The 113,602-nt window shown below is 37.7% G+C and overlaps 4 protein-coding genes across 8 annotated transcripts; 2 read left to right on the top strand and 2 right to left on the bottom strand.

Moving 5' to 3' along the window:
- Positions 1–8,367: 8,367 nt before the first annotated feature.
- On the top strand, positions 8,368–18,213 carry LOC121855231 (protein unc-93 homolog A-like). The gene is made up of 9 exons (XM_042350111.1): positions 8,368–8,636; positions 9,965–10,067; positions 10,237–10,429; positions 12,393–12,636; positions 14,495–14,618; positions 15,019–15,271; positions 16,016–16,175; positions 16,534–16,801; positions 17,157–18,213. Exons 2-9 carry the CDS (start codon positions 10,001–10,003, stop codon positions 17,417–17,419), a joined length of 1,572 nt encoding a protein of 523 aa, XP_042206045.1. The 5' UTR covers positions 8,368–8,636; positions 9,965–10,000; the 3' UTR covers positions 17,420–18,213.
- A 7,505-nt stretch (positions 18,214–25,718) lies between these two features.
- Positions 25,719–38,220, bottom strand: LOC121855232. Its single transcript, XM_042350112.1, has 11 exons — positions 38,149–38,220; positions 36,078–36,377; positions 34,831–35,879; positions 33,419–33,595; positions 32,514–32,614; positions 29,523–29,648; positions 29,154–29,277; positions 28,692–28,943; positions 28,079–28,198; positions 27,613–27,770; positions 25,719–26,823 (listed from the first exon to the last, which is right to left on the bottom strand). Exons 2-11 carry the CDS (start codon positions 36,208–36,210, stop codon positions 26,727–26,729), a joined length of 2,337 nt encoding a protein of 778 aa, XP_042206046.1. The 5' UTR covers positions 36,211–36,377; positions 38,149–38,220; the 3' UTR covers positions 25,719–26,726.
- Positions 38,221–56,637: 18,417 nt separating this feature from the next.
- On the top strand, positions 56,638–63,218 carry LOC121855238 (phosphopantothenoylcysteine decarboxylase subunit SIS2-like). The gene is made up of 4 exons (XM_042350122.1): positions 56,638–56,796; positions 60,857–61,030; positions 61,354–62,019; positions 62,995–63,218. The coding sequence occupies exons 3-4, from the start codon at positions 61,354–61,356 to the stop codon at positions 63,142–63,144; spliced, it is 816 nt and encodes a 271-aa protein (XP_042206056.1). The 5' UTR covers positions 56,638–56,796; positions 60,857–61,030; the 3' UTR covers positions 63,145–63,218.
- An 11,222-nt stretch (positions 63,219–74,440) lies between these two features.
- Positions 74,441–111,385, bottom strand: LOC121855237 (AP-1 complex subunit gamma-1-like). Of its 5 annotated transcripts, none has more exons than XM_042350116.1 (20): positions 111,267–111,385; positions 109,628–109,701; positions 104,278–104,461; positions 103,484–103,630; positions 102,782–103,020; positions 101,898–101,974; positions 97,068–97,085; positions 89,798–89,893; positions 89,145–89,324; positions 88,303–88,449; positions 87,435–87,653; positions 87,016–87,202; positions 85,911–86,055; positions 85,486–85,581; positions 84,127–84,298; positions 83,181–83,313; positions 82,264–82,482; positions 81,872–82,023; positions 79,517–79,609; positions 74,441–78,674 (listed from the first exon to the last, which is right to left on the bottom strand). In XM_042350116.1, the coding sequence occupies exons 2-20, from the start codon at positions 109,689–109,691 to the stop codon at positions 78,573–78,575; spliced, it is 2,670 nt and encodes an 889-aa protein (XP_042206050.1). In that variant the 5' UTR covers positions 109,692–109,701; positions 111,267–111,385; the 3' UTR covers positions 74,441–78,572. The 5 variants fall into 5 exon arrangements, with proteins under 5 accessions (XP_042206050.1, XP_042206053.1, XP_042206052.1 ...); XM_042350119.1 differs by having other exon boundaries at positions 82,300–82,482; XM_042350118.1 differs by having other exon boundaries at positions 109,649–109,701.
- Between the last annotated feature and the right edge of the window lie 2,217 nt (positions 111,386–113,602).

Here is a 113,602-nt window from a genome sequence, read left to right as displayed (position 1 = left end):
AAAATCTCTTCACTTTTGAGCCTTGAGTGTGACGAGAAATGCTTAGAGGTAATGGGAAAATTGTATTGTTGGTTAATTTGTGTGTGGAGGTGGTGATGGTGGTGGCTCGTACCATCAACTTAACAAACGATACATCATAAATAACCCTGATCACCAGCAAGTTTGTTGGATCAATTTTTGTGTGACACATTACTGAAGGTCAAAGGTCAGGGGACACTTGTTTTTCTATTTTTTTCTTCTGTTTTATGAATGGTCTGTACTGTAGTAGTTTGTTACATCTTCAATGATGAACCCAATGCATAAACCAAAATATCCATTACTTTTTTCACTGCAAAAATGTCATGGTTTGGTACAGTCGGCCAAAATTCCATCGACCTCACCCTGGCTCTCGTACTCGCAATTTTACCTGGCAATACTTGGTGAAGTAAGGCTGTATGTAATGTGGATTGTGATTGGTGGATCTATTTTTGGCTGTATCACTATCAGGATAAATATTGCTGGTAAACAATCCAAAGATAGCATTTTCTTAATAATTAACTATTTATTGTTATCTAAGATCATAAGTTTTCCTGATGTTCGTATATTTGCTTAGCCCTTAAAACCCAGGTGACATTGCTCTATGTTCACTTAGGCGACCCCGGGTGATGTTCCTCAACGTTCTTAATTTTCGCGACATATTTTGAATGTCCGGGTGAGTCGAAATACTTTGTATGGGATATGTATTTACTTGGCAATTCAACTCTAATATACCGGTAATCTTTGGATATTTATTTTCTCTACACCTCAATTTACATATACTGTTAATCTTTGTCTCAAGTCTAGTGGTCCAGTTACCCTCCAGCTATCATGAGGGATGCAAATCCTTCAAAATCTCAAGACCCGCCTCACCCCTCCACATCCTCGACAGTAGTGTTATTCATAAAAATTTGCTTGATTTGAGTGGCATTGATAAATTATTGGATTACGAAGACAATGATGGGGAGGAAACGGACCCAAATGATGTCGAGTTTGTTGAGGCGGCCAACAGTGATCCAGACAATGGCGCTGGTCCCCCCTCCCTACCGGCCACCTCCTCAGCGAGGGTGTGGTCGTAGGTGCCGTGGTGACCATGAAAGTAGACAAATATGTGTTTGCCAGCCACAACAGTACACTTGCATATTTTACAACACCTGAAACACCAGTTTTCAACAACAAATTTCAAGAATACATTTTCAACATTTAATTTTGAGTATTTCACGAAGGAATTAATTGTCTTTACAATGTGAGCATTATATAATATAATTTGACATATTTTAGAGGGCAGACACTGTCATGACTCACTTGTCAGTCACGACATTTCATCTTCGTATATTCTAGTTATCTGTGTGTTTGTGTGTGTGTCAAATATCTGAAATTATGTAAACTACTGTTCAACAACTGTGTAACTTAATGACTCAAATTTTTAGTCTGAGTGCAAGTGCAGCTACAGTACATGAAACATACAAACCCAATTCATCATTTTGAATAAATATCTATTAATAAATTCTAAAGTAGAATCAATGGCAATAGAATGTGAAATACTGAATACATTTTATAATTTGTTGTAAAGATTTTGAGAGGTAAATAAATATTTGGCAATGATGTATGAAGTGTTAAATATACATAAATCAAGACCTGGAATTGCAGAGAAAGGGATGTGACATGAATTCCATTGAAAATATCTGGGCAAGTATTGTCAGTTCCTGGAAACCCGAGTTCGAGAGGATGCCCAACCAGCTGTTTGACCACTTGACAAGACAGTGGCGGAGGCTTTTAGAAACAAACCTGAGCTTGTTAGGAATAACATATCTTATATGCTGTGGAGGATGCAAGTCTTAGTTGATAAGGAGGATGGGTGGGCCTGTTATTAAACTATTAATTCCTTCATGAAACACACAAGACTAAATGTGGAACAAGTATTCTTGAAAACTGATGAGAGAATCTCGTAGTTGTGTTGCCTAGTCATTAATATAATTTGCTTCATTATTTAAGCAAATATACAAACATTTGAACATTTATCATCGTCTTATATAACAATGAATAGTTTATTAATATAAAAATGCTATCTTTGGATTGTTTAATATGTATCATGATAGTGATTCAGCCAAAAATAGATTCACCAATCACAATCCCCATTACATACAGCCTTACTTCACCAACTATTGCCAGGTAAACTTGCGTGGACAGTACATGAGCCAGGGTGAAGTCAATGGAACTGTGACTGACTGTACCTGTCATGCATCACTGAGTAAGAGAAAAGTGAAATACGTATAAGAATATGTAAAAATAATAGAACAAACATTGAGCTCTGTTATGTGTTACATAATGTGAATAAAATATTCAGCTTTACTTACTCTTCCTATATTATTTTTAAATTATATTTTTGTCATTAAATTATTACACGTCAACCTCAGTTTATTGAAGTACAGTATGTGTTTCTGAAAAACAATTTGTAAATAAAAAAATCCATAAATTGAAACATTTTCCCATTGACCTCCATTATTAATTGAGAAATACATTGCTAAAAAAGTTATCCAACATACAATAAAATGACAGTAGGTAATCTTGTTTTTAAGGGAAACAATATTAATAGTTATAACTGTACAGTTCATTACAGGCAATATTAAGAAGTTTAATAAAAATAAAAATGTATTTTACTTCCGAAAAACTGTACTGGTGGTTGAATGATGCTCGTGGTAGGGTTACTGGGAAGGTTGACAGAACACCTTCAGCCAAAACATTATCATCACTGTGGGAAGAATCATCACTCACTGGGTCTCTTTGGGAGGAGAGTCATCATCATCGACAGAGATCATGCTTGTCTTGATTTAATGATGTATTAAGTCAAGTTGATGATGTATTGTATTGTGTTGTATGAGGAAGACATGTTGGTGGTGTTGTGTTGTATGAGGAAGACATGTTGGTGGTGTTGTGTTGTATGAGGAAGACATGTTGGTGGTGTTGTGTTGTATGAGGAAGACATGTTGGTGGTGGTGTGTTGTATGAGGAAGACATGTTGGTGGTGTTGTGCTGTATGAGGAAGACATGGTGGTGTGTTGTATGAGGAAGACATGTTGGTGTTGTGTTGTATGAGGAAGACATGTTGGTGGTGTGTTGTATGAGGAAGACATATTGGTGGTGTGTTGTATGAGGAAGACATGTTGGTGGTGTGTTGTATGAGGAAGACATATTGGTGGTGTGTTGTATGAGGAAGACATGTTGGTGGTGTGTTGTATGGGGAAGACATGTTGGTGGTGTGTTGAGGAAGACATTGGTGGTGTGTGTTGTATGAAGACATGTTGGTGGTGTGTTGTATGAGGAAGACATGTTGGTGGTGTGTTGTATAGGAAGACATGTTGGTGGTGTGTTGTATAGGAAGACATGTTGGTGGTGTGTTGTATGAGGAAGACATGTTGGTGGTGTGTTGTATGGGGAAGACATGTTGGTGGTGTGTTGTATGAAGACATGTTGGTGGTGTTGTTGGTGGTGTGTTGTATGAGGAAGACATGTTGGTGGTGTGTTGTATGAGGAAGACATGTTGGTGGTGTGTTGTATGAGGAAGACATGTTGGTGGTGTGTTGTATGAGGAAGACATGTTGGTGGTGTGTTGTATGAGGAAGACATGTTGGTGTTGTGTTGTATGAGGAAGACATGTTGGTGGTGGTGTGTTGTATGAGGAAGACATGTTGGTGGTGGTGTGTTGTATGAGGAAGACATGTTGGTGGTGTGTTGTATGAGGAAGACATGACACTCTGGGGTTTTCATACAAATTTGTGTATGAACTAAAAAATTACAATAAAATAATTTTGTGTTTAAGTATGAATGCTAGATATGCAAGATGCTCATTTGGTAACGTAGTGTGACCTGGCACCTATTGTATACTGCCTCCAAGGCATTGTTTCCAGATCTAGCATATTTTTATGCTTTTAGCAGAATTTCGACCCAATATTACAGCTTAGCATATTTTTTAGCATAATTCAACTTTTAGCTTAAATCTGACATAATTTTGTTTAACATGGAATAAATCAGAAATATTATAATGAAGTTAGCTATAGGAGTAGCATGGCTTCATTTTGATATATTAGTGCATTGGCGGCACTGCGACTGGCTATAGAGGGAGGGAGTCGTGAACCAAAACAAAAATGCAACAGGCTTAAAATGTCTCTCTCTGTGATGAATTAATAAGTGGTGAAGGAATAAAGGTGAGTGGAGACTGTTTAAGCTTTGAGCCTTCTGTGTCTGCTGAAGTCAATGGGCAAAAACATATATCAGATATAATACAGGTTGCTGCTACTGTGTGTGTGTTCATCCACCTGACAGGTATGGAGATATTCTATTAATATAATTAAACCACATTTAATTTTAAAGTCACCCATTTAAAGATTTATTTGAGCAGATGCATTTGTGTTATACAGGAAGTACAGGTTATCACCGGTATGGTCACTAAGTTATGAAAATTCTAGCATAGTTGTGCTACATTTAGCATAATTTTGTAGCACGTCTAGCAGTTTTCTTGAAAATCTGGTAACACTGCTCTAATGTTACGTGAATGACCAGTTATCAAACTGACCTCATCAGTCACTCTTTGTGGTTCAACAGAATAGGACGTAACTTTGACCCGCATTTCCCACCAATTCCTCATGGCTTGTGCTGATTTCTCTTTCATCACAGTGATATAATTTATTGATAACAGTGTTATGATAGTTTTGAACCATGTCTAGTGCAAGTGATAGTTTGTATGGCCCTACAACAAGCAGACCTAGTGTGAAAGGAACTGCTGGCATGTCGTTTTTGATAAAAATGAAAGTGTTGCACATGTGGTATATTAACCATCGCATCGTGACTTTCCACGCGTCCACTCATCTCCCACGTAAGTCCGCACTACACTACCCCGCACTCCCACTAAAACTGGATCTAATCGCCTTGTTCAGTGCCGTGCTGAGTTCGTGCGGCACTGTGGGGGACGGAGGGAGGAGTGCTCCAGAAAATAATTTATTTTCGTAAAAAAAGAAAAGAAAAAAAATTGTATGACATTTAACTTATAATTTACATAATTATTTCATATGAACTTCTAAAATAATAAGCATTTATAAACACATTATGTACGTTTTATGTAAAATATTGAAACTGCCAGGAATATTCGCACTTGGCAGCTTGAGTGGCAGCCATGCACTGCAGTTTATGTTATACTCACACATACGTATAGATTTTATCATTTTATTGTGATTATTTATATAAAACTATTTGTAGATAATGTATTTACAATGGTAATCCAATAAACCCGACCTTTTTATCTCCAATAATAAGCTTGCTATGATTCAATATGTACAATTATCTTTTTGCGCTCAGGGAAAAATTGAATAATCTGTACTCGGGCTGGACGTGCTCATTAGAACACATTTACATCACTATTACCGAGCGAAATATTAATTTTTTTTCACAACTTTTCTAATTTAACTATTTTTTTTTATAAACATGTACGCTTCATAATGGAATAAAGTTCATATTACAATCATGTGAAATAACCAACGTATAAAGTGATGTATAAACACTTACATTAAGCGTAAACAAATTTTTTTTGTACTACTCGCACTTTCGTATAGAAATATATTTGTATTGTGATTAATCATATAAACTGCTTGTAGATAATTTATTTTTAATGATAATGCAACAAACCCCAACTTTTTATCTCAAATAGCAATCTTGCTATGACTCGTTACGTACAATTATCTCTCATGAGGTACAGTCTAGTGTGGTGACCGTCCAGACCCTGAGCATTTCACTGTAGAGCATCTCTGTAAACCCCGAGTGTTAATTAAGTTGGTAAGTTGCTCATGTTGTGTTGTATGAGGAAGACAAAAGTTGCTGGTGTTGTGTTGTGTTGTATGAGGAAGAGTTAAGTTGTTGGTTTTGTTGTGTTGTGCTATGTTGAGCAACTTTAACCCTTATTTTGTATAATGTCTGATTTATTTTATTAGAAAACGTGGTTACCATAGTGAAATTGAGCACATTTTTTACTTGTTGAAGTGCTTTTTTATATAAAAATATGGTGACCATTAACTCTATTACTTTCACTTTTATTCTCTTTGCCACTTGGGCGGTCGGTCGGCCCCTGAATGAATCTTAACTTGCTCCAGTGTTGGACAAATCTGGTGTTGAAAGAGCTCACACTGGATGCCGTCACAACAAACTCTGGCAGGTTGTTCCATGAGTTCTTAATTCTCTCTCCGAAAAAGTTCGCCATCACAGTTTTCTGAACTTGTGGCTTCTTCAACCTTGAGCTCTGACCCCTTGTGGGGCAGACGTCTGCCAGCTCCAGGATAGACACTCGACTGAGTAGTGCCCTCTAAAATGTTTATACACCTCAATTAGATTACCCCTTGCCCGCCTGTAGTATAAGCTAGGCAGTTGCAGGTGCTTTAATCTCTCTGGATAACTGAGTCTCTAGCATATCTCGGGGACCAGACAGGGTGACAGTACTCCAGACGGGGAAGCACCTCGCTCTTGAAGATCGTTAAGAGAGACGGTCTAGATATCTGAACGACCTTCTTATAAGACCAAATTGTTTATTTGCTTCATTCACCTTCTTCACATAATGGCCCAAGAACTTCAGTTTATTGTTAACATACACACCCAGGTTCTTTTCACATTCGGTCTCTATTAATGCAGTTTCCTCGTCCCGGTTGGACATGTGATACGCCCCCTTACCGTTGGTATAACCCATGTTCATCCTCTTACACTTTGTGACATTGAATCTTAGCAGCCATTTATTCGACCACTCTTGAAGCTCACAGAGATCTTTCTTTAGCTCTTCACTGTCTGTTTGGTTCTTTAATTTTCCTGAAGAATTTGGCATCGTCCGCAAACATTTATATGGAGCAGTGTAAAGCTCGCCCATTGGCACCGCACTATTCTTTGGGAGTTACTTTTCCTTATTGGATATTCCTTGCCACACACATACCACACTAATTCCATACTAGGGTGGTCAAGCCCTATAGATTTGTTTTGCAATTCTGTTGACCAAAGCCATCTTTTGAACAAACTCTTCCCTTCACTATATTCACCTTAGAAGAACTCATGAAAACGATTCATTGCACACACACACACACACACACACACACACACACACACACACACACACACATCATATACGTATTGACCAACCTGTATCACACACTCAGGGTCACAGTAGCAGGTAGATACGTATGAGGCTCACCAGGCCAGAGTGAGCGTCGTCAGACCACCTGTTTAGTCGCCTTGGGAGGGAGGGACGGGAGTAACAAGGAGGGAGGAAGGGAATACGGGATATAGGGTTACCTATGGTAAGAGAGGAAGGAGTGAGGGAGAGGTGATATGAATGAATGGAAGGATAAATGATGGAGTATTACTGGTGAAGGGGGGGGGGGGGCTGGGGTGGTCCTGTAAGCCATGGAAGCAAGAGTTTTGGGGGGTGAAGGAGAGGGAGGCTGAGTGGGGAACTTGACCCGATGTAACAGCTCTGCGAGAGAAAGTGTTGGGGCAAATAATTTTCCTAGTGTTGTGGCGGGGATTCCCCTCGATGCACCCAGGTAGATCAATCGGGCTATGGTGAAGGTGAGATATGTGACCTTATGTGTGTACAGGTGACCTTATGTGTGTACAGGTGACCTGCTGTGTATAGGTAACCTGATATGTGTGAAGGAGGCCAGACAATACAAGCAGCATGTGCTGCCATCAAGTACAGTATATATTCGTAAAGAGTAAACAGTATACATACATGGTCTTCCCATATGGTACAGTTTACAAGTTTTTGTTTACTTCTCCAATGGGAAGCAAAATCTATCTTAACGAGTGACGTCATCAGAAAACATAAGAATGGGAGAAACTGCAGTGGGCCTATTGGCCCATACTGGGCAGTCCCGTTTACACCCAACCTATATCGCTCATATATCTTTCCAACCTATATTTGAAGCTACACAGCTTGTTTAAATTAATGATGATGCTCGGTAACTTGCTCCACTCATCCACTACTCTACTTCCAAACCCATGTTTATCTATCTCACGCCTAAATCTTAATTTGTTCGCTTATGGTTAGATAGTTTAAGTACCTTTATTTAACCTTGGCTTCCAATTATACACCTCGATCATATCGCCCCTCACTGTTACATCTCTTGAGGGAGTGCAAATTCTGATTCTTTAATCGGCCTCCATACTGAAGGTTCCTAATGCCCTGGATTAACCTTGTTATCCTCCTCTGTTCATTATTGGGGTGCTAATTTCAAGGAAAACTAGAGAGTGGAGCCATCAGAAGGTATGGCAGTGACCCCAGGCATTCAAGAACAAGGTCGGCAGCTGCAAAATGGTCGTGGAGAGACGCGCGACGCTCAGTGCAAGTTTGACGCCGATCAGGGTGTGATGTACAGCAGCTGTACCACCACTGACCAACAGATATTGTGACATACTAGTGAACATGAGCAACTTTTAACTCTACCATCAACTAGTACTACCAAGCACACACCTGCAGCATCATCAACCAGCACGCTGCCATCCTCAACCAGCACGCTACCGTCATCAACCCCACTTCTTCAACATCATCAACCAGCACCCACCAACCAACAAGTGTTACAGCCTCCACGAAGGTAACGCACCACGGTTAAGCTTCTACTTGGTTAATATGATAATAAAATAATGTCTTCAGGTGAGGAGATGTTTGTGTCCAATCCGAGAACTGAGTTGAGTAAGAAGGGACACATACTAGGAGAAAGTTATCGTAGGAACCTTTAGCAACTCTTCTATTGACGTTGATTTTTATGTTTGGCTCTTGATACTATTACTTATTAGCGACTTCTACAATACGTTTATACGAGATCAGCTATTGACTGGTCTGTACGTGTTGTCCGTGTATCTGTAACAAGGTGTCTCACTGGTCTGTACGTGTTGTCCGTGTATCTGTAACAAGGTATCTCACTGGTCTGTACGTGTTGTCCGTGTATCTGTAACAATCATCACTTTTAAGGTTATACCAGACGTTGGCAACACTGGCGGGCACACCTGCAGCTCAGGGATAGACGTAAAATATTCCCTTTCACTTTGCCGTCACTCACACCCCATACCACCACCTTCTTGCCGTCACTCACACCCCATACCACCACCTTCTTGCCGTCACTCACACCCCATACCACCACCTTCTTGCCGTCACTCACACCCCATACCACCACCTTCTTGCCTTCACTCACACCCCATACCACCACCTTCTTGCCTTAGGTCTAGCCTTGTCAGGATAGGCTACGCTAGTCAAATTAGGTCAGGTGGAGGTAATTTGTCTTGCGTGGGGGGTCACGGTCATTTACTCCACGGAGGTCAACTTTTTCAATAACCCCTACAACTGATGACCCGTCCTGAGGTGTGACCTTTGTATGTTGGCTCCATTGAGGTTGTGGGTTTCAGAATGAGAAAGTACCACTATCTATCTATCTATCTATCTATCTATCTTGGATTTTTGTTCTCTTCAGTTTTGTTGATATATAACTGTTAATCATCTGGTACACCAGTGAAGGCCTTCAACTCTCTACAGTATATGAAACAACTGACAGGTGTGTTGTTATTAACGGATCACCTGAAGTAGCGTTAGGGTGTTTAAATCATCAGGAGAAATAAGCTTGGGTGCCTTATCTTCAGGCGATCCCGTTTAACCTTTAATACGATTATAACTTTAACATAAAAGAGTTGTAAATGTTATCTGACTCCAGTACAACTTCTTATAACATCTTTAATTTATTATGTTTGTGACAGGTGCTCAGTTTTGTGGGAAGTTTGTACTGTGGGATATTCCTTTTACCATAACACTTGAAGGTGTAGCCACACACACACACACACACACACACACACACTCTATTTTTTTTATAACCACTGTACCTTTAATATGTATGAAGTATCTTAACTGCTATTAACACATTTCCCTAAACAGATACAGCTTGTGTGTGACGTCATTAGGAGTATCAACATGGCCGACAGTGTCAACACAGGTGTAACCAATCCCACCTTCCTTATGGACGAGGAGGGGAGCCAAGGTGAGTCCACTACAGTATGTCAAGAGGGGGGGGGGGGATCTTGGCCAATATTCTGTTACTGAAACGAGAGAGAGAGAGAGAGAGAGAGAGAGAGAGTCATGTAATCCCATACAGTCGACACAATAAATCCTTCAGTCACACTCAAAGTTCATTTTCTTTCTCCAAACAGTTTCAAAAGCCACCACTGAGAAAAATGTGGGCAGCAGCGGTGTGGGCGGTAGCGGAGAAAGAAGCAATCTGACGAAGGAGGAGAAAATGATGAAGATGTCGATGATAAAGAATATTGTCATTATCTCGCTGGCCTTCACATTCCTCTTCACCAGTTACAACACCACAGCTGGCCTCCAGTCCTCCCTCAACAAGTGAGTACCTCTACCTCTATACCTCCTTCCATGCAACACTAACATCCGGAGTAATAATCGACATCTGGTGACGGGGGTAGTGGTGTCGTGTCGATATTTGTGTGGATAAGAAAGTGGTCATAGTGTTGGATGGATATATTTTCAGCCCGTTCACTATCCCTGCGATGGATTGTATGGAGAAGAGCGGCTGAACGTATTCTCTTTCGGTAGGTCATGCTGGGCTAATACTTAGGCCAAAAGATTCTGATTGGACAGCCATAATTTCGAGTCAGTTATTGATTAATCTCAATAGAAAGATTTGCAAATAAACATATGTAATACTATGTGTCTTATTTTTATTTTTTTTTAGCTTACTTTTTTTTTTATTTACTGTGGATTTATTTTAATATTTGAGACAATAATTTTGTTGTTACTTTTTACTTTCAGTACTTGAATACTTTATGAATGGGAAACTATTTTACTTCTACTTGAGTAACATTTTGCCAATGTAACAATACAGTACGTACTGTACTTTTATTAAGTAACAAAGTCCGGTACTTTTTGCAACTTAGCATTTCATTAGCTATACCATGTACATAATTTATGTATACACCTTAATTATTTGTAAAATAACAGTCCCAAATGTAAGCAAAATGGTAGCCTACTGTACTGTAGCCCACGACGGAGAGGGGCGGCGGAAAAACGAATTAATAATAGAGTATTGAAATTTGAACTTTTGCAACTGTGGCTATTAACTGATCTTCATTACCCTCTTCGTAATTGTTTTGTTTGTTTTATTGGATATAAGTGTAAATACGATTAATTAACAAAGAAACGCAATGGTAATTTTACAAAGCTGTCTCTTTTGCATTAATGTTTTTACGGCCAATATTATGAAACGTTCAAGAAACTTGTGTTCTATTTTACTGCCAAGTGCAAGATTTTTTAGCTGCTGAAGTCTTTTCATCTTAGAAACTCTGTTATGGTGTATGAATATCTCAAAAGTCACTACTCACTCGACTGACGAGTGTCCATACCTGAAGCTGGCGGACGCCCGCCCCACAAGGGGTCATAGCTCAAGGTTGAAGATGCCATATGTCCAGAAAACTGTAAGGGCGAACTTTTTCTGAGTGAGAGTTGTGAACTCTTGGAACAACCTGTCAGAGAATGTTGTGACGGCTCCGACCAGACTTGACCAACACTGGAGCAGGCTCAGTTACATTCAGGAGCCAGTACACGCCAACAGTGCGTAATAAAGAAGTGACCAACCGCCCAAGCGGCTAACGAGCCGGTCAGTGGCGAAGAGGATAAAAGTAAAAAAAAAAAAGTATACAAGCAATACAATAATCATACCATACCCCCCTGCACGCGGCAGAAATTGAAGGCTAACCCCATTAACAGAGGCTGGGATGAGAATGAGTCTGCTTGTCTCAGAGATTGTAGTCATTTGCACCGTATTTAACGTAATCTACTTGCGAACAAATTGACCTATTTCCTTCATTTTAAGATGCTTCCATCTTTGTAGTTCAGCTGAGCTCCATATCCCTAGGCGTTGAACTTACTGTAGATGTTATGGCATTCAAACTTCCTTCTTTAATGACACAACATTAACACATCTGTCTTTATTTTGTAATATTTTTCCTCGGCAACTATCGGTAATGTACTAATAACTCCCGTTCTCTGGGAGTTAGAGGGGTCGTCCTCATTGGTTGTCCGTGTACAGTCTTGAATTTGACGTCAACGTTTGTAAATAAACGCAACTCTGGCATACCAACCACACGAGTAAGACGACCCATAATGCATCAGCGAAGGTGGACAGGCTTACCAACCCTACCCTAGACGGTCCCACACGGAGGGTAAGAGGTCCGAGCGGGTTCTTTATGGAAGTGGGAAGGAGGGTGATTAAAACTCTGGGCATAACACTCACTAACAGCCATCACAAAGCAGCAGGTACAGCAGGATTAACAGCCACCTCCCCCCACAGAGCAGCAGGTACAGCGGGACTAACAGCCACCTACGTCACTATGGTGCTGTCGTGCTGTTTTCTGCCGTCGCTAGTGCTGCAGGTGCTGAAGGAGAAGTGCACAATGGTAGTCTCGATGCTGTGTTACTCGGGCTACATCGCAGCTCAGTTCTACCCCAGGATATACACCTTGGTCCCAACTGCTGCCATCCTGGGTATAGGCGCCGCTCCTCTCTGGGCAGCCAAGTGTACCTATCTCACCAAGGTGGGTCTACTGTAGATGCTACTGTTTCTGCCAGAATTAACAAAAGTTGTTTATGATGAGTTAACAACAGACAATAGTTATTTATGATGAGTTAACAACAAACAATAGTTATGTATGATGTGTTATCCAATCTGGTTGAGAGTAAGGTGCATGGACCAGATGGAATACCCCCTCGTGTTCTGAGGGAGTGTGCTGAAGTTCTGGCCCCTGTGCTTGCTCACCTCTTTTGCCTGTGCCTCAAAACCTTAGCTTTTCCTTCTTCTTAGAAGCATGCCTCGGTTCAGCCCATCCTGAAAAAGGGTGACTATTCTAATCCCTCTAACTATCGCCCTATTGCCCTAACTTCATCCCTTTCTAAGATTTTAGAAACTATTTTAAACTCATTTTCTCAGTCACCTTGAACGCCTTTCTCTTTTATCGGATCACCAGTATGGCTTTCGCCAGGTAAGATCTAATTGTGATCTGCTGTCCTACTGCACCCATCTTTGGTCATCCTTTCTTAGGGATTATGGGGAACTTTCGTCGTTGTTCTCGGCATCTCCAAAGCATTTGACAGATTATGGCACAAGTCTTTGCTTATGATTTCTCTCCTCCAGTTTGTTCTTTAATTTCTAGCGTCCTTGAGAACTGATCCATGGCAGTTGTTGTCGAGGGAGCGATCTCTCGCTCTTTCTCTACCAATAGTGGTGTTCCACGGGGTTCTGTTCTTTCACCTACTCTCTCTTCCTTCTTTTTATCAACGATTTACTCCACACTCCTACTAATTCTATCCATTCTTATGCTGATAATTCCACTCTTCACTCTATTTCTTATTTTTACCTGCCCACTAACTCTCAAGCTAGATCTGTTTTAGTACTATATCATTTCATCTATCAATGCAGATCTGTACAGCATCTCCGAATGGGGAGGTAGAAATTTGGTTAAATTCAACAGTAATAAAACACAGTGTTTATCAATTACACTTTCCAAAATAGAAGATCTCCCACCAATCACATTTCAGGACGCAGTCATTTTGCCAAATTCTAAAATAAATAAGCTAGGCCTCACCATTTCCTCTAATATGCCATGGAAGTCACGCATCCACAACATTGCTAAAGCTGCCTCCCGAAAGTTGGGAATGCTGTACAGATGCCGTAGCTATTTCACACCTGAGCATTGCTTTAAGTTTATAAGGGATTCATTCGTCCTAACTTGGATTACTGCTCTCATATCTGGGGAGGCTCTTCTGTCCAACCGTTAGACAGGATGGAATCAAAGGCATTTTATCATATTAACTCTCCTCCTTTAGTCGACAATCTCTCTTTCCTTTCTCTTCGTCACAGTGTTGCTTCATTCTATATCTTTTACAGGTACTTTAACGGGCAATGTTCGGTGAATTTGGCATCCTGTGTATACCGCCGGCAAGGCCGTGGGCTCGTAACACTCGTCCTGCCCACAGTACCCACCTTTTCTGTGTGGATGTTGGTCACACTAGAATAACCCGTTATAGTACATCCTTCTTTCCTCACACAGCCAAACTGTGAAATGCTCTGCCTTCTGTGTTTCCATACTCTTACAATCTGTCTCTCTTCAAAAAGCTGGTTTTCCGGCATCTTCGTGGTGTATATTAATATACTCTTTTTCTCTTTTATTTTTAAAATTTCTTTTTACGCATATTTCCCCGGGCCCCATTGTGGGTCGATGACCTGTGCCCGGGTGGGCTATTCTCCGTAAAAAAAAATATATATATATAAAAAGTAAAATAAGCAAGGATTTCTAATCTCCATAAGTTCCGTCTGTCCTAAGAAAGACTTGATGATCTTATTCAACTTGGAGTTATTCAATACGGTAACAGCAGGTTTCCTTGTAACACTGTCAGGTGGGGACCCTCTACGCCCAGCTGACGGGGGAAGACAACGGCGTCGTCATTACAAGGTTCTTTGGCATCTTTTTCCTCTTTTTCCAGTCGACGAATATTTGGGGCAACATTATTTCCTCCACAGGTGAGTAAGACGATGGTAATAGTTTCTCTGGTTGAAATAGCATAATTATTCAATACCATTTCATGAGCACTTAATCCTTCAGTAACTTGAAATATTTTACTTTGCAGTGTAAGATGAATAAGTACAAGTTATTTTAATACATTGTGGAGAAGTAGGGAACGTTCTACTGTATGGAAGATAAATATATTCTGCAGTTGTAAGAGTTAATATTTATAAACTGTATTTGTATGAAATGTTATACTAAGTTATAACCACATTATAAACTGGGTATAAAGTATTACACTGCTCTATCAAGTATTATACTGCTCTATAAAGTATTATACTAAGCTACACTACAACCATATTATAAACTGTATATATGAAGTAGTATACTAAGCTACACAACCATTATTTCTATCAGTGTTGTCCATCGGTGTGGAGAAGAATGACGTGCCGGATGAGGCGGCCCTACTCACCTGTGGCTACAACTTCTGCATTTCTGAGTCTGGTGAAAGCTCTGCCAGCCTCACCAACGTCACCAGCAGCATCAACGACACTCCCACAGAGTCAGAGCTGCCTTCTAGCTGGAAGATCTACACCATAACATCAGTGTTCCTGGCCTGTACCTTCCTCTCCTCCCTCACCACACTCTTCTTCGTTGATCCCGTCACCAAGTGAGACGCTAACCTTGACGTAACACCTGTTATTACTGTGTTATTTATACACCTGCTATTAATGAGTCATGTGCACCTGTTATTACTGAGTTAGAGTGGAATCAAGGCATTTCCTCTTATTAACTCACCTCCTTTAGTTGATAATTTCTCTTCCCTTTCCCTTCGTCGCAATGTTGCTTCACTCTCTCTCTTTTACGGGCAATGTTCTGTGGATTTGGCATCCTGTGTACCGCCGGCAAGGCCGTGGGCTCGTAACACTCGTCTTGCCCACAGTACCCACCTTTTCTGTGTGGGTGTTGGTCACTAGAATAACCCGTTATAGTACATCCTTCTTTCCTCACACAGCCAAACTGTGGAATGTTCTGCCTTCTGTGTTTCCATACTCATACATTCTGTTTCACTTTCCGGCATCTTCGTGGTGTCGATTAATATAGTCCTTTTCTCTTCTATTTTTAATTTATTTTTACTCTTACTTCCCCCCCCCACCCTGTGCCCCGGGTGGGCTATTCTCATATATATATATATATATATATATATATATATATATATATATATATATATATATATATATATATCATGTACATCCACAATGGAAACGTGGACAAGATAAATCTCGATAAAACCACACAGGAAAAGGGAGGTTCATATTGTTATGTTATATACCAGTTTGTCCGTACAGTAGACTAATTCATTATGAACACTGTGTATGTGTGTGTATACACTAACACTGGTCGTGTTGGTCAGGTTCACACACAAGGAGGACCAGGATACCAAGAGAGAGTCTGTGAGCCAGCTGGTAGTGTCAACCTTCAACCACATGCGTCACCCTTACCAGCTGTTAGTCATACCCCTTACCATCTACTCCGGTCTCGAGCAGCAGTTCCTCACAGCTGACTACACTGCCGTTAGTATCATTATTCTAATAAGTGTAAAGAACCATTAAGTCCCATATGTATAGTACAGCATAACCTTAACTTATTTAAGAGATGCTGTAACTGATTCAATGTTCTTTTTATTTTCATTCTTAAAGTTTACTTAGAAAACCCATATCAATCCCAAGCATTTTATGATTATTAGTTATATAAATTATGTTATTAGTTATCACATGTATCAAGTGTTTTCTTGTCTTTAAAATATAGTTGTGTTGATAGGCAGGCATGTGTAACAAGGTTTCGTTGGTAGGCATATGTAACATGATGTGTTGACAGATGTGTGTAACATGGGTGTTGGCAGGAGTGTGTGACATAAGGTTTTGTTGGCAGGCGTATGTTACATGTGCCCTGGGGGTACACATGGTGGGCTACGTGTTGATAAGTCTGGGTGTGAGCGCTGCCTTCTTCTCTGTGGCGCTGACTCCGCTGGTGAAGGTGGTGGGTCGTGTTCCTATCTTCACCTTCGCCTTCCTCATCAATGCGTCTCTCGTGGTCACCTTCACCTACTGGAAGCCTCACCCAGACCACATGCCGTGGTTCTTCGTGATTTCAGCGCTATGGGGAGCTGCGGACGCTGTATGGCAGACACAAATCAACGGTACTATATTTCTTCACTATATACTGTTCTGTATTAACGATAAAGTCTTGGCAGGACGTAGATGATCTGTTAGACATTAATGCCGTATGAGACCAACACAAGTGCCACCTTCTTTAAGCTACAGTAGGTTATGCTGGTCTGGGTACCGTATATTTAGCGACGTAATTTACATGTTACAGTACTAATTTTATCGTTAATTTAAATCACGTAAAGTAAAACTCGCTTGATAATGTTCATATAAGGATACTTGTCTAGACTTTTCTTTAGGTCTCCAAGATAGTGTTTGTTATGTTAATACAAAACCCAAAATTATAACTGTATAAATTATAATAAGATTATATGATTAATGTTGCAGCTCTGTACGGCGTCATCTTCCCCGGCCAGTCGGAGGCGGCCTTCAGTAACTACCGCCTATGGGAGTCAATCGGTTTCACCATCGCTTACGTCTGTAGCACCGCCCTCTGTGTCAGCGCGAAGATGACCATGCTGGTGGTGTTCATGGTGGCAGGCATTTTAGGCTACTACGTGGTGGAGGTGCTGGAAAAGATGGGAGGCCTCAGGAGAGACACTCAGGGTAGAGTTGTACCCATAGACAAACTCCTCATCGGCAACAACTGATCTCCAGCGACAAGTTCCCTTCATAACGCACAGTTGTTCCTGCAGCCGTCGACTCTACTTCACATTAAAACACATATACTAGTCATTGTTTTGTGTATGTGTACAAGGTGTGAACTCCTGTGGCGGTGTACAAGGTGTGGACTCATGTGGCGGTGTACAAGGTGTGGACTCATGTGGCGGTGTACAAGGTCACTGGGTGGACTCTCGCGTGGTGTTTGGACTCCGGACTCAGTGGACTGCCCGGTAACCTCACCTTTGCAACTCTATCCAGTTTCTTTAGTTAAATACTTACTCAAGCATGTATTACTAGCACTGGAGAAACGTTCATCTGTTACACGTGTATGTATTACTAGCACTGGAGAAACTAGTAGTATCAATAACAGTAGTGGTAATAGTAACTGTAGTGGTGGTAGTAATGATGTAGTGGTAGCATAGTAGTAGTAACAGCATTACCCAGTTTTGTGCACTGCTCAGTAAAGATGTACTGCCGGGTGTGGTAGACGGGTATGGTAGACCATAGAGGGGCCCATTGTGGTAGTCATGAATGGCTGGACCGCCACCGGTGACTCACTAAGCACTGGTGACTCACTAAGCACTGACGACTCACTAAGCACTGGTGACTCACAAAGCACTGATGACTCACTAAGCACTGGCGACTCACTAAGCACTGGTGACTCACAAAGCACTGACGACTCACTAAGCGCTGATGACTTTCTGTATACGGTATTGCTGAACGAATCTTATGTATCGGCAAAAACCCCAGTCATTTAAGAAAACATTTTAAATATTCTTTGTATCCTCGTTTCATTCCCCCGTTTTGTTTGTTAACGTATAGGTTTGTACACTGAACTCCTAATAACTGGATCACAACTATTAAGGATATGACTAAGTACGCTCATCGTGCGAGTTAGGAGACAAAATTAACGTATAATACTGTATATTTGTGAATCCCTAACCTAACTCAAATCTAGCCTAATATAACCAAAGCAAACTTAGGTCAACTAAATCTGTCTTAACCAAATCTAACCCAACCAGAGCTGACCTAACCTAAACAAAGGTATCCCAATCAAACCACTCCTACCCAAATCTAATCAAATCTAACCTAACCTATTGAAACCTAACTTAACCAAATCTATCCTGACATAATGATATTGCACCAATATTTAGTTGAGTTCGTTTAGGTTTAGTTAATTTTTGTTATTAATGGCGGCCCAGAGATAACAAAAATAGCATTATTAACATCATACAAAATAAGTTTTCAATTGAACAATCCAACATCGTCTTCCAACAAGCTAACATCGTCTTCCAACAAGCCAACATCGTCTTCCAACAAGCCAACATCGTCTTCCAACAAGCCAACATCGTCTTCCAACAAGCCAACATCGTCTTCCAACAAGCCAACATCGTCTTCAACAAGCCAACATCGTCTTCCAACAAGCCAACATCGTCTTCCAACAAGCCAACATCGTCTTCCAACAAGCCAACAGCGTCTTCCAACAAGCCAACATCGTCTTCCAACAAGCCAACATCGTCTTCCAACAAGCCAACATCGTCTTCCAACAAGCCAACATCGTCTTCCAACAAGCCAACATCGTCTTCCAACAAGCCAACATCGTCTTCCAACAAGCCAACAACATTTTCCAAAACCATTCCTCTTTATTTTCTCCCGTGTACAATATTTCCATTACCTGTACAAAAACTTTCCCAAGGTTAGTAGGAAAAATAAACAAGACTTTGGTGAATAAATATATATATATATATACTGTATATATATTACTCATCATTACAGTTAGTAGGCAGCTACAGACGTAGGCAGACTTATGGTCAGCACTGTACATCTTTAATGAGAATAGGTAGATGCTTATTGGTGTATGGTTGTTATTGTGGTAGTTTGAGTGTTGTTATTGTGGTAGTTACATTGTTGTTATTGTGGTAGTATGGTTGTGGTGGTACACTTGTTGTGGTTATTGTGGTAGTTTGATTGTTGCTAGGGTTGTTATTGTTGTAGTTTTAATGACTATAATATTCGAGTAGTCGAGAGTAATGGTAGTTGGGTTGATTAGACAATCTAAGCTTGACGGACGAGTATTTTGACTGAGGTTGTAAGACAAGTTGAGGTGTTTCAGAAAGGTTGTTTAGTTGTTTTTGATTGTTAGCTGTTAGAATGGCATTATGTTTCTGGCAGGGTGTTATAGGTATAGCATTCTAAGATTTGTTTACTTGGCAGTGACAGTGTGGTAAAGTATATTCATCTGGATACAGGAGTCGAGTTAGTAAAGGAAGTGAAGGCATGTGGGTAGAGAGCGCCCGTCAGCCAGGCTCTAAAATAATCTAAGTTAGTACAGTATAGTATAGTACTTTACTGTATAACCAACGCGATGCCACCTGGCTGTGGTAAACTGGCAATCTGTGGGTGATAGTATAAGCTTAAAACATCTGGTGGTTATTATTTTATTTTTCTCAGGTAAAGTTGTGTACAGTACAGTATGGTTTCACTCACTTAACTGACACCTGGCAAAATAATGTCATTAATTAAAAAATGAGAAGTGAAGGTTGAGAAACACATGTGGTACTACAAACACGAGAAACCTCTTTTTCTCTTATTGTTTAGACTAAAAACGAATATCTGTAGTAAAATAGGAATATTAGCTTGTGCCTATAACTGATCAACATAGTATTGAGGGATATATAAGATCTTTTTTACAAGAATATCTTAATTTTCCTCCATGAATTTCGGGAAATATACTATTAGCTTCAACACAGTAAGACTCGCAGCAACAACACACTCACACACTTCTACAATATGAGACTCATGCACGTAGACTGTTGGAGGATAAAATAAACACAAGGAAATAATTTGCGCAAAAAATTACTTGATTGTTTGATAACTAAATCCAGACCTGAACTTTGAAGGTTTGTGTTAGGTAATGTAGGAAACCTTGATATATATATATATATATATATATATATATATATATATATATATATATATATATATATATATATATATATATATATATATATATATAGAGAGAGAGAGAGAGAGAGAGAGAGAGAGAGAGAGAGAGAGAGAGAGAGAGAGAGAGAGAGAGAGAGAGAGAGAGATTTGGGGTTAATATTTAGTAGTTGTCAACACCTAACTGAATATTAAATTATAATAATGAAAGAGAAAAAATATCATATAATGTTTCCGTCGGAAATTAATAGTTTTCGAGTTATTTAATCTTTTATTTTATAATATATGGCCAATAAGCGTGAGTGATGTGACGTCATAGTCGTGCGAGGTACTTAGCGTAAGTGCCAATGTGACGTAATACTCGTGCGCCAATCAGTTCAAGTCCCGATTCTCGGTGCCTCGGGCAGTTGGAAGATGGAGGTTTGTGTCACAGGGATGTACAATGAAAGACAAAAGTCGTGTCGTGAAATTTGGTGAAAATATATACCAAAGGGTTAAACTTTTGGTGAGCTCCGCCTTGTGGTAGGGCTCTCATACTGTTTCACGGGTTATATTTAATCTTCAGACAAAACTGTGACACGACTTTTGTCTTTGATTGTACATTGGCTGACTGGCACGTTATCCAGCTCATTTTAGACAATAAAGCAGCAGCCGTTGACATTTTTAGGGCTGACCGTGTTCTTGTTTCATCTGTAAAGTGTAGGAGGTGTAATTCAGAGTGCCAGTGCCGGTTAGATCGCCATGCATGGTACTTTGGTAAGTGACGGCCACTTCCTCATTCAAGTCACATCACTATCCTCCTGTATCTCTTACTTAAACTAATTTTCTTACACACTTGTCGTTAGGTTAGGTCGGGGTTTTTTCAGGTTTTTGCTATATTTTACCTTCCACTTTTTTTTTAAATATCTCAACAACGACTCATTTCCGACGGCAATGAAGGCAATCTTTGTATTTAACACGATGATTTACACTATAAAAAACCCATTTTCAAAAGTCAATTAGTTGTTGGCAACTCCCAAATATTTACCAAATTTGGATATCACTTTGCTCTTTGCTGTCATAAATAGATACTTTTAGATACCTTGGCTTAATAGTTCTAAAGCCGAGTTGAGATTATATAACGTCACCAAATTAAATCCTGATAGCACAAAATTCCAAGCCTGGTTACTCTCACGCCACCGTAAATTGATTATTGATTCAGTCTCGTGTTGACAATAATATTAACGTAATATATCTAGACGTTTGTGAATGAAAAAAACGAGGGAACACATATTGAAAAATAATAAATAAACTATGAAAACTGGATTTGGAATTGGTGTAGTTGCCTTATAGTTCGTAAGAGCGAAACAAGAAGTCTTATAGACGTAAATACAGTAGAACACTAGAAAGCATCAAAGTAAAGATGGAACACAAAAATCAAACTAATAATAACAACGAATGCGAAGAACACGAGACATACATCTACGTCAGTTTGGTTAAAAATAAAATTATCGGTTCCTCAAATACACGTGATGCAGAAATGTGAGATGAAATGGTATAACAAAGCCATAAGTATAGGATCTATATGATTATAGTGGAGAGAACACATACTACAGTTAATGTATGATTGGCATGGTGAAGAGAATACACTACTGTACCATAGTTTATGAATGATATCATGAAGAGAATACATAAGTACAGTCATTATATAATTGGTATAGTTTAGAGACTACTTTAGTACAGTTTATGTTTGATGGCATGGTGTAGGTCTGTGGTCCCCAACCTTTTGTAGGCTCTGGGCCACGTTTATCAATGTAAATATTGTGGAGGGCGCCAGAACTTTGGATCTACATTAAAGAAAAAGAAATATCATATTTATTGTACAGTTATTTGCAGTTTTGCAAGTCTAGCTGTTACCAGTTACATACTTTTACTGGCTCTCTCTCTCTCTGGGCCCGGTCTGGGGTAAATACACACGTCCTGTATACAACAGTTGTATCACGTTATTAAATATTTTAATTAATTTCACTGTCACAAAGAATCCCAAATAATTCACTATTTTCTAATACACCTTTGGGGGTTCCATAATATGGTCCCGAGGCGCGAAGTATATGTTGGAGACCACTGGTGTAGAGAATACATTATTACAGTTTATGTATGTCATATGATGGTATGTTGTTGAGAATACATTAGTACAGTTTATGTATGATGGTATAGTGTAGAGAATACATTAGTACATTTTAAGAGAAAACATTAGTACAGTTTATGTATGATGGTATGGTGTACTGTAGAGAATACATTAGTACAGTTCATGTATGATTATGGTAAACAATAGCATATTTCAAGTGGAAGATACAGGTTAGTAGTAATTAAATTATTACAACTTTTAATATCGGAATTCTGTCTCTTAGTAGATAAAGGTTTAGCTGCCATGGGAATTAAACCTTAATTAAGTATGAGGGTCAAACATTTAAGATTATACATTGTTATTATTGTGTGATTTAAAATAAACAAATGAATAGAACTATACAGGTGTGTATTGGTCTCCAAGAAACTAATCTCTCCTAGTGCTGGGACCTGCAACAGTTAAGTTTGTTTTTCAGTCTGTCATATATTTTTTTCGTTATTTAACTGTTTTTTTCTCACCAGATCATCACTTGAAGCGAGACACCGGCGTCAGAGAAGCGGAAGTTAGGTTAGTATAAGTCATAATATTATAAATACGTTTACAGAAACTGAGATTTACAGTTAACACAATAATGTATCGATTCATACTTACCTGTTCCATCGTTATGGAGCAATACGGGATCGTAAATGTCTTACCCACAGAAACGACATTTAAAATTTTTACTGTTTTCAGAGACATGGAAGATGCTTTAACTTAGAGATGTAATAGAGTATATTTCCATTGCAAATTGGCTGCTATCACAATAAAAATGATCGGAAAATTTTGTCAAATAAACTCTGAAGACGGCAAGAATAGGCTTCAATTTACGCTTCACTGCCAGGTTTAGAGAAATTTTTAGCTCAGCACTGACCTTAAGGTGTTTAAAGCTAATAATTATATTGTAGGCCGAACATTAATCCCTCCTGGAGCAGCTACGAGCATGAGGAAACAAATCATGCTCGGCTGTACAGTATAAGATACGGGTCACAGGGGGAGAAATTACAAAAATGAAGGACATACTGTAGAGTTAAGAGCGAGAGGAAACTATTTTTTCTTTATTCTTGGGAGTAGTAATTTACTTTTAAGCTTAAAGCTTTTCCGTGCCTATATATTTCTTATTTAGTTGTGTAGTTTCCAAAAATAGATATATGTATATATTTATATTTCTTTATTATCTAGACGTATATAACTTTTCAGGGGCACATTTGGTGAATGAATGGATCTCCTGTTGTGCTCCACCTGGGCAGCAACACACCTTGAGGACGTACAGCGGTTCAAGTCGAGGACGAACAACTGTTAAAGATGCACAATGCAACTACTATTGAAGACAGGGATATACTGCTGCTTGTCGTTATGTGTAAATCTTCAAGACAAAGGTGTGTATAAATGTTGAAGATTAAGCTGTACACTTCAGCCCAGAGAGAGCGACTGTTTGGTCAGGTAAGTCCCAGTATAAAAACATTTTTACCAGATGAAATGTTGGGCTTTTTGCCTCTTATAAAACATAATTTATAGTAAATGAATGTGTACAACAGATATCCCCCCACTCATGTCGTGCCAGCACGATGATGTGTATTTTATACCACCAAACATACCACCATTATTAGCACAGGCATATTTATATTCTAGTCGAGGGTATACATGTACAGCATTTTCTCAATTTAACGAACTAATTCGAGCCACCCCTGTTCGTTAAATCGAAATTTCCGCTAAATTGACATTTCCGTTATGTTTGCTTGATTTACCGAACTATTTCACTAAATCGAGTGTGATTCCATTAAATTCCGCACCAAACACATCTCGCCTCACTTCGCGGTGTGGGGTTTGTTTCATTCACTCATTTTTTGTCCTGCCGCATCTGCGTGTTGTTCACTTGCCAACAGTGCGTAACAGAGACGTGACCGATTGCCCAAGCGGCTAACGAGCCGATCATTTGGTGAAGAGGATAAAACAAATGACCTAGGAAAACAAGAAATTCCAGTAAAAGTGGCAACTTGCCTTGTTTAAAGTGCTGTGTGGCATTTAAATCCTGGGCCGGTGCCGTATGCCACGCCTACTCCCTCCCAGTGTTGTTACAGTACTTCCGGTCGGTCTTACAGCCATGTACTGTATATAGAAGATAATTTTTTTTACGCAAAAAAAGAAATGAATGTAGCAGCATAGCAAATGAAACTAAAAATAGATTCATGAACTACACATACGGATGTTTTTTATTACAAGCGGAACGCTGCACACTCAAGGTCGGGGAGGTATTTTCCGTCACCCTCGGTTTATTTTTCCTTACATATTTACTGATAGTACAGTTTTACTAATATTTTCAACTCGTATTTTTGGGTAGATATACGTAACTTTCTTCATTTATTTTTACTCAGATACATGCACACACCATCCCACATACATACTGTGAAAAAGGTAAAAGAAATAGGTAATTGTCGTAAGGGCAAACTGTGTTATTCTTCCATTTGACTTTTATTTACTGATTTGGCAATACTGTATTGTACAGTACTTTTTTGTTTGTCTTATTTTTATATATTCCTCACATTTTATGGTATTGTATATATTATTTTAAGAAAATTATGGCTACAGGAGGAAAATACACACAAAAGTTTTTTTCCTAAATACTCACTGCTAAAATGGGGGGTGCGTCTTATATGGTGTTTTTTATATATCATTATTTATCGTTTTTATACGTTTAGTACACTCGCCGTAGGCTGAAGTAGATATTACTGTATCATGTGTCTGAGGTGTCTCCGTAGGTGTGTGCATATTAACGGATTAATCACGATTTAGCAAACTAGTTCACTACATCCAGCGAAAAATAATGGAAAAAATGCCTTCTGTTAAATTGACAGTTCATTATATCGGATTCCGTTAAATCGAGAGTATACTGGACACAGTATATCTTCAAGTGTTTTTTGAACAAGTATATTTATATGCACAGGTATGTCCACCAGTGCACACACACACACACACACACATGCATGCACACACATGCACGCACACACACTTTCACACATACATGCATGCGCGCACACACACACGCACACACACACATACTTAATTTACGAATTATATATATATATATATATAATATATATATATATAATATATATATATAATATATATATATATATATATATATATATATATATATATATATATATATATATATATATATATATATATATATATAGAGTATATGAATAATCTCTTAATTACTTATGTCTTAACACTATATTGTATTTGTTTATTTTGTTTGCTTTGTCATTCGTCATTTATTTTCACTGGAGACAGCCAGAGGATTCGCCAGGTGCCACAGGGACAATTTAGGTCTTTTCTTTTATCATTTAAGGAGATACTTGGTGGACCTTACCAGGGGTAGGATTGTACTGGACACGTTAATGTTTACTCTTAACACATCTGCATTTCCACTTAACACACTGCATTTCCACTTGACAGCTGTACTGTATACCCACTTAACACACTGCATTTCCACTTGGCAGCTGTATACCCACTTAACACACTGCATTTCCACTTGGCAGCTGTATACCCACTTAACACACTGCATTTCCCTTTGCACATGACTATTGCCACCTGACACATCAGCATTACTTCCTTCACTTGTTATATGCCACTAACCACTGTACTGTTATGGTTCGTTCACCTTAACCTTGTGAGGCTGAGTTATTGTAGGGTTGGATCACATACTCTTACTACCTTGTGAAGACGTGTTGGGATAAGATAGTGAAGGTTAAGTTCTTCTGTAAGAAAGACGAATTGGTATCTGCCCCACACTGCTGGGAGCCAGTGGTCGTGGATCAGTGACGAGGGCGGGTCCCTCAGTATGATAAGGGCCTCCAGTGGGCGTGGATCATTGAAGAGGGCGGGCCTCTCATTGCGGGTTTTTGCTTCACCCCCAAAATTTCTCCTGATTCAAGTGGCATCTTTGTGGCAGTGGCGATGAGCATGGGTCAGTGCCCTTGGATCCATCAGCGTCGATCGTTTCCCCAAAACAAGAGTCAAATGGCATCCTTGTGACGGGTGTAGTGAGCCTGGATCAGTGGTCTATATTGAGAATCCTCAGCTGGAATCAATGAGAAAGTTTGACACCTTCGTGGCAGGTGTGCTGAGCATGGATCAGTGGTCCACCTTGGATCCATCGTCGCAATGGATCATTCTCCCGCAGCAGGCGCGTAGACAGAGGGTCACTTGAGGTTGTTGAGGGCTGGGAGGGTGGCAGCGTAGAGGGCCACAGCGCGGTGGATGAACTCATACTGTTCCCCCGTCTGGACCATTCCGCCTCTGGGGGGTCAACACACCTGTTACTGCTTATCTCACACTCCCTCAACCCCTTGAGTACCTTGCCAACTCCCTGAGTACAATGAAATATTGCAATGAGTAACATTTTATCCTCTTGATTATTTTGCCAATTCCCTGAGTACAATGAATTATTGCAATGAGTATATCATAAACCCTTGAGTACTTTGTCAAATCCCTGAGTACAGTGTATTAACCCAGTAGTTAACTTATGTTAACCCATTGAGTTCGACTACTGTACCTTTTGAGTACAATATCTTGTTACTAGAGGGAATAAGGCCTCTTATTCAGACGCTTAAGTTGTCGTGTTCAAGGGCGTTAAATCACTGTACTCAAGAGGTTAAGTCATCGTGCTTATACGCTTATAGGGTTAAGGTGTCGTCTTAGTGGGTTAGGGTGTCGTCTTAATAGTAGTTAAGGTGTCGTCTTAAGGGGTTAGGGTGTCGTCTTAAGAGATGAGGTGTCGTATTTCAGGGTCAAGGTGTCGTACTTAAGAATTAAGGGTTAACTCATCGTACGGAAGGGCTTAAGGTGCTGTAATCACAGAGCTGATCACATGGGTATTAAACGATTGTGAGCCACAGTAGTACAGTATTTCTGACATAGTTGGCATGACATACGGTAATTAGCTCTTCAGTGCCATTAGATTAGGTTATTGAGTCACGTCTGGGAGGGACCATTGATATAATTATTTAATTCCCTTATAAGAATTGGTGAACATTAAACAACAGTATTTGGGGTGTTAAGTGTAACCTACAGTAACTAAGGCAGTACCTGTCCAGCCTCATCTGACAGACGATGCCGAGGATGTCGACACAGTCCTCCTCCTGTAGTTGGTTGATGGCGATGCTGATGGCGACAAAACAGCCGCTGCGACCAATACCCGCTGAGCAGTGGACCACCACGGGACCCTGGGCCACCCCATCCCCTGCCTGTATCAACAACAGCAGCAACACTTTACTGTCCACACACACCGACATACACTACTATCCCTTTAAACACTTGAAACAATTAAGTATCATCGAATCAGTTTCATAAAAAGGAATATCATTGAAACAATACTCGAGATATGCTTCATAACAGTCAGACAAAGTGTGTATATACAGACAATAGCTTAGCGATCTATGTTAGTGACCAAAGTTGATAATCGAAAGAGTTTGATGAAACTTGGGAATTCAGTACAAATAACAAAGCTCAAATTAAGGACAAGGTTCAAGAAATGATCTTAGAAATAACTTACCTTTCTGACGTTTTCTACCTGGAGCGCCATGGCCAGCAGCTGGTCAGCCTCAGCGGGGGCCTTGTGGTCTGGCCAAGCGGTGTACCAGAAGTGTAGAGTCTCGTGTCCTTCCTCCCCACGCTTATGTGAACAACAAGTCTTAGTCACACCACACGGTACTCTCTAGCTTAACCCTTCCTTCCATCCTCAAGCTTAATCCTCCCCCCTTCCTTCCATCCTCCAGCTTAATCCTCCCTCTCTTCCTTCCATCCTCCAGCTAAATCCTCCCTCTCTTCCTTCCATCCTCCAGCTTAATCCTTCCTCTCTTCCTTCCATCCTCCAGCTTAATCCTCCCTCTCTTCCTTCCATCCTCCAGCTTAATCCTCCCTCTCTTCCTTCCATCCTCCAGCTTAATCCTCCCTCTCTTCCTTCCATCCTCCAGCTTAATCCTCCCTCTCTTCCTTCCATCCTCCAGCTTAATCCTCCCTCTCTTCCTTCCATCCTCCAGCTTAATCCTCCCTCTCTTCCTTCCATCCTCCAGCTTAATCCTCCCTCTCTTCCTTCCATCCTCCAGTTTAATCCTTCCTCTCTTCCTTCCATCCTCCAGCTTAACCCTCTCTTCCTCACTACCCACCTGTAGAAGTAATCTCCTGATGGTGTAGCCACTCTTTTGTATCACTTGCTTCACTGTGACAGTGATGTCACCGTACGTGGCCGTGTGAACGGGTACGTAGGGCTCGCACTTCACCCTCTGCTTCTCCTTCAGTCTGGTGATCATGACCAGGGCGGGGGCTCGCTCTTGCATCACCAGCTGCCACAGGTCCACCACGGTGTGAGCCAGTGGACCCTGAGTCACGATGTACGCTCGTTCCTCTCCGTCATATCCCTGGCGAGAGACAAATTACACCTTTATACTTAATTCACCTGATACACTTAATACACCTGATACACTTAATACACCTGATACACTTAATACACCTGATACACTTAATACACCTGATACACTTAATACACCTGATACACTTAATACACTTGGTACCGTTTATATAGTCCCATCTCAATAACAATATCGAGGTTGTGGGAGAGAGGTTCTTACCCTGACGAAGTTAGCGTTGATGTACTCGCTCGTGGGGTCACCTGTGTGCAGGTGGACGCGGCTGCCCTCGTTAGGTAGCACTGTTCGATATCTGTTCTTGCACGCTGACCCGGGCACGTCACACCTGAGGGGGGGGAGGGGTAAGGAAGAAACACGGAAGGGGAAGGAGATGAAGGGAAAGAAAAATTAAACAAAGAAAGAGTGAGAAAATGAGAATGAAGGAGTGGAGGGGAGGAAGGGAGAAAGATGTATAAAGACATGAAACCAATATAGTTGTGATTCCTTTGTATGGTCTGTTTGTTGCAGTTACAGGTACTTATAATAATTATGATCCCTGAAAAACAAAACAAAAAGAGTCATTGGACTTACTTGTCGGGGTGGTTGAGGGGAACCTCCCAGAACTCAGTGTGGAGGGTCCTCACCTCCTTGAGACACTGTCGCAGCTGTCGACGACTCATTCTATTCCCCGCCGTCATCAAGAACTCTTCCGGGGTGCTGCACACAAACACGGCACAGATAACATCTTTAATGCAACCCAATCATTCGATATTTGAATGCACTTAAATCTATGGGACACTATTGGAGATAAGCTTATATCCTTTAGTTTGGGGCAGCCTTAGGTAAATCGACTTACTCTTGTTTATACGCCTGTACTGTCGACATACTGTACATGATGAACCGGTGTGGATTTATATGATTTTACTGAATCTGTTTATCTCTACACAGTATATCTATGTAAGTACAATAGTATTCATTTGGATAGCTTTAATCCTGACGTTTTGTCCTTTGATAACGTCCTTCGTAACGAAACGTCACGAGCAAAGTTATCTCTTTGACCCTTTGTTTCTGTTGCCACAATACAACCACTGTCTGTCTGTCTGTCTGTCTGTCAACTCGCACGTTGCATATTTCTGTCAACTGTAGATGTACAGTAGGAACTCGTTCGTCTGGCTCATAAACTAAAGTATCATACCACTAAAATACATCAGAAATCTTACTGAATGTATGTATGTATATACAGTACAGTGTACAGTCCAAGAAGGAGGATACAGTACTGTAGTCTACTTCCGAATCTCTGAAAATCCAGAGCCCAAGTTTTCTTTTTTTCTAGATTCTCTCCCCAAAACAACTCGTAATATATATAAATCTAGGAAGATATTCTGTATTATAATCAGTACACATAATATAGTTTGCCCAAATTCGTTTTATTTGAAAAATAGCCCAAAGAATAAAATGAGTTACGTATTCCGGTTATATGTAACTTATGTAGTAGACTCCACTGTTATGTTATACGTGAGGCAGTTGTTCATCCTCTGTCGTGAACTGCTGGTAAAACATCTGTCATGGAAACTTGTTTGGTTGTCGCTACTACTCACATTGTAATAATCTACTGCACCAACCAGGAATTTCCCAGAATTTCTTGTCCTACCATGACGGTACTGTACTGTATATACTGTACTGTACTGTATATACTGTACTGTACTGTACTGTATATACTGTACTGTACTGTATATACTGTACTGTACTGTATATACTGTACTGTACTGTATATACTGTACTGTACTGTACTGTATATACTGTACTGTACTGTACTGTATATACTGTACTGTACTGTACTGTATATACTGTACTGTACTCTGCGATTTATGGGAAGTACAAGTCTATCTCTTTGATCTACTCACGACTGTTGGTCTCCCAAGTCATACCACATGATTATTATACTGTAAGTCATGATTACTAAGTTTTCGAGAAGTACAGCACAATATTGAAGGTGAAGTTAGAAGTTATGTTAACTGCAGCGATATAACTCAAGTGTAGATGTTACTACTGCTGTCTGGTATGGAAAGTTAATCTAGGTTAATACTGACGTTAATGGGTTTAAGTGAACAGTCAATGTTACAGTTTGTCTTATTATCTACATAGCTAAGCTGTCTGGAATCTACCTTGGTTTATTTTATATTGTGTCGAGTCACTTGAGTTGTTACCAATCCAAACTCTACTTGGTTTATCTTAGCAAGTGACTTGACTAGTGCTTATTCAGGAAGTCAGTTTCTACCGTTTTCATCCCACGTCTGTTCTGTTTGGAGACAATTACAATAATTGTCACTCCTGTTCTATCGGTGATCATTGTCTTTGATTCTTGAATATTGTTAAAACTACATTTTGTTTGGAACTTTTTGTTATAATTAAATTTTTATTTAGACGTAAGATATCCTTCTCCCAACCATTTAATGATGAGATTTATTTTGCGAGATATTCAATACAGTATTGGTCTCTAACTCTGACTACCTTTCAACTTACTAAGTATTTATTCTTAGATTTTCCTTCTCAAGTCACTCATTTAGATTAAGGGGAAACCCTTTAGACTAAGCCGCTGAGGCAGGGGTGGGCAATTATTTTTGATGGAGGGCCACTTCATGAATGGTGGCACACTGCGCGGGCCACAGGTTAACAGCGACGAGCCAGTATTGCTGCTATGTCCACCCAACTTCCAAAATTGTCCTTTCTGTAATTAATAAGAATTTTTTTTTCTGATTGCCAAATGCAGTGGCGGGCCACAGAAATAATTTGGCGGGCCAAATGTGGCCCGCGGGCCGCACTTTGCCCACCCCTGCGCTGAGGGGATACGGACAAAATCCCCACCGGACAAAAGCCCCACCGGACAAAATCCTCACCCCTACCGGACAAAAACCTCACATAGTAAAAAAATAAAACGGAATTTGTTTAAAGTTTTCAATAATTTTCTTACAAATCCACTTTGATATTAGATCTTACCATTACTGTCCTCACTTGTTGAGACCTCAGGGGACCCGTGACCTCACACTCTCTGGTCTCTCAGGTCTGTTTAATGACGTGTGGGACCATGAGACGAACTGTATAAAAGCCTTGTTCACTTGTGCACTAATTCAGTTTTCCTTAAGCAGTCTTTGAATACAGTCGGAAGCTAGATATCTCGTTTCTATTTTTCATACAAATTTCATTTAACGTTAGGTTAGGTTAGGGTCCAGTAGAGATGGAGTTTTTGTCCGGTCGAGGTGGAGTTTTTGTCCTAGGGGTTTTTGTCCGGCAGGGATTTAGTCCTGGGGTTTTTGTCCTAGGGGATTTTGTCCGGTAGAGATTTTGTCCTGGGGTTTTTGTCCTAGGGGATTTTGTCATGGACCCCACGTTGAGATATGCAATCTGAAGAAACTAGGAATACTGTAGGTGAGACGTCGAAGTGGAAAATGGTGATTGATATTAAAGAATTGAATATATAAGATTTATAACAGCATATACAGTAAAATAGAAATGTGACCAGTAACCTCCGGTTGTAGTGCCATTTGGTCTAGAATACAGGGCAGGTGATGGGGAGCATCATACCAGTGTCTGGGTGGCGACGTAACTTCAGGAGGCGGACAGTTAGGCGCCAACTCTAGGGTGAGGCTTGTGTTGGAACCCCTCCGCTCCAGCAGACCCTTCGCCTGCAACGCAACGAGCAAATTCTTTTAAAACGAACAATTGCATTATATTATCAAGTTCCTGAAACTGGTTTAAGTATAAGAGAGCTATAAAAATCTGAACTTATCGTTAGTTCTGTGAAAATAAACTTTAAACATACTTTTGGGGATATCATGGACAGTACCTGCACGGTTAATGTACAGTACAGTACGGTACAGTACGGTCGGTATACATCAGTACTGTAGTGGTGTGAACATCTTCCACCATGTGAAAAGATAATCCACACCAATCATGTTTTAAGACCTCGAATCTGATTGGCTTACTTCTCGAACTTTGTTCCTGATAGATTCTCTCGCACCTTCACCTTTAAGATTACATCACACCTTCTTTCTGATTGGCTCAGTCTCGTTCCGTCTTCCTGATTGGTTTAATGAGACCATGGTTGACTCTTACCTTAAGACCTTGATTTTAATGGGTACTAAATTATCCTGATTGGGAAGCATAGAGTCATACCTTGAACATGATGGGCACTTAGTCATACCTTGAACATGATGGGCACTTAGTCATGCCTTGAACCTGATGGGCACGTAGTCATACCTTGAACCTGATGGGCACTTAGTCACACCTTAAACCTGATGGGCACTTAGTCATACCTTGAACCTAATGGGCACTTGGTCATGCCTTGAACCTGATGGGCACTTGGTCATGCCTTGAACCTGATGGGCACTTAATCATACCTAGATCCTAATGGGCACTTAGTCACACCTTAAACCTGATGGGCACTTAATCATACCTAGATCCTAATGGGCACTTATAATCGTATTTACCTTGATCCTGATGGGCTCGGCTTGGAGGTGTGTGAGGGGATGGAGGTGGTGGGGGGTTAGCGAGGGGGCAGTACTGGTGGGGGCAGGGGTAGGCGGGTGAACAGTAGGTGACCTGACGGGCCAGTCTGTCTCACCCTTCACTCTGTCTCGCCACTGTACGCGGAGAGCCACCATCACCTGTACAGTACATTACACTTTTATTTACTATACTTGGTTGTTTACATTTTTACATATGTTATTACTTGAATTAAAAAAAATATTGCCTACAGTACATACCGAAAATATATATATATTTTTTTTTAATTTTATGAAATATTCTTGAATAATATTTCGCATATTTTATATACTGTGCTTATTTACAATTTACACTTTTTTCATAATATTTATTTATACAAAATTTACATATTCTTTTACACCTTTACCCTTTTTTCCATTTATATATTCTATGTAATTTTGGGCATGTTTTACTTGTCTATAAACAGCGATCATTATTATTCGCAACTTTTTCATACACTTTATTTTGTTGACATCGTTATACATATTAAACATTTTTTTACTGTTCTTACAATAAAAAATAATATAAATTTATATAATATAGATTTATAATTTTCTGATTTATATTTGTACAGTACATATATAATTTACGCGCTTTATTTTGTTTGTCTGGCTACAGTTTACACTGGTATGTTGGCAACTGTTGGTGTTGTTAAGATCTACAGTATGCTTGATGTATTGATGTATATTGAGCAGCAGGCAGTAGGCAGCTATCAAACAGGGAGGTACTACCGCCGGGAAAGATATTGGAAGTGTAATGTATTATCTAATGGTAGACCCTGCTGTCATAATGGCATCACAAAAATTGTGACCAAGTCCCAGGTTGCTGATCTGATTTTCTGCTTCATTTACACACAATTGCAGGGTCTCAATTGTTTCTCTTACTATTGACAACACAACATACACACACACACACACACACACACACATATATATATATATATATATATATATATATATATATATATATATATATATATATATATATATATATATATATATATATATATATATATATATATCGTTCCATTCTCTTGATCTTATTTTTTATTTATGGTTCTTTATTATTATTGCTTATTATTATTATTATTATTATTATTATTATTATTATTATTATTATTATTATTATTATTACATCTTCGCCCCCAAGGCCCCGATGTGGGTCAGTAACCTGTGCCCGGGTGGGCTAATCCCAGTTAAAAAATAAATAAATAAATAATACATGCAAGATGACTTCTACCTGTGTGTGTGTGTTACTTACGTAATATGTGTATTTACGTTTGTCGTATATATGTGTGTGTGTGTAAACGTACATAATAGATGTGTGATAGAGGAAACAACATAATAACGCTACTTACCACAACCAGGATGATGAGCAGCATGACTGAGCCCAACACAGCGGTGGTGGTAACGTGGGGGTGGTCTGGTCCCTTCCCCTCCCCCACTCTCGGGAGTACCTGCTGTGGCCCGTCCTTACTGCTGCTGTTGTTGTTACCCCTCCTCTTGTTGCTGTTGTTGTTCACATCCACTGGCACTTCTTTGTTAGGCTCCTGTTTAGCTGTAGGAGCTCCGGGGTCAACGGCGTCGGGGTTATTTATTGATTTATCCTGCGAACTTTCGTCCACTTGGTTCATCATCTTCAGAAGGGAGTCGAATCTCCCAGGCTGTCTGGGGTGTAGGTTGCCGGGCGCGGAGGGTGTTGTGCTGAGGAGAGCTATGGGCACGGCGGGGAAGTCTTGGACGTAGCCAGCCGTGTCGCGCGACGGCTGGAGTGACTTTTGCACCCTCACCATCCCGCTGAGCGAGTCGTTCTGCACCACGAGGTTGGCACTGGCGGGAGGCTTGTGGTCCTCGCTTCCACTGGAGCCGTATAGAAACGTCTCTGGATCCTCTCCGTCTTTTTTCTCGATGGGTCGTTCCCGATAGTGCTGGGAGGTGACGGGTCGTCCCTGCTGCCCCTGTGGCGTGATGACCCTGGGGATGTACGTGTCCCCGCGGGCGGAGAGGACTGGCATGGGAACGCCTGGCCACCAAACACGCCTAGGGAGATCTACCACCCCAGAAGAAACCACCCGCCGGCCACCTCCCCGGTTATACTTCTTACTAGGGCTGCCGTAGGTGCTGCTCTCCGTGTACGAGTACTCGTAAATATTAACCTCGCTCTGGTAGGATTGATCTAACCCGTAGTCCAGCTGAGGGGAAGCCTTGACCTCCATGCTGTGTTGCGGGTAGCCGCTGTAGGTGTACTGGTGACGCTGAGTATAGCGGTCATCAGGGCGAGACAGAAAGTGTATTGGGCGGGACAAGGTACGGAGGCCGCCCCGCTGATACTGTTCTCCACTCTCAGGCGCCAGACCCTGCTGCCCACTGGCCCAGCTAGACGTGGGACTGTACACCGGTTTGCTGCCTGTAAGACAAAACAGTTACTGGAGCACTGTCACTCATTGTTTACTGAACAAGAAGTGACAGCCAGACCAACCAATACGTGTCCATTCCAGCATCTACTTCCCTTTCTCTCTCACTGTCTCTCTCTCACATACTTTTAATCAGTATATCAACATGTCCAGGTATATTACTGGTCAAACACGACGCCAACACGACTCACCTGCTCTGGCCACGACACACAGGCCCACAACGACCGCCAGCAGTCGTTTCCCTAGTGCTAGCTTCTTCATCCCGGCCTCCAAAGGTCCTATGGATCTAGGATGGCGCTTAGAGGTCCCTGGTGGAGCAGCCATCGGGCACCACTAACCACGCCATGCTGAGGAGCTCCGATCCTATGCCTGGCGTCAAAGCCGTTTTCTCTAGATCACAGTTTCCACTTGTAACATGCTAACAATATCCCAGGTCTTCACCAGTCTTTATATTACATACTGTAGTTGTCGTGATCTTTCTGTCTAGTTTACTGGGGGAAATATGGTTACATTTGACAGAATTTCTGAGCAAATTTTAAAGACCTTCCTTTGTCAGTAATTTTGTCAGTAAAAACAATATTGCGTCTTATTTTGAATGACATTGACAGCCCTCACTGACAGATGACAGACCTCACTGACAGATGACAGCCCTCACTGACAGATGACAGCCCTCACTGACAGATGACAGTCTATACTGACAGATGACAGCCCTCACTAACAGATGACAGACCTCACTGACAGATGACAGACCTTACTGACAGATGACAGCCCTCACTGACAGATGACAGCCCACACTGACAGATGACAGCCCACACTGACAGATGACAGACCTCACTGACTGATGACAGACAGCCGCACTGACAGATGACAGCCCTCACTGACAGATGACAGACCTCACTGACAGATGACAGTCCATACTGACAGATGACAACCCTCACCGACAGATGACAGCCCTCACTGACAGATGACAGTCCACACTGGCAGATGACAGCCCTCACTGTCAGATGACAGCCCTCACTGATAGATGACAGCCATCACTGACAGATGACAGCCCTCACTGACAGATGACAGTCTCGTTGACAAATGACAGCCCTCACTGACAGATTTCAGCCCTCACTGACAGATGACAGCCCTCACTGACAGATGACAGTCCATACTGACAGAGGACAACCCTCACTGACAGATGACAGCCCTCACTGACAGATGACAGCCCTCAATGACAGATGACAGTCCACACTGACAGATGACAACCCTCACTGACAGATGACAACCCTCACTGACAGATGACAACCATCATCGACAGATGACAGCTCACTCACTGACACATGACAGCCCTCACTGACACATGACAGCCCTCACCGACAGATGACAACTCTCACTGACAGATGACAGCCCTCACTGACAAATACCAGCCCTCACTGACAGATGACAGCCCCCACTGACAGATGACATTCTTCACTGACAGATGACAGCCCTCACCGACAGATGACAACTCTCACTGACAGATGACATCCCTCACTGACAAATGACAGTCCACACTGACAGATGACAGCCCTCATTGACAGATGACTGCCCTCAATGGCAGATGACAGCTCGCATTGATAAATGACAGCCCTCACTGATAAATTACATCTCTCATTGTCCGATGACAGCCCTCACTGACAATGACAGTCAGTCAAAGCTCACATTTAATAGCAGTCTTTGGTAAGTCATTGCCGAGGGGAATGGCCATATTTTTTCTTTCCCCGACCAGAGTTCTCTGTCCTCGTCAACACACGTCTATCTCACTCTGACCAGTTCTCTGTCCTCGTCGTCAACACACGTCTATCTCACTCTGACCAGTTCTCTGTCCTCGTCAACACACGTCTATCTCACTCTGACCAGTTCTCTGTCCTCGTCGTCAACACACGTCTATCTCACTCTGACCAGTATGGCACCGAAATTATGCGTGGCAGTAGAAACCAGCTGGTAGTACCAACATGTCTGCCCTCCGCCACTGGGATACACTTCCTTGAACACCTCTGTCACCTCCTCTGTGCTCATCACACTAATCTTGATTTATATCAGTTAAATTATGAAAAGACAGCTCGTGTTTTGTCGAGATAATGTTGTTAGGTCGTTGAACGAGATCCAGACTGAGTGCAGGTACGCTATCGTTTGAAGAAATACATTTAGGATTTGATTACACTTTTTTAACAGATGTAGAACAGGTGGGCAGATGTGACAGGCAGGTTTGTGGTGATGAACACCCATGTGACTCACTTGAAGTACATATTAACATCCCGGGACCAGGAGATACTGTCTGCCACGCGCGCACACACCAACGTCGTGATCAATACTGAGGTCCTCCTGCCTCTCTCTCTCTCTCTCTCTCTCTCTCTCTCTCTCTCTCTCTCTCTCTCTCTCTCTCTCTCACACACCCTGCCCCTCTCTCTCACACCCTGCCTCTCTCACACCCTGCCCTTTCTCACACCCACCTCTCCTATCTCCACCCCTGCCTCTCCACACCTGCCTCTCCACCCTGCCTCTCTCACACCTGCCTCACACACCCTGCCTCTCTCACCCTGCCTCTCACACCTGCCTCCATCACCTACCTCTCTACACCCTGCCTCACACACCTGCCTCACACCCCTCTCCCACACACCCCTGCCTCTCCCACCCCTGCCTCCCACACACCCCTGCCTCTACACCTACCTCTCCCACACACCTACCTCTCCCCACACACACCCTGCCTCTCTCTCTCCCACCCTGCCCTCTCCTCCACACCCTGCCTCTCCCTCACCTGCCTCCACCCTGCCTCCCCACCCTGCCTCCCACACCTGCCTCCTCACCTCCTCACACACCCTGCCTCCCACACACCTGCCTGCCCTCACACCCTGCCTCACACACCCTGCCTCTCACACCCTGCCTCACACACCCTGCCTCTCACACCCTGCCTCACACACCCTGCCTCTCACACACCCTGTATATATAGAATCCTAGCTTAATGTCTCAATCTGGTCCCGATCGCATAGTGTTGTGACTAGACCTGTCGCCCTCTGTGGTGTAACATAATGATATAATAATCTTTGCACTACGGTATGAATAAATATAAAAGTAAATAACAAAGTAAAACAGATCAAGAGTTAGGTACAATGTGTCTGTACTGTAGCCTCCTGCTATGGGCTGTGTATAAAGAGAGAGATGGATAGATAGATAGATAGATCGATAGATACTGTAGATAGATAGATAGATCGATAGATAGATATAGAGATAATTAAATAGATAGATAGATAGATAGATAGATACTGTAGATAGATAGATAATTAGATAGATAGATAGATAGATAGATACTGTAGATAGATAGATAGATAGATAGATATAGATAGATATAGATAATTAGATAGATAGATAGATAGGTAGATAGATAGATAATTAGAAAGATAGATAGATAGATAGATAGATACTGTATATAGATAGATAGATAAATAGATAGATAGATACTGTAGATAGATAGATACATATTTTTACGGGGATTAGCCCCCCCCGGCACAGGTCATCGACCCACTACGGGGCCGGAGGGCGGGGGGGAGGGATAAGAGTAAAGAGAAATTAAAAAGAGAAAAGAAAAAGACTACTGTACAGTATTTTAATCTACACCACGAAGATGCCGGAAAGCCAGCTTTTTGAAGTGAGACAATGTAAGAGTATGGAAACACAGAAGGCAGAGCATTCCACAGTTTGGCTGTGTGAGGAAAGAAGGATGTACTATAACGGGTTATTCTAGTGTGACCAACACCCACACAGAAAAGGTGGGTACTGTGGGCAAGACGAGTGTTACGAGCCCACGGCCTTGCCGGCGGTACACAGGATGCCAAATCCACCGAACATTGTCCGTAAAATTAAAGTACCTGTAAAAGAGAGATAATGAAGCAACATTGCGGCGAAAAGAAAGGGAAGAGAGATTATCAACTAAAGGAGGTGAATCAATAAAACGAAATGCGTTTGATTCCATCCTGTCTAACAGTTGGACAGAAGAGCCACCCAAGATATGAGAACAGTAATCCAAGTTAGGACGAATGAATCCCTTATAAACTTAAAGCAATGCTCAGGAGTGAAATAGCTACGGCATCTGTACAGCATTCCCAGCTTTCGGGAGGCAGCTTTAGCAATGTTGTGGATGCGTGACTTCCATGGCATATTAGAGGAAATGGTGAGGCCTAGCTTATTTATTATAAAAGATCAATCATACTGGGAAAAGTATCTCCAGTGAACAAAATACAAATATACTATTACTAAAATGGCTAACACTTTTTTTAGTTGTCTCCTTATTCGAATTAATTGAAGCTAACTTATGCAAACTATGATTAAGAATATTATTTGTGATTTAGAATTTATTAAATATAGTTAGGTTTATTGTGCTTGGTCTGTAGATAGAAAAATTAATCTTATCCGGTGAGATAACATTTACTATTTTTTAAGCAATAGAATATTAATACACCTAACCTATTCTAGGATGAAATAAAAGTAGATTATGTAATTAAAACCACAATAAAATCAATAAGGATTTGTTTTATTAGAGAGAGAAAAAATAAGCCATGGAAAGTGTTCATGATAATAGAGACGTTTAGCGGATGTGAAAGAGCGACTTGTTATGTGGAAGGAGGTGACCCCACGACTACCATATTTAGAGGCGATTTTCGTGAGTTGTGGACTATTTAACCACTAATTACTACCTAGAATAAAAAGGTAAGAGTATAAGGAGTTAATATATATGAGGACAAGGTTAGGATATAGGGTTAATGAGGTTAAATAAGGTGAGGGTATGTTTTTTTGTTTTTGTTTTTCGTTTAGGGTGAGGGATTAGCCCACCCGACCACTGACCCACACCTGGGCCTGGGGGCGAGGGGTGATGATGATGATGATGATGATGATGATGATGATGATGATGATGATGATAATGATAATGATGATGATGATGATGAATACAAAAAAGAAAAAGAGATCACTTGATTTTTTTCTAATTTTTGTATTTGTTTAAGGTTCTTTATTATTATTATTATTATTATTATTATTATTATTATTATTATTATTATTATTAGTATTATTATTATTATTATTATTATTATTATTATTAGTAGTAGTAGTAGTATTATTACTAGTAGTAATGTTATTACTATTATCATTATTATTTTAATGTCTGTACAATTATTTGGTATTGACAAACTAATGAGCATTAGCTATTGGCTTGTAATTAGCTGATATATTTAGAGAGAGGTACAGCCCAGAGAGCTAGTCTCACGACACGACTTTAGGGCATCGTGTCGGGCTGTGAACTGGGCTGAACTCTCTTGAGTCTGGTGACTGGACAGTAATCACACTTCAACAGGTAATTAACTAAACAGCCTACCACACACTGAGGGTTGAGTCTGTAGTTTAATGGGCTGTACACCCTAGGAGGTGTGGCAGAACAAATGTTTATAGGCTGTACACCCAAGGAGGTGTGACAGAAGAAATGTTTATGGGCTGTACACCCTAGGAGGTGTGGCAGAACAAATGTTTATAGGCTGTACACCCAAGGAGGTGTGGCAGAACACATGTTTATGGGCTGTACACCCTAGGAGGTGTGACAGAAGAAATGTTTATGGGCTGTACACCCTAGGAGGTGTGGCAGAACAAATGTTTATAGGCTGTACACCCAAGGAGGTGTGACAGAAGAAATGTTTATGGGCTGTACACCCTAGGAGGTGTGACAGAACAAATGTTTATAGGCTGTACACCCAAGGAGGTGTGGCAGAACAAATGTTTATGGGCTGTACACCCTAGAAGGTGTGACAGAACAAATGTTTATGGGTTCTACACCCTAGGAGGTGTGACAGAACAAATCCTTATGTAGCTGTATGCTCAATAGTCTGGGTGATAGAATATATACAGTATAATGAATATATGCCCTTAGCTCATATTTATATAATATTAATGTGAGAGGCTAATACAATATACTGAACTGTATACCTATACAGTATTGTCTATATACATGGTGAACTGTATACCTGTATTGGCTATATACATGCTGAACTGTATACCTACATTGTCTATATGCAGGTTGAACCAATTGTAAACTTATATGATAAGTTTACATAATAAATATATATCTATCTATCTAAAGTGGTCTAGTGTATGTAAATATTTTGATCTTTTCCCTGATAATGTTGTTTCATCACAGGTGTTACTCTGTTGTAGTGTGAGCCAGTGTGAGGTGGAGGTCAATATTAAACTGAGGTGTTTAGCTGTGGCTCTGGAAGATTGACAATTTGTCTTATTTTAATTATAAACCATGAACACCTTTATATCTCACTGTTTATCCAGGTATAATTTGGCTAAATTTATCTTAAATTTACCTGGACTTAGAATGCCATCACAATATGATTTGAAATTAAAGAACAAAATTATATCCTTTTGTGTTTTTAAGGACTTTAGAATTAATAAGATTTAGTGAGACTGTTGAACCATTCAGGTACTTTACATATATTTACCATTTAGGTTAAACTAAACTGTAAATACATTTTATTATTCGTTAAGGAATTCTATCTCATTAGTTCGGTGTCATTTAATGTTGTCGTAAAATCTGTTGAGTGACTTAAGCGGCAGTTATTCTGTTATAGCCATGGCAGTTAATGTTGTTTTAGGAGATACAGTTTATAATGTTGTGATCTCCGTTAAAACAAACTATTTTTATTGTCCAAATTTTTCGCGCTGGGTAAGGAAGTTGTGCGTGGTGGGAAAGGCTTTGGAATAAGGAATACTGAAGGTGAAAGAACACTTGAGTTTGGGGATGGTATGTAACATGTGTTTAAGAATAGGGCAAGTAGGCTGACCATGTAGGCCTAAGGCAGGTGGCACAGAAACCCAGATTGGCTACATTTTGGTCAGGAAATTAGAACAGGTTGCTTGTGTGTGTTACTTAAAGATGGAGGGAGAGGAAGAAGGTGGATGTTCCAAGAAGGAGAGTGTTGGAATTGTGAAGGAACTGAATGTAAAGGAAGCATTTTCTTGTGAGTTGAGAGGCCATAATAAAAGATGTTCCGTTGAGTGTGGTTGATGGCGGGAATGATGAAGTGGAAAGAGAGATAAAAAGAGAAAAGAAGATTATGTGAGATGTGGAAGATGGTTGACAACAGAGAGAAGTACAGTACCTGGAGGCTAAACTGAGATGGTTCAGGAGAGAAAGGAGGAAACTAACTGGGTCAAGAGATACACGAATGAATGTGGAGTGGAGGGGAGTTAGAGGTAGGCAAAGAATGACATGAGGATAGGTTGTAAAGAAATGTCGGTGCTACTATAGTACCTGAGTATGTTTGTTGGTTGGAATGATGAGGAACAATCTGAACAGAAAACAAATGAATACAGTAATTGAACACAAAAAATTTAGGAATTGTCGAGTAATATCAAAATATTCGGAACTCGGTTAATTCGTATTTTCAGTAATTCGAGTGATGCAGAGTGTCTTTTTGTCAAATCAATGAGGGTATAGTGCCGTTTGTGGTGCACCGAATTACTGAAAATACAAATTAACCGAGTTCCGAATATTTTGACATTATTCGACACTTTCTCAATCTTTTCGTTTTCTGTTCAGATTGTTCCTCATTATTCCAACCAACAAACATACTCAGTTACCATGCCTTGACTGCCACACAAAATAATCTTATTTATAATTACTGTGCAAACAAATATTTTTTAAGTGCACAAACAGTAATAATAAAGTAAATAATACAGTAATAAATAAATGTAAGACTTACTGTACATTGTGAGGTGAACTGATAATATGTGGATGATATTCAGAAAGTGTAATAGTATTGAGGATCAGGTCTGGGGTCCACTGCTGTCATCAAGAAGATTAATCCCCAACCTACCTAACTCAGGAGACCGTTCCTTTGTTCTATGTGTTTCTCCCTTGTTTTGTTGTGTTAGTTGGCAGAAGAGGGACCTATTGTGTGTTTTATCCCAGCTGAGAAGAGATACGTAATTTGTGTATTATTGTGGGTAAAAATAAGTATATATTAAATGCGTCCTCCGAAAGCGTCAATTTGCCACCAGAGTTTAACAGTTAATTCTTGTATAATATTTCTGATAAACTTCCTACGTGTTTATGTTTGATATAATTAATGTATGAATCTTTAAATAATTTAGCTAAATGTCTTTCTCGTCAGAAATGGTCATTATGAATAAACTCATTTAGAAATAGCTACATCATTACTTCAGGAGGAAATCGGACAGATTTGCAACAGCCAATCAGGTGTAACTCTTGAGGAGGGGGCGGGGCATCTCTTCTCATCTGATAAAAAATGCACTATAGTCAAATCAGCTCCAAAATTTCATCTTATATTTCTCCAATGAGGGTTTTTACTTCATTTACTAGTGTGGCCGTTACACTTATGGAATATCATCTACGATCTCACCTCTCATTATTTATTACTGTATTATTTACTTTATTATTGTAAGTACATTTTATAACTATTTATATTTGCACAATAATTATAAATATAATATTGTATATGACAGCCAAGGCAACTTTTTGAACCACTCAGTTATTTCATATTCATTCCAAATTCAAATAGTTTAATTAATTTTTTGAGAAACATACGAGTTAAACCGAAGTACGAATTACAGCGATCCTATTCAATGAAAGTCCAAAAATTCATCATTTAAAATATTCTAAGTCCAAAAATTATTATAAGTCCAAAAATTAATCGTTAAAAATATTCTGAGTCCTAAAATTCATCATTTAAAATATTCTAAGTCCAAAAATTCATTGTTCAAAATATTCTATGTCCAAAAATTCACCTTTTAAAATATTCTTAATCCAAAAATTTATCTTTAAAAATATTCTAAGTCTAAAAATTCATCGTTTAAAATATTCTAAGTCCAAAAATTCAGCTTTAAAAATATTCTAAGTCCAAAAATTCATCGTTTAAAGTATTCTAAGTCCAAAATTTATTCTAAGTCCAAAAATTCATTGTTTAAAAATATTCTAAGTCCAAAAATGGCCAAAATTATTCCTGAGCAAATTTTGAGTAATAATAAATTTTTGTGTGGTTTTAGAAGTAAAACATTTGTGCCATTCTTACGAGCTCCAGCTTGGCATCTGTGTATTATAAGGCATAACGGACTACCTGGACGTGGGGAGAGTAACTCACTGGGCCCCTACTGAGTTACTCTTCCCACGGCCAGGTAGTCCGTTATGCTTGTATTTTTTTATATTATTGGTGAATGATAATTTGAAGGCCTTTCTCCGGAGACTCTTCCGATTATCCTTTACCAAATTTTTTCAACGTTAGTCCTGGCAATGGCAAACTCAAAAAACACTTAAGGGTAAAAAAAGGACAAATTTTGGGCCATTTTTCGCTCAAATTTTGCTATTTTTAGCTATTTTTTTCATATTTTTAGCTATTTTTCCGTATTTTTAGCTATTTTTCTGTATTTTAAGCTTTTTTTTTCAGGTTAAGTTTTTTTAGTTATTTTTTTATGTATTTATATATTTATTTTTATATATTTTCTTTATATTTTTTTATTTATATATTTATTTTTATTTTTATATATTTTATTTATATATTTTATATATATATATATATTATTTATATATTGTTTATTTTTCAAGTTTATATATATTTTTCATTTGTATATTATATTTGTATATAATGAATTAGATATTTTTTTCAAGTATTTCATTAAATTATTTTGCTTCAAAATCTGAAGCTGAACTTAGTCAATATTTCTGTAAAAGTTGAAAATATTGTAAATGCTGGAAAAGGTTAATAAAGACGTAATGACATTTAGACATTTATTAATTTTTAACTTAATGGCTCTATAAATTTGCAGTCCAGGGGAGCGGCAGTCCAGGGGAGCAGAACCGTCCAGGGCAGCAGCATGCACAGAGCAGAGCCATCCAGGGAAGCAGCAAGCACAGAGCAGAGCCGTCCAGGGCACAGAGCAGAGCCGTCCAGGGCAGCAAGCACAGAGCAGAGCCGTCCAGGGCAGCAAGCACAGAGCAGAGCCGTCCAGGGCAGCAAGCACAGAGCAGAGCCATACAGGGAAGTCCAAGGCAGTAACCAGTAAGCACAGTCTAGGGCAGCACGGCACTCCAGTGTTCAGAACAACATTTCTGTACAAAATAAAATGTAAAATTACTACCGTATTCAAATTTTTTAACCATAAAAATGTTTTAAATATAATAATGACAAAATGAACTGTAGTGTTTTAGACAAAATTCCTTAACACTTGACAGAACCAAATTTATAAACAATAGAAAAATAAGAATTTTTGTTAATTTGAATTTTTCACCAAATGATCCTTGTGAACAAGTGTCTAGGGAATATTATCAGTAACTGTACAGCAACTTTACCTAACTGTACAAGTTATGGTTCATATTAACTAAACTATAAAAACCAAAAACCTCTCATGACAAAACTTACCCACAAGCGAGTTTAGTTTAACCATAATAGTTATTGATGCTTAACTACAATATTTCCTGTATCTTTGGTTCATAGTTTTCTTAATATATTTTAAATGGTTTCTTTCAATGACTTTGACCCAGAAATTATTGATTTGTGATGAATATTTTTACTTTCCACTAACTTTACGTCAATGAATTCCTCGAGTGAGTCAGTCACAGGTCTGGTACAGTATTACAAGTGAATGTTGCTATGAGTACTTTATTATTTACTAAACATACTTATCTTGTAGGTAACTTTATGTACTTTACTGAATTAATTAAAGTCAAGCATAAACATGACCAATAATTATTTCTGGTGTTATAAATTTGATGTATTAAACGATTGGTTGAGAAGTTATAAGTAGTTACGGCCAGAGTCCAGTTTTGGGGCTTTTAACTTTGGTCAATTATTATGATATTCCTGTCATCAATAAAGGATCATAGGTACAGTCAGGATCAAAAGTGTTGAACACTTGGCAATATCTGTCCTCTACTTGAGTTATATGATTGGGATATACTGCACTAATAACAACAGTACTATCATATGCCTGAACCACAAAATAGGATTAAACTACTTGATACCAAAGATCTTCGGTACTTACATGCCAAATACTGTCACGTGTTCAGCACTTTTGACCAAGACTGTACATCAATTCTAGCCCCATAATCCCCTTTCAATATTCTCAACCCTTTACACATTTTCTCTTGTATATAAATTTAAGTATAATTTCCCCATTACTTTCTATTTTGTCTTGAAATTTATAGCACCAAGAAATCTAGTATGGTCATTGAATATCCCAGAGCAATTTGTTTGTCTTTGGTTTTAAGGATAAACTGGGAGAGAAATTCCAATCCCAGTGTTGGAAAAGTTCATTTTGACAGGCTGATAAAGTAAACTTTACTCCCCTTAAGTGATCATTCTGAGGCTAATTTATAAGTAAAATATTGTTTTGTGTATTTTTACATCAACTGAACTTGTTATATTCTTTACCTGAGGTAGAGAGGAGGGGTGGAAGGCTGGGGTCTGGGCTGTACCACCTGCTTCCTTTAGTTGTGTTGTGAATCACTTGCCATCCTGATATTGGAGGAGAGAAGCTTGGTACAGCAGTACAAGATGTGTGGTACAGCAGAGTGCACACCTCTCCTTGACAAGGTCCAGAACCAACTGGAAGTAAAGTCACGTGTTATTACCTATAAAAGGTTTCATACAAGATATTTTCACAATACTAATTTATCCTAATACAGTATTGTATAACATGAACCTAAACTGAAGGTTTTATCCTCTATGGAAGTACCACATTAATCCACTTAATCTAGTACAGTAATTGAAGAACAATACATTAGTGATGCACCGTTAATAACCAGATTCAAAACTCTCCCAATAATCTGCTGCCAGATTTAGAGTTAATGCTATAATTTAGGTCAATTTTATCATTCAGGTAAAACAGTTAAGTCACTATATAGTCTCGCCACCAAAGCCAGACTATAAACAAAGTATCGGCCAAATACAGTACTTAAATAAAACAATTTACTCTGGTGGCAGAGAAGCCGTCCACAAATACATCAACTTTAGTAATAGTCTTAAGGAATTTTTTGAAGCTGCAATATTAAGAGCAGCTGGGTTTTAAATTATTATGCAGCGTTTAAGTCTACCCTGCACAACACCCAGTAATTATTAACTAATCAAGTGGTCAACTATTTATAGGTAAATAATATCAAGGCTGTTGGAAGCTGCAACCATCCAGGAAGAATACCGTGTATATTAAATATATACTGTACTGTACGGTATAAGTACAGACTAATGTTATAACTCGACATTATAATCTAACCAACACCTAAACTTGTTACAATAAACTTGCCGTTGGCCTGTTCATCAATGTTAAATAACCCGACCCTCGTCTCGTGTTGGTAAACCAGCCAAAGTGCCCAGGAAGTCCTTACTATTGATGTGAAAATGAAAGCAATAAGGGTCAGGTCAGAGGAGCGTCAGGTCGGTGTAGGGGTCGAGACAACAGATAAACCAAACCAAGACCAGAAAATATGAACTAGCGAGGTTACTAAATTTATATTCATTTATTATTGACGTTAAAGTCTCCTCGTGACGGCCATTTTTGTTGTATTATCCTCGAGTCGGCTTAATGTTTACTTGTACAGAGACGGTGGTGGAAAAGACACGCATTTCTAAGCAACAGCAACTTTATTCTAATATTTAAGACTTATTTTGGAACATTTATTCATTATTTACTCATTCTCTAATAAAATAGGATTTAATCGTGTTATTTACCATTTTGACTAAAGTTGTTATAAAAACTCCTCCAGCCTCAACAACCTGTGTCGTTCATTATAAGAGTTATGATAATACTGTAGCAGGTCGTTCTTACTTCTAATTTGGGTAATATTGGTCAATAAAATATCTAATGTACTTTAACGATGCTACAGTATAAAAAACAATCTTTTTCGTCAGTGACAGTCTTTACTAGATTATTTTTCTCTTCAGATTAAACAAAAGCTACTTTGTCTGGCCTGATAATATATCCATTACTTTACAATGAAGTGCTATTGACAGACTTCCACAGAGGACACTGCCATGTTATCCAATAAAATATTATGATCTGCGGCCAAGTGTGACCTTCCCATAATAAGTGAACAGACTACAGTAACTGGTTTCCGTAATTACTGTATTTTGCCGATAATAAAAATGTTCGAGTAATTTATTAGCCCAAAACAGACAACAAAATGGCATCAACTAATACTTTGTTTACAGATACTGATTATTCAGCAAAATATTGAGATTATCTGTAGCCGATATCAATTAATTGGTGCATCCCGAGTATTGTACAGTACTAATACTTTATTGATATTTACACTTAGAAGAGTTAACTAGAAAAGGCAGTCCATGGGTTACAATTACTGTACTTTGTCAAGAGTTTAGTGAAGAAACCACAATGAGAGATGCCCTGTACTGTACCCAACCTGACTTGTGGTTTCTGGCACAGCACAAGTCAGGTCACCAGAAGAACTCCTGTGGTCATAATTTCTTGCATCCTCCACCTTCAAGTCATCCTGGAATGAATAATTATTACAACTATGTATTGTACTAAAAAAATTAAATAGTTAACCTACAGTACACTGCCTATATACAGTACATGCTTCATCAATACAGGTATCCCACAATATACTGTACATATGCCTGATAATAGTTTCAACAAAGGTCTACACTACACAGAAGCAAACAAATCTTATTTTGATGCTACTTTTATCTGTATATGAATGTAAAGATTTTCTCCTCACAGGAACCCAATACTGCAATAAGTAAATTACTTCCGCTTAATGAATGCAATTTCAGGAACAAAATTTTGGTATATTAAGGGACACCTGTGAACTAGTTTACCGACTCGATGAAGCATTACACAGCAGAACTTTGATGCCAGATATCAAAAGTGGAGAAAAATGTAAAGTAATGCAACCTTATTTTTACTGTAGTTCTAACTAATGTGAAGGACAGTTTAAGTGAAGGGAGTGTCTGAATATTTTCTTAACCAGTTTGATCTGAAAATACAATTTGAATAAATTCCAAGATTCAAGAGTTCACTACCTCCGAAGCATTCAGAGAAGTGGGCTTTTCCGATAATTGTAACAGCTATACAAATAACGATATATACCATGGAAAAATCAATACAAAAAATAAAACTCGACGTTGCCCCCACTTCCACCTGGCAGATTAATTCGCCAGCAAGAATTGCATCACCCGGAGAGTGTGTCGTCTCGGCAATACTTAGCTGGACTCGCCTTCTACACGGGCCTGGAATCACCAAGTGACCCAGAGCCAAGGCCGACCAGAGCACGCTACTTTGCCAACACGTGACGTCACCCAGAAACACAACGCTAATGATACAGGCAATGTACCAAATTCATAAAACAAAAAGCATGAATTTTCCTACATAGAGTAGTATACATTGTGTTACCAAGAAAAATAAATTGGAACATAAAAGTGACAGACCCTAGCAGCACTGCCCCTACTTCAATCCCAATATAAACCTTAACTAATTTCTACACCTGTTTAGTAAATGTGTACAGTAAAAATTCCCTTAATCTACCCTTATCTCAATTAAGGATAGTGATATCACCAATTTATTGACAAATAAGCTTTGAAACAGTTATGTAGTCATCCCCTATTATACTGATTAACTGCCCCCTATAAGTTTTAATAGAACTGTACAGTACTAGAGGATTATTGATGAACAAAATGCAAGGTTTTATCACAATCAAGAGCTGTTGGTAAGAGTAAGGCAGAGTAACATTCAACACTTCCTCCACCAATTTCTTGTAAGAATGCCACAACATTAAAAAAACAAAGTTAATTCAAAATAATTAAAACTTAGTCAATTTAAAAAACTAGCATTTACAATCATGAGTCAGACTAATCCAAATACTGTCTACAAACGTCAACCAGCTGTCAACCCAAAACATTGATTTACAATTCTTTACAACTACTGTACATAAAGTTTTGTCAAGTTTAAGAAATATCAATGAAAAAAACTTGTAAATTCCACCATTTATAACAGGTAATTCACATTCTTCACTAGGTATAAAGTTTATATAGACAATTGTATAGCATTTCCATGTTAACCTGGCCTATAAGACACGCCCCTCTTCTATACTAATAAGATTGGTTCCCCAGCATTTTATCCCCCCTCCCCCGGGACTGCACGTATTTATATCAGAACTTTTTTAATAAATATTTAAAAATTTCTAACCCCCTCTCTGAAGAGCTAATGTCTTGAGATTAGCTACATTTTGATAGTCCAGATATTTAATAATATTTTATATAACAGATCTGCTTACCAACAGTGAACACCGCTTGAATTTCCTATAAACCACTCGGCTATTAGTATAGAAGAGGGGCGTGGCCTACGGGCCAGATTACCATGGGAAGGGTATACTAGTTGCCTGTATTAACTGAACTGGGAACAACGTATTGGACAAACAGACAACTATAGATGCAAACAAGTCAATAATGCCAAGGTTGACAGCAGCTATTTGTGTGACTTAAGAGGGATCCAGTTACTGTACAGGACCTTAGAGCCAGCAAGGTGAAGGTACTTGCACAGGGGAAGGAGGATTGTGAATATAAATGGTATAAAATTAAATTAAACAATTAAATTAAACGTAAAAGACTTAATCCTTGTTAGATGTATTTATATATCACGACTGCAGTTTATTAAGCCAAGCCTATTTGCAGGCATTAATACACAACACAGCATTATAGGCGACTGACTGGAAGTTTGAAATTACACCTGAAACAGGAATGCACACACTAAACCAAATATAGTCAGTTAAGTAAACTGATAAAATATACTGTATACTCCAGATCAAACCCACGAACTCAATGAATACAGAGACCATTCAGGTTGTAGAAAGACTGAGCAAGATTGCCAATATGATTCCAAACGCGGTCAAGTCAGTCCCCAAAAGCTTTCTACGTGTGGGCACATCGGAACTTGGACCAAGATCGCAGTTAAGCAGACTCAGTAAGGGGAGACTTAATACAAGTTTATAAACCTGTAATAGGGCATTACTTGATCCAGTGTTCATAACTGTTGGAACAATCTGTTGTGACAGCACCGAGAGGGCCGTCTTAACATTTTAAGCCCTGGGCAAAGCAATGTCCTGGGTCCCTTGCCCACACACGTTTAAACAATCAATTGATAAAGCAAGAATTAATCAACAAACGTTTAAACAATTGGTAGAACAAGAATTATTCAACAAACGTTTGCAACATGTAAAGTAATGGATGCAAGGTTCTTCAATTCTTCTATGTTTTAAATATAGATTATCCTCTGAGATTCGGTGGCGGACTTCAACAGGCCCAGCAACCTCCTGTACTTCATTAGGTGCATAAACGACTTCGTCATTAATTTAGTAGTGGCGTGCTCTATTTACGAAGCCCCTAAAACCGTGGGACCCTTGGCAACTGCCCAACGTGCCCATGCGTTAAGACGGCTCTGGGCACCGAGTGTTAGCTCTCGTGACAAGTACTGTACTTACCAACGATGTGACAGCCAGTACATAGCCAGTACTTCCCAACAGTGTAACATCCAGTACATGCCAACAGTAATAGCTAGTACATGCCCAGTACTTGCCAACAGTGTAACTAGGGCCAGTAAATGCCCAGTACTTGCCAACTGGGCAACAGCTAGTACATGCCCAGTACTTGCCAAGAGTGTACAACAGAGCCAGTACTTGCCAACTGTAACAGCCAGTAAACAACCAGTACTTACCAACAGAGTAACATCCAGTACTTGCCATAATGTTCAGATGCTATCGACCACCCCTAAACCCAAGTTGCAGTGTTAGTGAAGCCGACATTACATTTCACTATTGAACAAACTTTACCTCAACGAATAAGGTGCTGCTGTACCATTCATGCTGACGACCACTGATGCGGCTAACTGGCCTCTAGCACGACAGTAACTACCAACTGGAACCGTCATCTGTAAAGTAAAGAAGGCTCGCCGTAACAAATACTGTACTTTTAATATACTTAAATCAAATCTATCGTGTAACATTAAGACCAAAATGCAAGGAAGATCGTTATTAAAGTACGATAAACATAACTAAGTTATACGAGTAACAAATCCTTAATACTTCAGTTGAATCAATCTTGTAAGGTACAAGACCATAACTTAAAAGTATGATGAACGTTACTTAAATATTAACAAAGTCTTAAGTACGGTGCCCAAAACTGAACCATACTTCATCAATTTAAATAAAAGCATAAGCCAAAATAGTAAAGTATTCTTTATAGTAACTAGTCTAAACGATTACGAGCGTTAACGACCATTAACCTAGTTTGTTCACTAGTGCTTGGTCATAATAGTAATAAATTAACTTAGCCTTGTGTATCTTCAGTATTTTTAAAGTCCATTTAAATTATTTCATTTTAAAATAAATCACTTTTCGTACAAAATCTACAAATAGCCTTAATATATCTACCTTTACATAAGTATAATTAAACGTTTAAATAAATTAAAAGTAAAACTTACCATACATTTAAAGAACAGCGTCTGTCAGGTGAGAGAGACAACCGGCAGCACTTCACCTCTCTGTGTCACCATGGCCACTGGGCTCCGCTGACCCACACCTCGTCATAATAGTCCGTCCTCCTCACGCCAGTAACCGTATCCGAATAAGGGAAGATTAAATCATTAAAAAAAAAACCCAGTTCAAACTTAATCGTAAATATAAAATTTAATACAGTTTTAGAGTAAAATAATATATCGTGATGCATAAAAATAACAACAATAAAAACTTCACGGAAAAATAAATAGAAATAAGAATACTGTACAAGGACTTCAAATGCTTCAGCTTCGGAAAGAGTTATGTGTTGACGAATCAGGGCTGCCAACATTACTGACATACTCAATTATATCATAAAATATACTTTAATATTACTAACACATTTGCCTTTATAATATAATATAATATAATATAATACTTTTCAAATTAATTAAACCTTTGATTAAGAAAACCTTACGTTCGAAAATATAGGCGTAGTGCTTCCCCGACTACAATAATGGTAATTACCGTACCTTAATGGGTAGTTACCACTGAATAGTAATAGATAGATAGATAGATAGATAGATAGATAGATAATAGATAGATAGATAGGCAGTTGCAGGCGCTCTAATCTCTCGGGGTAGCTGAGGCGCCGTCGTGCAGGTGGTGGCCCTCCTTAGGACATTTTCAATCAACCGAGTCCCAAGCATTTCTCTGGAACAAGACGGGGTTGACAGTACTCCAGGCGGGCTAACAGTACTACAGACGAGGTGACAGTACTCCAGGCGGGGAAGTACCTCACCTTTTCTACGGCACTGTTTCATACTCAAGCTTGGACGTCAAAGGTTGAATCCTTAATTGCCTTAATCTGTTGACTAAGTTGCCAACAGTACGTAATAGAGAGCCAGTACATGCCCACAGTGCCAACAGTACATAACAGAGAGCCAGTCAGTACATGCCCACAATGCCAACAGTACATAACAGAGAGCCAGTCAGTACATGCCCACAATGCCAACAGTAACAGAGAGCCAGTACATGCCCACAATACGTATGTCACGGATTTATATGTCTGGATGGTATATAATATTATGATATTATATTATTATGTGTTTCTTGATTTCTCACCGTAGAGTTCGATACCTTCACTCGGGTTACTTACAGGAGATTATGGTGTATCTACTATTCTACGTAGAAATTCACTCCACCACCCGACATTCCATGTGATTTATACCTGATAAAGGATGATTTAATGAGTTCCATTAATTTCCAACATCCATCTAAGTTATACTTTGTCATAACCAATCGGTCATTACCTTTACTTTTATCCTCTTCACCACTGATCGGCTCCTTAGCCGCTTGGGCGATCGGCCACGTCTCTGATTACTTTTCTTTTTCTTTTATCCTCTTCACCAATTGATCGGCTCGTTAGGCGCTTGGGCGATCGGTCACGTCTGTGTCACGCACTGTTGGCAAGTACTAAGCATGTACTGGCTCTCTGTTACGCACTGTTGGCAAGTACTGGGCATGCACCGGCTCCTGTATGTACCTGAACCCGCTCCAGTGTTGGTCAAGTCTTGTATTGAAAGAGTTCACACTCGGTGCCGTCACAACACTCTCTGGTAAATTGTTCCAAGAGACAAGATTTCACAACTCTCACTCCGAAAAAGCTTGCCCTGACAGTTTTCTGGACCTGCGGCTTCTTGAGCTGTGACCCTGGAATAGTGATTTCAGAGTCATGGCTCGCCAGGTGTAGAAAGGTGTGAAAAGGTTTACATAACATTTGAGGAGCCACCAGATGCGTGGAGGTTCGAGTTGACCGGAACATATGGACACTCCCATACACAGGTCAGGTCAGAACCTTCCACAGTCGGTGACGAGAAGTACAACTTCAGCAGGCTGAGATGGAAACGTTTCCATCGAGATCCCACCTGGATGATGTAGATCAGGTCCTAGACATGCTCTGCAATGTCGAATGAACCTTTCCCGGTGGGTGAAGAGAAGGACTCCCTCGGCCGGCTGATGTGGAACTGTGTCCCTCTGTCGATGGGGACCCCCAAGTTGAGGGTGTACACTTCCCATCACTCACCCTTTGGTTTACTGTCCACCGCCTCGTAGTGAATCAGGAAGCTGATGTGGAACTGGGTCCCCTCTGTTGATGAGGACCCCCAAGGAGTGGATATACTCTTCTCATCACTCATCCTTGAGTCTACTGTCCACCGCCCCTGGGGGTGCCGCCGCCCCTGGGGATCGTGGCCACCTCTAAGGAGGTACCCCTGGGGCACCGCCGCCCTTGCGAGGGCCCCCAAGGGGCGCAACTGTCCTTGTGAGGGCTCCTCCTCATCTGGGAGGGCTCCTGGAAGCGCCGCCGCCGCCTCCTCTGGGAGAACCTCTAGCGGCGCCGCCGCCCCTGGGAGGGCAACAGGTGCTCTAATTTTATTCTTTTTATAATTCAATAATTTCCTTATTATCAATTTGCGACGGAAGTGTAATATAAGAAAATGATCATAGAAAAAAAAAATAGTTCTATCGATTGAGCGTAGTGAATTTCCGGAATTTTGTGGTTGCTGTTTACTGCAATATTACCGTAATGTTAATATTGCTCCATTCTTAATCCTTACAAGTCTTTGGCACCTCAGTTACCCTGACAGATTAGAGGGCCTGCAATTGCTTAATTTTTACTACAGACTGGCAAGGGGGGGACCTAACTGAGGTGTATAAACATCTCAAAGGGCACTACTCACTCGAGTGTCCTTCCCTAGAGCTGGCTGACGCTCCCCCTGCAAGGGGTCATAGCTTAAGGTTGAAGAAGCCACAAGTCCAGAAAACTGTGAGGGCAAACTTTTTCGGAGTGAGAGTTGTGAACTCTTGGAACAATCTACCAGAAAGGGCTGTGGGCTCTTTCAAGACCAGACTTGACCAGCACTGGAGCAGGTTCAGGTACATTCAGGAGCCGGTGCATGCCCAGTACTTGCCAACAGTGAGTAACAGAGACGTGACCGATAGCCCAAGCGGCTAACGAGCCGATCACTAGTGAAGAGGATAAAAGTAAAGAAGTAAAAGTAAACAGCAATGATCACTTAGCGGGAGTCTTTATAGAAGATAATTGTCTGCACAGCGCAAAACCTTTACTATGAGATGAATAAATATAAATTCTTATAACGTGAAGTTACGGTGAATACGAACATACAGATGATATGGTACGATATTAATGTAATTAAACAGTAGATCCTGATAAGTGGAGATGAGACATTGGCAACAGTGCTAGGGCAGTGATGGCGCAGGGGAGGAAGAGGGTTATGTTTTTCTCTTTTCCAACATCTTCATAATCTCTTGCATATTAACTTTCCTTGTCTTATGGGAGACAGTATATATATCTACTCTAGGTAAGTAAGTAAAGACATTACTGATCAGAGTGTACCTAAAGACTTACACAGGGTTCTGGCGATCTATAACCAGAGTCAGTGTTCAGTCTAAAGATGAAAGGATTTGGCAAGATTTAGTGAATGAAATATTAAACGATAAGAGTTTCTTGGTGAGCGGACTGTGGCTTGAATAAGCTGTTATAGGATATTTTTAACTTTGTTCAACAAAATTTACACCAACTTATCCTAACATCACAACCCTAAGCTAACTCATATGCTGTGTAGAGCATTTGTTTTATTTTTGTAATTATAACCTAACCTAACCATTGATCGCTGTGTAAGATGTCTCTTTTTGTAATACTGTTACCAATCGTATGGCTCCTTACAGCGTGTTTTCTCCAGTCTAATTGTATGGTAATACATTTACTTAATCCTCTTTACCACAGTTCGGCTCTTTAGCCGCTTGGGCAGTCAATCACATCTCTGTTACGCACTGTTGGCAAGTACTGGGCATGCACCGGCTCCTGAATGATGTATCTGAACCTGCTCCAGTGTTGGTCGAGTGCTCGGTGCCATCACAATACTCTGGCAGATTATTTAGTGTTTATGATTCTCACCACAAAAAAAGTTTATCCTAATAATTTTTTGGACTTGTGGTTTCATCAAGCTTGAGCTGTGACACTCGACCGAGTAGTACCCTCCAAGATAGGGGTTATTAGGAACATGACCAATTTTTGTAACGTCGTCTTGCGATGTGTAAGAGATTTCACTCATCATCTTCTCTCATGCTTGAGGTTAGGTTAGGTTTCTCTAGAATCATTCATTTCTCAGCCATCGTGAGACACCTTGCGGAGATTTAACTGTGAATCCTACTGTATAAGTAGCCGCGGGAAATTGGCTATGGATCTGTTTCTCCCCAAAACGAGCTTCTGCTACAGTGGTCTTGTGGATAGAATGAATGCTCAGCACGCAAGCAGTGAATGTGGTATTGTAGAGTGTCGATGTATATCATAATAATACTTTAGACGTCAGATTAATGGGAATGAGATACAACACCTAACTAAATATCTCTATAGAAGAAAATGTGTTTTAGGGAATGCATGGAAAGAAATGGGCGGAAGACTTGCAACTTCCCTACTTTGGGTTTTCCCTTGTTGTGTTAAGAGTGAATGTAGTGTGTTGTCCAGACTACCGTATTTGCCTTTCTTCTGTGTTTACCATTTATAAAAAACATTGACCCAAACTAACGTACCTGACATAAACCTAAAATAATGTAATTCCATCCGAGGATAGGTAGATGTTGTAGTTTTTTTCCTCTCTACCCACCAACCATCCTAAGAAGGCGAGATAGCAAAATCCTCTCAGTCCTAGAAAAGTTAAGACAGGTTAGGTAGGTTTATCGTTCTTATTTACATTAAATCATTGACGTCAGCATTAGAAAATTCTACGCAGTTTAGGTATGAAAAAGCCGCTAAGGGGAAATTGTTGCATTAATAATACAGAAATTGCAGTATATCCTTGTTGTAATTATTTTAGTATTAACATTACTGTATTATTATTGATATACTGTACTGTATTATTATACTGTATAAATATATGCTGCTGTCAGTTTTTGGTACTTTAATGGAAGTGTTAATATTTCTAGAACGTTTTGCAATGTCTTAATGGTAAAGATGTTCTGTATCTTTGGTTTGCTTACCTAATACGTAATGGTAATGTTTAACCATTCAACATAAGGAGCCTTGCTGTGGCAATGGACCATCCCATCTCCTTCAGTTCTCAAAAAAAAAAGGTTGACGAGTGATTGTATTGCAGAGCCACTGTTTAAGATTAAATCTTTCCAGCTTCAGAATTATTAATGTAGAGTGTACAATGAAAATGGGGTTACCCTTATTTACAAAAGGTTGGTTGTCTTGTCTGATGTCACAGCTGGTCAACCATTGTAATATTATATTAGTTTTTATCTGTGTTCAGGTTGTATAACCCATATATTTGATAAGAGATTTGTGTTTTTATTCTTACTACAGTATTGGACTGTATTAGTCTAAATATCATGTACAGAACCTAATTCAGTTAGATGAAACTTCATTAAAGGCTGTTATATTTTTAGAATACCAATTTGTCTTTTTTTTCCATATGGTATCATTAATTATACATACTTAGTTAAGTTACATTGTTATGTTAAAAGTTTATTATTTAACACACACATGTTTGGGGTATACAGAGAGAAGAGTAAGATCATTCAGGTGAAGGATGGCATCTATGACATTTGGTCAAAAATCCTTCACTCCTACACCACCTCAAAAAGGCAGCTTTCCTCTTGACCATGAAGGCGAGTGCAAGAAGTTTATGATCAAGTGAGTAGTGCACTGAGGATCTTGAGAATGTGTGAATATATGCAGGGCTTTACACTAAGCTTAGCCCTCTTGTCTGAAACTAAGTACTGTACCTTGGTTTGGATAAATATAAAATAAAGAATACTAGTTCAACCAGACCAGTAGAAGTTTTACCAAAATATAAATTGAAAAACTAATCACGATCAATATATTTTTGGTTGGGTTATTCCTGTATAGAGGCTGCCAAGGTGAGTGGTGTTATGTCATACCTATAAAAAATACTGTAGTGCAAAAATTCAGCATCACTGTGTACACATTATATATATATCTATGTTATATATTAACCTTTCCAAAGTCATATATTTTTTAAGGACACTATAAACATTTCCTGGCTTATATATCTCAAAATAACTGTGTTAAAGTTTCTATACATCTCTTACACTGCATTTACTCTGATAAAAATACTGTACAGTACCACAAATCATGCAGACGACTGGAAAATTCCTCATGGGTATAAATCAAGTTGGTTTACCATATTAAATGTTACTACCCAGAGCAGGGGAGACTCCAGTGTAGGCTTTATGATTTATTCTGGAGTGAACACAAACCAAAAGGATCAGTCTGGCCACAGTACACAAAGAGTGAATTCACAGAATGTAAGGGCAAAATGAGTACTTACTGGAATCAAATTGAATGTTGGTGTTTAAGCATTAGAGTGAGCATTAAGGACATGTCAATGATTATTTCATGAATATGATTTGGCCTGGAGTATTGAAGGTTTAGTGGAGAAATTTAAGATGTGGAAGAATGGAATGGAATTAAAAGGTATAAGAGTGAACTTGGCAAAAACAAAAGTACTGTACTTTTAACATATTTAGATTGTATTCTGAATAGTGGTAGTGCTGGGGCTACTTGTAGGTTCATGGTTGATAAAATTAGATAAGTAGCTTGTGCTGTACACTGCAGTGTTTGAGAAGCCTAGACATTGTGAGTCACTAATGTGTAAAAGTTTTTTTTAGACAATTTAGTTTCGCTTTTTAAAATGTTGAATATGTTGGTAAGAATTGTTCTACAGATTTGTGAATATAGAACAAGAGGCTCCACCAGGAAGGTGGCTGAAGTGACTAGTTATTTCCTTGTCTTAGTTATTGAAAAAGAAGAAAAAGAGACATATTACCTGAGCATGACCCATCAAGTAACACTGTCCTCTCCTCTCTGTCCCTTAACTTCAAATTTCCCTCCTTATGTATCAGTATGCCAGAGGTTCAATGCTCTTTCACTAAATATTTTGCTCAAAAAGGTCTTCAGGTTGTGTCTCCGAGTGCACAAGATATTTACAGAGGGTATACTTGGGTAAAATTTTTGTTGTTCTGTAGTTAAAAAAAAAAGGTGGCAACTCTTGTTTGGTGTTTATGCTGCAAGGAGATAAATAATGATACCTGTAGTTATGAAATTGTTAGGATTTTTGTTTAAGATAATTATTTTATGTGTGAAAGCAGAGCAAAATGTGCATTCATCACTAGGTGAAAGGAACACTAGAAAACACCATTTAGAAACAGTTTGAGGCAAATTTTGAAAACAAAAATAATAAAAACTCGTCAGATCCTCCATCAGGGGCCATTGCCGTCTGGACCGCCACTGTATACTGTACAGTATTGTACACAGAAAAAGTCTAAGATATAAACTGTACATATGAAATAACACCAATTACAAGAGAATATTATTTGGTGTTACACTTTTAACAGGTACATGCTTTGTCTGCGTGAAAATAAGAACGAGAACACTAAGTGCCGGGAACAGTCACGGGACTACCTGGGTTGTCGCATGGAAAAGGGTCTTATGACAAAGGAAGACTTTAGCAAACTTGGATTTTCTGATCTTACAACTTCTACCAACCAGACATCCTGAAACGCCTTACTGTGAGCATCACTATTATGGTACTGTAGTTCAGGTAGAGGCACACCCCAAGAATAGTTATCAGTGAGTAAAATTATTCTAGGAAGAGAATATAATTTTCAGCAGCAGCAATATCTTTCTAATGTCCCAGTAGTTTCTTTTGACTCATAAGCTCTTCACTTTGACTTATCTGTTATAATTTTTTTTTTCATAATACAAGATGCTGATGTATCTAAAACATTCAGCTTTCAGTTATATGTTGTAAAGACTTAGGCAGTTTATTTTGATAGATAGGTGAACCCAATTTTATAAAGGATTTTTATATTATACATGTACAACTTTTCAGATGATGTCTTGGTTACCTCCACCCAGCACTGGTCCCAAGGTGGTCTTGGGCTGTACGGGAAGTGTGGCAACTATTAAAGTCCCGGAACTGGCACGAAGACTGCAGGAACGTGGAGCAAGTGTTGTTATTGTACCAACTGAGCGAGCTTGTCATTTCCTAAGATGTCAGGCTAAGGTAGATTCAATGACCAGAAGTGGAGCAGTTCATGGAGGTTCGTCAGGATTTATCAAGCCAGAGAAGAAAATTGCTGATAATGGAGAGTTGAGAGGCAGTGATAGTGAGGAACAGAACAGTAGCAGTGATCAGTGTAGTCATTGTGGAAGGAGAACTCCCATTAGAGGAGGAATGCAGACTGATAATAGTGTCAGTGCCTTGAAGTCTCTTTACCCAGATCTAAATTTTGTGTTGGAGACTGATGAGTGGGCTGCCTGGAATGGACGAGGTGACCCAGTTCTACATATCCAGTTGCGAGATTGGGCACAGGTGATGTTGATTTCTCCCCTTGATGCCAATACCATGGCCAAGATTGCACAGGGCTTGTGTGACAATCTTCTAACATGCATAGTGCGTGCCTGGGATGCTGCACGCCCTCTTGTCTTCTGCCCGGCAATGAACACACATATGTACAAACATCCTCTCACTATGAGGCATACATCAATTCTTAAGGTGAGCTGTAATTTGTATAAAAGATATACAGTACTGTTAATGGGATTCAGAATAAAGTACTGTAGCATACAAAAAAGTAAAAAAAAATATTTCAGGTCTATGTAATATCTGTACAGTACTGTCCAGTATACAATGCATCTGGGACTACTCATGTTGGTACCTCAGACTTATGATTTTTAATCTGATTTAGTCTCCAGCTACGGTAAGCTTATAAGAAATGAAAAGGTTTTATCCAAAGCAAATGTGTTAAAATCAATGATTACAAAGATTTGATATAGTGTATTCATGGCCATTCGATAAATTGAACAGCTCATAAAAGGAGGGAGGTGATTGGCTGCAGATGTTTTACATTATCCAAAGCTATTGATGCTTGAGTGTACATAGTGTAGAGTTAACAGAATCAGTGTGAATAAACTAAAGGGATAACAAAATATAGTGACAAAGAAGTGCAGAAATAATTAAAGGAAAATGTACATTCAAAAAACATTATTGAGTTTAACCTTTTCACTGCCAGATGATTTTATTCAGCTTTGGTTAACCTTTGGCAGCCAAGGGGTTAAACTGAAAGCATAGGCCTTACTTACTGTGCTCTATTAGTACTATCTCATTTATATACAGTATATGGTACAGTATAGTACCTTATTAGAGAGCCTTAATTCTGCTCACTTGTATGCACTATGGTGGAGATTACTGGAATATGCTTCTAAAAACAATCACACCACATCTAACCATTCCATAATTTGTAGGGTAAATATTGATTATTTGACTTGAAAATTTGGAATTGATCAGCATCTGTGATGTAAATTTATTTTGTCTTACAAAAATAAATGTAGTTTCAGAGTATCTGAGATGTTAGACAAAGATTCTGAAGTACTGTAGTGTCTTGGTACAGTACAGAGTACATTATTGTTTTTTATTGTAAACTACAGTACTTTTTCTTAAAGATGTTCCAACTAATCTAGCTTCATGTTTCAGGAACTGGGTTACATAGAGGTGTGTGTGGTGAGCAAGCGTCTGGCCTGTGGGGATGTAGGTCCTGGAGCCATGGCTGAACTGGACAACATTGTGAATGCAGTAATGCAGGAGCTTCCTGGTGCCCACAGGGTGTCTCATGGACCTTTCTAAGTCTATAGAATGCCTTAACCTTGGTAGTCAAAAAGTTGTAGTTCAGTTTGAAATAAAATAGATATTGAGGGTCACCTGCAGTAATCATTAAGGAACAAGTATAACCTGACAGAATTTGTGTTTAAAGATCCAGCCTACCATTTAATACTTGTAGAATGATATATATTTTAAACACTTGGGAATACTATAACACTAAAATGCATTTAGAAATAGCATAATTAATTTCCAGAAACTGCACATCTCTGTTGGATGTAGGTCAGACTATTTATATTTTCTTTGATTTGTTAAGGGTTGAAGAAAGTTAATTTTCACTGTGATTTAAAATTTAGGAGAACTATGATTTAACAGTACAGTTTACATCTCCAATTGACTTAAATACTGAATTCTGCCCTTTTTGGCATCTATAACATAACAGTTTGTAAAATCCTATTGGTTGCTAAATGAGCTGTGACACCACAATGGCAAATTGCCCGACATTTTTATTTCCAATATTCAGTATACCGGTATATATATATATATATATATATATATATATTAGTATTTTTTTTAAATGAATACACTGTATTGAAAAGAAAAGAAAAATGGTTGTGAATTTGCCATAATAATGGAGTGACTCGTGTACAGTATAAAGGTAAGCCAGTCAGTTGCGTAATTTTGACTGTAATGGTTGCCGAGGCATCAATATTGTAGGTCTTTTATTTTTATCTTAGTAATGATAGATGGGCAAAGCTACTTCACCTAAATCTTGAATACTTTTTCTTTGATAATGAAAGTACTGTATATCAACTAATGAAACTTATATTTTAGAATTTAATTTTAAGATTAGTGATGAAGCATAAAAATATAGAGTAAATACTGGGACATGAATACAACTAATGGCAGCCTAGCTGTGGGTTTTGGTCAGGTACTGGTGACCAAAAATGATTATGATAGGTCATTGGTAAGCTGAGACTGATTAACTATGTAGTTTTAGATTACTAGTCAGTGAAGTATCAGTATACAGTATTACTAGAGGAATTTGTTGCAATTCTTCACCATTCATGTGGGGCAGCAGAATTCAGAAACCTCCTCTGAGAAGTGTGCCTAACAGTTGCTCTATGCACATATGGTACAGTACTATGTCAGAGGATTTGGATTGTCATTAGTTATTAAATAATGTGTGACTGTGGCAAGACTTAGTGCAAGTTTCTTTTTGCTAATAATTGTAGCTTCATGTGCTAGTTCAGCCTGCATCTCACTCCAGGCAAAAGCTTTAAGCTTTTATCTGTACAAGGCTTAAGGACTTTCTGCTGCCCTGCATTCAAATGGTTTTTGGTTTTGCCAATTGTTAACAGCACAAATCTATTGCATTAGAATTAGGATTACATAAAATTGAAAGGAATATCACATATTTAGCTGTATATAGTCATACCACATACAAGTAGCACCTGTATTACAGTTACAGTAGAACGTTAATAATTTGGGCTAATCAGGAGGAGAGTGAAAAATATTTTTTCCAAAGACTCAGAATATTTTCCCCTGAGGTATAAAATATCCTGTGTATGTACTTTTCCAAAATATACAAGAATATTAATATGAAAATGCGAGAGAAATATAGTCAAAGACTCACCTTTCTTTGTTGGTTGTGGGACTGAGACTGTGTTGACCTTAGACTTTTCCATCCCCCCACAGCCAGGTCGAAACCTGAGCAGGGATAGTGACTGAAGTCAGACTAGGGGTGGCTCAGGTGTCACCTGAGACATTTCTGAATAAGAAGTCATTAGAGTTAATGTTTTAAAAGTTGAAGGAAGATATCATTGGAGCTGTTCCCCTTATTGGTGAGCTACTTAACTGTCCATATATATTTTGATGACTCGAGTGAAGTCATATGATTTATATGTCAACCTTCCCAAGAATGGGTCAGCACTTTCGTTCACAGCCACTGAGCTTATTCTAGGTGATGCTATGTTGGAATACTTCATTAGATCTCCCAGAATTATCTAAGCATTTCCAAGCAAACCATGTGGTTGTATTAAAGGGATCATTATGTGAAAAGAGAATGTCAGAAAAATATTAGAACCATCTGATATTAAAAAAAATATATGAGCAGGTGAGATGTCCAAACTATTAACGTTTTACTGTAGTTGGATGTAGAGATTAATTGGTTACTTTCATACATTTAGAAATCATGCTGCTCACTTTATTCTGCCTACTGCTGGTTCAACCACTTCCAGTTAGATTGGCTAAATGATATATTTTGTTGTTTGTAACAAAAATTGTTTGTGCTAATGGAGGTGTTAAAATAGTTTACAGGGTAACTGCTGCAGTGTAACATGATAGTCATTTTAAAATTTATCTGCTAGGTTTTAGGTTAAAAATATTGATTTATATATACAGGGTATATCTATGTTATTGAGGGCACTGGTTTTTGTGAAAGTGTGTTGAGTAAACGGAAAAGATGATTATCACAAAAGGTGAATTTTATATTTTAGAGAGTTTGAGAGAAAACCAAACAAGGTCTATATTCTTGAATGTTTTTCTTTTCTAAAAATTTGTAAAAATACTCATAATTGTAAAGATGATCAGAGAATGTACATGCTGGTGTTAGAAAGGTTTATGATACTTACTGTAGTCCATTACTAAACATAAAAATCTAACCAGCTATGAACATTAAAAATACTTACTGCAGGTGAATAATTACAAAATACTTATGAAGAATAATGACTAGGTGCAGGAAAGACAAAATTTAGGTACAAGCTGAGATAAGAGGGGACAGCTGAATGCAGATAAGAAGAATGAAAGTACCTGTATATATAAATCTCTCTTGAGAGGTAATCAGGAAAGTTGTAGCTTGATATAGAAATGCAGATCACACTCATATAGATTATTCAGGTGTTAATATTAAGCAATGTATTTTTAGTTTAATTTGTTCTCTACCGTGTTCTATAAACTCCACCCTCCACAACAGCTACCACCAAGTTGTCATACTGAAATATGTCACCACAAAGCTTTGTTTTCAGTTTTGGAAACATACTTAGGTACTGAAGTATGAGGTACAGCAAGTAATTAGGTTGAGAAGGCATTTTGTAGCCACTTTCAGTTGGTGCAACACATGATGTTTAGTCTTGATGAACCCATATTTTATTAGACCACCAGTCTCAAGGAGAGATGACCATATACATTGAAACCTCCATCTAACAGACTATATGGAGATGAAAGTCAGTTAGATCGAGGTTTCATTAAATACGAAACCCTCACCTAACGAACAATATCCGTTATATGGAGGTTTCACTGTAAAGTCACTTTCTTTCTATCATGAATCTATGAGCTTTGGAATATTTGTTAATAGATATTTTGATACAAACTCTGATATCAGAATTTTATACATGAATGAATTTATTATCTCATGGATGATCAGCCTACTGTACCTTTCATCCCTACCAGATAAGAAGTACAAGGTAACCAAGACCTTAAAATAGTGATATAAAGACGTATGTCATATCTACTTCTTCTCAAGACAATGTATATGATGAAAGTATTGTACAGTACTTCGAGGGGGTGTTATTGGGTGTCTGTAACTCCCCCTCCCTTGGTTGTTCCAGGTTATAGTATATATTTGATTTTTGAACTGAGCCCCTATGACCAGGTAGGGGATCTATGAATGATTATGTGATTAAAACAGTACAGTAGCTTCAGCATCATGCATTGGCCTATGTTTAATGTGGATTTTGTATGCGACTTCCCCAATACTCATGCTCTGGATACGTCCCTGTACTTTTGCAGTGCATGTAACAGAATGCATTGCTTAGTTAACATATATGGTAAGCCATATTTATTATACAGGGTGTTCATATATTATCCGATCCATTTTAATAACCTCAAACAATAAACAGTGCACATGTGGAAGTCTACTCTGAAAAACTGAGCTTTTCTTCAAGTATTATAAGCTCGGCATGTTCCGTCTATAATATTTTTCAGGTTATCAAGTTTTAAAATGGGTTAGATAATAATTTATGGACATCCTGTACAATGGTATTAGTATTCAGCATGAACAAATATCAAATTTGGTTACTAATTTATCCCAGTAGATCAGGCTACCAACATTTTAATTACCTCTCACCAGAAATCATAATGATGACCATCCTCCTTAAAATGCCAGCAATGTTTGATAATTCTAACATAATGAAATAGTTAAACGTAGAATCTTTGTATATTCTACAATGGATTGGACAGAATAAGCAAGGTTTTGTAAGATGAATTTTTTAGTCTAATAAAAACTACAGTACAGGTATATACTGTACAGTAGTCCCTTGCTATACAATGGGATTGTGTTCCTGTGAAACACCTTGTAAGCCTGTCAAGTGAAAATACATCAGATAGTACAGTAACTCTTCATTTTACACGAATTCACTTATCACAGTACTTTTCTGGAACACATCTGCCATGTTAAAAGAGGAACAACTGTAATTAACCTTTTGGAAAAATAGGAATGTTTCACGAGAAAACTTATTTTCTCTTGAACAGCTCCCTCTCTCATATACAAGTTCGTACTTGCTCCCTCGACCAAACCAACTAACATTTTTAGAATTTATATACCTTGTATAAAGTACTCTAAATAAATTTACCCTCGATTCATTAGCTCCCTATATCTGGGCTTCTTTCCGTGGTTTATTTGCTACCTCGAGCATAGCCAGCTTTCTCATAAAGGTCGAAGCTTTTCAGAATTTGCATTTCTTGCATATCTAGCCTGAACACTTTGCTTCTGAGGTAATATTTATAGAATAAACCCAAGCACAAGAGTCAAATTTAGAAAAACTTGATGTCAGTCTGTAGATCCAATATGGATATTTATAAACAAAACTGAGGAGTGTTACCCTCCTCTCGTCTGTTTATATGCTATTGGCTAGTGAAGCACGCAGGATCATGTCATAGTGATGTATGAACCGTTGAGCAACATTGTTCCATATGTTAGTGTATTAGGGATTCTGACAAATCAACTGTGTTATTGAGGAGATGTGCCTGTGTATAGAACAAATATGTAAACTGTGTATTAGCAAAATTTTCTAAGACAATTCTGTTGTTAGGGATGTACATTACTTAGTGGTCATCAGATACATTTAAAATGTGTATATCACAGCCTATTGTGCAAAGTAGATTCACATTATATAGTTATCATGAATACGGGTTCTAAAGAAATACAGATTGACTTCATTCATGCAAGATTGTATTAACCACATGTCCTCATCTTTTTGTCTCAGCACAACGAGTTCATTTGTCAGCTGCTTTATATACTCCCCCTAATTAGTTTCAGTGTGGAACTTCTATCACTTCAGCCTTGTGTCACCTTTGCAGCTGTACAGCATATCTGTTAAAGTGCCAACATTTTTGTCCATTGCATTTGCAATGAATGCTCATTGTTCACTTGTATATAGCATATCAGGGGAAGTGCACTTGTTGACATGATTTTTTGATGAGTAGATTTGATGGTGAGAGATGGGAGTCAGGGATGACTAGGGAAAGTGGTTGATCAAGTTATGTGTAATTTGGTGACAATAACTAAGAGTGTATGTTTAAAGTTATAAGTGGAAAAGTATCTAAAGGATGATCAAGACGACAGACACTTTGAAGAAATATGTGATGAGAGTTGATCTAAAAACTCCTGGCATGCTCACTTATTCCAAATGAATTCAGTTACCTTGTTGCTTGTTAGGAAATGATCTCACTGTGCTCATATACTTTTATATATTACAAATGCTTCAGGGATGGTGTCTTGTATCATTCTACCAATTTTTTTTTCTTTTTAAAAGAAAGGATGTGAAAAGTTTACAACTTTTCTTGAATTGTAGAGTTTACTGCTAAGTGAACTTCAGCAGCATATTAAAATTAGTGATTAGTATGTCCATTATATTCAATGGAAAGCAACACAAAAAATAATGAGTTGCTTGATACACCACTAATTACTGAACAGTATTGCTTTTTATTCAGGAGTAAATTCTTCAGATTGAATATTGCCTTGCAAGTTACACAGGGTCATCCATTCATACATGACCCACATATTTTTCTTAGGGAAAATTGAACTATTTATTGCACAACAGATGAATCAAATTTTTTCTTGGCACCAGCATTATGGTATTCCGGCAATCAGAGCATTTTTATTATTCCCTTAAAGGTACAGTACTGTAGTGCATTAGTGGGGTATCTATAAATGGATCATCTGGTATTTCTTCATTGGTATTGAACTGTATATCCTTACCAGTAAATACTATTTTATACTCTATTCTCAGTTAATATTTATCAACAATATTACGTATACTGTTAACCCTGTTACTGTACAGTCTCTCCTCGACTTACGACATATGCGACTTACGACAACCTGGACTTAGACGGTCATTTTCGTTATATTATATTAAAATATATTACATTATTTTCGAGTCTAGACATTTGGTCGTAATGTCTAACGCCTTACGACAACTTCGGATGGCACGCTGCCGCGTGTGTACAGCATCCACATGGTATCCCGCTCAGTTTGTGTATCAAAAAGGTAAAAGTTTTACAATTATTACCTGTACTATGTATTATTTTCGTCAGTTCGACTTATGACTCGATCGACTTACGACCTGGTAGTCGGAATGGAACCCCATCGTAAGTGGAGGAAACACTGTATTTGATATACGTACTCATGAGCTTAAGGGGCCCTAAGGCTCTATGTTTTACTTTATAGGATTTCATGAAGCCATGTGAAGGATTATTTGTATGAGCCAGTAATCTTAGAATGAAAAAAGAATAGTCCTTCGTGGCTTGCTTGTGCAGGTTCACTTCATGAAGCACTGGAAGCATTGTGTTGTCAGCTTGTCATAAGACAACTTAAATTTTAAGGAAATAAATTCTAATTCTCTGGCCTTTGTGAATTTGATATCTTTGAAGTTTACAATATTAATAATGAATAATACTGTATGTCTTGACTTGTGGAAAAAAAAGTAACACTTACATTTTCTTGCGAGCTGTAGGCATCAGGAATTGGGGAGAGCACGAAGAAGGGGGAGGATTACAGTATACCTGAAGGTTTCACACTGTCTTATAATCACTTTCACAAACAAAATACAAACCAGTCTGAAGATCACAACACTGAAATCCGACCAGTCACTTCATAGGCTTCCTATAAAAAAGTATGCAAATATGAAGTGCTGAAATCACAAAAAGAAATACACATCAATTTCACAGCAATCAAAGAACTATTTCACAATCAAATCATTGAAAACTGAGAAAGCAGGGGGGGGGGGGGATTTAATTAAAGGGCAGATGTGACCTACAAGGCTGGCTGCTGAGACGACACTGAGTTATTTCATCTACATGCTGAGCTGTCTAACTCACGAAGCACCAATTGTTAACTAAAATTAGGAGCGTAGGCCTCTCCCTATGATACAAAATTAATCTACGGTGAATATTTTAACTTCTATGACGTGTTTCAGTCGCTGGTCAAATTTGACAAAACCAGTTTATGGCACATAAGCGTCATGTATGCAAGGGGGTTAATTTTGACCTCCCAACTGTTATGTCAAAGGTGAGTAGCAGTAACCAAGGAACTAGTCCATCTGTCCAGGTAGCGTGAAAACATGATAACTTAAACATGAAGAAATGGGTTTTGATGAAACTTTAGTTAGCCAACAAAATCTCAATTGTCGTTATTTATCACAAGGATCCTTTTTCTGAAAACCACTGAGGCACTAATTTTTATATAAGGTATTAGAGAATAATTTGTTTCCTTCTGGAAAATTTGGGGAACTGTAGTTGGCAAATTTCTCAAGCAGAAAACTTTGAAATTCATAGAAGACATGAAATACAATCAAATACGTATATATGATAGGTGGGTGCATGTTCATCCTGTCATGGCCTTTTGCCAACTGATCACCTGCACCGCCACATATACAGCCATTTTTGCTACTCTTATCAGTAAAATAATAAGCATGTACAGTTGTGAAAATGTGTTCCTGTACCCCGTGGTAACATATGTCCCCAAATGGCAACATTGCAGTAATAGTATCACTAAGAAAGAATGGGTATTGGTCATGCAACGATGGACGTTTTGGTGGATAGGGTTGCTGTAGGTCAAATAGGTTGGTTGTTTGGAGACAGGTTACCACAGGGGTGTAGGAACATGTTTCTGCAACTGTACATTTATGAATATAAGAATGCCTAAAAGAATTGTGTAAGTTGCATTAATGAGATTTATTAAGAGGTGTACAGTATACATGTTCTCCCTCTTGTGGGTGTTCCGACTTCCTTGTTTCTGCTCATAAAAATTAAACTGTGGTACAGTACAGTATGTACACAATTGTGGTAAATGAGGACTACATGTACCTGTATACTGTAGAATAATAAACCCCCTTAGTATGCAAATCCCCCCACCCCATGAAAAAAATATTAGTGAAAAAATAATTAATAATTTTTGGTCATATGGACTCATGGGAAATAGTTTGGGTGTGGAAATATAAGACAAATTCCTATATGGGGCACCTAAGTGATGTACAGTAGTGAACCTCAAATACGGGCCCCCCCCCCCCAAGGTCTTATCTATAAGTACAGAATAATTTCTAGTGGGGGTAAATACAATAAAAATACCTGTATGGGTCAGTAATGGACCAGTTCACTCCAGCAGCACCATCCCATCTCAGCTTTCACGAGTTTTCTGCAGGAACACTTGTGCCTAGAGGGTGGGGCGGTGCTGTTGTTTGTTGTCGATTTAATTTACTGGCCGTCAAAATCTTCGGTTATTATGGCAGTAGATTTGTTACTTTGGTGTTCTTTTGGACAGACCACTCCCAAATATCTTGTTCTTGTTCTTGTTTGTAGAGGTTAATAATTTCTGTTTGGATTAATTTTAGTATGTCCCTTTTTCTTGTTCTTCCACTGGATTCTTGTTTTTCTCTTCCTTTTTTCTTCTTTTCTCCTGTTTTCACTACAAGGAGAGCCTCCTTGTAGCTCATCTTTTTACTGTGCCACACCTTGGCTACCCGACACTCCTCCATCCACTTGGGACACTTCCGGTTGGAGGATGAGTGTGGACTGCCACAAACTGCACATCTTTTCCTTTCTTGTACCGATGTCCAGAGGACTCGTAACTGGAATATACGTCCTCTGGAGCTTTGCATTTCTTGGTCTTGTGTCCATACTTCTGGCACTTGTAGCACCTGGCTGGCCTCGGTTGGGATGGTCTCCCAACCCAGTAATACTTCGCGTGGAAATTCCTTGGGACAGCCAACCAAGGCCACTTAACTGGTCAGCTTCTTAACTTGGAGCTGGTCCCCAATCAGACCAGCCAGCTCATCTTGGTCCATGTGGTCGATATCGGACTGGGAGATCACTCCCATCACCAAGTTGTCTTCTTTTTATATTTCAGCCTCGATGGGGCATTGACGCCCAATAGTTGTCTGGCCTGTCCCCATTCGGATAAGGGGACAATAAAGCTACCACTCAGCGGTTTGTGGACGACCTTCGTGACCCCCTTGATCCTGGAGGAGTCGAAAAACTTATTCAGGATAAGGAGGTTTAGTTTCTTGGGGGAGGCGGGCTCAGCCGAACCACCTTAGCTTGGTCCCATGGCAGGGTCATGGCCACGTGGTACCTCAGTAGAGAGAGATGTTTTCTTTTGCTGAGGTGCATGTCCAGAATGGTGTTGCTGTTGAGTTGGGGATAAGCGTTGGGCAGCTTGCAACCGAGGATTAATATTCTGATATTTTAATGGATAAAAACTGCACCTGGGGAAGCAAAAATTAGCATGTGAAACACTAGTAACAAATATCTTGATGAGACCAAGAAAATAAGTACAGTACAGAATTTCAGCAACCATCTTCACCTCGCTGCTTAATGTCACGCATTGAATGTATGCCCCAGAATCTGTTCATCATTACTTGAATGATGTGTGTGCATACACGGTGATGGTGTGTGTTCCTGTGGCCACCCCAAAGATGGGAGGTGTAATTTTTATTTGTTCACCACCTAATAAGAGAGCTCCCTGCATAAAAATATTGATCCCAATTATGTAATTATAGATATTCTTATGATGAAGTTAAAGCCTGGATACTGCCCACCCAATTGAATTAAATTAGGTGCAAAATTTTTCATCTGGCAACTCAGTGTGCTGCCTCTGCAAAAAGATTCCTGTACAGGTTGGTGTTAGCCGTATCCTGGTGCAGTTCCATAAATTTTTGCTGAATCATGACAAAAAAATTCTTGCTATACTATACCATTTTTTTCTCACAGAACAGTTACCCGAGTTCCCAAAAACATGTCTAGTAAGGAAAAGGCTCGTATTCTTGTCCTGTTTGGTGAAAAAATTTCTTCGATGGAAATCCAGGACAAGGCACAGCAACAATTTAGAGAGAAATATGCAGCATGCAATCTTTCTGCCAATTCTGTTCCATCTCAGAAATAATTTCTTGGGAGACCCATAAAGACCTCCAGAAATGAAGAAAACCAAGACAACCTCTTTTAAGATGTGTCAACAAATGATTCAACTGAAAGCAAAAGGAAGTGAACACACCATCTTGTCACACTGCCAAAAGACAACTCCTTATGAAGCGATGTAAGAAGATTCGCGTGTTAGTGTAGTCTGGAAACTAACTGGACCTAAACCTGATACTGAATACATGTAACCAGATGAAACATACAGTAAGCTGCCAACACAGAACACATCATCAGTGCCTCACCTGTACAAGCTCAAGCAAATCTGGACGGAGACAGACTGTGATTATTTACAAACACTTGCTGAATCCATGTCAGATCGACTTCATCTGGTGTTAAAATCAAAGGGAAACATGAAAAAATATTAAATAATATAAATATTTGCACGTGTTTTATTTAACCTCAACTTATATTTTGGAAAAAGTCATGTAAAAAGTTTACAGGGATCAATATTTTTTGCAGACACTGTAAATAGCAACCTTTAACCTCTTGGGGTAGCTGGAAATCTTTTCATGGCCGCTCATATAATTTCAAATATTTTAAGCAAAAAGGAACATGGAGAATACAAATAGTGAAGTACAGTTCAGTACTAGAAAAGGTTTTATATTTGTGAAAGAAAAATTTCTAGTGGGGTGTACTGTATATGTGATTAGAATTACTTAAGTACTTAGTGAGGAAAATAGAATGCAGATAAAATTAAATGTGAAAGGGAGAGATCTACTATAGTGAACATTAATGGCATAATCAGACAACAGAGTTGCCTAGGATGATGTGTGCATTTTTGTTGTTAATTTTGAAATTTTTAGAGGAAATGCAGGTTATTTATTTAAGTAATTGCAGGAAAACAACAGCATAATAAAAATTCATTGATAAATTTATTTTCCCCAAATGATCAATATGACATGATGCCAGAGGGCTCATTTACATCACCAGAGAACATGGAATGGCTTCGTGGACCTGGCCTACTGTCAAGCAATGGGTGGGAGCGTGCCAGCCAGCACCCAAGACTTGTGTGTCGTGGGGCAGGAGAACAACCATAGGAGCTCTGTCACATTAACTACTATAATTGTTCATAAACAGCATAACAGGTCCTCTAATATTAATTATATCCTTTCTTCCACTGGGAAAATCAGTGTTTATATGTCCACAATTGGAATTACACTCTTGAGCCCCAAATTCTGAGAATTCAAGAATGAAATAGCAAATTCCAGTTAACAGAATAAAATATCTTATCATTTACAAGCCCAAACTGCCTTAAGTTATGATTAACACTAAAGACCTAGCAATAAAGGGTAGAAGTTTTAGAAAAATAAACGTTTTCAAAAATTATTTCACTTTTCATACAGGCAGCCTCCAGCACACCAGATAAATTTATTTAGTTATTTTTTTACAAAAACAAAAATTCTACAGAAAAAAGTAGTACTCACAAAATAAAGAAGCTCGGCCTCAAAGCCCCTAATTATATTACTGCTTCTCCCTTCTGCCCCATCACGGTTCTTGTCTGGGTGTGGCAAAGACTTTCCCTGACATTCATTTTTTAAAAGCAGCCCTGGAAGTTTTATATACATATAATTTCTCTTATAACTGAAATACTATATCAAACAATATATAGATACAATATTCTAAATGACATAAAATATACAAACACTACATAAATTTAATACAAGAGGAAAGGTTGCACAAAACATATAATCCTTGGGTCTAAGGGTCCTGCTCTGCAACAACGTAATAACTGACAGGACCAGGGATTATCTGCTTAGTCCCAATCCCTAGAAGGCCATTTTACTATTCACATCACGCAGAAACTAGATATAGTCACATGGTACCTAGGGTACAAATTTGCTACAACAAATTTATACTCCATCACCACTTACATAATAAAAATAATAGTACAGTAATTTATAGTCAGAATTGTACATGAAAAACAAAGAGAAAAACAATATTTGGTGGTATTGGTGTGGATGGATTTTTTGTTTTTGTTATTAAAGTCTGGTTTGGCAGCTGAGTTTAGGTCACACTTCTAGCCCTCCTCTCTGTATCATTTTATAACAAATATTTACAACAATTACTCAACACCTACCTCAGCTTACATTTTCTGTAATATTTACAAGATCCAGACTAATATGAAATGAGACCTCTACTGGTGTTAAAATGAGAAATTAGGTCTAACATGTATTAATATTGTTGAAACCATTTAGCTAGAGAAATGACTCTGCCAAGTGGTTTATATTTTGTGGAAACAATATCACAAAAGTACAATATTTCAAGCTTTGATCTTAAGAAGAATGAGGTTATCTTGTTAAAGCTGCAGTCACAAGATAGCATCTGGCACACAGATCCTTAACAAGGAACATTCTCAAGTTGTGTATACAAACAGTACCCAGTACTTAAAGTTGTACCAGTTTCTATTATTTTGCAGACTAAAAAGCAAGGGAAAGTAAATACATATACATATTTCACATATTGAAATACCTTCTTGGCTCTAAGTACAATCCTTAAGATTTTCAGAGGGAAATAAATCCTGGTTTAAAAGGAACCATAAATATTAAAATGATTTACCGGTAACATAATATGCAAAGCAGGTATGTAAAGCAGATACTCTAATTGTGAATAATGCTATTTGAGTACAGTACTAGGTAGATAATTAAAAATTACCAAAAAGCTTCAATGCATGCAACAGAACATTAAGTACAAGAACAATGATGTACAAATTTTAAATCTGTAAAAATGGTATCTCACATAAATATAGGGCAGATGTACTTGTCTAATGACAGCAATAAGATGTCAGAGTTGATCTGCACCAAACTGGGAAAATCAGACCAAAGCTTTTATATCATTTTTACACAAAATCACTAACCATGTCTTCAAACTGTGCCACAACTCCCACTATCACATTACTACCTATACTTCTTATTCACTTTTATGTCTGTAAATAAAAAGAATTAAGGCTTCATTCAAATGTCAAGCAACAGTCCTGGAATACAGACCCTTGCTAACTGACTGAACACTTAGTTTAATGACAATTTTTTTTATCACAAGAACTAAGCTAGGATATTTTATGATCCATACAGTACATGTTCATAAATTGAAGGATTAATGAAATTTGCTTTGAAGACACCAGAAAATGTTTTTGATTTCTTTTATAACAAATAATAACAAAAACTAACACTGTGATAAGCAGCCTTACTTTTCTCCTGAGTAAGAAATTTTTATTATAATATTCTTGGCAAAAAATGAAGTGTCCAATCAAGCGCCACTAGGCTTGTACTATTATCAACAGCAGATAGAACTCTAAGTTGCAATAACCACTTCAACACTTGCAGTTACAGTATTGGGTATCTCCATTAATTCAGTATAATTGTAATTTACAGAAGGTTGAGTTATTTATATTAACAACAGGTATGTATCAGTGTACATTATTTCACAAAAGGCCCAATACCAATTGGATAATTACCATAGCCATATCTGCTCTTAGATGTAATTCTAGTACAGGTATTCCACACTTAACACATCTTCACTTACTTTATAGTTTTATTAAAATGTAGTTTATAAACTGGGGAACATATTCATATCACAGAGTCCATGAATAATTATTACAGGGTTTGGAGGGTGGGAAAATGTTTTTGTTTTTCTATAAAAGATTTACAGTGATTTGCTCCTTTAAGCTGTGTAAACATGTCACGAGGCTGTGCTGTGAGCCTGTAGCTTGGTAGACTCACTTACAATGTTAGTTATGGTAGTTTAACACCAAGCCTTAATATTCTGCTGCTTTACTTATCTCTGGTGATGTTACTGTTGCACAGTACAGGTATTTATGTTACTACAGTATATGTATTCAATACTGTACTAGTATATTTATGACTAAATTTTAGGGCCAATTTTTTTTATGTACAGTACCTGTACAGTATATCTGGAATATATCCTAATTTATAATTTTGGAGTATATTGAAAGAAAAGTTTCACTTGACACACTACTTTTTTGGAATGCATCTACTATACTGTGTTAAGCAGGGTATACCTGTACTGTATTGTACTGAACAGATGTTCTCACACATTGTCTGTTGGACAGTGATTGTAAAGTATTCTGCAACATTAGGATCCCTTTTACTAACTTCAATCTGATGATCTCCAAAGCCTGTTTTCCTGATAATGCAACAAACAAAATATATCATCTTGAAGTAAAAACCAATTCTGTTCATTATAAATATATTAAATAAAACACACACTCAAATACCTACAACAGACTCAGCAGGAGGAATCCCATGTACAGTGCAACAACATCCCTGTCACCTCATTATTAATAGCAGACAGAGTGGGCATGACGCACTTGTGCTGTGAAGGAAGGAGGACGGGCAAGATGCCATTGAGACACAAGATGAATGTAATGTGTTGCACAGTAAAACAAGTAATGATAAAGCAGGGGGATAACAAAGCAGTTGTTTGTAACATACTGAAGAGGATAATAACACCCAAATATTTATTACCCTGTTTGAGGAGAATGACAAGTTACAGACAGAAGAAAAAATGAATGACTTTGAATAAGCAAAATCTTGATAACGGAAAGAGGGAGAAGAGAATCTTGGAGAGAAAGACTGTGTTACTAGCCACTTAGGGATACCAAATAGCAAATTCATGAAACTTAGATATCCTAACGAGAGAACATAAATAAATATTTTCATAACCATAAATGTGGCTAAGGAGTACAAAAATGCATTTAAGACATATGATGAAACAGATGATGATGTGATAGATTTGGAAGATCCTCGAGCAATGATCAAACTAGACATGAGAGAAAATGTAGCAGGATTGCTGAGGGAATACTTTTTAGTATACTGAGAAGATGACCTATTTCTTCTGAGTAAGCTAAAAGAAGGGGTGATATAGGATACAGGTACACTATTATTAGGGATGTAAACATGGGATGAAGGAAGGGAGCCAGGAGACAGACGTGAGTGGTAGTAACTAGGGTAAAGAGGGCACGGGTGGTGTCACTGCCACAGTGCTGGAGGAAAGTTACTAATTTCCCCTTGGTCTTGAACTGATGATCCATTAGCTGACCAAGATAACTTTATCCTCATCCGCAGTGGCACCTGCAAAAGAAACCAACAAGTTGTCTCTACCTGAAGTTATTTTTGTAATAATTAACACTAATTAAAAAAACGGAGATGGTACAGGGTCAACAGCTCATGGACCAGAAGTTTGGATGTCAAGTCTTTGTAAAATCTGAGCAAAATAGGTGTCTAGATTCAAAAATAGTGTAGTAACTCTTTTGTCTCCTGAAAACTATTTATCAGTTGGGTTTAAATGACACTAGATCTTCCCCAATCATTGTAATGATTCGCTTGTTCTTTAACGTTTGAATTATAGTTTTAGTACAACTTGAAAAATTCTGGTGTTAATCCATTCACCGCAAGTGTCCCATATATGGGATGTGCCACTTGCCATGATTGACTGTAAGTGCTCCATATGTGGGTTGTGCTATTTTAAATATTCTGTGGGTGCTAAGTACAGGAAAATTGAGTTGGATATTGATTTCTGGTATCCCCTCTACTGGTTGCCAGGTACTACACACCCGCTACCGCATCAACCCGTCACATAGGTCCTCAAGAATCACGTCCCGTAGAATAACACTTTTCTTCATCAATACCAGCTTTAGGATGATTGCCAGGAAATCATGGGTTAAATATCAATCATGAACATTCCTAGTTATCACTGAGGTTGACAGAAGTTCCTACATGTACAATGAACTGAGACAATGCAAGTTTAGCAGTAAGTATTATGTAACATGCTATGTAAGTGCAGTTGATTTACAACATGCACTAAAAACACCCAAGGAAACATTAGCAGGTATTCTAGCTGGACCATCAGTGCATAAAAAAAAGTAGAGTAAATAAACGTGCATGAAAACTATATTATTTTCTATTTTACTTACCTTATTAGGGTTGTTGACTTTGATCACCTGAGTCAGTGTGGCAGTAGGGGCCATGTTGTTACTACTAGGGTTCAACATCTGCAGCTGTAGTGACTGCAATAACAAATTGTAAATGACAATGACATGGAATTAAGCAAAACTTATACAAATAAGTAACCGACTGTACATTGCAAAGGCATTTGTGTAGGTTGTAAAATGTAAACAAAATCAAGTAAACACATAACCTGGTACTTGGGAACTTTTACCTGACCTCATTTACAATGCTCTGTTATAGTACCTGATAGGTAGAATCAATGAATGAGAGAGATGCTATGTTGCTCTTGATTTTAGCCATCCTATACACTAAAGCAGGAATGGTCTTGCAAGTTTTCTCTTTAACAATAATCACACAAAAGCATGAGGTTCAAAAAACTTAAATCACACAACGACAACTGTAACACTGATGCCATTATGGTACTTCAGCTCTTTATTCTTTTTGGGAAATGCAGATGTGCTGAAAATTTATCCTACTGCAGAAATCTCCTCCCTTCCTCTCCCAGTATTTTCAACAAGTTACAATTTATATGCAAAGTTATCTGGACAATGGTGACTGGAATAAAAGAGACTGAAAAACTTAAAACAAATGAAAACTAACATTTGTTATGACCGACTCTCCTGTACATCCCAACTTTAAGAGAACCTCTTTCTCGACATACTTCAAACACACCAAATACTTTCATACCATCAGCCAATTTATGATTATTGATGAATCTCCTTTTATAACAATAACCTAACTTCATTCTATCATCATTCGAGCTCTTACACGCGGAATGAACACACAACAATCGTACCCCTTCACTTCCCCCTTACCCTTCATTTTATGTTAATGTTTTGTTGCTTTCTTGTTTCAACCAATATTTCTCTGGACAAAACACCAGTCCATCATCCCTTCACTCCTTTCATTACCAGTTGTAGCACACATTAGTCTTTATTATGCCACCACTACTACATTCAAGTCCTGTTTAATAAAATTTTACCATCATTGATATCCTTTGTTCCTTACAGTTTTCATATTGTCCTCTAGTGTCTTTCAATCTATTAATAAAAAAAAATCTTTGAATGCAGGGCCTCCTGTGTATTCACCTCTTATTACCAGGGCTGTGGAGTCGGAGTCGGAGGAAATTTCGGCTTGTGGAGTCGGAGTCGGTAAAATTGTCCAGACTCCGACTCCGACTGAAGCTATTCTGTTCCTAAGAACAAATATATGAACTCAGGCATATTCATTGCAGTGATTCCACTGATCCCACTAATTTTCTTAAATTATTAAAAGAATTTATTTCCATTTTATAAGCATTATTATGAATTTATTGTAGCAGGCACAGTATAGCACTATAATTTTGGACGATAGTCTCTTCTTTACCATTTGAAATTTTGAATTATATCAAATTTTGTTTCGTTGAAAACTGCACAGAGGCTCTCAGCTAGAAAATAATTAGCTACAACCTGTTTTTGGTGAGATTAAGGCAAATTTAATTTAATAACTTAATCATGTAAGGTTTATCCATTTTCCTTAATAAGGTATTCATTTCTTTAATGTACATAAATATATAACTTTACTTTAAAAGGAATTGTAGGATCATCATTTAGATCCACATCAGATTATGAGCTTAAACAAAATTCATATGCTGAGATCGAACTTTTAGATATACATGTAAATGGTGTTTTCTAGTTAATATCTTGAATTCTTAATAAATTTATTTTTCTTTTGATTGAAACTTTGAAAGTCAAGCCTATCATCTTTTTGTAGTTCTTAAATATCGTCCAGATCATTAATAAAGCAGTATAGCCACGGTGTTTTACTTTTTACCTATGCAGGTTACAACATACAAATTACAATTAGGATGGTAGAAATAGTTGTTACAAATAGGCCAAGGAGTCGGAGTCGGAAGCATAAAAATTTGAGGAGTCGGAGTCGAAGGTTTTGTCTTCGACTCCACAGCCCTGCTTATTACACAACTAAACCATGCATGGATATTATCCATGATTAAATAAGCAGGTGTAATTTGAATATGGATTACATGTTAATTATATAAATCTTAAGAAGATGCACTGTCTTGTGTCCTTCCTTTAGTACATACAGATGTGCACACATACACCACCCTCATGTTCATGACTACTTTTGTTCACATTAATTTTTAACTTTATCCTCATTCATACTCCTCTGATCACCCAACAAGCTCATATTCAACGCACTTGACCAATGGGTTGCAAGAAGCAATTTAAATTTAATTAACAACATTGGTGAAGACCAAGAACATGGGATACCTACCTGAGGAAACAGGGACAGAATGGTGGTATATCAGAGAAAACAGTTACCTTAGGCACAGCAGCCTGGAAGAGGAAGTCTGTAACTGGAGTTCCAGTGTTGTTGGTGGCTAGCATGTTGATGGTAGTGATGGATTCCTGCAGCTCAAACGTCATGTCCAACCTGACACCATTCTTATCATAGGCATTGATTCCTGGTATACCTGTCAAAGTACAGACACATTTTACTTTCCAGAATCTCCTTCATGGTGCAAGGTAAATTTATCCATATTTTATCTTTAATATTATGTTCTAAGAACTAGTTTTCAATTGTTATCAAAATTTCAGCATCTGAGTTATCCAAGATGAGAGTACTGTATGTTCTTTTGACCGTTTTGTTCAACTACAAAGCTTAGTATTTGTGACACCTTTCAAGAATATCAAGACAAAATGGTGTTACATACTTGACTTCTGGAGGAGAGGTGGGATGATTGAATTACTTGTAGGGTTGGTGGCAGTAGAGTTTGTGACTGGAGAGTTAAGGGAAGTGATGATGGGGGTGGAGTTATTGAGCAGGCCATCTAGTAGGTAGGCAGCATTGCTTGAGTTAGGTAGCTGAGCAGGGGTGATGGTGTCGTTCATGTTGGTGGTCACTGGTGCTGCTGGGCCAGAGTCTAACCCTCCTGAAATGTGTACAACACCAACCTGATGACTCAACTCAGGATGTACAGAGAACTGATATGAATCATTATCTATATGTCAAAGATGAGAGAGTGTAAGAATTGGACTATGGCAGTTGTTGCAGTGTCTTCCTGTATCCCTTGGTCTACCCTACACACAAGTGGGAGATGAGTACTTGGGTAGTGATAATACCATAATAGATTACCAATACCACTTTAAACTAAATAAACATTCTTTTTCAAAAGCTAATTGGTAACACACCCCCATAACACACACACACACAATTCATACCAGTAACAATATTAAATTTTTACCTGGTTCCTAAAATTGCATGACACAATTAGGTTAACCAGAACCAACATAGGGAACATTTTTCAACTGTGGATCAAATAAAATATACAACCATACAATTCACCATTACAGTACTATCAGTTTTCACACAGCTGTCATCATACCCGAAACAAAATAAAATTTCTGAGGCACTGCTTATACAGAATATTTTCCCTATTTTAACATATCACACCCAGTTTCCTATATTCAATACTTAAAAATTTATAGCAGTAAATTTTGCTTTATGGATGGTACCAACTCCAAGCTAGAAGATATAAATTCTCATGTAATTTTCTTTATTAATAAGTTTATATATCAAAGTTCTCTTTCAAATAACAATAAGAACATCATGGCTGCAGAAGCTTTTTACCCAATAGGTCCAATATGTCAGCATTGACTATCGGCGCTGTTATGGGGGCAGTGATAGGCCTTGGCGTGCTCGTTGCTTGGACCGTGTCGTTGTCTCCTGTCTCCATTCCACCAATCAGGTCAAGCAATGCATTCTAAGAAACACAAATACAAACCTAATTACTTGTATATGCCTACACATTTAAAGACTTTAATATTAATAATAAGAAAATATTCTCAATACAGTATTATTAGATTCAAAATTTTGGTTCCATATGAGTTTGTTGAAGATTAATAACCTGGTGTTTCCTGATGATGTCCTTATGGCCAAGGAAACTGAGATAATGGTCAAATTTTTATGCAGGTAAGCAGTCGTATATACCCAGCTTACATGATTCTACAGCATTAAAGTGTTAAAAGATCCATATGACCACTGTTCACTGTTTTATCTCACAGATCCCCAGCAAGATTTCCACCTTTTTAACTGTTCTATTAAATCTACTACAATTTGTTGGGATAACATAATTTGTACACTTAGAGGAATTCCTTTAAATTATGTCAGCAAGGGATAACTGTTTACTTGCATAACAGGAAAATCACTAAACCAACATTCCAGGTAAGGGAACTAACCTCAAGATTGGGTAAATGATTTGGAAAAGTTAATTAACAGAGACGTTTGCTGACTAATGCTGCAATAATTTATGAATAAAAATAAAAACTTTTTTGAAAATATAGTCTAAAGTAATGAGCATTATGAGGCGATTACCGGTAGCCTGTTCTTTTTCATGAGAGGAAATAAAAGATTAAAATATACAAACACATTTTTCTCATTAAAAAACAAAAACAACCTCTAAACTTCTGTATAATCATGGAGCTATGCAATTATTACGTAAATTACTTCAGATTGTATTGCACCATAAAGTTAAAAGTCGTGTTCTAGGATGTACAGAAACTAAGCAATATCTCACTGAATCATTTGTCTCATGAGCGTTGTTGTTTGGCGAGGTGAGGTCATTGAGGAGACTCTGGTTTTCATTTGCTGTGTCGACTCCATTAGTGATGGTCGCCTTGTCAGCTTCTGATCCAGCTCTGGTCCCTTCAAATGGTGGCATCCGCTCTAATAGAGGCCCTCGCATGTGGCTGTTGGAAAGTACTTGTGTGACACCTCTTGAGGGAATATGTTCATTAACTAGATAGAGTACTGTATATTCAAATTGCTGAAGATATTCAAGGCAGTAAATAGCAAGATTAACTAGGTTTATGTCTCAATTTTGAAGTACTGTACACTAGAAACAACATTATCATTTAATATATTCAACAGGAAGATAATAATTTCCAAATTGACCAGAAAAAAGCAAGAGAGAGATAATCTTCCAAAACAGAGCACTTAATGAGATGAAAAATCACGTGCTTCAGATTTGAAGGAAATTGGCTATACGTATTATTAAAATATGTATTAGGTTCTTATTCTAATACTACACGGGTTCAACACAACCATACAGTACTTCTTATGACACCAAAGAAAAAAGGTTCTGAATTTAAGGCAAAACTGGTGCATTACTGTCAGCATCAAGAACAAAGAGTTGTCCTCGGATGAAAATAAACTCCACATTTTACAAGCTAAATTTTGTTTTGTTTCTGAAGTGGATAACTTGGGTGGAGTGAAATACCGTCTTATATAAGCAGTGCAGCCTAACTGATCCAAGAGTATATATTGGTACAGTTATTTGAATGATTTACTCATGTTACATTCTTCATATTTTTCTAAACTACTATGTAAGAATCTTAATTCTATAATCTTAAAGAGTATATTTTAAGTATTTCAATGCTAATTGTATGTTCATGGGCCCTGAATTAAACTAGATGGATTGTCTATTTTTCTCATTGGGAGAACCTCAGTCAAACTTAATTATGCACCCAATTGATTTATTTATTGAAACAATTTACTAAGATATGTGAATAGTTTGGAATAAAACTAACTTATATAGGGACCACAAGAATCCATTTATATATCCCCATACCTCGCTGACTGGGGATAATATGCATGGCATTAGTTTCACTCCATTCCTATTCACATGGAGTGTGAAAGGTACAACTAGCTTCATAATTACATAAACTATACATAATTTACCCTGGACTAATGACCATTACAACATGACTGCCTATTAGTATATCAGGCCCTCAAGATTATTATTATATTTTGCATAAGTCTCATTAATAACTTCCTATGTTCAAATAATATCCTCGGGACTCATTCACATCTTGAGGTACAACATATACTGTACTTCTGCCCACTTAAAAATCTTTAGGTCTGTTGCTATACTCACGTATGTCTAGTGAAGAGCTGACTATACTCTATTCCTCTTTGTTGTAGTTCTATGTTCAAGTGGGAGCCAAATGCACTTACTACTTGCTGTATTGATCTGTTCAAACAAAAGAATATGACTTAATGATCTGCAGTGAAGTACATTAACAAGTATCTACTTTAGTCTTATTACCAGAAATTTAAATTTCTAAAAAAAATTATAAAAACTTTGATTACTCCATAAAACAATAATAATATACTGAGTAATTGAATGTATCATTAGTTAAATGTAACAAGAAATCAAAACCTTACATATTTTACATTGTTTCCCATCTATGTAAAGGGTATTCTAGACACAAGAGTAAGACATTTTTGACGTGGGAACCGACAAAATAAATTTAATACATAACCGTTACTTAAAAAATAGGGAATAATATGTAAGCTCACCCGATTTCATGGGTGAGCCGGGCAGAAAGCTTCATCAGCGAGGTGAGAGCGTATTCCTTAGTGGTAATAGAACACTGCGATGACCACAAAATTTTCTGGTAAACATCTATTAATTCAGCTTCCACCACACTTACATCGGCTTGTCCTGGGGAAGAAAGGTCACTCAGTTCATTCATCAACTCTTCAGAGCCTTAAAGTCTGTCATCAAAGTTAATCCTGTGCAGATACATTTCAACTAGGGATGCACCGGAACTTAATTCCGGCGGGAACCTCAATTTTTATGAAGTTCCGGTTCCGGCCGAAACTTTAGAAAAATAACCAGCCGGAACCAGAACTTTTAATTGTGATACTGGCTTAGTAGAGAATCTCTACCTTCTTATATCCACCTCAGCTGCTATTCAGAGAGACACCGAGTCATGTGTGAGGCAGCTTCCCATTGACTGATTTTTTTTACAAGTTATTATTTTTGCATGTACTGTACTTATAAAACAACTTAAATGCTAAACTTAATATATTTTAGGTAACATGACATACAGTTTTGGAAAAATACTATCCATGGTGAATCTTACCTTGAAGCAATGTTGTATTCCTTCATAAAAAAACACTATTAAAAAGCAGTAAAGCATATAAAACAGTGGCCTACCTGAACTTCATTTTACGGCTTTAGTTTTAGACATTAGTTTAAAAACCGAAACAAAGACCAATAATATCATATTAGCATTTCTGGGTGTCATGAAACTGATTTTTTCCCCCATAGTTTAAGCAACACTTAAAGTTCCGGTACCGGCTGGATTTTTTTTAAAGTTCCGGCCAGAATTTAATATTCTGGCTCCGGTGCATCCCAAATTTTAACTACAAATTATATACAGTACAAGTACATCAAGGTTCATATAGTTTCTCAATAAATCAATGGTAGCAAATTTACTGTATTGTGAAGGAAACCTCACCAAATCACAGAACAAATTTTAAATGTCAAATTAACATATTTAGCAGAAATATAAGACATCCAAACATAGTACAGTACAGAATTGGCCAAATGTCCCTAACTGGGGGGAGGGAGACTTATATCTCATGTAAAGGGCAATATTTAATGACAAGGATGTACCATTTAATAATAAGTCTCCAAATTCTCCTATACACCAGGTGGATACTTGAATCATTGGCTGGTATTCCATCTGAGCAACTGACAGGTGACGCCACAACTCCCCAACAGCGTACGCTTGTTCTGATCGTGTCTCTGATATTAACTGTATGGTGGAGGACACGACGTCGTCTGGTACGTGATTCCCAGCCTGTCAAGGAGAAAACAAGTCAATCACACTTGTCCAAATACCTGTATATAGTTAAGAATTAAGACTTGACACTGACTACTGGAGTGCAGAAGAGGAATTTGTACACACACAACTAGGAACATAAAATATTCTTAAGATTATCCACACTAAGACTTAAATATGCTGTTAAGATAAAATGGAAAAATAATCCCTATATTTATCTTCATTCCTGTACAAATAAATGGATACTTACAGCTTCTACAACTTTAAGGAGTGTGTCTATGTGCCATCGCACATTGGGTGAATATTTCTCTGCTGCCAGAACACACTTGGATGAACAAGAAGCCTTAAACTCTGGTTCAGCCTTCTCCAAAAATGTTAACAACTCCTTCATCATAGTCCGGATGTTATTGCCGTTGATCAGCGCAAAACATAACTCCATAGCTCGACGCCTAATTGATATATCAGCATCCTACAAATAAAAATATAACTAATATTATTGATGATAAAATATAATAATATAAATAATACAGAGAAGTTAAAACACCTTAAATGAGAAAATCTATTTGAAAAATAACATTTTCTTCCTCGTGTGGAATGACAGTTACGGTAAATCCCGAGCATGTCAAACTAATTAAACTGTCAACATATCAATTCTGGAGATACAGGTACAATTAAACAGGAACACGTAGTTGTGCACTCACACTGCTCATCAAACACAAGTCTGAAGCTCACACACTGTACAGTATTATCCCACTCAATCCTTCATAGCAAACTATTTGCTCTTGCAAAAACAACAGGTGAAATGTTTGCTAGCTACCTCTCCTACTAATCAGTACAGTACAGGTACAGTACTGATTCCATTCAATACACTGTATGTTGTTGCTTGTAGTTCCCATTTTCCACTGAGCTCAACATCTTTTGTTGTATCATAACTATAAATCTCTCAAGCCATACAAAGTTTCCTTTCCTTTTTTTTCACTAGAGGATTTTCTTGACTACAACAGATTTGTAAAGAAAAAGACAAATACAATTATTCTTTAAAAGTGAGGAGTGTCCAGTTAAGCAAATACACCTGGTTCATGTCCACCTTAGAACTAAAGCACCTAAAGATCCATTACCTTCAAACATTCCAAGATGGTTGAGCGGTGGCGCTGGACGGCAGAATTATCAGCATGAACAACCCGTAAAAGGGTATTAAGTGCCACATATCGGATGTTTTTATCTGCATTCAGTAAGAAACGTCCTAAAATATTAATGGCCAGTACCTGGAAGGAAGGAAGGAATGTATGTCATACAAGTGGTCCTTGGAATAATTTATTTTACCAATTTGCACTTATGAAAATATTCCAGAAAAAAACAAATACTAGAAGGCCTACACTAGTCAATATTCCCAACTTAATAAAGCTACCACCAAAGATTATATACAGCACACCTCCTTTACTGGTCAATGCTATACAGTATATTTAACTCCTGAGTGATACAACCCATTGGTGGTAGTATATTTAATCAGGCAGAAATTTGGAGAGACAGCAGCATTCACACCAATGGAAAAAAGACTACAATTAGAACCCAATACAGTAGTTCGGAGTAAATTGTTAAAAACTGTCCACATACAAATAAACTATGTGCCTGCTATACTGTCACACTATATTGTTGGGAGAATTAAAATTAAGTGTTAAAAGTACTGTAATATGAATAGTAATAAATGACTACCGTAGGGAAGACAGAGGCAAGATATACAATATGTACCACACTTATTTGAGGGGCTCTGAGACCATGAATAGAATACTCACAAACACTACACAATTTCAAAAAAGAAATATGTTGGTCTGTCCTGGATAGATAGATAGATAGATAGATAGATAGATAGATAGATAGATAGATAGATAGATAGATAGATAGATAGATACCCCTCCCCCATTCACACACATTCTTTCCTATTGAGATGTTTGCCACTTACCCTCAGTCCACTCTCACTCTTGATATCCATGATGGAGAGCACAGTTTCATACAAGATGGCGTTGCCCACATTCTTGGAGGACTCGGTGTTGGTGGCCACCTGTGCAAGGATGTCATTCATCGTCTCCGAGGCCTCACTGTCGCCGTACCCCAAGATTCGTAATAACTTCAGAATCTTCACCTGGTAATTAATAGATTTCATGTCACAAAAATTCTACCAAAGTTAAAATATGGATAAAAATGGAACACACACACACACAAACAAATACAGTGAACAGTGAATACTTATAAACAATTAAAAAAACGTATGGAGGTTTTCATGAACTTATGATTTATCTATAATGTCTAGTGAGAATGAATCTGTTCTTTTCCAAGTAACTGAGAAAAATTACACTGCTTGTTAAAGATAATATACAGTGAGCAATATGAGATATGATTTCTTCATTAATAAACAAAAGGACTTGATACAGTATAATTAAATCATCTTTAAATAATTACTTGTCCATGTGTGAGTGACAGATTGCACTTAAGGAGTTTCATATGCTGATCCTGTTTGTCAATAACTTTCCCACCCACTGGAGGCCACACCCTTCTGCTCTAATCTTTTTGAGGACCATATACAGTACATCGTGGATAGAAAGATTAATGACTGACCTGCAGGAAGGGATCAGAAACACCTTGGACATCATGCTCAGGAGAATAGCCGGCCATGATTAGATTCTTGAGGATACGCACCAAGTTGGGGACAATCTGGTAACAAATGTATTATAATTTCAAATGCCATGTCTATGACACAAACACTACGATCTAGTTACATTTTATTTTTAAATTTTTTTAGAGTCAATGTGAAGTAAAAAAAAAATTACAATTAAATTGCACTTATTGTGTTTCTCAGTGCTTCTCATAATACACACAGAATTTACATTAACACTAGGACACAGGTGTATCTACAGTCAATAAATGGTGAAGGTAAACAGTGCATAAGTAACTGTGAAAAAAGAAAGGGAGGTACACTCTGCACATGCAGAGACAGAAGACAACCTTTCACATATTCAACTAAAAGCACCAAAGCCACATGTACAGGGAATACTGTGAGAGAAGCACACTATTTGATAGGGAAAGAAAGATAATATTTTTGTATCATAAATCAAAGGATTCCATCATTCTCCACCTCCTCCAAATTTATACCAAACCCAATTTTGCCATGAGTTACTAACTCACTTTTACTTGCTCACCAAACAAGATGGAAGGAGTAAAATATTCCTCAAATTATTTTCCAATCAAAATCTTCGAGTTTATAGAACGTAACAATATTTCTTTAACAATGGATAAAAAATTCTTAAATATTAAATAAAAACATAAACAATACTTCAATGAGTATGTATAAATGTATACCTGTACTAACAGAGGTACAGTATATACAAGTGGGAAGCACAAAATGTAACAGCATTAAGAATATTTGATTTTTAGTTTGGTCAAAATTCTAACCTCGGCCTTAACCCCGTGACTCTAAAAAACCCACCCACATCTTTGCCTCGTACAGTAATGATAAGACCTACTGGGTTTCAAACAGATCCTTCTGCAATGTTTACTATAACTGTGTCAGTATATTTCTGTATCAACATTGTTATTTTTAGCTTTACACCAAATTTGACCCCTGACACTAATCAGACACATGCTTGTGTTTAGTGGATGATTCCTACCATAATTTTAACCACTCTATCTAAAACTGTAAGACTAAATGCAATGACAGTCCAAGACACATCCAGTAAGGGTAGTAAAAATACCCATTGGTTGGAAAAGTGACCGAGGGGTAAATGGTGAGAATTGTGTAACAAATTGGACTAAAGGGAAGAGGCAGTTAAAAAATATAGGCCATAGGATAGTATGAACTTATGGAGAGATTAGTCACAAAAGAGGGACTGCACAGGAAGGAGAGTATAAACAAGCAGAGCACTGTACAAGGTGTCTGTCTCATAGGTCGCACACCACAGGAAAATTACTGGTTTCTTCTTCTTCTTTCTTTCAGGTAAAGGAATCACAGGACACCAACAAATATGTCATGGATACTTGCACCAGAGGAAAGATTAAGTTTAATATTCATGTACTGTACAGAAAGCCAGATCAGTTGCAAAATAATTTAATCGAGAACACCAATCCGATTTTAAATGTAGTTTCATGAAACAGTAGCTACAGTAAACCTTCAGTATAACTGATACTGTATATAACAGAACCTGGTTATAACAGACACCCTAAACCTATCGGACAACCCTCAAGATAACAGAAAGATGTCCGTTATCCCCGAAGGGTTTCTTGATAATTCGTCACTGCATGAATGCTAACTGGAAAACTGTATGCATGTATGATGTAAGTAATAAAGAAAAACAGACAAGTTGAAAATTATTGAAAAACATGACCAATAAACAAACATTATAACATATTAGGCATTTTTCTACTCATCACCACACTTGTTACATGCTCCTTTATCCTGTGAGCTATATTTTACATTATACTTATTTTCTAACTTGTATTTCAGGTGGATTTCTTTTAATTTTCTTAATTATTTTCTCAGTTACATGCACACACATTCCTACATACGGAATGCAAAGAAAAAAATTATCATAAGGTTTAAAGCTTCAGGAGTTGATGGGTTTCCACCATGAAGCTGTATGGTGAGGTTGTGGAGGTCAGAGAGTCTACGGCACAGAGCACCGTTAATGTATTGCTAAGGTGAGCGTCGAGGCGCCTACGGTCTCCGAGAACTATGACGCAGTGTGTACACTGACTTGTATATTTTTTGGCCTTTTGTACTTTCATTATTGTTTTTTTATGTTTTTGTTATTGCTGTTTGAATGCCAAAAATTTTAAGTTTCAATGTTGCAGTGTACAGTTAAAGCTACATTTAGGGGTGACTCGTGATCTGAACAGAGGGAAATGTGTATATTTATGGATAAAATATATTAAAAATTTTCTTTTTTCTATAACCAGGGGTTTTAAAATCATATCTTAAGCATTAATGAAGAATTAATGTAAATTATTTTGTGACTATGAATGTACTTCAAATTTATACAATAGTAATAGAATTTCCTATTTCGAGATACTGTGCCTAGGTATGGTATTTCAAACTCTCTTTTAGTTTGAAATAATTCTTGGGCAATCAGTATTAATGGATATTCAGCTTTAGCGACCATGATATTCCCCCAATTAGTCAGTTATCCTGAGGGTTTACTGTGTGTATGTACTTTTCTTAATTACAGGTGAATGCTGTATAGGAGGATATTCTGTACCAGATATAATTATTTACAACTATCATATTTACAAGGCATAAACAATTATGCCCTAACATCATATCCAAAAGACCAAAAGTTCTTCACAATATCATGCAACCTTTGATACAAACTTGACCCAATAATACACCAATGAACATAAAACAAAAATTTAGAGAAACCAGCATCACAACACATTACTGTACTGTATAAGAAAAACTGAAACCCAAAGGAAGAGCTTTAAATCTCAGTAATCACCAAAATCAATAGAGCTATTAAAGTTCTCCCCAAGATGATATGAGATAAACTTAGTGAAACCACAACAAGCTGTATGAACCTCAGAGTGTACACAAGGTGGAATCTAACAACAAGTGGACGGAAGGAAGACAGACGGACAACCACGATGACATGAACACTGCGCTGATAAGCATTTGAGGTACAGTAATAAGTTATGGTATAATATATTATATTATAGTAAAAGCAAAACTGTCTATAAAAATATATCAAATTTACAAGCCTCACATTTATCTATGAGTTGCCTATAGCTCATATGTGTTGATTATTTAGTGTCATCACAAGACTAACGCCCGTATTATTAAACAACATCTTCCCTTGAAGAGGGTCGTCATGTTTCAACCCGAGTTTTAAACTAAATGAGTCCCGAGGGACACCGCAGTACAGTACTTAACGGGGTGGTGTGGCGGTAAAATTAACTAATTTCAATAAAATTAATTTATAATATTGGAATTAGTTCATTTTACCGCCACACCACCCCGTTAAGTAATGTACTGCGGTGTCCCTCAGGACTCATTTAGTTTAAAACTTGGGTTGAAACATGACGACCCTCTTCAAGGGAAGATGTTGTTTAATAATACGGGCGTAAAAGTGTTTGTTACAATGTATTTTGTGTAAAGGCATTTGAAAAAGATCTCCAATAAACCTGATATTCTTTAGACATTAAATCAAAATGATACTTCAATTTATTATTTTACATACATACAGAAAAGGTTTTTGTGGGTTATGGAGGTCTCCACAACTTTTCCGAGGATAAGGCATAGGAAAGGAAAATTTTCTAAAATGCAGAAAAAATAAAAATAATTTGAAAAGTGACTTATGCCTCTTTGAACTGATAAATGCAGTAATGACTTCAATATTTTCAGATTCAAAAGCTGTGAAAAATACACTAGACAAGGTGGAGGTACAATTGAGTGATGAGCCACAGAACAGCAATACAAACAAGATTACACTATCAGTGAAAACAATAATTAAACCTTTCCCAATTATGCTGCATTATTTAGACCGCCAACCTATACAAGGAATAATCTAAGAGGAAAAGGTCACATTAGACTACAGTAAACGCTAAAAGCTATAACTTGCTCGTATACTCAGATATTCGTGATGGCTGTCCTTTATCTGGACAACTTATGTGCTACCTTCTCTGTGTACTATACTATAAACCCTTGATTGCTATGATTCTGATATGCTACAATGAATTAATTTAGACTTTAACTTCCATTTCTACCTTGCCTTCTTCAAAATACCACAAATGACACTTGCAATTATATGCAAAAAATTATAAATATGTACAAATAGTATATTTTACATTTCAAACCTCCCTGATGCAATGAAAATATGAAATAAATTGTATTGAGCAAATATCATAATTATTATCAAATTTTCCTCAGGCATAAATTATAAAACATTTTAATATATAAAGGTACTGTATATATACTGTATATATTTTAACAAAATATATATATATATATATATATATATATATATATATATATATATATATATATATATATATATATATATATATATATATATATATATATATATATATATATATATTATATATATATATATATATATATATATATATATACTGTATATATATATATATATATATATATATATATATGCAGTGGTTCTGATAATTTGCAACATATACTGTACAGTAAAGTAATGATAAAAAAAAATCAACAAATCTCACACTCGACCCCAGATAAGTTATTGTCATACAGTAATAAATTCCTGGTACTTTGCTGACACAGAGCAGCCAGCCAGGTGTAACCCAGAGGATGATTATGAGAAGGGAAGGACCTCTTTATGTAATATAGAACTATTTTTTGTGCAATGTCTTTGGGTTACTTTATTTTGCTATGTACTGAATTATACTATGTACAATATTAGTACAGTATTTATTAAAGCAGTTCAGGAACAGTGTGTGTATTTTTTGGCCTCTGAAACCTAACTAATTACTGTACTTGCATTTAAATCAATTGAATTGTAATTTGCGAACTGATATTAACGATGTCTTCTGGTACCTAACCCTTGAATTATCGTGACTCCACTGTGTGTATACATATACAATATATAAAAGCAAGATTTTCTTGTCAGCTCATGAATCTCCTTTAAAATTAGATTAAAACAGTAGTCAAGAAACTCTTTAATATTCACCATAATGGGATAATTTGTATTTATATTGTTAGCATGGTGGGCTTCTGAGAACAGCATACAAATTTTGGTCATGGTATGTATCCTAATATTCTCCCACACGTTATTACCTCTGATCACTGAAGCAACCCCCCCCCCCCACCGAAGAAATCAAGGGTTTACTATACTGTAGAGTGATCAAATAAATCAAATTTCTGTGCATTTATACTACAGTATAACTATAAGAAGTTATTCTGTGGGATAAACTAGTGAAACACTCCTATAAATGAACAATAAAAGCTTACTCGTTTTTTTTTTATAGTTTCCAAGACCAATGATTACCTTTATAGTGTACACCACCTTGACCTGAGTTTCATAAGATACACTGTGTTGGATCTAATTTCAAAACACTTCACCATTTTAACCCTAACTTCGTAAGACTCAACACCACCTCAACCCTCATTTCACATTTGTCTCACTTAATTAATTTTTCTAACACTTACAAACATTTAATCAACTTTCCGGAAGTTCCATAAGCCCTCTGAGTAACACTGAAAATACTTATATGGAAATTCTCAACTTTTTGGGATATACTGTATAGGGGGCCCCCAAATTCGCGGGGTTAGGTTCTCAAAATGGCTGCAAATCGCCAAATCCGCAAATAACATCATTTGCAGACGGGGGTTTACATTTTTACTTGAGGGTAGACTCGCATTTTTAATAAATTTGTTTCTGATTATTTGTGAGAGTATTTTCCAATTATTATTTATTTGAATGTGTTGTGTCTACACACACACATATTTACAATACAGGTAAAAGAAATTACTGTCTCTAGAATGAATGGCTCCCTGTCCCAGCCGCAAAAATGCCAGCAACTTTAAAATTACCCACAGACATTCTTGAGTACATCCAGTGTCACAGCGAATAACTGAGAACCGCGAAGTAAAAATCCGCGAACTTGTGGAGCATACTGTACTGATAAAAAAAAACTAAAACATATCCCTGAATAAGCTAACTTTAATACAACTCAGGAACTGAAAAAATACATTTTCAACTCATTCATCTTCAGGATCAAGTAAAATTCAATACAATACAATACCTATAGCATGAGGCAAAGTAATTAGCATGAAACTAGTGCCAGTCACCATTAAAGTAAGCTGTCTGTCTAACTAAATATAATGTACAGTAAACCCTCGAAGATCCGAACCAGGGAAGTCTGGATTTCGGAAGATCCGGACAAAAAATTTGAGGGTTCTGGGCTAAGAAGTCTCCTAGAAGTTTCCTTAAGAAACATTCCCAAACGAGAGTAAAGAAAATTTTAGGTCAATGGGCGCTACCTGGCCAGTCAGTTGCTTGGACAGAGGTGCCTGAGGTGGTGGGAAACATAAACAGAGTTGACAATTGTTGTTTGTGGGAATATTATTTCATTCACTCTAGTAATGATACAATGTTATTATGTTATCACAGGTAAATGCTTGGTTTATATACGGTAATTTGTTTATCACTACATTAGTACTGTATTTCTGGTGTTTCTTATATAATTTATTATTCGCCGGAAAATCCGAACAATCGGCTTTTCCGGACAGGTGGTCTCCCCTTTTAGTCCGGATCTTCGAGGGTTCACTGTATACATTACTGAGGAATTGTTAACCTATTCTCACAAGTCATAGTGTCTGCTCCAAATGTTTCTCTCTATCTACAAATACCAAATAGACTGAGACAGCCACAAAAGTTCACATGTGTTTTCCCACTAATGTACTGTACAGGTGGAGGGTGGCTGGAGACTATGGCAACATCAACTCTCCCTTCATTCACTGTCATCTTTTTCTTTTGTGTCAAAAGTGTGTTGTGTATTTTTGGTACTAAAACGAATAAAGAGAATATATTTATGCATAAAGCTATACATCAAGGCTGGACCTTCTGCAAAGAGGTAGAAAATAAAACATTACATTGCACGCATGCATAAACAAAACCCACAATTACTTAACACCAAACTTAAAAGAGTAAACCAAATGAAAAAAAAAGTAATCTCCCATTAACACGTTCTAAAGTTTCTACAGAGCCAAGACGAGGATCATGCTTTATACTATTCAAGCCAATAGTCAGCATGAAGTGAGTGAGGCATGTCCTATGGTAAGGTGCAGATATATGTATATATAAAAAGGATCTCCACCATCACCACCAACACCCGCGAGGCGAGCTAAATCTGACTGCTTTACCTCTGTGTGCTCGGGATCCTAGGGCATTAAGAGGAGCGTTGGGCGGGAGGGGAAAAAAATACATGCCACTATTAGTACGACACAGCACAACTTCAGTACCATTTAAAACGAGTAAACACTTACAAAATACTACTACAGTTAATCCTAAGTTATTGGTAAGAGCATTGCAGTTGCTACCCTTGATTAATTTAGATTTTTTTACACCTACATAATAAAACTTTCACTATGGGTGCTAAGCATGAGCAATATACCCAAGCTCCCTTAAAAAAAAAAATAACCAAATTGTACTTCATCAATCCATCCATCCTATGCAACAACTACAATGCACTAGTACTGTATTAAGACATACCAAAATATGACTAAATCATCACTGCAGCTATCTAATGCATCTACTTAATAAAAACTTTCACAAGATACTTATCAACAGTCATCTACGCACACATCACTAGTTGTATTTCTGGTATTCAGTGAAACCTTTGACATAGCAATTCCAGTTTCTATCATACACAAAGAAAGGGATTAAGTACTACGTATTTCTAATTCTTACATTGCTTGAATATTACCTTAGGTTATAACTCAACTGGTGCCTGTCTGATCTTAGCTAGAGTTAATCAAGTTCTTTGAACTGACTGGCTGGCTAGGGAGTTGTTTTATGGTAAATTTCTTTTATAAGGCATATGACAGGATTTGGAGCCATCATCTATTGCTTTAAATCAATCGCTGGTTACATTCATCTTTTTCAAATTTTTACTATTATTTTACAGGAGATAATGGTGGTGAATGTTGCCTGACCCCACCCAGATGACCAATATTTTCTCTCCCTAAAACACAACCCCCCAATAATAAATAGATTCTACCATGCAATATACAGATAATTTTTTTTCCACCTAAGGAATGAAAATTCCTCATATACTGGGGGATACTTTTACAGTGAAAACCACTTCAATGTGAGGCAGATTTACTCTACTAAAATATTACGAATTTTAATACTTTATTGCATTCCCAAACTTACATACAGAATTTTTATGACACCCCATATTTGATGTGTACAGTCAGACCAAATTACTTTTACCCCTTGGTGCAATGGGCTTCAAACTGGACACTACCTCTCCAGGCGTCTCGATAGGGTTGGTAAGCGTGATTACTACGTCATTTCCCTTATTCCCTTTTAAAAATATTTTATAATATTTTAAAACATAGAATTACACAGAAAATAAAACTATTATAACTATTGTAAGGAAAATGAAGCTACCAATGTGAAGCCAAATGCGAGAGCTTTGTATGGAATTTTTCCCTGGTGTGTCAAATTATTGGACACCGAAGTGGTCAAAGTAATTTCTGGTCTGACGGTTCCATCACTTTCTTATGTATGAGTAGACACTTAATTCTCAGTACCATGTTAATCTTCACCTTCCCTTATTCACCTTCAAATTGTCATAAAAAAATGATCCCTTCTTTAAGTCAAGAGAAGCTTGCATCATAAAAGGTTTCACCACAGCTAAGAGTCACTATTTTATTAAAGTCAACAATCATACCCTACAAATCGCTTACTTTGTTACTACTATTGCAAAAATCTATACAAGTATTCTCTATATCTATCTAGGTACAACTGCTGCATTTCTTAATATCTAGCTCAAGTCACTATGCTTAAAAATCAAGTCCCACAAGACCTATCAACTGAAAATGAAATTGTTTTTGAAACTGTTTCTTTGTGTAGAAAACCTAGTGAGTAATAAAAAATGTTTTGAGAGTGGGAGCAGAGAACCACATCTTGTACTGTACATCTCATGAAGCCAAAATTCTTAATATATGATCAACAATTACAGCACAGGTGGACTACTTATGAATGGAGTCATCTAGTTATTATTTTTAAGAATAAATTTGTTTGAAATTCTTTACTAAAAAAATCAATTTTACTCACACTTACTACTACAAGAATAAATTTTAATGAAACTTGAGTGTAAGTGATGTACAATGCAGGGGTGCCAGTGAAGTGGAATATCTTGACTTAAAACTACTCTTTTAATACACAAACATGAAATTTCAAATCATTATTTACCATTACACTTCACCTTATTAACCACACCTCCCAGAGATGCCCAACAAAGATGATACCGTACATACCATCCAACCTCACCATAATGCCAGTTGCAAGAACCTATTACAAATTTACACCATCACAAAGAGTTCAATACAACCTCACTATTAACTGTAAGAAATGACTAAATTCCAGGTTTTGTAACATTTAAGTAAACATGGTTCAGTAGCCTTTTAGTCAGGGAGGACAAGTGTTTAAAGAAGTGATATTCTTTTGTGAGTGTTAGTGTCCCCGTTTTTGCCAGGTCTTTATAAAGCTGACAAAGCACAGTATATTGTCCGCTAGATTTCCATCTTTTAATCATGTGTTGTGGATGATATTGTAAGGTGGAGCTGTGTGATAAGTAGGTAAGTAGAGGCAATGTGAGTAACAATGAAAATAAACAGTTTCACACTTACTCAGGAGAAAGAGTATTATCATCTACGGTTGGTTATTTTGGGATATACACTTTGAAAGATCAATAATATACTGTACACAAGTGTTTTGGAGTAGCCAGAGAGGAGCTTTCAGTTCACAGATAGAGGAAGAGCGACCTTGATAAAAGATAATTTGGCTTGAGATATTAAGGGAGGTACAGTCAATTACTAAAGTCTGTTTGACTTTCCCTCTGAACCACGAACCTTGAGATTTAGAATCACGAATCCAAAGTATTCATGGTCAGAATAATGTACCAGTCTACTGCCTTGGGTTCACGGGTCTGAATCTCAGGGTTCGCGGTTCAGGGGAAGAGGTGAACGGACTTTCGTAGTTGACTACCGTAACAGTGATTATAGGATTATATGATTAGTCTATCTGGATATTAGAAGGTAATATAATTCTGTATCTATAACACAATATTTACACACAAGGTTTTTCATGTATGTATAAGTATCATATATTGTGTGTGTGGTTGAATAACACCGTGAATGAGGGGTCAAGAAAATAACTATTTTCTTTAATGGACTAAAACAGTTTTATGGAATGTGAAAGAAAGGAACGGCATGATGAAATGTGCAAGGTAAAGGCCAGTAGGAGAGACAAGGAAGACAAAGGGAAAGTTACAACAAGAGCCAAAGACAAAGGGAGAGATACAACAAGAGCCAGTCACCAAACCCTAACTCAACAAGTGAAGGGTTTAAAGGAGTTGTGAACACGGTTGAAAGTTGTAATAGATCCTCAACTGTGAGTTCATAAGGATGTGGGAGAAGACTTGTCAACAAATGTAATGGAAGTGAAAAGAGGCAACAAGGGATAAATCTGTGAGGGAAATGTCTCAAATGGAGTGGTGACTTGAAAGAGAACTTGTAACACTAATACAGGTTGGGAAGGTGGGTGGAGCAATAATTATAAAATAAAACTAGACAACAGCATGGTCAATTGTGGATTAAATGTCAACAGTAGGAAGGGATACTCTGTGGAAAGGATACATTCAGTTTTGTGTTAATTGTTCAGCCCAATTTATAAAGCCCGTATATGGCTGGTCGACAGGGAACTATAGTGGTGTCGAAATACCAGAGTTCAAAGGTGATTTGAGTTCTGGTAGCACATTCTCTGTGGTGGGAGAGACTAATCACCGAGACCCACATACTAGCTCATACTTCTTTACACATAATACAAACAGTACTCTTATTCTCAAAACCACAACAATTTCCTGTTCACTCAAACACAATGGCCAACCATTATTATGGGTAAGCAAGTAATGTGTGATTGCCTCAGAGCAGTGACCTTGTCTTGCTAGTTAAGAGGGTGCTTGGAAATCCTATTTATAATGCTCAGTTCCCACTCTGTAAAGGTGGGTTGGTAATAGGAAGGTCACCCCCCAGTAAAACTTGCATCAAAGGTACTTGATGGCAAACAGGACACCATGCCATTGGGTACTTACAGCTAACCTACACAAATGAGGGACATGGAGATAAAGCTGTCATATGGTGACAGCAAGTAAACACTTCCTTACACAGGATGGTAATGAAACTTATGTTTCTAGATTCCTATCTCATAGCCAACTATATCTTGCACATAACTACCCAATCCATAGATGTTGTGGGTTACATACAGTACATAAGAAAAAATTAACTTTAATATAACACCAGGATGTATCCACTGAACATGATTCACCCTGCCAAAAAAAAACACCAGAAAACTCAAAATACAAATACCAATCATCTAACGTCTCAGGTATGCACCTCACCCTGCATAATGTGAATATGATATGCCTCTGGCAGGGCAGAGGAGGGGCATTCAATAACCATAAAAGCAAAACCTAGTACTGTACCGTAATTCTTGATCTAACAGTTAAATTGATTTGATCTATGTTTTATTTATAAAAACAAAATCCTTGCTAATTTTTAGTAATTTTCATAGTCAAATATAAGTAAATATATTTTCAAAATACTGTACCATAAGGATAAGAGTTATTTCTAAACATCTAAAAGCTTTACAAGAAAGAACAATGGCGTGATGAAACAATTTTAAATACAGTAAACATTTTCCAATATTCACATGAAATGGACTGTAGACAGAAGGTCTGGAGTTCCTCACCAGTAATATAAACATATATATGAATTTTAAAACAGAGAGGATTAGTACCACATCTGCAAACAAATAATGGTAAACTGCCTGAGAATATTAATATACGTCATCATCCATAAAAAACTGCATAATATCTTAAATAAAGGACACTGGGTATAATGGCATCTAACTCAGCAAATAATTATTCTACTTGAACTGTAAAATAAATCTCTCAAATGCCCCACCTTTTTAAAGTGTGTCAGCATGTCCGGAGATTGTCTGCACATCTCAGTAATAAGTGTGACACCCGTGATCAACACACCTGTAAGGCAAAATAACTGTAGTTGTATCATTAAATATATCAATAATATCAAACATGTGTACCAAAGGCTTAGTATAGTGCTGTATTCTCATGTCTTTCATAGATAATCAAGCCTTTGGAACCCACTCTCACACTACATATAGAGGGAGCTGCCTTCCTAATCATTCTGTAACCGATGAATTAAAGAGTTATGTGTCTATTTTCTTTAATATAACCTGTACATCCAAAGGTGAAAAATAATAAGTACTATATTACCTGGTTCATCATTGTTTTCCATTACCTTTCAGATAGATATACCGGGTAATTTCAATTAATCATACATCCTTACTTGTAGTGTTCCTATGAGAATTTTGTATATTTTTAAAAATCATTCTTCCATTTAGATTATTTTCAACACTAAACTTAATTATTTAATCACTTGTTGTTCTTTCCAATAACTACAGTATGGTCAAACAATCAGTTATACTTAAATATCATGTGTTCTTTTATATATCTATCCAGTACATAGACAGTGTTCACTAAAGACGCTCTTGAATATAAATTGCCCTGTACTGTACCTCACTTATTTTAAATTTCATAAAACCGAGGGAAAACTTAAAACCTTCTTACAATACCAATGTTGAATGTATCAAAAACATTGGTATATATTAACTTTACGTTTGCTTTGCATTAAGGGAGTCGTATGTCATAAATATGATGCGATATATGGTACAGTAAATCATCCATCCATCCCCCCTGATAAGGTATATGAATATTTACACACTACTTACATAAACCCCACAAGCAATACAAAGGCAAGTGGCTCACCATGATTCTTTTCAGAGAGGAGTGAGCGTGTGGCTGGCAGATACATCTCCATTAACTCCGGAACTTTGCAGATGATTCGTAGAGCACAAACAGCAGCCTTTTTCCGTATGTAAGCATTGGAGGATTTTAGAAGCCTCTCCACTTCTCCCGCGAGGTCACGGGACATCTCAGGAGAGGCAATAGCTCCTAAGGTGCATAATGCCAAGCCTTGTACAAACTGAGTTGATGAATTCAAGTCACTGGAAAATGGATAGATTTAATTAGTACCAGTATAGTTACAAAAATGAAACAGGCTATTCTATCTTCTTCTTTACTCAGTTCCTATTTACTTAAGATGAACCATACACTTAAAGTTACAGAGTAAGTGTTTATGCACAACTTAAAAGAACTGTACATTATCGAGCAGAAATAAAAACAGTACTGCAATCTATTTAACATATCTCAGCAGTCAACACAATTGATCAATTCTAAATAACACCAGAAAGCTTCACAACTATCAAATTCAGTCTAAGCTCAAGTGCCAGTTGTGTACTGTACAGTAATTATAAGTTCACACTTCTGTACGTTTTCTGCCATCATCATCATCTGCAAAGACCCATTTACTGCCTCCCGTGAAAAACGTACTAACACAGAAACAAACCTGTTGTCATTTACAGTAAAATCATAAACATGTTAAGCAACAATTTAAAATTTCTTACTTACTTCTTGAGGGAGTTTGTGATGAGTAAGTGCACGTCTTGCCGTTCATCCAAGAGTAACATGGCTCCGAGGTAGCCAATTCGTTTGTCAGTGAAACGTGGTGATGCAATTAACTTAAGGCATTCCATCTGACCAAAGTGAGCAGGATATCTGAGGAAAGAGAGGTCATCAACTCACAGCTATGACATCAATGTCATCAATCATATCAAATAAAACCCAAGAAACATTACAAGGAGTCACTGTCCAATATAATTCCTAATTGTAAAAAAATGTCCACACCAGGTATGTGTTTGTACAAAAAGTTACCAATCTAAACAGGAAAGACATAATCAGCAAGACCTTAACATGACTGCATAAATCTTTGGAAATATCACAATGAAGTGAGTGAGAGAGAGAGAGAGAGAGAGAGAGAGATGTGGCCATGAATTTTTTATGGAAATATCACAATGGAGTGAGAGAGAGAGAGAGACGTGGCCATGAATTTTTTATGGAAATATCACAATGGAGTGAGAGAGAGAGAGAGACGTGGCCATGAATTTTTTATGAGTAACTTTAGGTGATATTATAAAATAATATTGCATAAAGCTTCACTGCAGTACCATACCTTAAGCAGTTGCAAGGATACAGAGCAGTGTTGCTTGTATCCCATTATACAGTAGCGGATAACAAAAATAAATACTAGTTGTACTTTATAATAAAAATTCCATTAGTATACAGTTAACTATGCCTGAAAAAGTTGTTGTCAAGACCACTAATTAATTTATTTAGAAAGACTATACCACTAACAAAACACTCACCCTAACATGTGTATGTATAAAAGTTTGGCAACATTGCGACATCTCCACACAGAATCCTCTTCCCGGAACGTAAGGCGGATGTAGGCACACTCCCTGTTCACAACTGCTCTCTCTTCAGCGGCTGTCTTGGCCGAACGAATCTGCCGTATCAGGTCTCGCAGGCGGATGGGGTTTGGCTGTCGCACTGCAGGTAACAAATTTATCTTTCATAAGAAAACATTACAGCAATCACCTCCAATTCCTATAATTAACTGCCTCTCTTCAGTAGTACAAGATAACAAGTACAATAATGAATTTCATGTTTCACACAAAATATATCTACAAAAAGTTATGCATGTCAGTAACTACACACAAAAGGATTAATTGAACAAAAACACAGGACATCCTACATCATCCCACGCATATTAGTACAAACACACTGGCTCATCACTGATGAAGTGATTTGAAACATTTATTCATGTTAATACAATCACTAAATTTTAATAATACAAAGGACATCATCTAAATAAAAAAAATAAAAAAAATAAGTGTTACTGAGCATTAAAATGGTCGGGTTCTCATCACCAACACTGAATAAACTACTATTGATCAGTTAACTACCACAAGGGGGCTCACAGCACCAGCACCACAGACAGGCAGGAACCCTTTAACCATAAAAGCTCTGGTTATCTGCTAATCATGCCAAACTACTGAATAGGATACTAAAGTCCCCACTTGAATATCTAACATAGATGTCCCGGTTATGTCCCACTCACAGGAATACTGTACGAGCCATAAGACAGTGTCTCTATGATAGACAAACTCAAGTGCAGTATCTGAACTCAAACTACAAATCTGTACAGAACCTAATGGCAACCTTACTGTATTACATTAGCCAGTACTAATAAATATAATTAAATGCACTATGACAACCCTACCTACTTTGTTATTACACAAAATGGTAATATTCTTCTCTAGCATTATACAGTCCAGTATATCCTCAGGAAATGTTAACATGAATAAAAAAAAATTATATAGTGCTCTTAAGACATACTGAACTGTAATGAAAAGTATACAGTATTGCTTACCCCTCAACCAAAGCAGCACAATTTTCAAACAAGACAAATGACTTGTACTCTAATTTCAACTTGAGCAACACCCCATTGTAAAACTTGAAAGGTTTCAAATACCCGTGAATACTTTCTCCTCCATAAACTAACATCTTGTACTGTACCATAGTTAAAGAATGTTTATAATGCTCATAAAGAACTCAAAACCATCTACTACAGGATATTTTCATCTAACTAAAATTTTGGGGGGACATTCACCAGTACAGTAAGTTTACATATACCATACAAAAGGGTGTAATAACTTCAGACCTTATGTCCTAATGTAAATGCCAATGGAAAAATGGATTCCAACTCTCTATATGTCAAGTTATGTTTTGGTTCGTCTTTCTATATTCAGGCAGTTAAGATGGTATATATTTCAACAAGAAACACTAAATTATACTGTTAAGTTAGTGGCAGCACACAAACTGGATGCATGTTACTTTTCTACACTTTTAGGATGGAGAAGCTAGGGGAAGGTGTTAACATTGCTAACAAAACAAAAAAATATATATAATTTAATGGTCAATGATGAGTACCGGTAGTTCCTGAATATTTAAGAGAGAAGATCACACAATCTCTGCCACTAAAGCCACTATTATATGTACTACATAAACTACAATCAAGGAATCTCCATAAGCAACATTAAAATTTATCAAGATATACAAGCCTAGCTTCTGCCAACCTAAAATTATCCTAATCAATAAGAAGTTAAGACTGGAGAAATAACGATCATACACACGACTATCTCTTTAAGACAACCAAATCAACTTTCAAGACATCCATAAAACCTTGATCAATTGCTAGCCTCACAGGAGACCCCGGGCATAGCTCCATCAACTCAATGACCGCCTGACCTAGAGAAGAACAAGGGGGGGTATCTAAGCTTTGGCATAAATTTGAGCAAAGTTCTCAAAGCCTAAGCAGCAAAGGAAGCATGAATGTGTGTGTGAGTGTGTGTGTAAAGCTGTTTCATTCTATCAATCTTATAATATACTCCTGTAAACTGATGCTTCTGGTACTGTATAGATAAGCAAGCAACACAATGTGACTTTTCTTCTGCTAGTCATTGGTTACTTAGAATAAATAAGATAAATTTATATTGTTTTAAATAGTTTTAGTCAACTAATAAAGGTTTTCATCAACTATTATATCCCACTTAAAAAATATGGAAATACTGTATGGATAAGCAACCAGTAATGGCCATAACAACTAAAAATATGATTAACATTTAATATAACTATGATTCTGTGAACTGTTGTATCACTTGTTTTATCTAATCTATAAGAATGTGTATAAGGACAGCAACAAACACTAATACACCAGTGCTGTACACCATTCCGAGGATTAAGCACTATCTAATACTAAGAACATTCCGGTATTAACACAAAGAGTTTTATCACAGTACAGTAGTAGCAACAAACTCCTACATCCCTCACAGGAAGTCCTCCATTAACCACATCTCATCCATCCTGGATATGAGAATCAGTTCCCAACTACTACTAAACACATTTTACTACAAGTACAGTTTATCAACATACATAAAATGACCTCTTGTGGCATATCCTGCACATAAATGTCTTTTGCATCATCTTAACAATCAATCAGTCTTGCTCCTTATACAGACTCATTTATCCAGTATAAGCCAAAAATAAAATAAGAAAAATAAGAGACTAACAAAGTATATGGTAACTTTGAAACTATACTCTGAATGATACTTGGTCCACACGAGGAACCTAATAAGCTAAAATACCGTAAATAGGATCATTTACTCGCTAAATTTCACCAGGTAAGTTATTTTTACCAGGTTCTCTTCCTATATTGACTTCTACCCTCAACTCCCATCAACACTAGTAGTAACTAACCTGTTTTAGGCCCCAGACTGTATTATGTTTAAGGCCCTAATATTAGTCTGTTTAACATTAACAATATTAAAAAGGGAAAATTCAGTTCATCTTAATTACAGTAGTAAAAAATATTAAAGGCTAAATTAGGTTCTTCCAGAATAGATACAGTATTGTACACTATTGAGCTTGAGTTTATGTGGATGCAGCAAACATCTCTCATCATATAGCAATACATTGACATATAACAGTACTATACTGTACCTGTGTCTGACTGTCTAACCCTCATCGTGTGACAGCAAGCTAACATTCATTGGTAAAAGTAATTACAGTACAGTACACTGTACAGTACAGTACAAAATTTTTGATACGGTTTTTAAAATTAATCAGTTTCAAATGCCAATGCAAATATTTACTTCTACACCCTGAGAATGATTGGAAATCAGAAAAATCCCTGGAGAAAAAGAAAAAAAAAATGTATGACCATTTTCTATGACTGAAATAAACAAACTACCAATAAGATTCACTTATTAATGATGAAGCACTGTGCTCAAATTTAAATGAGCAATTAACTTAATGGCTCATTCCTTAACAATCAGTAAAGCTATGTTTGTGCATAAGACGATGGTGGACACGTTTCTGATGGTACAGTAAATAATTCTGGAGATTATTATTTTTTTCATCAAGTAAGAAATTTCCTTTAAGAAGTTATGTTTTTATATACAGTAACTCTAACTAGGAACACTTAATTCTTGTAGACTCTTAAATTCAAAATAATGACTTGATTTTACTTTATGGGACTTTTCTCTTCCTGTCAAATACTCAACTAAGTCTTCCAAATCAAAATGCAGAGAGAATGATACACTATTCTTCCACAACTGTACCACTAACCTTCCATATCAAGAATTTTTTAACACCTTTCTGCCATGCTTACATTCAACCGTCCTCTACTGTGTTGACACTGTGTCCACTTTAACTAAGTACAGTACAGTACATAGTTACACAGCTGCCCTGAGACATTTATCAAGTCTCCCTGTTCTTGGTCATGTGTAGAGCCTGCGTAGTATAGAACTGTACTAAGATTTTATGTTCTAATTCTAGTTACTGTACTGTACATCTCACCATACCAGTATAAGAAAGATAAAGTACAAAACTGGTACTACTTTTATCTCTTACAATTTTCTGGAAAATCTCTCAACAACATGCTATCCATGCTAAAGGCATTCCTCAACATGATGGGCTGCACTCACACAGCTCAGAGGCCTAAGATAAAGCAGGATTGATGGCAGATATAAGCTCTCACTACAGACCAGGTGATCAACATTATTACCCTTCATGTCAGTGCTGTATATATAAACATCTGAAACAGTGCTTTATGCTGCTCTTCAACAAAGAATTTAACATACTGTATTTAGGAGAAAAAAGGACACAAGCTTGCTACAAAGTATAGTACGTACAGTGAGGCCTGTACTGTATGCATGATCAACTTAACTACAGAAACTTTCAAAGGTCAAATTCTCTAATAAACAGGAATCACTATGATAACTCAAAGCTCTCAAACACTTCTTGCAAGGCCACAACTTGGGGCAGTTTTTTTAAGCTAACTTAAAAGTGGTACCTGTACTGTAGTGGTGTGGACGATATAAACATTTGCTGTAGACGTTTTACAGAATGTGAAAATAAATCACGATTCTAATAAAAAACAAACATACAATCTAAAAATTTCTAATTTTTTATCTTTTTCAGCTCCATATTCAATACAGTATTTCTAATATAAATGCAAGGAAGTCAATTAAATATTTTAGCAACAAGTATTTCTAATATGCAATCATATTAAGAGTAATACTGTACGTATGATACTTTACAGAAATTATACGATACCAAACCACTTACAGAAAATACCGACACTAATACAGTATATGGTGTACTGTACGGTACAGTACACTGCATGTCTACAATATATTGTAGGTTCTTCTACAAAAATTTCAGAAGCTACCAAACTTTTTCACTTTTGCAAGTGTCCATAACTATAATGCATTAATAATAAATTATGTTTCCATTCAAGTTACCATACAGTCATATAAGGTACTTGACCATTACTAATGTCACCTTCAGAAATACTGTACTATGAAGTAGCCAAACACATTGCTACTGGTGCACAGAAAAAGTATTAAACATTACAATCTTCACCTCAAATAATCTAAGGTGAAGCAAAATACTGTACACAGTTCACAAGATTCTTCAGATAATTACACTACCATTCAGTTCTTTATGCTGAATACCCTGTAACTGTAATTTTCAGAAGGCAGAAGAAAGCTTAAGGTACTGGATGCTGATCACCCTACCTGTAGCGACAGCAGCAAAGGGTACGAATGTGCGTGGGTTGCGAGGGGTCCTGAATGAGAAGGGTCTACATACCTTTTTCATATACCTCCTTACCTTTCTCCACGGCATCATTGATCACCTGTTTTATGCTCGACATCTTGCCGAGACTGGGGGTAGAGGATAAATGGTTAGCTCAAACAAAATAGAGAGACAATCTGGCATATGAATAAATAGTACTGGTTAACACAATCTGGCATATGAATAAATAGTACTGGTTAATCAACTAAAATAACACTAAAAATAAATCAATACAAGTTATGTACCAAGAGGAAGAGGGATTTAAACAGCCTGAAACAAAAATAAACTCAGTAAAATTTAGTTGTACAGTACAGGTGCAGTATATTTCCTAAAATTACAATTAATTCCTTAACACTTTCAACGTGTTCCACGCGCTTGCCATTTTATTCTGGCTACCGCCAGACGATTTATTCAGCTTAGGGTAACCTCCTGCTGTGAAAGGGTTAATATTCTTTTGAAAATTCAGTTTTAAGAAAGCCGATAAAAGTAGAAACACTGTATTGTAGACTCCAGAGGTCCTGATCCATTGTAAGCTTGGGAAAGTCTTCACAAGTCATCTCATACTGTTAGCTAGATAACTCCATAGGTGACGCCGTCACGGAACTAAATTGGTCAACAATCAGAAACAAGCGACAGCAACTTCCATAAATACAGCGGTATAAATACAGTTTGGGCAGAAATTTATCTGTATTACTGTGGCAAATAAACAGGATTACCACAACCGAATTACATGGCTCTCTGTGAGCAAATTTAGTGAAAAGGTTGCCCGACTCAAAATTTGTGTGAAATGGGTTCTAAAGGCACTGTCGGGAATTCTGAACGTGATTGGACACATGTATCAGCCAAGAATTTTCCTTCCATAACAAAACTTCACAATGTTCATTATGGTAGACAAGTGAAGCACCGTATATTCTTAAAGTATATTATGTCATTTAAAGAGTGAGTAAACATAAGATTAATCAAGACTAGAATTATCTAATTTATCTTCTTCCACTCAATAAAAGTGAAAGTAAAAATTATTTCACTCCCGTTTCCACATTAGGCTTATCAAATCAGAAGTTAATGATCAGGTTAGTGGTTAGTAACACTGTCAAATCAAAATACCCATAAAATATGTGGATAATTATTGACACACGCATGATAGTAAGAACACTATACATTAACCATGGAAGGTGCCCAAGCATCATAACTGCAGTGTCAACATACCATTCCTCATTCCTACTTTGACATAAAACTATCCACATGAACACTATACAACCCAACGGTCCAGCAAGTCCTAGTATCACCTGTTAGAGGCTTATCACTGACTGTGTACAGACTGGGGTATAGGATTTCTCCTCCTCACTGCCCACACACCATCCCTCTCTACTGCCAACCTACCACTGTATCCCACCACATTCAATTTATTTTTCCGTGAGCTTTCTGGGCCATAATAGTGGTAATGTACAACCTGTCGTCTAACCGAGAAAAAATATAACCTCAGATATGGGCAGTGTCTATGTTGACATCATCTGACTTTACCAAAATGGCAGCTATATCCCTCCCTCTACTTCAGTGCCCCTTTATATCTCACTCATGACACTCTACCCTCTCCTCACTGATAAATAGAGAAGTTCCATCCCTAAGCAAACGAAAATAATCTAATTCACCTCACCTGGGTTCACCTGAGGCGTAGAATAATAAATTTTACTGAGGCATCTGCCAAAGTTTTGTCATCTGTGTGTTTCCGGCAAGGTGGAACTCCTCGTGCTGCCACCTAACGGCCACAGCCACTACCCCTCACAGAACACCTTGCCGGGGTAACTATACAAATAACCAACTCTTTATTTATCCTCAAAAGTTACTGTGTGGTGCAGGAATTAAGATATGGTGAGATATTTTCATGATATATAGCCACTGAAATATATAAAACCATTTAATAATAGAGGGGGTGGGGGGGACTGTTCCACTGCCTTTCATAAAACGTATTCCAGGAGGGACTACTCCAGTACCCTTCTTGTTGTTTATTTGATTAATTGGTTAATGTTTGATCAACAAAAATCGTCATTTAAATATACAATGGATTTATAATATTCATTAATAATATATGTATATAAATATTACCAATTTAGATCTATATTCAGCAAGGATATCCCGAGACAGCTGTTGGAAGCTTGTTTCTACCAAGTCATTCTTCTTCTGTTTATATGCTAGGGGCATTCTCAATAAGAAGTGGTGCCCTTCTTTAGATCTACTATTGTTAAGTTATTATCTCTGGTGGTAACAGTTTGTTATGAGTAAACAGACACATCTTACTGCCTTATAAAGTTTTCATACGCCATGAAGTATTATTCTTTGATTATTGGCTTATAGAAAGCTAATATTATTTTTAATCAATTTATAGTCTAATTTCCCTAGTTTTCATTTGCCATTTATAAGTTTCTCTCGACTGAACTGAAAAAATACACGCCAGGAGTGAAATCCAATGACGTCACTATAAGGTATTGATTGAGGGGAGCACATGTGTGTACACCATAAAGTTTAGTGTTATTTACGAGATATAGTTTAGTTTACTCTGTGGATACATAGATTTGTTTTTAAGATGTATGCATAACTTCCATCCATAATTTCCATAATTTTCAGGATGCTGGTCTAATTTACTCTATTCTTTTCCGTGACATTTTTAGTTCTTCACAAATAGGGTGGTGGACGAGTGGAACAAGCTTAGCAACTTTGTAGTAAGTGCTGGAACGCTGGAAAGTTTTAAAAGGAGGCTAGATAGATTCATGGATGATAGGGACTGGTAGTAACTCTCGACAGGAGCTGCCATGCACAGGCCAACCGGCCTATTGTAGACTCCTTATTTTCTTATGTTTACCTGTATGGTTGTATCTACAAGCAGGATTGTTGGAGGTGTGTCACATCCCCTAATGCCCTACTGCGCCACGGCACTGGTGAGATGTTGATCAGTCACCACTTGTGCAAATAATAGCGGACCTTATTACACCTTCTATCTTATATAAATGTAGTTTGCTGAATAAATACTAATTTAAGATTTACACCTGTAGAATTATGACGAAGATTTATATTTATTATTTCAATATAAGATAATCTTATTTACGAAATATTTATTCTGGTTCATATAAACTCAGAAGGACCAGAACCAGCAAACTATACCTGTTAAGATGATCAATGCGTAAATCAAGAATTGTCCCTTAATTTCACATAATCAATGTCCAAACAAGACTTTTCTTGTGGTTTATATAACTAAAGCCTTTAATTTGGCAGTAATTCCCCAAGGTCACTATTTGGGCAAAGTTTCTCCGAAGGTTTTATTTTAGCCAAATTTCTCCGAGGCTTCTATATTAGAGGGATCCATGACCAACGTCCTTATTGGCCAGGATCTCTGTTGAGTGATCGAAACTTCAAATTTGTCATATCACAATGTGTACCAAGATGTTTTAAGAAATTTCAGAATAGAGGGCACATTGTCTCCATCAATAATTTGTGGTTTCTGTTTTGATGAGTCCCTAACCGAGGAGTGGGTGTCGAGAGTCGGCTACACACCCACACAAAATAATACAGTATACAGTTCACACGGATAAGGGTATACCGGACTGTTTGGTTTATTTCTATCATAACCTCACCGAGTTACTCTCTTCGCTGGGCGGGTGGGCGGTAATTTATCTTGTGCACCGATAGACAGTATTGTCCATGTACACTCCTGTTGAATGTTGGATTAACTTGGATTTTGAGATGTTCATACATAGTTTTGTCAGAAGTCACTGGCAGATTATCAGATCACTTGTGCATGACAGGTGTTTACATCCAATAATCTCCACTACAGTACTAACATTTTTGCTACATTGTTGAATTTCTCTTATTTCCAATGTGTAATTTTATTTACATTTTCATCAACAGTTTAGCATTTCAAATATAAAGAAATTAACCTTTTTCGTTTTTCATTTGAGATTCATAAAGAAACTGTTACACGGATATCACAACAGAGGG

The sequence above is a fragment of the Homarus americanus genome, unplaced genomic scaffold (genome assembly GCF_018991925.1).
Source record: "Homarus americanus isolate GMGI-L3 unplaced genomic scaffold, GMGI_Hamer_2.0 scaffold60559, whole genome shotgun sequence".
In the NCBI taxonomy this organism is placed as follows: Eukaryota; Metazoa; Arthropoda; class Malacostraca; order Decapoda; family Nephropidae; genus Homarus; species Homarus americanus.
The sequence above is the reverse complement of the archived record's forward strand: the minus strand, read 5'-3'. Positions and strand labels throughout refer to the sequence as shown.

Bases quoted from the DNA above. Each gene is read 5' to 3' on its own strand.
- LOC121855231 (XM_042350111.1), top strand. From the start codon at position 10,001: ATGGCCGACAGTGTCAACACAGGTGTAACCAATCCCACCTTCCTTATG. The intron at 10,068-10,236 runs GTGAGTCCACTA...TTCTCCAAACAG, and splicing joins GGACGAGGAGGGGAGCCAAG to TTTCAAAAGCCACCACTGAG. The intron at 15,272-16,015 runs GTGAGACGCTAA...CGTGTTGGTCAG, and splicing joins TTCGTTGATCCCGTCACCAA to GTTCACACACAAGGAGGACC.
- LOC121855232 (XM_042350112.1), bottom strand. From the start codon at position 36,210: ATGGCTGCTCCACCAGGGACCTCTAAGCGCCATCCTAGATCCATAGGA. The intron at 28,944-29,153 runs GTAAGAACCTCT...GTCTCTCGCCAG, and splicing joins TCAACGCTAACTTCGTCAGG to GGATATGACGGAGAGGAACG. The intron at 28,199-28,691 runs GTGGGTAGTGAG...TGTTCACATAAG, and splicing joins TCAGGAGATTACTTCTACAG to CGTGGGGAGGAAGGACACGA.
- LOC121855238 (XM_042350122.1), top strand. From the start codon at position 61,354: ATGATGTCTTGGTTACCTCCACCCAGCACTGGTCCCAAGGTGGTCTTG. The intron at 62,020-62,994 runs GTGAGCTGTAAT...TTCATGTTTCAG, and splicing joins GGCATACATCAATTCTTAAG to GAACTGGGTTACATAGAGGT.
- LOC121855237 (XM_042350116.1), bottom strand. From the start codon at position 109,691: ATGTCGAGCATAAAACAGGTGATCAATGATGCCGTGGAGAAAGGTAAG. The intron at 104,462-109,627 runs GTATGTAGACCC...TGTTACCTGCAG, and splicing joins TAAGGAGGTATATGAAAAAG to TGCGACAGCCAAACCCCATC. The intron at 101,975-102,781 runs GTGAGCCACTTG...TTTGCCTTACAG, and splicing joins CCTCTCTGAAAAGAATCATG to GTGTGTTGATCACGGGTGTC.